The sequence below is a fragment of the Phyllopteryx taeniolatus genome, chromosome 17, assembly GCF_024500385.1.
Source record: "Phyllopteryx taeniolatus isolate TA_2022b chromosome 17, UOR_Ptae_1.2, whole genome shotgun sequence".
NCBI classification, from domain to species: Eukaryota; Metazoa; Chordata; class Actinopteri; order Syngnathiformes; family Syngnathidae; genus Phyllopteryx; species Phyllopteryx taeniolatus.
Genome location: NC_084518.1, coordinates 4,682,857 through 4,827,035, shown reverse-complemented (window position 1 = coordinate 4,827,035; position 144,179 = coordinate 4,682,857). Strand labels below are relative to the sequence as shown.

The 144,179-nt window shown below is 40.9% G+C and overlaps 1 protein-coding gene across 5 annotated transcripts; it reads right to left on the bottom strand.

Moving 5' to 3' along the window:
- Positions 1–47,926: 47,926 nt before the first annotated feature.
- Positions 47,927–143,479, bottom strand: uvrag (UV radiation resistance associated gene). 5 transcript variants are annotated; one of them, XR_009785090.1, is made up of 16 exons: positions 143,153–143,479; positions 140,116–140,233; positions 139,874–139,908; positions 137,412–137,573; positions 137,135–137,209; positions 136,966–137,051; positions 131,024–131,129; positions 126,380–126,506; positions 118,796–118,880; positions 116,084–116,171; positions 115,807–115,867; positions 109,204–109,369; positions 98,041–98,116; positions 74,920–75,011; positions 49,097–52,684; positions 47,927–49,040 (listed from the first exon to the last, which is right to left on the bottom strand). XR_009785090.1 is itself a non-coding variant. In XM_061751252.1 (15 exons), the coding sequence occupies exons 1-15, from the start codon at positions 143,243–143,245 to the stop codon at positions 52,600–52,602; spliced, it is 1,455 nt and encodes a 484-aa protein (XP_061607236.1). In that variant the 5' UTR covers positions 143,246–143,479; the 3' UTR covers positions 47,927–52,599. The 5 variants fall into 5 exon arrangements, 4 of the variants coding, with proteins under 4 accessions (XP_061607236.1, XP_061607234.1, XP_061607235.1 ...); XM_061751252.1 differs by having other exon boundaries at positions 47,927–52,684; XM_061751250.1 differs by lacking the exons at positions 47,927–49,040; positions 49,097–52,684 and adding an exon at positions 60,801–63,332 and having other exon boundaries at positions 143,153–143,477.
- Positions 143,480–144,179: the final 700 nt, after the last annotated feature.

Sequence of the window (144,179 nt, the reverse complement as noted above, 5' to 3'; positions counted from 1 at the left end):
AAAATGATCTTGTAATGTACTCTCCCACTGTACTCTTTTTCTATGTGTTAGTTTTACATTTCCAATGATCTCAACGGGTACCCTAAAAAATAAAAAGAGTTAAAGTCCCCGTGAAGACAGGAATCCCATTTAATGTTTGTCCTTGATTGTGTATATTATTATATTTCTCATTCGGACTTTTTAATTGGACTCTTTGAAGAATAGAAGTGAGCATGGACAATGTACAACAACAGAATGTATACAATGTTGCAAGTCTGACAAATGAGTACAGTGTATTGGAAATGTTCTGCTATGACTTTTGGTCTAGTATTACAGTCTGCATTCCCTTACTCCGATCAGAGTTGGTAAATTAAGATGAAGTCGTGTGACACACTATTTCCTCTTGCTGGTGCCTTCCCCTCCTTTTCGCTTTCCTCTGCGGTGAACCCAAAGTCTGTGCCTTGAAGGTTTAATCGCTGTGCATTCCGACACAAATGGATTCCCTCCAGATTTGGCATCACGATGCTCGTTCCGCAATGCGTGCAGCACGATTCGGAGCTGTCGGCAGCTATTACTATACACAGATTCCAGCGGCAGATACCTGGCTTGTGGCGGATCGTCTGTGACGACAGCTTTTCAGGACAAACACATGATAGAACTGATTTGGCCAATATGAAGAATTCGTGTTCCTTATTTCATCTTTAAAGTGTAAAAATGTTACCAGTAATGTAGTATTTTTGTGAAATGTGACTCGTGCATTACGGGCCTCTTATCACATACTTGAGTACAGCGGTGCAAATGCAAAACACCCGTCCCTCCCTAAGTACATTTGACAGCAAGGACACAGAGCACTTGAGTGACGGACGGCCTCCTGAGCGCGGAGGCCCTCGCACTTCTCTTCAACCTGCCAAATGAGGATTAGCACCACTACAACGACCGCCGACCCCTGCGTCCAATCTGCGAGCGTGTCGTAACCTCGGCGGTTCATTGCCACCGTCATAACATCGCGGACTCTCCGCGCCTCCTCTTCCGCATCGTATCGCCTCCCTCGGTGCGTCACACGACACCCGAGCTGGGCTTGTGTCGGTCTGGACCAAGTGATTAGAATACCAGCAAAATGCCAACATTCCAGCGTGGCGGGCGTTTTGTTGGAGGGATTTCCTGATGGCTTTCATGCCAGTGTGGCACAATTACTGCTGCTGAGCAATCACTGGCTATGAGTTGGACAATCGGTCAGCGGCATCTAACCAAGCTAACCAGTCACAGCTATGAGATCCCTGGCCTTGCTTAAGCAGAACATCTCATTTGGATACAAATTCTCCTATTATTCTCCTATTGGAAATAGAGAGAATAAGCTCCACAATCAAGATTCTAAAACCTGACTGTACAGGCAATTTGTAATGTTACATAATAATTGGCGAGCGGGCACTTACTCCTCTTTCAAAGTATGGCGCAAACGAGACGACCAACGCGGCGCACCACACACGTAACCATACTTCCACTGACAATCGAGTTTCCTCAGATGTCTGTCGTAACAAAACTGACCTCTAGGAGGCAGCATGATGCCACAAGGCCTCCAGACTGCCAAAAATACAAAGAAGAACAAAATAGTAGTTGTAGTAGAAGAAGAAGAAGAAGAAGAAGAAGAAGAAGGAGCTAAGCTAACTGTTAGCTTTTCTGGGAATTGCAGTGGCAAACTTGTTTGTTGAAGATGTTTCAACTTTACTCGAAAAGGCTTCTTCAGTTCTAAATTTTAAGTGCAGAGTCCCTCTATTAATGCCTCGGTTGGTGTGTTCCCTGGGGAGGGTCAACAATAGGGTGTTGTTGGAAACACCCCCAAAGAGGCTAACTAGAGGGTCACCTCACCTACGATTTAGAACTGAACGAGCCTTTTCAATTAAAGCTATTACGTCTTCAATAAACAAGAAGAGTCCAGTTGCCTTGATTCAACCGTGGTGGATTACTTTGACCCGGATGAGTTTCATGTCACAAACACCAAGTTTGTGACTCGGCCGTCGTCGGTGTTGACCGCACCCATAAGGATTCAGAATATAGGACATATTGAACAGGTTTGACTTTTACGATTGTCAGCCCAGAACGTTTTCCAAGCCGATTGGGGAGAGAAAAGACATCTTGGGCCATGTCCACACAGAAACATTTTTTTTTTTTAAATTGCGTCCTTATGGATCCTGCGTTTTGGGAGCCTGAATAAATTTTTTCAAACTTTGCCCCTGCATTTCCATTTTCACAACACATACACGTCTCTCCTGAGACAATGACCTGCATTGTCCACATTGAAACAGAGCCGATCGATTCATTATTATTATTTTTTTTCCTTTTTAAAAAGTTTATTTGTAAACATGGAATCGTTACAAGAAACGTGTGCGTCCAGCCAAAAAATCGCTGTCACGGGACGTCACCAATAACAGCGAACACTGAAGCCCATGTGACGTAAACATCCAACAATAGCGGGGAATGCGAATTGTTTGCCCTTCTGGTTGTTATCTCGCGGTGGATTAAAGCCCACGCGGAATCTACTGTTCTCCATCTCCACTTGTTTCTGATGGTGGTAGTAGAGGCGCAGAAGATTTTGCTGTAAAAACCATTTCATGCTCAGGAGCTTCTGCAGCATGAACGCAGCACGGTTTTAGCGTGCAGTTACATGAGAACTTAATACACACCACAAGACAGGTCCATCGGGCCTTTTATGGCTTTGATCAGAAGGGGCGAGGAATTTGGCCCGATTAACGAAACTGTACGTCTGTACCTTGTTGAAGTGGAAGAAGATAGTCAAAGTCAAAATCAACAAAACAGTGACTAAGATATGACAAATGACGTCATGAAAGTGTAATGCAGTGAGTGAATAACATCAGTTCCTGACATTCTACACACAAGTGTTAAAAAAGGAAGTCAAACGTAAATTCAAAAATAATAATATAACCTATATATATTCTTCTTCTCCTCTTTATACCTTATGTTGAGAGTTACTCTTGCTACTGGCTGAACTGAGTTTCTCATGAGGTATACAAAGGCAGGGGGACCAGTTTTCCACCATGGACCATTACCAAGCACAACAACAATTCCACAGACCTCTGATGTTGTTTGATTTATTTTAGCTTATAAAGCTTACAATGTACAGGTAAACTAAACTTGTTTGGGTTGGCTCACCCCCCGTGAACCCGTTGGATGGAAAACAATATGTCACACTTGAACAAAAAGACAAATGTTTTGATTATGTGTGCTCCAGAATATTCCATTCATGATCCCGTTTACGTTACCTACCGTAGTCAAGTGAGTAATGGCAACATTATAGTATTAGTATATGAAGAGTAAGATAATTCTGGTGGGGGCAGCTCTTGGTAGACCACAAACACCATCCTTTCCATATTCAGAATGCTTAAAGTATGGAAGTATGGAATAGAGGAGCACAACTGACACCTAAAGTCAGGATTGTTTGACGAGTATGAGCAATCTCATACAAGCTCATGTCCAGGTCTCCATCCTCGATACGTTGTATCATTGATGCGATTGTTCCACCCGCCACTTATCGCCGATCACCTCCACCTTTGGAGAAATTAAATCAACAGAACTTGAAATAATCCAACTTGGGGAAAGTGACAGTAGTATAGCGTCATGTTTTTTTCCGTGATGACGTCCTAAAGCAGTCAGGTTTCCTCGTATATACTGATTAAAGTGTCTTCATTGTGATTTGTCACTTTGTGCTTGGGTCGTACTGAAACTACACACCAAATGATGTTATTGTGGCTGTTAAAAAAAACAAAACAAGCATATATATATATATATATATATATATATATATATATAGTCTCACATTATTCAAAATAACTCCTCACTGTCTTAGTGATGAACTGTGATGAACAATAAATGTGTAGATCTCCAATGACTTTAATTGGTGTCGACGTAACCTACATTTTTACGTAAATGGGATAGTCTATCACTAATCTACACTAACACAGTATAAGATTTTTTATTACAATATGTGTAAAGCAATCAAATGAAAAAGAGTTAAGTTCAACGGCAACTGAGCGTACCTTCTTCTTCCATATGAGGATGCATTTATATAATTTAATATTTTGAGATTCGTATCATTTTTTTTAACTCAAACATCAGACCAACAGGTTTTGAGCACTAACTTCCAATCTTAACTTCATGGAAAAGGGGAGAGGGACATTTTGCCTTCAGGCTTCTAGAACGTTGCCTATCCTTATCAGTTTCATTGTCTAACGTTGTGCTGCACTTCAAGCACGCGAGGGCCAGATTTGCTTTAAATTAGATCACGTTGAACTCAGATTAAATGAACTCAGTTTTCTCAACGAGGTGCAGCTGTGCGCCCATCTATATTTCGCTTTTTCGCTTTCTGAAGTCTCTTTGATGAGGACTGTGGCGCGAATCCCGAACCTGTCATCCTTGCTATAATTCACAGACGCTGTATGACTTCCCATCTATCTTGGAAGCTACGCCAGATTTGGAATCCATGCCTTTTGGGCGGTGCGTTGCTATGAGAGGTGTTTCAAAGAACGGAAATTCTTAAAGGTTTGAATTGTGCATGTTTGCTTCTGGCGGTCACTCTTGCGCGCAACTCTTTTATTTGGCCTTCTGTGGTCAAGGTTAGCGCAAATATGCCACTCAAGCAGCTTTCACAGATGACTGGAGGGATGGAGAACATTAGAAATACATTAAGACTACTTTCAAATCCGGGTCTCTATCCACGTGCGCTCGGTCTCAGTACTCCACTACGTCAATATTTAACACAAAGCTGCGAAAGACTACTAAATACCGTTGTTATTTCCGAATGTATTTTGTACAGCTTGCAAAATTGGACATTTCAGGCTTTTCTTTTCCTACTGTTACGATATAAAGCATTTGAGTTTGGACCACACAACACATGCGGGCCAGAGATAGCCTGACAAGAAGGACATGACACTTTCATTTGCGTCAAGTCGTTTGGGATCGTATAGTGGAAGACATGATTCGCCTGTGTCCCTGACCCTACAAATGAAAGGGGGCACGAGATGGTTCCCACATGAGCGACCCTGCTTACCATTTTGCTTTCATCATGCTTGGCCCTGGACCAGAGGAACTATTTAACAAGCTCTTTCTATTACCTGGTTTCATCCATGTTGTATGTCTGTTTGTAACTGCCACAAAAGAGAGTCACCCTTTATGGCAGATATTATAGACGAGAATATGCATTCACATTTTTGGGGAGGGACTGAATTCTTATAAAGATGCAGGTTTATTGTGTAAAAAACAAAGGAAACCACAAAAACCGAACCCAGTCTTTTCTGGTATGCAGTTTGACCTTAAATGAATTCAGATTTTGAATATTTTGAATAATATTACTCGAAAATCTGCACAAAAACTTGAGAACCCTCATTTATCGTCGGACATACAGCACGTTATAGACCCATCTGTGAACTTTATTTGTAAGCGCTTTCCAGACAAAAAAAAAAAAAAAAAAAACAATTGCACCACAAAGCACAATATAAAAATAAATCAAACCCACCTGCCTCTTGTCCACAAGCATGCAGTCATGCACTCGCGCACACATACAGGTAAAAAAGAAATGTCAGCGTTCAAATAAGAGGCGGAGAGTGCATGCTTCAAGCTGTTTATTTTATTAGTTCAAAACTGACACTTGAAACAAAAGAGAATTAAAGATAGTATACGTAAAAAAAACCTAAATGTTCAATAAAATCATACATTAACAAAAGTCAACTAGTCAGTCATGTCTAACATACACCATAATGCAAAACAGGCTAATGGAAATTTGCATAAATGTTACCGCAATTATAAACTGCTACTTTAACAGACACGGAGAAGCATCATACTCAATAAAAGAGAGTTAAACATTTGACTGTATATTTAATTCATCAAACGTTTAACCAAACCACACAGTACAACATTACTCGCGGTCAAATATTCTTCGTGCCGTGTGGGAACCAGTTTCTCTGCTTCTAATTATGCTGCATCCACAGGACATCCATCCATGTTGTGGCACAACACTGAAGGCGCGCCACTTTCAATCCAGACTTTGCCTGCACCGAACACAATAGCGTCAAAAACTAAATCCGCAATATAGCGGAAGCGCAAAAGGTGAACCGCGATGTAGCTGGGCTTCACTGTGCAACATAAAACCAAATATTCTTTACTCGTTACTTAAGTTTTGAAACTGAAAAACAGTTTTCTTGACATTGTTTTGTAAAGTCTAGCGTTTTTTTTTTTTTTTTAAACGATAGTATTCAAACTTCTTGTGTCTACCTTCAGGACTGGCTGTGTTTAGATGACAGATGAAATCATATGAAACACGCGGCCAAAAGCAGACCTGGAGACCATCTCTCCATTCTCTGCTATTGAAATGGCACTGATCCTTTTAATGGCCATATCAAGCATGACGCTGGGCTCCATTTCCTTGTTTCTCAAACCATATGCAAAATCTCTCCTGCCAAAATCAACTAGCACCTCCAGAGCTGCGGCTGCCGCTCAAAAAGCTCAATGAGCCAGAAAGGACCTCGGTTCTACAAGGAATAAAATACCAGCGAATCAAACGAGTGCACTTCCTCCTTCTCCACATGCCTGAGCAATGTGTCAGTGCAGCCACGGCCAGGCCAGATGATTTAGGAGCACCTTTGCCCCAGCCAGGAGGACAATGTTGCTTCACAAATCAAAATCCTGATATGTTCAATCATTCAAGCAACCTTGAGTGATCTCGTGAAATATGACTTTTTATGACGGTATTTTCTTGTTTTTCTTGCTTATCTCCATGTGTTGGCTCCTCTTTGTGCTTGACCTCAGCTTTTCTCTGCTCTGCTCAACTGACCATGCATTTTCCTTGTTTCTGACAGCACAGGCCTCCGACTTGCCTGCGTGAGGCAACGGGCATTTCCTGTGCGCCCCTCTCCCCTTTCTCTGACCGACAGTGGCTGTAATCCTTTTTTTTGGTCGCACGCCCGCCGGCATGCTGCCTGTCAGCAGTAGGGAACGCTACTCCCAAATGCAAATATCACCTGAAAATGACTGAATCACACTTTGTCATTTGATTTGGTGTAGGTGACTTATTGTTATTGCATCGATCACAACATCTCCGCAGGACAACCATATACTGACATTGTAAGAACGTGCAACGTACAGTACCGTGAAAAAGTAAATTCAATAAATAAAGAATTACGAAATAAACAAATGTGTGATACACAGCACAATGATACCTCCTCTGATTGCACCACAGTGATAATCTTTCATTCAGGCCTGTCAGACTTCTAATGTAAGTATTGAAAACATTTATTGATCCACTGGAATCATATCGTGAGTCACACAAGGGGTTTACGGGTCGCGCTCCATTTTGTGCATCTCCGCCACGACGCAGCGGAGAAGAAAGGCGGATCAAATATTTACCCGCGCCATTGTTCCCTTGTCTGCCTCGCCAACCTCTGATGCTGAAGTATCCAATAGAAGTAAACACAGTCTCGTGAAGAATCATTAACAAAAGTCAGTGTGTCTGTTGAAGATACATTTCCATGAAAATGATATTGATGAACATATGCCTTAGTTTCTTGTCGTGGTTAATTAACCCGACCGACCACAGAGGGTTTATTTCACAAAGGCACGCAACACTTCGAAGAAGAACAAATATTGATATCATTCACGCTGCCACTTATAATTCTTCTCAGGTTTTACAAGTGCTTCCAAAAGACGCAAGTGCTGATTGGGTGCTTATATTCAATTTATATTCTTGCAGAAACACTTTATTCTTTATCACTCAGGAATGGAGAAAACAAACAAACAAACAAACAAACAAAAAACACATCTTTGAAATCACATTGGAGACTAGAGAAGTCACTTTTAATTACACACTATCTTTCCTCCACTATTCCTTCTTGTGTAATAAATTCTTAATTGGTCTTTAAAAAAAAAAAAAAAAAAGCAATAAAAGTTAGGGAAATAACATAATTTTAATACTTTTACAAGTTAGGGCAATACAGTGGAGCAGTGGTTAGCGCATCTGCCACGGCAAGGTCTCAAGATTTTACTTGCGATTTAGTTAAATCCTCGCCCACATTTTGTTTACTGTACATATCATGAGTTTTCTCCAGGTACTCCAGCTTCCTCCCACGCTCCAAAAATGTCAGTTGTCCACAGTTGTGAATGTGAGCTCGAACAGCTGTTTGTCTGTATGTGCCCCTGCGATACAGAACAAGGATGGATAGCTTAATACGAGCTAGTATTACGATCCAAATGGTGAAAAAATATGGGAAAAACACGTCATTATTTACTCAAATTCTCCTGTGGTATAAACAGGGCCTTAATGAATTTGGAACTGCTGGACAAAGAAAACTTTTCATTGGCACCTTAGTCTCTTTGAACATGTAACGAATTCCTGACAATCATTTCAAATAAATAAATCTGTCAATTACTTCACAATAACAGGATTTTCAATACAGATATGATGTGGGTTGATTGAGGTTTTTGTTGGCACGGCCTCAACAAATATAACGAATGATAATGTTATGAAAAATAATGATGCTAATAAACAATACAAAGGAAAAGATGACTATTTGAAGTGAGCCCTCCTCTTTTAAATACATTTTGATTGAGGCCGCATTCTGCACGCAGTCAATACACCGCTAACAAAGAGCTTGTGAAGATATTCGGTTTCTCTTGAAACCCCATTGACGGGGGACCTGAGATGTCGCACTCAGTTGGGAACAAAGGGGTTTTATTGGAGTCTTGTCCCTGCAGGGAGTTTCTGGCCTTTTACGGAGGCTCCCTGAGCTGTCCTTATTGCTCCTTCCCTGTAGTGGCGGGATTACAGGGTGAAGGCCCATCTGCTCAAATGTAGAAAGCTGTGGAGCTCAGGCTAACTCTGCGTGGCTATCACCAAATTCTCACACCGGTGGGCACATCTCTAAGGGCACATCCCCGCTGCGCCGAAACGCCCTGCTTGACACAGACTGGTCTGCCAAATTGTCGAACACGATTGGACGATAATCAAGATACGCCATCTACAAAAATAGAGTGACCAAAAACTACAGAAACTACTGTTATGTCCACCGAACTTGGGTGTATGGTTGTCAACTTCCCTCATGATTTTAGCCTCCCCATACTTGAAAAGTATTCACACTTCAAACTTTAAGGTAGGTTTATAACCTTAAACCAAAGACAAAAGAGAAACATTACATGGAATTACTAGTTAGACTGAACATTGTCCATCCATCCGTCCATTTTCTGTACCGCTTACCCTCACCGAGTGCTCAGCAAATAACAATTAGCATTTACATCTGACAGTACAGTCTACAGTACATAACAACGACCCAATAAATAATAGTCATCACATACCAGTGGCATCTCTAATATTCTTCACTTTTTCCATCGTCTCAGTAGTTTTCAGTCTGTCTAACTGATTACTTAGATAGCTACAGTATTTTTAAGGATTATAAGCTCGATCATCATTTCCTTCAATGTTTATCAAAGTCTGGTACGCGTACCACTAGTGAATCACTGCAAAAGTGCAGTTCAGTTGTACAGCATGTCATTTTTTTATGTTGAAGACTTAGATCTTAGAACTTAGATCTTAGATAAGCTCGGGGCGAACTGTATTTACTCACATTGGTTTTCTGAAGTGTTCCTGAGCCCATGGGGTGATATCCTTTACACATTGATGTCGGTTTTTGATGCAGTGCCGCCTGAGGGATCGAAGGTCACGGGCATTCGATGTTGGTTTTCGGCCTTGCCGCTTACATGCTGTGATTTCTCCAGATTCTCTGAACCTTTTGATGATATTATGGACCGTAGATGATGAAATCCCTATATTCCTTGCAATTGTACGTTGAGGAACATTGTCCTTAAACTGTTCGACTATTTTCTCACGCACTTGTTCACAAAGAGGTGAACCTCGCCTCATCTTTGCTTATGAATGACTGAACCTTTTCTACCCAATCATGGCACCCACCTGTTCCCAATTAGCCTGTTCACCTGTGGGATGTTCCAAACAGGTGTTTGATGAGCATTCCTCTACTTTCTCAGTCTTTTTTGGAACATGTTCCAGCCATAAAATTCTAAGTTAATGATTATTTGCTAAAAACAATCAAGTTTATCAGTTTGAACATGAAATAGCTTGTCTTTGTAGTGTATTCAATTAAATATAGGTCAAATCATTGTATTCTGTTTTTTATTTATGTTTAACACATTTATGTTGGGGTTGTACTACTAAAGCCTTGTGACATCATTTGCCATCAATAGATTAGTCTGATCAAAGAAAATTAAGTCAATTTTGACATAACAACGGTGGTGTTTAGACCAAGGATGACTCTTTAGTAGTAGTGGAATTTATATCCAATCTCGGTTATGAGTTTGCTTGCTCTGCAGACAAATGGGTAAAAAACGAAGAAGCTTGCTCTATGTGGCCGTTGGCACCCACTTCGTAGTACACATCAGGTCTGAGTGCAATTCTAGTTCTGGTGTTAGTTGTTTTCATAACCCACAAATGGGTAATCAACGTACAGATGGTGTGTGTACTTTGGAACCAATACTTTAAATGTCTGGAACTCATTTGTTCCTTTGTAACGTCAACCTTTGATCTATTGGTTTAGAGGCGCCTGGAGACCCGGTGACAGTGACTTACTGTATAGGCCTACTGTATATGTTGTGTGTAAAATCGTTTGCGCTGTCCAAGATGCCTGAGAGACATCCTGTGGTTCGAGAGTTGGCAATCTCTTTTACTTTTCTAGTAACAGCTGCTTCAGTGATAGCTTTATAATAAATTACAAGAAGAACATCTTTTAAGTTAGCTTTAGTATTTGTAGCTATTACAAAAAAAAAGGCAGTACACCCGTATTGATAAAAAAAAAATCATTTCTATCATTTTGAGTGGTGGAGGTGCAAATATGAACGGGTACCAGTTTTTTAACAAAATTATTTATTTAGTCTGAGGCAGATATGAGATACTGTATGTTGATCTTCCATCCGTTCAGCTCTCCAATGCTTTCACCTCACGTATGACACATTATTCAGACAATTGTTGGCTTTGTGAGCCAGAACACCCAGAACTGACAGTCAGCCGTGATTTGTTTAACTTCCTCTAATCAGAGTCAGCACAACGCGCCAGCGAGCCGTCATTCACAAAGCAAAGATGCGCTGAAAATGTAAGCATCTGTCACAGGACTAAATCCACCAGGTCTTGAAGCTTGTGTGCAAAGACATTGCCTTTGGATTTCATCAAGAACATTGGAGAATCCAGAAGAATTAGTCTTGCACAAAAAGACCAGACCGCCATCAGTCAACTGACATCACCTTTCACCTGAGGTCGTTTCGAATGGAGGCACAGCTGTGATGCAGGATGAAGCACTTAACACACTTGGCGTGAAAAACAACATACGAAATAATATGATGGCATTTTATTTGCCTAAATTCAAGATTGGCTCTGGGTATTTGTGATACCATTATTTGATGTTTCATGGTATGATTTTATGTTTTGTTTTATGTTTTGTGAATATGTTGTGTACATCACATCCACTTTGTTTTATTTGTACTTTTTTGTACTTGCTTTTATTTTGCCCGGTTTTGCCCTGCTGTCTGCTGAAAGGTCAGCATTGTAAATGAGAAACTGTTCTCAATTGCTTAACCTGGTTAAATGGCTCGTTTATTACGAAAAAAACCAAAAACCTGCAATCGACGAGATCCACAAAGTATTATTACAATCATTTATTATTGTATTATTTATTTAATGCACTCACACACACACACACACACACACATATATATATATGTTTATATACATATATAATTTCATAGGCATTGTGCTCCGCAGTGACTTCAGTTTAGGCAGTGCAAAGCATCATGGGAAGTAGGAACCTGCTGCTTCCCAGAATTTTTTGCTGTGCTTTTTTTTTTTTTACTATAATACTGTAGTTGTAGAAAATCAAGCTGAATGTTGCTCTTTACTTGCATTTGATCCTGTCCATATTTTAATGAGCGTGTACGTCGGACTAGTCGGTATTTGTGAAATTATTTCATGACTGTTGCTTGTTTGTCAAACAGTGGCATTCCGGTCATATTCACTGCATCACGAAGCAACTTGGTGACTTAGCAAATGTATGAGTTGAAATTGATCAGTAAGGTCTCCTTATGTGAGTCATTGTTGCTACGAATCCTAACTTGTGTGATTTGTTTTATAAGCTTCTTTTAGCTAACAACTCAAGTGTCTCCATTCTCCTGCACCAGACAGAAAGCGCAAACATGTCAATAATCTGTAACCTTGTACATGAGTGTTTTCCCCAACCTGAACGCCATCCAGAGCTGTGTGCTGTCCAAACTGACAAGTCAAAATACACCACATCCCACACGGACCAAGCCTTTGTTTCCAGACTACACCGCAGCTCTGCTATCTGTGCTGCGCTCAATTGCCTCATACATTTTTTTTTATTGTCTCGCTTTCACTGTTTATCTCTCCTTTTCACATTCCTTAGGGTACGCTGAAATTCTGGAAGGACGTGACCTTCCTTGTCAACAGACCATTTTTTTCCCTCCTTAAAAAGCACATTGCGGTACCTTGTGCATGAAGTATGAAGTCTTACTGAAATCAATATACACAGGTATATATATAATCTAACAGTTATGAATAAAAATATGTGCTGGCATTTTTTTTAACTCAACTCTTCTGACACTGCCCTGCTAAGGTGGACATTCTTTGAATCTCACAGTGTCATTTCCCTGGAGCTGTTGTGATGCGATCCTCCTGATAGCGAACCGAGAGCTCCTGGTACTCGAGCTGTGTTGTGTTGGTCTCCGTGGGGATAATTTGGGCTGTTAAAATATTTAGATCCTCTGCCAGAGGCAGGTACAAGCCCTCAGTGTTTGAGAAGCAAATTTGCAGCTTCTAATTGTATGCTCCAAATGACATGTCATAAATCACACGAGAGTCCGAGCGTGATGCAGCAGACAAGGCTACAGACTCACTCACGGCCTTTGAACACTGCAGTGATGGGTGGAGTGTATTTTCGGGTTAATAGATTTCAAGTGGATGGGGGCGGGGGGTATTTGTATTTGGTGATGAGTCCATGCACCGCATAGACACAGTGTCGTGTATGAAGTGCTGCCTCCGCAAGTAAAAATGCTTTTATTGTCTTTACGGGTACCCGACCGAAACGCTGAGTGGCAGGCGGTGGCGGCTCCAAAGTCGAACGCCTGGAAAGTGATGCAATCTGGAAATCCGAAATCATCCCTCTCTGGTATATTATTTTATACTTCTGTTACAGTTGTGAATGTGAAAAATTTGCTTCAAACGTTACCAGGAAAGCCAAGAAACAGATTGTGCAGTTGAATGTTGAGAACAGTTTTAGCAAATTAATCATTCAATAGGTACACTGCTCGAATACACTTGCCCCCCATTGATAATACACTGATTTTTATTCTGCCAAGGACAAATAAGACAGTATTTAGGCATTTGTAACAATGCCTGCACCAAAAGGCAAAACCGGAACTTCAAGAATATTTCATGAATTACTACAAAGTCTTAAAAGGCTACTACAGAAATAATGCAACTACATAAATACACAGTTCACAGTGTAAAACCCCTGGGGGGGAAAAAGCACATATAGCTAATTGTCATAGCAACCACCCTTTTCCTGAAGGTACAATGTCACTTCTGGTATTTTCTCCTGGGTTCATCAAAGTCAAAAGCCTGACCATTTTTTGTTCTTTTCAACTGCCTCCATGTTTTTCTGTACAAATGACAAAGTGTTTATTTTGTTCCAAAGGAGAAAGGTGCAAAGCGAGAGCACTAAGCCACGCCCCGAGTGGAGAGGGGATGTGAGGAAACGCTACATAATAGGAGGCTCCCCGCGCTCGGGTTCATTGTGAAGACGTAGTTGATGAAGACCTTTGGCCATGGCAGGACTTTGGTTTCGGGTCAGTCCGTGGACACATGCTGCCAGGAGCTGAATGGCTCCCCACCCTCCTCTTGAGAAAAGAGGTCAGGGGCCAGCTACATCAATACAGCCTCCTGACCTCAAATCGTCGACCCCTGGAGCACCTCGTGTCTCCTTAGTATCTTGACCATCAGGACACGAGACCCAACAGAGCTGCATATGTTACAGGTGTTATTTACAGAGAGACAGATGATGATGATGATGATGATGATGACCAGACAGTCACGCAGTCAAGCATTTCCAAGGGCTTGTAGCGTTGGTGTTTCTCAGTGGCTGTGACCCTCAGCAGGGGTGGCCCGGCTTCACTTTGAAGCCTCAGGGGGGCCGACTGTAAATTGGTCTTTATTGTAGGGAAATGGACGGGTCGGGTACCTGCTGTGGCCTGTCGTTAGTCCTGAAAGAGTTTTATCACCTTGGGCTCAATCTGGGCTTTCGGGCTACTGTGGATTACAAATGCAGCCGCTGCTGTCAATCCCTGTAACCCCTGCTGTCCAAATGAAGCATTGTCACAATGGAATCCAAATGAAGCAAAGTGAGAAAACTGCATGGGATTATCCTGTTCCATTTACAAATTGTTAGTTGACTCTCCAAATGACGCGCCTCCCTAAAGTGTTATTCATCCATGCGTTTTACCTCAACTCTACAGAAAACACTGGTTTCTATTGTTTGCTTTTAGTATAACTTGCATAGAGGCGCGCTGAATTGTTAACAAATATTGTAAATACTCTATATATCAGATAATGATCTTGAAACTTGCTTTCCCAAATCTGCAAACCAATCCTTGCTTCCCATCTGAATTCTTGCTTTTTAAAGAGCTGCTTATCTTGTTTTTTTTTTTTTAAAGCAGCGATTCATCCATGCAACCATCATCCATTTTCTGTAGTGCTTATGATCATTAGGGTTGCGGGTGCGCTGCAACGTATCCCAGCTGACTTTCGGCGTGAGGCAGTTTACGCCCTTGACTGGTCAAGTGCCAGGCAATCGCAGGGAACATAGAGACAAATAACCATTGAAGGCAAGGCGGGTTTATTTGTAGCATCATTCATACACAGAGAAATCCGTAGTGCTTTACAGAGTGAAAAATTAAAAAAGATGAAGATGAAAATCAAGATAAAACCCTAACATAAAATGGGAATAAATAAAAGCACAAAACAAATTCACAAAATAAAAGCTAGATAGTGAAAAGATCCTTTTATATCAAATCAAAAGATGTGATTGTGCTTTCAATAAATGTTTCATTAATCAGTTTGAATTTCCTCCCTGCGTAGACAAGATGCAGGATCAAGTGACGCTTCAGTTGATCCTTTTGCCGAAGCGCTTTTTTTTTGTAGTCTACTATATTGTTGAATATTGCAATGGGTTGTAACATTATTACGCTGTCATTGGACTTCATGTAATGATGGGACGTACACTGAAACCCCCGTTTGCCGCAGGGGACATGATCCAGAGCCGCCCGCAATAAGTGCAAATCTGTGACATAGAGAGACATACAAACATCCTCACTCTCTAACGGTCAAGAAATGAGAGACTATCGTATAACACCACTTTGAGGAAATGGAAAAAAAAAAGACTCAGTTCTGCGAATAAGAAGCACAGCGTGCTTGCTTCAAGCTCTTTATGACTCCAAGTCGAAGTTTAGTGTAAAACCAACGTATGAAACAAAGTAGAATAAAAACATTAAACACCAACAAGTTGAACTAAACCACATACTTTCGCCTAATGAATGTCAGCTAGCTTAATGCAAACATAACGCGAACAGCCTTATGTTCATGTATGGGATAATGAAAATTAGCATTGATGTGACTTATAAACCTTCAAACAACTGCGGTTTTAACACAACAAGCATTACCATTGAGGACCTTCTGTCTTCTTGCAGTTCATTACACTGCATCCCACCGGGTCGAACTCAGTGCGCCCCCCCCGCACCTCTTATTATTATGGACAATTTAGAGTCTTCAATTGACCTACAGTTCCGTACATGTCTTTGGAATGTGGGAACACGGGGGTGAGAACAAGCAAACTCCACGCGAGAGGGCTTGAGCGGCTTGAGCGACGAATCAACCGTTGTTACCCACAACCCGACTTTGCGGCTCCAACAGCGATACCGAAAAGAATATTTGTTTCACAACCACTCAGAATGGAAATCCTTCGTGAATCCTGTACTCATTAACGAGCAGCTGTACTTGCATCAGTTCCATATGAATGCAGTGGGTGCCAGTCTACCCAGGGATGTTTAAATATGATATGATGATATGTTCCATATCCAAGCCACAACAAGGCTACAAATACACACCCCAGTGATTTCATTTGCTTGCTGTTTGCATGCGATAAACATCTGTCGATTAGTTGCGCGGTGGACATATTTGAAAGGACATCTGAAGATCTTGGAGTGCATGCAGCCTTGCATCTGAACTAGAATAGGTAACGCCCCCTTGTGGTAATCACCAATGTTTACGTATCAAACTTTAGCTTTGAACAAATCATTTGAACACATTTATACTCATTCACAGTATATCTTTATCTATATAATGATAAGCTACTCGGTGGATTTCCACAAAACGTTCACATCCCGACAGCGGACGAAAAACATTTCTTTATGTAATTCATTATGTGGCAGCACCTACAGGCCACAAGTTGCTCTTGTTTTCCTTTGCCTCACCGGAACAACTGTAGAAAAACTACGAATGTGTCTGTGCTGTTGATTTACAACAGTAAGTTACTGTATTTCATAATCATTGTAAAAAAAATAATAAAAATGGTCGATGATGGCCAATAACGTCAACAGGTTGATTATCCAATACGCCTCTTAAAAACCGATTGTGAATCAAAGCTAAAGTTCAAATGTTTCCTAGCTATGAAATACTATAGCAAACATCGAAGCGTATGCTTAGATCGTGACGGTTAAAGGGAGACATTATGTTTGGGTTTCACGTTCTCGGTGCCACCGCCACACACACGTGCGAGCAGACGTACAGTGTGACTGGGCGCTGCTGACCTTCCGCTAAATGCGCCCACTGTCCCGCTGTGGGGAGACTGAGGCCGAGCGGCTGAAGACTAAAATAAAAGTAAACCTTTCTCCCCAGACTGCAAGTGAAACCGCATGCTTTTAAAATGCTGTATAAATGTTTTGACACTGGCGTGACCAAAAGGCATCGTCGTCTTTCCTTATTAAAATCGGAATAATCCATCATGAAACGTGTAACACGGGAGAAATGGATGAAATGAAGTGTTTATTTGAAGCATATTGCCGGATGCACCACGGAGGTGAAAAGATTGTGAAAGACTGAAAATATAGCCAGCTCCAATTTGGGTTTGTGCTGACCAGAAGCAGGCGTACTGCACAAATCAAGGCCTGAGCTGAGTCAACACATGGATTTCGGGGTTGATTTGCATCTTACAGTGCCATGCACTCAGAGCTGACCATGTTGTCACTTTCAGGACATATTGGCCTCACCTCTTTTAAGCATTGTGCCAACAAAGTTCATGTCTAATCAGCGATGGTGGTCAACTGCTGCCTGATCTTGCGTGATATATTTTGGGCCCCAAGGCTGGCCTTTCATGGCCCGAAGCCCTTCTGTTTGCCTTGTTGGCGGTGGGATGGTGAGGGAACAAAACCAGATCAGTTCTGTGGTTGGGTTGAAGTAACACCACAGTGTTGACAGTGTTCTAACGTAGTTAATCAGCTTTTTTCGAAAAATACGGCGCATACGTTCAATATGGATTTTGGAGGCCAAATATAGTGGACACTGTAACCTGTCCTTTTTGTGATTTTGGTCAAATCAAGTTTTTGGGTCAACCTCTGAATTGTACGGATTTAGAATATTTTTGTTTTCAGGGGGGGCGGGAAATGCAATTAGAAACTATTCCAAAATCCAAGTTTGGCCATGATTTTCATGTGCCTGTATGTTTGTAGGGATTACGGAATTACATGATCATAATACAAAGAAAAAAAAAAAAAAAAGGTAACGTGCGTGTGTGTCAGTGAGGGGCTAAGTTAAGTTACCACTGACTGCATAATTTGCCGTTATAAATTGAATTAGTCCTCTTTTTTTCCATTTCACTTAGTATGCCACACACATTGAGTCGCGGATAATAACTTTATGAAGCTAGGCAGCACGGTGAACAAGTGCAACAAAAACTGTCTCACGGTTTAGAGGTTTTGGATTTGAATCCCAAGTGCTCCGTGTTCCTCCTGCTCCCGCATTCCAAAAACATACATATGAAACATTTACAGAACAAGACGGAAAATATGTGTCTAGTTTATGTTTTATTCATATTGAATTTATTTTCTGTCTTATTCGAAGTTCGAGTCATCCAAAAGTAATTGAAAGTAATCAAGTTAACGGTACATTACTTTAATATTATGGTACTTGGATTATACATTACTGATTACATTTTTTAACAGTTAGTAACTGTATATATATATATATTTTAAACCTGTCCTGTTCAGGTGCATGCCCATGCAGGATATTGAATCTTTATGCCTTTTGTGCTGTGTTTTGCTGTGCAACGGGGGGAGTTTGAAATATGTCCTCTGCTTAATTTTTTATTTATTTTTTCATTTTGAATCATTCTGATGTTTATTGAAAATGCAGTCGGACAGAAAAGGGTTTTAGGGCATAGCTCGAGGAACAAAATGGACCAGGGAAATAGGGGTGCGAACCACAGCAGAACAATAGTTCGAAAATCTAGATGTTTGACCACAAGTAACGTTAGAACAGTCAAATTGTGGATGGGGGGTTGTGGGGGAGGGCGGGGTTTGAGGACATGCAACAACTAACAAATAGGACAAGATGAGAGAGGTCAGAAAAGGGCGGGACAGGACAGGATGTGGGAAATGTGCAAGGCACTGCTATTGATGTATCTTTTGTAGAGTCCAAACACTTGTAAGAACCTATGAGTTGTTATCTTAATACAAGCTGTGTTATTATTAGTGGTCCCAGCACAAGCAATTAAAGCCTATAGCGTCTCTGTGGAACTGGCGAGGATGAAGGACAAAGTTTATAAAACAGTGGTGAGGCCAGCCATGATGTACGGATTAGAGACAACAGGAAGCAGAGCTGGAGGTGGCGGAAATCAAGATGTTGAGGTTCGCTCTCAGAGTGACCACGTTGGATGAAATTAGAAACGAGCTCATCGGAGGGACGGCCAAGGTTCGATGTTTTGGAGACAAAGTTAGAGAGAGCAGACTTCGATAGTCTGGACACGTCCAGAGGAGAAATAGTGAGTATTTATATTGGTTGAAGGATAATGAGGATGGAGCTGCCAGGAAAGAGAGCTAGAGGAAGACCAAAGAGAAGGTTGATGGATGTAGTGAGGGAAGACGTGAGGGCAGTTGGTGGATGCAGGAGATAGTCTTACATGGAAAAGGATGATGCGCTGTGGCGACCCCTGACGGGACAAGCCCAAAGGAAAAGAAGGAGAAGAAGAAGCGCGTCTATGGAATTTATTAGTGAATGAACACCATATCACATGGATGTTAGGCAACCGGTGTACGGAGTTGCTGAGCCGGCACACTGTGGAAGGGTGGGGTGGGCGTGGCCCAGCCAATGAACCCATCCTGTGGGGGACCCAGCCTGGGGGACGCCACCCACTCTCCAGGACCCAGGGCAGTAACCCAGCCCAACCAATGTGCCCTGACCAGTCCCCAAGGGAGGGGCAAGGGAACCGGGCCCCCCACACCACCCCCCTCAAAGCCAGTCCAAGGTGTACGACATCTCTAACAAACCACTGATGATTTGTACTTTGAGCACAGCTGTGGCCCGTGACATCAAGAAAAGTTTTGAGCACTTCATAAATCTATGGGGAGCAAATATCAAATTATGCTTGAAATTGTGTGTTTTCTTCCCCATCAGACACATTCTTGCTATATTTTATTCTGGCAACATTGTTCTCAAAGAAATTGGATTTCAGAACTGTCAGTGTTGCCCAAGAGCAAAAATAAAATGATTTTTACCCACGTTTGAGGAAAAAGGTTTGAAATTTGGAAGACTGAATATTTTATATTTAATATTTAACGAGGGACATTTAATTGGTATGTTTCTCTACAGATGCAAATCTGTATTTGAAAGCATGTTGCAAAGCACATACTTGAGTGCTGTACTATTCCTTTAATCCTATTTGATCACATTACCCACAGTAGCCACAGGCTTCCAACCCTTGTTTTTCTGGTTAAAATCTGTCAGTTGACGGTTGTTTATGGCGCCACTGACCTGCGTGCTGGATAATTAATAATAGTCTGATTCATCCCCTTCCAAATGCGCACGTCTACTCCGAAGGAGGAGGACACGGCACACCTCAGCCCAGAAAATTCCTCTTGATCTAAAGCTCCAAGACTCCTGTGTGCTTCCTGAGTACGGAGGCAACAACAGCAGGAGCCCTCACAGGTCTCACATGACTTATGTGACATGTTTCATTAATGAGTAAATTGTTGAAACGAGCATGTGCCATGCCTAAGGCCTTTACGTAATGTCCTAATGACGCAGCAGTAGTTTTTGTACACTCGGCACTGCTGTTCTTAACGTTTGTCGGGACTAAGCAAGGCTGTTATCATGTGTCTGAATAAAGCTACCCATTTACTTTTCAGTTTGTCACATTACCTTTACTGACTTTTTATAATCAACCTAAAACGGAACGTTTGCGATTGCACCCGTACAGTAGCACGTCGATAATGTATATAGTTTGTATTGTATACAGGGCATATTTGAATATAATCAGATGTTTTCTTCTTCTGAGATTTTATTTGCTGTTGTCATCATTCATTATAGTGATCTGTCGCTGCATGATTTTATTGTTGTTATTTTTATTGGGAAGGGAACGAATGAAAATAAAATAAAATAAAAGTTACAATTCAGAAAAGTTTGGGCAATATTTTTTACGGTCTTAAGTCGACTTATTCGGCATATTGCAATAATGATAATTATGATACCCTTTAATCATAATAATAATGACTGTTTATTCATGATTTCTTATATTAAATAGCATGTTAATAACTATAAATCCATAATTCATTCTGATGTAATATATCATGTTCGTCTATCATTAAAGTAAAAGAAGGGCTGCATTTAAACATAAAGAGAGAGAATAAATAGTTGAGCTTCTTAAGGGCATCTTAAAATGAAAAGAAGGAAATAGTTGGGATGCAGTGATACTGATACCAGAATTGCTGTCATAGTTTTGTTTTATAACGTGTTGTTTTGTCAAGAAGAGGTCTCGTGGTTCTTTTTACTCTTTTTTTACATTTTCTCTCTTCACGTGACTTTGACTACTGCAACTCTCGCCACAGAGGTAACGTAAGTTCTTCTTTTATTTCTTCTTTGTCTCTTACCTACTATAAGATATGTACTACATTTACATGGTGCCCCCCAGTGTTCAGACTGGGACACAACATACTGTAACTGAAATGCCTTGTATTACAGGCTACATTTAACACCTGTAAAGCGAAAATAAATATGTATGTCTTGGAAATTTGACACACCATAGAGTTGCTACAAAATATGAATAATTAAAAACATTTAAAATAAAATCCCCGACTATATAAAATGAGATTTGAAATGGGTGGAAAGTCAAGCTAATGTCTCCACTCTCAAACACTGTGTGTCCGCAGAATGCGCTCAAACCGCAGCCCACTCAGCTGTTAGCTGTAAATCAAATACCACAATAATCGATAGCCATCTATAAATGCCCTTTGAAAACAATGCATCTACGCAATTCAGTACTACACAGTTCAGCAATGATCTTCAAACGTGTATCATATATTTAGAAATAAGTCCATGATTTTACTTTACAGGTACTTTGAGTTAAATGTGTGGCAAGTCTGTTCGAAAAAAACATGCAGATGAATGTTAAAATGTCACTAATGAAAACTTGTGACTCTAAAGAGTGTTAAATTTGAGCGACAAAAATACTTGATTGAAATAAAAACACATTTTCATCACAATTGCAAGACGTAATGGCACGACAAGTATCGGCGAGTACTCAAATGTAAGTACTTGTACTCGGTCTAAGGTCAGGCGGTTAGAGTTACATCTTGTTATTCAAAGCAATTATGAAGTCTTATATATATATATATTAACATGTTCTAATGATTAGATTATTAATTTCCCTTCTATCAGTGGTTACTTTCTGACACTTCACAGTGAAAAATTCCCCTGTCAGAAACGACATAACATAAACATTGTTAACATTGCTCTTGGCTGAACGTTACAATCGTGCAAAATTGATTTAAAAGATAATTATGAAGCAACTTGAAGGGTAATAGGCGGACAAAAGGCTTGCCTAGGTCTGCGTTCAAGTCAAATGGTCAAATAGGTATTTTAATGATCCTGAGGGAAATTCAATGATTAATCATTCATATTCACTTTGAGGCAACTGTTTGAGAATTTTTGACTTTTTCTCCTGAAAAGAAAAGCTCAACAGTTCAACACAATTGATTCAAAAATAATAATAATAAATACAATATAAAACAATACAATATAACACAAAGCATTTGTGATTGTAGAGTGACTTTATTTTTTAAAAGAAAAAAAAAAGGAAAGAAATCATTCAGGATCACAGAAGGTATTTATCCCAAAATCACATGCAATTATTGCTTAGGTTTATGTTTCAACCAGGCATGGTATTTATCTGAGAAAGTTTACTGAACAACAATTGCATCTGCACTAAATTGAAAATTGGGTCAATGTAGTGTCGCTATGTGACCACGAACGTTTGCATTTTTCAGCATGAGAACCTAAGTCAAATACATTTGTACATTTTTTATTTATTTATTTATTTTTTTTACTTGTATCTTAAAATAATTCACATTGCATTCTGAAATCTAAAGGAATCATAAACATATGTATGAAATACATGCTATTATTCAGGATTGTCTGTCCAAATTGGTTGAATTTGAGGTTATTAAAATAAATGCACAACTTTTCAACTCTCTGGATTTGACAAAGAAAATGTGTTGTTCCTTCCCCCAAATATGTTTTGCACGAGAACAATACTTGCCTTTTCCATTTGCCTGAATGTGTTTATCAAGTTGATGGTCGTGGCAAAAGATCACTACAAAATAACTTTCAACAAATATATGTAAAGCCCAAATTAAGCAAAGTCTAGCATTCGTCTTTTTCTTCTTCTTGGTGTTGGTGTTGTTATCCAACACCATCAAAATATACATTTCTCTGAATCTAGATATCGTCGATTAAATGTGTTTTGTTGACATCCAAATTGGAAAAGTGTTTTTAATGTACAGAATTGATTCTGATGACGCAGAAACTACACAGTCTACATTTGTTCTGTTTCTCTGATGCTTTAAAAGTTGCTTTTTGATATCGATGTCCAAAATAATAAATTAGAAGTGTCTATAATTTAACTAAGGCTAAATACTTTTAAAATTTGGAAAAGACTGAATGTTAGACATGTATAAAATGAAGAATTAATAAAACAATAATACATCAAATGGGACATGTTTTTAATGTGTAGTTGTCAGAAGGTTGTTAACATTTACATTTTATTTATGACATTAAACTGCAGTAAAGGAAAAACACAGAATAAGAATTAGGACTATTGGGGCAGAGTGTTGAGAATTCTAACAGTTTATTGGAGCTTGGACAGATGTTTGGATTCGCAACGAAAGCATTTCAAGCACAAACGAGGCCTGTGTGTTCAAGAGACGACAGTAATATACTGTAGATACTTTGGAAACTGATCCCATATGGAACCCGGTCATTGAAATGCTCTGTTTTGACCTTCAAGGCTACCATAGTTTGGGGTTAATGAGTTTCAGGTTACATGGTCAGTAGTGGGTTCACATGTTATTGGGCAAAGCGTTGGTTGTCAATGCGGTCATGTGGAGTCACTAATCACCAGGAGATTTGTGGATTTGAGGCGAAAAGAGGATCCAAGGACACATTTTACACTCTTCGTGACAAAGACCAAAACTGAACTCCCTACCCCAGGAGCTTCAGGTAATGACAGAGCTACACGCTATCCTTTAGATCTGGTCTAGCACAGTATCTTCTGCAGATCAGACTGAGACATGACCTCTTCTCTCCTGCTGCAGGTCCCCAAAAGCCCATCAAGGGTTAGACGAGACCTCCTTTTTAGCTCACTAGGAAAATACACTTGGAAGAAAAAAAACATGGTGGCGAATAGCTTCAGGGGGACCATAAGAAAAGATGTTGAAATGGGAAAGAGCTCAGTCTCTCTGGGAAGGCGAATTCTTCTCGCAGACTGTATTGAAGTTCTCAAGTAGGACAGGTATCAATGATCATTCAAAATTATACTATGAACTGAAAAAAAGCCAAGGAGGACGAGGGGTTGATTACAGGATGTTTCTACACCTCATTTATCCACTTTTTTTTTTTATTTTTTTATTTTTTTAAGCAAACACCACACACGCGATCACACGCAAAAGCATGCCAGCATTACACAGGGAGTTTAAGTTAAATGCCTTGCTTGAGGGCACTCTCTAAACATGGCTCTCACTCATGCAGGAAAGTCCCCCGCACAGACACTTCAGGGCTTTCAGGTTTTCCTGGCAAAAACAAAACAAAGCAAAAACCGAGACATAGCTGTCACTCAGTGCATTTAACTGCAACTATTTTTAACGTAATTAATCACTATGCTGTTGGTGCGTCTCCAATCCAATGCATTAGATCCTGTAGAGTAAATGCAACACCTAAGATGAATACCTCTTAACGACTTCAAACTGACTGTTTTTCCGAAACGACATATGGTACCAATAGCAAACAATTTTCCCGATTCCAACTCCAATCACAGTTGGCTGCAATGCAAGTGAAGAAAAAAAAAGAAAAAAAGAAATTGGACCTGAAATATTGTTTTCCAGATCTTCACTGTTCCCTTCAGTGACCTCTTCCAAATAGAGCGCAAGCTGCTTGATGCGCTTTCAGAACACGCATCGCCTTAACTTGAGGAAAAAAGAAGATGTATGTGGTCAGACTGTGGGCTAAAAGCAGGCTTAGTTAAGCCAACACCATTCTATGATGTGCACTGCTCACAAATGCCAAATGATGTTACGCTGGCAATCAGCCGTATCGCGGAATTTGAAGAGTCGAAGAACAGCACTTCTCACTTTATCAACAATAATAAAACAATAGCAAAGCATATTCTCTTTTAAATCCTGATGGAGGCAGCAAAATCGCTCCAAATTTTTCCAAAATTGGCACATTTTGTTAAAAGAGCTTATTATAAAAGATTGGTTTGAGGAGCTGCTCGTTTGAAATGGATCTACTTGAACTCGAAGGCAATTTGTTCTTAGGAAGTGTAAACATTACAGGGGGTCTTGTGGTCTTGATTCCCCCCCCCCCACAATGGAACTACAACAAAAGTCATCTGTACCATCTTGGCACACAATGGCTGCTTGAAAAAGTTCTTCTCCAAATCAAGATAAAAGCCAAAGGAAAAAAAAAAAAGAAACAATAACGATCGTGTTGAACATGCTCAGATCGGGCAGAAAAGTGGACTAGTTGCTCGCACGTCTGCCTCGGAGTCTGAAGTTTGCGTGTTCAAATCTCAGCTCCAGGCTTCCTGTGTGGAGTTTTCTTGTTCTCCCTGTGCTTGTATTGGGTTTCTTTGAGTACATTGGCTTCTTCCCACTTTCCCAAAATTGGCAATACTGTTGCTGCGAATGGTTGTTTGTCTGTATCTACCCTGTGTTTTGACCTGCGACACTTATGAGGACAAGTAATATTAAAAAATGGATGGATGGATGGATGGATGGCTGTTCAGTAGGAGCCAATAAATTGTTTTGAGTTTGATTCTCGGGACCAGCGCCCTCTTGGCCCCCCCACTTTGCATGCCACCTGCCCCCCAAGTCCCCAAATCTTCTAAAACTCAGTTTTCTCACATCCACACAACTAAAAGACCCAAAGGGTGTTTTTCATCTTGCAGCGTGCAACACAACATGAATGTCAACCGTTTTTTTTTCATGTGGCAGTAAACATCAATTCAAGCGAGTGCAATGGAGGTGTAATGGCGAGGGTTGAAACTGCCTGTGAAAATGAGCAACAGGAAGAACACTATAAAACGTAGAGCCAACGGATGACCTGTTAAAAAGGCATTCCTGTTTTATAGGCTTTGACACTCCACTCGGAAGGCCCTTGTTTGTCTCGGAGCGATTCTATACTCCCCGTAATGTTACACGCCAGATGGGATTCATGTTTATTCACTTCATGAACTGGGACCACATTTTAATAATCAAACGGTAATGCGTATAATAGGTAATCTTATTCCGCAACATGTCCTGAAGATGACCTTGATCGCCCCACAGTGCACTTCCTGAGGTTTCTGACGCAATAACAAACTGTGAGGTCCTCATCGTAGCCTTCTGTAACTCCTCGCTTTACCAACGTAGCAAAAGCGCATCAGCAAGAGTGACTTTTAACAGAAGACCCTGCCGAAGCACAGGCATCATTAAGGAATGCACAATTGGTCAGCATTGTCCACATTTGCAGATGAATGTGAGCCTTACGTGGGATCCTCCTGTGGCTGCAGCGCTGCGTTCGGGCAAGCTGCCACCGAAATGACCTCTAATTATCGCAGCTTTAGTGTCCTTGAGAGGGAATGTGTGTTATGTGTGTGTTCCGACAGTCTCAATAACCATCCCCTAATCCCCTTTGATACATAATAACAACTCCAATGTGTGTGTGCGTGTGCGTGTGTGGGCATACGTACTCTTCATACACGTGTGCCTGTTGCGTATGCGTCTATGTGTGTGGCACATGAAATCAGCTTTATTGGTGTTTACAACAACATTGGAAAGGGAAAAAAACAAGGCCTTTCACACATGTAAACAAAAAACGGAAGGGTACTGTCTTTAATTATCTCACCGTCATTTGTACAACATCATGTCTACTTGTTTTGAAAGAATAAACCCGAGTTTTTATGACATAATTACTGGGTGAAACATTGACAAAATCATGAATCATATTTGCCACATTGTCCCTGAAAATCGCGATGACAGAATCAGAATTGGATGTGATTGTGGCGTAGGAAAAGTTGCACACGCCCTGTCCTGACTGCTTGGTACAATTTGAGCCATGCGTCCATCCACCATCCACCCATTTTCCATACCGCCCGTCCTCATTAGGGTGGCGTGTGAAGCCAACCACTATGACGCGGCACAAATGATCCAATTTCACTTCATTGGTCCGAAAAAGATTTTTTGATTTACTACAAAATCCTCCATCTATGCCAGTAACATATAGTGAGAGGCAGAACAATTCAATTCTTGTCCACTAAATGGCATGAGGTACAATTAACCTTTGTATCATCCTGTTGCTATCCGTATAACAGAATAAGTCATGGCTTCCTGCAAGCAAATCAACATTGTGTTCAACTAAACACGCTCGGAGTTCACACTAAGTCAATTTGTGAGTAAATTGAGGATCCTATTTATTTCAGCATCAAGTTTTTGGGTGACAAATTTGTTGGGTGGTGCCATAAGATTTTTTATAATGTGAAATATGCGCCTTTGCTCAATAATAGTTGGGGAAACACGGAACTAGCGACTATCCCAGCTGACTTTGGGGTGCACACAGCAAAACCTCAGAAAGCTGAGGGTGACATTTTTACTTCTAAGCCGACATGCTGCAGTTCCCAACCTTTTCTTCGCTACACTCCAAGAAAATAATTGTAACAGTAGCGCCTAATTTGAAGAAATAATTTGAAGATTGAAAATTGTTAATAAAGCGGTGGTCAACTGGTTAGCACGTCTGCCTCACCGTTCTGAGGACCCGGGTTCAAATCCAGCCTCGCCTGTGCGGAGTTTGCATGTTCTCCCCGTGCCTGGGTGGGTTTTCTCCGGGTACTCCGCTTTCCTCCCACATCCCAAAAACATGCAAGGTCGGTTAATTGAAGACTCTAAATTGACCGTAGGTGTGAATGGTTGTTGGTTTATATGGGCCCTGCAATTGGCTGGCGACCAGTTCAAGGTGTACCCCCGCCAGAGTCAAAAGTTCACACTTTTTACGTACTCCAAATAATTTCGTTTTGAACCAATAAAGAAAATTAGCATATCAGTGCATTCACAGATGCCTCAGTGTGCTCACAAATGTGACATAAAATCTCAAAGTTTGGTTGTGAGAGCAATTTGTTGGAGGTGAACTTGCTCATCGAACGACCTACAAAACAAATCTATTGGAAAAGAACAATGATTACTCTGGGCGAAGCATTGAGAAAGCGTGATTTTGGTGGACCTCCGCTATATCCAAGTGCCAGAAATCTGGTACAGCGAAATGGAAAGAAAATGACAGCCATTTTTCTTAATTTAATAACATACCTAGGACAGCTGTTCCTCGGACATGTGGACAACTGGTCCTGGCAATAAATCTAAGAACGTAATTATTTTATTTTATTTTTTTAAACAAATGCAACAACAAATTTATTTTTCTTAGAACCTGGATTAACCCTAAATTTACCGGAGGACCAGTTGAGGTACGAGAACACCAGGTGTTGGAGGTATGCACTTTTGAGGACCACCTGTCCGAGGACCCATCGTTCAACAACCCAATTGATTTCTTTATTTCCCTAATGCAAAGCCCTTCAGCCAATCAGTTGCCTCCTGGTTTGCTGAGTGGAGGGCGGCTAATCGAATAAACATTCCATTCGGGTTTCTTCGTCTAGATATGTTACCATAATATAAGTTGGCATGTTAGCATTTGAGCTAAATCGTACCTGACCACATGGCACATGGTAAACTTCTCATGGACCTGCCTTTGTGTTTCCTGTACTCAGGTTGTTATCGTGCTATGTGTTAGCAAACCAACGGTTATCAGCTTAGCATTATAGCAACTCTTTTTAGGCATAGTACACAAGCACATTTGAAAATATACATCTTATATCTGTGTATTAGCTATTTCTCCACTCATTTTGCTAGCTTGCTAAATATTAGCATAACAACTGTACCATGTTAGCATTTGAGCTATTCTCTTTCACGATAGTACCTGACCACATGGCACAAAGGTGAATCCTTCGTGATCTGTGTTTGTGTTTTCTTCACCCAGGATGTTATTTTGCTATATATTAGAAAATCAACTGTTAGCATTTTAGCAACAGTTGACTTAAGGACATAACTTTAATTAGATTCCTCAATGTGCAGTTAAGTCAATGCCCTTTGCTGCCCTCAGTGCAGAGTTGCCACTTCAGATGAAACAGTCTCTCAGCTATGTTTTGTTGATTATTTGACAAACGCGTTAGTCCCGAGGTCTCTTGCTAAGGCGGGCCTCCCCCTTCTCATGAACTTGTCAATAATGTTCTGAAATAGCCGGGAGTGGGTGGAAAAGAACATTGTGAGGCACCCGGTGAATGAAATCTCTTCGAATTGCAGGATGTCAAGAAGACAGGGGTGGTCTTCATTTATCCACTTTTTTGTTTTTCTATCTGTGTAAAGGGCAGTATTTTAAGAATAGCCGCAGATTGGTTCATTCAACAGCTGCGCCCCACCTGGGGAGGAGTGTGTTTATGTGTGGAGTTTGTATGAGGGTGGATGCTGTTATTAGTTCATGGTCACCTTCCCATCTTGGCAGCCAGTAACGCCTGCGCGGAGTGCGAAGGCTGGCCAAGCCACGCACACTTCGTATGTGGCGTTGCTGTTTACGTCCCACAGTTTCATTCTCAGACTGTATGGATTACATTGCAAGCCAGTGGAGCTGTCTGTTTGGGATATTGTGTTGGAAGTCAGATATATTGCCTTGCACACCTCTACCTGGGAGAGTCGAGGAGCTCAGAAAACTGATCCTCTTCCCTGGCGTATGATCTGATTCTGTATGTTTTTATTCTCTGAGTCATTTGACACTGCAGTGCATAAGGCAAAAGCATTTCAAGAAAGTGCGCGCACAACCCTTGCCAGCCTCTTCGGGAGATCTTGGATGGGAAGGGCCGAAACCTTCTAGAAAAATAATAATAACGTAGGCCCAGCTCCCTCTGGGTTGAAATCCCAGCTTGCGCCAATCACATGGGCAAAGCTGAATTCCTGTCTGGAGATGCCAGAAGCCGTTAGGGTGAGCAGCAGTGTTCACTCACTCACTCAGAAGGGAGGGAGGATGAGGATTCTTCTATACAAGGAAGCGCTCTACTAACACAAAGACTGTGAGGTATTCATCGGCTGTCAGGTGTCGTTATTTCCTCCTTTGTTCCTTACTTTTTCGGCTCCTCTGCAAGTTTCCCTCATCTTTTACCTCAACTTTTATCTCCCCTGTCCCCCTTCCTTGTTTAATAATTGTGTCCATCATGGAGCAATTGAATTTGCCTTATGTTGGCACCGGTGTAACTGATAGAGTGGCAGGTTGACCTCTCAACTCAACTCTACTTTATTTATCAAGCACTTTAAATACAACTACAGGTGAAAACAAAGTGCTGTATACAGATACGTATTAAACTTTAAGAAATAAATTCAATTACAAACAAAACAAAACACTCAAAGAGATGCTGGGTCTTAATCCCGGTTGAAAGCCAGAGCCTTGCCTTTCTGCAGAAGCATGTGTTTTGTACACTTACTAGACACGTCATTAGGTATACCTGCACACTGATGAGTTCATCCTAAGAGCATATTGCACCGTTATCCCACACACGCTGCGAAGGCAGCAATTTATTTTTTGTACCTCCATGTGGATCTATCACCCACAAGAGGAAACAAGCTTAAGGGTAAAAACCTTAGCTTGAATGGACTTTTTAGTTGTATCGTCATCATCACCATTTCCTTTTGGTGGTCCTTGGGGCTCGTTCCCTGATCTCGACGGCTCCCTTGATCCAACGCTGTTATTTGTTGCTTTCAGCACAGACAACTTAGGCCTTTGGATCCGCTGCAGTCTCTTGCAGCGGATCAATATGGTGGGCTTCATGTTTGTCTGCTCTTCTTTTTCTTTGCTTCCCCACATGTACGTCCTACAGTTGTGTCCTTTTCATATTCCTTGCGATATTCCTTTTTTGTAAGTTGAATGTGCTGCCTGCTTCCCCAATGTATGTCTTATTGTGTGACTCGCTGCAGCATATTTTGTATATGACCACTTTTTCTCTGTTTCCTTGTTGTGTTTTGGGTGCACCAGTATGTGTCGGAGTGTTTTGTAAGCCTTTACGCGAGTGTTTATGTGTTGTTTCCTCGTGACTCTCTGTACCCTTTCTGTAAAAAATACCCCCTTAACCACCCTTGAGGACTTGCACGATGCCAGAACTAAGACAAGAGCGTACAAAATCCTCTCAGACCCTCCACATCCCGGTCACGGGCTCTTCCAGCTTCTCCCCTCAGGAAGGCGCTACCGATCAATGCAAACTAGAACTAGCAGACATTCCAACAGCTTCTTCCCCCTTGCCATCAACTTCTTAAACAGCTAACCTACAATTCCATTGCAACATGCTGCCAATTTTTTTTTTGTCTTGAGTTTGTCGTCGCATTTCTGTCAGGCCAATTATATATTACTCGTGCACTCACTGTAGTAGTCTCGCCACGCTGCACTATTTGCATATCTGTTGTTGACCAATACTGGCCCCTCATGCCAGAGTAGCACCTGCACCACTTGCACACTGACTGAGGAGTACCTGCAACATTTGCACAATCGGCATTGTCCCAGATTATCGCGCTACTCGTCACTTTAAACTGCATACATTCCTTGAAGTCTCGGCACAATGGTCATTGCACCGGAATATTGCTATATTTGTCATTCAAACTGCTCTAAGTGCTAGAGGACTCTGCATCTTTATGCACAATTGTCAAAACAAAATAAATAAATAAATTGGAACCAGCATTACCAGATAACTAGCAACCCTTTATTGCTCAGTGACTGTTTGTGTCAATGTCTTTATTTCTCAAAAGTGTTCCCTGTCAATTGACTGTCTGTTGTCGTACTAGAGCGGCTCCAACTACCGGAGACAAATTCCTTGTGTGTTTTTTTGGACATACTTGGCAAATAAAGATGATTCTGATTCTGATTAGAAATGGAAGTGTGACCATTTCAGTCATCTAAGCTTTTCGTGTGGTCTTGTTCCTTCCCATCCCAAGTCTGTTTTCCTTGTTTCACCTGTTTGTGGCCCATTTTGGATAGTGACAATTTGTTAGTGTGTTCTTGATGTTCTCCTCCTCCTCCTCCTCCTCCTCCTTCTCCTCCTTCTCCTCCTTCTCCCTGTCCTGCAGTCCGGCGATGATGGTGGTCCTGTCATAGAGTGTCCTTGTGACTGATAGTTTGTGTATTATTGGGTGCTTTGAAGTCCACAACAAATACCGGTCTGTATGCTGGTGGGTTTGTGGTACAGTATATGTTGATTTTGATGATGATGTCCAGGAATGCTATGGAATTTACAGCTTCTTCTCTGTGTGTGAATTGTATCTTGTTAGTTTGGTCTATGTTGTTTTGGTGGTCTGTGAGTGATTGTGTATCTCCAGTATGTTCAGTCATTTTCATCCAGTTCATCCAGCCACGTTCGCTATAATACAAGTTACTTTGTGGTTTGCCAACTGGGTAAGTCGCTGTTGCTCATTAAAACGTCTTCTTCTGCAAGACAAAACAGTTTCTGTTTGGCTCGTACGACTCATAGCCACAATAGTAACGTAGAGTGACTCGAATAATTAGCTTTAATCTGATTACTTGTCTCGAGATAGTAACACATTTGATTACTAGTTAGTCAAAAACTGGTCATAGATGAGATACTGCCATCACTGTTTAACTTACAAGTACAATATACCCCACCACACGTTGCAAGACACTTCCAGAAAGCTATCAAATGTATGTGGAGAGACTGAGCAATAAAATATTTCATTGAGGTGATCAAAAAGCCGCTGTGAGTCGGCTATTACCACATTTTAGTCTTGATATTTATTGTCAGTGAATATCGGCGCCAGCTACTTTTTTCCCATCGAGATCTGCGTGGACCGATTCTGCTTCAAACATGTTGCGTGGTGGCTGGCATTAGAAGACAAGCCATTGGAGTTTTTGGAAAGCACAGGGCTCCCACTATTACAGCAGTCACAGTCATAGTAATGGCACAGTGGTGGTTTAGATATTTAATCATTTGTTTTTAGTTGCGTCTATGCGAGTCGTCAAACTATGTCTCCATGAGAAAGTAACCGTGGAGCAAGGAAGCCTGGGCACCGATTATCTATAGAACGGCAGGCGCGCCTCCTTTTTTTTTTTTTTTTTTTTTGACAGATCACCAAACTTGCATGTAGTCGTGAGTACAATATTCAGAATAAATTGCTTTTATCGAATTAATCACTTTCAGAATAAAAAAGCATGCTCCCCATCTAAGTAGACGGAGCGGTGCACACGGTTTCGTATCAGAATGAGTGCTTTTGAAAGGTTGTAAGAAATGGAAGAGATGCTGTTGACAATGGGCCATAGTGGGGAGTCTGTTTTATGGATTTTAGGTGTTTTATATACAGTATACGCGGTGTGATGCTTGCTGTGAGGATCAGGTAGTTGTGTTGCTATGCTTGTTTAATTGTTTTCCATGAGGGTTGAGTCTTGTTTTTAAGAGTCCTATTATTTTCTTGTGTTGGATCCTTTTTCAGAATTTGTGTGTGTGTGTCCGCGTGCGTGCGTGCATGCGTGTGTGTCTTTCAACATGTTCTCCATCTGTCTATTTTATTGTGCTGTGTCAATGATGTCTGCTGGGAGTATAGTTTTGTCTTTTCTTTTGATTTTTATGCCAAGTTATCTAATGGCTTTCTTTCTTCCTTTGCAATATTGGTGTGTTTTATTTTTGCTGTCTTAAGTATGCCCACCACCTTGTTACGTAATTTTGCTTTACCCCCTGATGTTGTGTGTTATTGTATGTGAGCTAAAACAAAAAAACCTCATATGGGATTTTTATTGGGTGTGAACCTCTGATGAAGGCAGCAGTAGTTTGCAGAAACATGTCAGGTAAAATAAACCTCGTACACAACAAATACTTAATCAGTACCGCTTCTCGATAAAATGCCATTGCTTAACACTAACGCCAATGGAACTAGGTCACTTGTATTCACAGTGTTAATGATGTGACTGCTGACAGAAGCATGAGGATGAATTCTGAAGCGTTTCGGGCAATATTATCTGCTCATATTCAGCCAAATGCTTCAGAATTCATCAGAGGCGCTTCGCATTGTGGATGGACAATGATCCCAGGCATACTGCGAAAGCAACCAGAATTTTCCTTCAGGCAAAGAAGTGGAATTTTATGCAATGAGCAAGTCAATCACCTGACCTGAATCCGATTGAGCATGCTCTTCACTTGCTGAAGACAAAACTGAAGGGAAAATATCCCAAGAACAACCAGGAACTGAGGACAGTTGCAGTAGTAGTAGTTGTGGTAGTAGTAGTAGTTCCAGACTTCAGGCTGTAATTAACTGCAAAGCATTTGCAAACAAGTATTCAAAAGTGCACGTTTGATTTATGATTCGTCCCATTCCTTTTGGTTTCATAAAAAGTGGGAAGCATACATACAAACTGTTGCAATTCCTACACCGTTCACCTGATTTGGATGTAAATACCCTCAAATTATAGCTGAAAATGAAATGTGCAGTTAAAGCACATCTAGTTCGGTTAATTTCAAATCCATTGTGGTGGTGTTTAGAGGCAAACACATGAGTATTGTGTCAACGTCCCACTATTTATCGAGCTGACTGTATATTTTCCATAGGTGTGAATGGGAGTGTCCGTGATTGTTTGCCCTCATGTGCCCTGCAATTGATTAGCGACCAGTCCATGGTGTAGCCTGCCTTTTGCACAAAATCAGCCGGGGTAGGCTCCAGCTCACCTGCGGCCCAGTGAGTACAAGTGCTACAGGAAATGTATGAATGGGTTTCACTTACATTGCGTCTAAGTGGTAGTGTCCAAACAGATCCAATAGATAGAGCTGCAGTTTAATGTTTTTTTTTTTACATAGTCTGACAGACATCCACCCATTCCCTATACAACTAAAAAAACAACTCAACAAAACAAAACAAAAAACTAGGATATTTGGTGATATATGGTTTTCAATTTACCTGGGTGAACTCTAAACCATCCACAATTGCACACCCTTCATTCTTTTGTGTGTTGTGGCCATTTTCCATTCTTAAAACTGTACGTGACACTTTGCCGCCACCCTGAGAGCTGATTTAGACCATGTGATGCAAGAAGGAGCCTTGAAGGTGATGTGGTGTGCAAAATTAAAGAGGTGCTAGTAGCGTTCTGTTGCACCACAGCCCGTTGCGCTTTGTTGATTGTCCTCCTTGCACTGACGTCATTTGACATTCATACCAACTTCATACCGAACAAATTGGCTGATCTCATTACTGCAGAGCCAGTGGAACACAGAAGATTAAATTCTCAGCTGTGTAAGAGTTTAATGGATGTTATTTATCCCTGAAGCCAAAGGGAACTCCCATGTGAGTAGAAGCCATTCAGGGTTAATGTGAAATCCTCCTTATTCCTCCTCATACAGGATGATTTATCCCTTTGACTTAAACAGCAGCACATGTGTCTAGCATGGATGGATCTGCATCAGTTTTGGGAATTATTTGTTAACGGTCGAAAGGGGTGATAAAGCATTACTGTACCGACACTCGGCCAATCCGGAAATTTATGGTGTACGAATCAGTTATTGTACACTTGACAAGCAGTCTGCTAGTCAAGTACCAACAGCTGGCAAGCTGTCATTCTTCCAAGCATTGCTGCATAAAGAGTGAAACCAAAGCAGCCTTTGATCCAGTCGTCAGGTCTCTGCCATTCAACCAAGGGAGAACCTGGACGTGACATTCCATCCTTCCATTTTCTGTACCGCTTATCCTCACTGGGGTCACGGGACCCAGCTATCTTCGAGCAAGAGGCGGGATACACCCTGAACTGGTCGCCAGGCAATCACAGGGAACATATAAAGAAACAACCATTCACACTCACATTCATACCTATGGGCAATTTAGAGTCTTCAATCAACCTAACCCATGTGTTGGGGATGTGGGAGGAAACCGGAGTACCCGGAGAAAACCCACACAGGCACGGGGAGAACATGCAAACTCCACACAGGCGGGGCCGGGATTTGAAACCCGGTCCTCAGAACTGTCAGGAAGATGTCCTAACCAGTGGGCCACTGTGCCGCCTGGACGTGACCTGAGGTTACAAATCTCCGACAGCCAGCAAACAGCATTCTGTATGTCCAAAGCCCTGTTGAGTCTTAAAATACACCATTGTTCCTACTCAAGGTATGTTATCGCCCTTCTTCACTATTGTTCCTCCCCATCTCCTGTAATCACTTGGCTTCTATTCTTAGCTCCATTGTAGCTGAGATTACGGTGACATGCTGGCTATTGTGGCTCTAGAAGAGTTACATTGTCGGACTCCACAGGAACGCCACAAATGTGTTGTGCACGGTGTCCTTATATGCTTTGGGATCATTTTAAAAATTCTGGAGGATGACTCGTCATGATTTATAGAAGACAAGCAAATCATGCGAGAACTCAGAGAACATCTAAAGGGGTGTCAAACTAAGAAAATAAATTTAATTGTAAATTGTAAACTAAATTGCAGGCCAAATCAGAGTTGTGGTTCCGCCTGGAGGGCTGTTATGGCTGTTAGAATCATCCATCCATACATCATACATACTGCTTATCATCACTATACTGTAGGTTCCGGGTGTGCTGAGCCTATCCCAGCTGACTTTGAGCCAGAGGCAGGGTATAACCCCAGACTGGTCTACAGGCAATCAAAGGGTGCTTATAGACAAGCCACCATTCACAATCACATTCATGCCAAAAGACAATTTATAGAGTCAGTGAAACTAACATGCATGTTTTTTAGTGCACCGGGAGAACATGCTAACTCCACACAGGATGGCCTGTGTGTTTAAGATGAATAAAATGCTACGACCACGCCGCCATGATGGCAGGTGTTTTCGTTAATATATTTGTAATATATTGGAGAGGGAGTCCCTTGTTATTGTATTCCTTTACTACATCCTGGACTGGTCGACAGTCAATCACATGGCTTTTAAAAAATATGCCTGTTAAATATAATTCTGTTTCAATTCATATGAAACGTACTGTATATCCATCATGACATGGCCACCACGTCAATGCCCCACGTTCAACATAGCCGCCACGTAGGCATGGGAAGCAAGTCTTTTGGAATGGGATCTATTTTTTATTTTTTTTTGTATATCTGTGAACCGGAAATACATCAGTCCCATTCTCTGCCTGCCAGTAAACAACAGTACCTAATTCTGGAACTAACAGACTTTGTCAACGGTAGTGACAAATGGAAACTATACTTCTTTCTCCGATACTCGTTATATCAGGGTCCGTTTAACGAGTTTCCACTGTATATATATATATATATATATATATATATATATATATATATATATATATATTAGATTTGCAAAAATACATCTGTATCAAATTGTTCGATGCATTGGTCACGGTGTGGTACGTATTAAATGACGATATGTCATTTTATATCAACCTCTGACAATGCAGAGCTGTGCTAAAATACTCTGCCTTACGCCTTATTGTTGAGCACAGATCCACTGTGGTGCTCCACTCGTATTCATTCCGACCAAGGAAGGGTGCCTTTGGAAATTCACCCTGATGCCCTAACTCTACTCTCAAAATGCGTAGCAGAGCAGCACCGGAGGATATTTCTGAAGCTGCTGAGACAGAAGATTGCAACATGGCTACTTCCTATAGTCCTTCCTAAAATCCTCCACCATCCTTCAAATCTGGCGCCCGCACACACACACACACACACACGTACACACACACACACACACAAACACACACAGACTGTAAATTTACTGGCAAATTGGTTTGTCCTTTTATCCTCCACAAAGCATCACACAGATGGTCTGCATTCATTCACCTGTAATTCAATCCGACTCTGCGACAAACAAGCCAGGCTGCTTGCGCTCTCTGTTTGAACAAAAGTCCTTTTTGTGTTGTAAAACAGCCGTGGCTTGACAATTTCTAAATGGACGAGATTTTAAAAATATTTTTTTTTTTGCTGCTTTATTATAAAGACACAAAAGGTGTTCAAATTTCAATGAAATCAACTTGACGTTGGTCTTCTGAATGCAGTAGTTACACTCTTGTGCCGACCCAAAACAGCCAGATTAAGATTTTCACGAGAAAATGGTTTTGAGTGTGGGCCATTAGTGGTGTAGTGGTTCTCATTTGTTCTAGGTAGCGTCAGCGAGTGTCAGGTGAGATAATGACGCTCAGGCTGTTCCCATCCGCAATCGAGCTTGCTGTGGAAGGCCGGCTGCGAGACTTGCAAAGATGCCAAAAGATTCCAGCACACGGGTGGATGGTGGACATGCATGCACGCGCATCTCGCCTCTAGATATTATTTCTTTTTCTATTCCTGCAGGATTATGTTTTGTGTCTTATGCTTGTATCGTTTTTCTGCCTCCTCATTCTCAACTGTGGCCTGTGTCAATGCAACTAGAACTTTGCGTTACCTTGATGACCGGGGGAAAATGTAGGGGGATTGCTCGTGGCTACTCGTGCTCCAATGAGGAGAAGTTCAAAATAACGTTACAACCAAGGTGGTAACGGTGAGATGAATTAGCGGTACAGCTCGATTAATGACGGTGAAGCTATAACTGCTCTGTAAAGCGCAGGAGGTACATCTCCGGTTCTTCCTTGGGCGCTTTGGAAGGAGATGTGTATACTGTGTATGCTTTGTCAACAGGCTTAAGGAAAATGGTGACAGGCAGCTGTTGTTGCTGCTGCTTCATGATAAGAAAGAGGGTTTTACATGTCTCCATGGTAATGTTGACGGCATTGAAGAATGAATGTCGAATGTTGTGTTTTTGGTACTCTGGTTCAACTCATTCCTATGTAGGAGTTGGACCTTCTCAAGGAGTGTCATAACTTTCTTCTTGTGCTCCAGCAGTTTGCCAGAAAGCTTCGATGGAGCACAACATTTAGGCAGTATCTTCGGACATTAAAGAAAGAGCGCATAAATACTGTCTTTGGAGACACTGTACTTCATGCAGTGAAAGACGTGAACAGTAAATTCTATTGTTGAGTGACGTCCCGTTTCACCAAGAAATCCCATTTATTTATTAGTCTTTTATTTTCACAACTGATTATCATCTGCTGCGATTGGCTGGCGACCAGTTCAGGGTGTACCCCGCCTCTCGCCCAGAGTTAGCTGAGCTAGGCTCCAGCACGCCCGCAACCCTAAAACAAAGCAAAATAAAAGCAAATACAAACACATAGACAACATACTGTACAGACTTCGAGAATGAAACGGTTAATGAAACTGCTGGAACGAAGAGTGCGGGTGGTGGTATGCGTGGTGAGCAGAGAGCGAAGGTAGAGTGGTTTCTTTCCAATGAGTGCTTTAGAAAAAAACATGGATCAGTGAATTACACACACACACACACACACACACACTTACTTACAGTATTACAGCACTGTATTCTTTATTGATATTTGGGTGTATTTATGCTGATATTATTACAGAATTAGTCAATAATAACCAACACTGTAGAGAAGTGAAATGGTGAATTTGCAAAGGGGTGGGTGACTACTGTAATAATACAGTACTGTATGTTCCCTTTCAAATGATTTTCTTGTAATAATTAATAATGTAAGCTTTTTCGTATAATACAGTTTTTGCAATGGATTCTCCATCTGCCCATTTTCTATATCGCTTGTCCTCATTAGGAGCATGGGTGAGCTGGAGCCTATCCCAGCTGGCTGACTCTGGACAGATCGCAGGGCACATAAATTATATATATTAAAAAAAACATTGACACATATTTTTGGACAATTTAGTCTCCGGGTAACATAACATGCATGTTTTTGGATATGGGATGAAAGTTGGAGTCTTCTTCTTTCCCTTTTGGCTTAACCCTATTCAGGGCTCACCACAGTGAATCATTGCCTTTCATCTGTCACTGTCCTCTATATCCTCTGCTCTAATTCCAGCTATCTCCAAGTCTTCCTTTTCTCCATCCCAAAATCCATCCCAAAATCTCCTCTTTGCCTCATACATGGCAGCTCCATTTCTAGCATCCTTCTACTGCTATATCCACTGTCCCACCTCTCCAAAAATGTCCAAGCCATCTCAATCTGGCCTCTTACACGTTTTTCCAGTTTATGCTGTCTCTCTGATGAGCTCAGTTGTGATCTTTTCCATCCTTGTCACTACCAAAAACAATCTCAGTATCTTCGTCTCTGCCACTTCCAGCGCTGTCTCCTGTCTTTTGGTCATTGCCATCGTCTCCAAACCATACGACATGCCTGGTCTCACTACCATCCTATGAACCTTTCCTTTCACTTTAGCTTGTTCTCTTTTGTCCATCCTGGTTGTACTCTCTTCTTCACCTCTGTTGCTTGAGCACAAAAGTTTCCCCACCCCTGTTCTATCCACTAGACGACCATGTTGCCCTCCCAATGAAATATCCATACAGCAAAACACTACTTGATGGGTTCTCACCGATTTGTGTAAAGTGGCCTGTTTCCAGCAAAACAAGTTCAAAGGTGGGGACATTTCATGTTCATCACCACACATTACCATATATGCTTAAAGTAGTTGCCAAGCTAATTTACATAGCCTTGAACCTGCAAAGAGCACAACAAAACAGCTACAGCAGTCCTCATGAGGACAATATATCCACATGTGCCTCCAATAAAAAAGTGGCAGTAAATGGGGGTCAGAGTTGACTCTTCTAAGGCTGCCAAAACATCAGAAGATGGAGATATGAATCTGGAAACGTCAATATTAGTTAGATAAGCGATATGAAGACAGAGACATCTCCAGATCACTGGAGCAGCCCTCAGGACTTCTAAAGCTGGGCCCCACCCTCATCCCTCATGTATTTAACTGGGCTTGTACTCCGTGCAATCTAATCCATCTCATCTGCACTGGTCATGTTGGGCTGCTCCTGCTCGCCCAGCTGCCTGCTCAGGAATCCACATACCACCTTTTTGCAGAGCTCCTCCAGCCCTGCCAAGACCCACTCGGTCTCCACACAAAAAACACAACCGATGCAACAGTGAAGCCTTCGTCACTTTTTTTGTCGGCAACAATATCTATATACATATAACCAAAAAAAAAAACCACACCTATGGACAGTTTAGAGTCTGTAATAAACCCAACATGCATGTTTTTGAAAAGTGGGTTGGGTAGCTGAACCCCTGCAACCATGAGTAAAGAGCCCAACTCCACACAGCAAGCCTGGAGATTCCAACCTAGAACCTCAGAACTGTGAGTGAGCATGTTGAGCAACAATATTAAGATGGAAATTATTGGTGCAGTTGGTAAACTGCCAATATCTGGTTTTATATATTGCGCACAGAGGACCGGATTTACACTTCATGCAGACATTCTGTTTAAGGTACCGGATGTATGAAGTCTGATCTCCAACTACATAAAGCGCTGTCGGATAGCAACCCTTCATTTAAATTTTTTTTTTCGTTAAATCCCATCCTGTCATTCAAGGCTTTAAAACCAAGCAAATCAATTTGATTTATTTTTCTACATGCATCCAAAACACTTAATTCTTATCCATACCAAGGTTTATAGCGACAGGAGCAGCCTAGTCCTTACATTATTGCCATAGAACATAATGTAACTTATCTGCATTACTAGAAAAACTGAGCGCACATGTACACATTTTTATTGAAGTTACTTCTTTGGAAATAAAATAAATATCCCGCGCCTGGCGAGAGAGCCTCTGTCCACAATGGCCGCTTACATCATGGCAAGAGTGCTCGAGCACTGAGAGTGTGTATAAATCCTTGTGAAGCACAATTCACCAAAGTGTTGGATTGTTGGCCCACTAATTGAGAACGTGAGCTGAATTTGATTTGGAGCTCGTCATCTGCTCTCATTCAATGAATTGAACTGGCCGCGACGACCATCGTTGGGCTCAATGAATGCAAGCTTCGCTATTTGATCCATGACACATAAGAAAATTACAAATAGTTAAGTATTGTTGTAAAACACAACATATGTATACCTAAGACTGTATTTAAATGTGTGTTTGGAGTGTATAAATAACTCCCAGAATCAAACTCATGCGAGGGATTCGAGTCTGAACTCGGCATCAAAGGACGTGACATCTATCTAGCAGATGCCGTGATATGGACCAGTCAGACCCAAGCTGTTTTCCATATTTAAATTAGGGAAGATGAGCAATCCAGTCAGAGCAAAGCTCATTTACAGTACATGTCACATAATAATGAGAAGTGCCTACTGTAGAATGCATTGCTCGATGCATGGATCAAGGGATGATGGCATGATACGGATGTTTTCATTGGTAGACGAATGACACTGCTTGTCTGCAAAGACAGTTAATGGTGCAACCTAAAGAAATATATGCATGATGGAAGTGGCCAGAGAAATCCTGGCAATACATCTGCCCTCATTTCATTCTCCATCGCTGGCTTCTGATCAAGACCCTTCTGATCTTCTACTGACTCTTCCACCTCAATTTCATATTCATTCCGAAGATCCACTTGTCCATCGCAAATTGCGATCCATTAGTGTCAGAGTGTCTCTTGCTGCCCCCAACATCTGGAACTCCATCTTTATTTTGCTCCTTTCCACTACGCTGTTGTTCTTTTGTTTCATACAGTGCGTATAAATATTGCAGGGGTCAATTAAATTGTGTCTGTCTTACTTCTTGTTACTAATGGCCTTTAGTTTATTGACATGCTCTCAGAAGGTTTGATAATTACTTTCCCAAGCGAGCCGAATTAGTGTTAAATAATATGTGTGTGAGTCAACAAGCTGACTGATTAAGGAATAATAAGGAACATTTCGGTCAGGCAAATGGATCACATCAAGACAGCAGCTGTTAAAAAGCCAATGATGAGCAGCAAGCTGGTATTTGCGGCTGCTGTAGTCTCTGGAGAACCAAGAACCTCTCAATGCAGGAGCCTCCAAAGCAGGCGTCTTAAACTCAACTTAGTAAACCATTAAAGTACGCTGTATTTAATGAAAAAAGGGTTTCATGCATTCATAAAATGTACAACTAATCCAATCTTCTCAATCTTTATTAGTAACAGTTCTGAACAAGATTGGTGACCCGGTCCACTTATCTCCCTGATATTCTGAATACGCTTCAGCATGTCAAGTTGACATCTGATGCTGTATTTCTTGAGCACCGCAACAGGTTGCCCATGTGCTTAACAAAAACATTCCATCACCCACTTTTCCTGAAATTGGCTCCCTTAGAGATAGGGTGAGAAGCTCGGTCATACGCGAGGGCCTCAGAATAGAGCCGCTACTCCTCCGCATTGAGAGGAGCCAGATGAGGTGGCTCGGGCATTTGATTTGGATGCCTCCCTGGTGAGGTGTTCCGGGCACGTCCCCCCGGGAGGAGACCCCAGGGAAGACCCAGGACACGCTGGAAAGACTATGTCTCCCGGCTGGCCCGGGAATGCCTCAGGACCCCCCCGGAAGAGCAGAATGAAGTGGCTGGGGAGAGGGAACTCTGGGCGTCCCTGCTAAAGCTACTGCCCCCGCGACCCGACCATGGATAAGCGGAAGAAAATGGATGGATGGATGGGTCTCAATTGGCCCCTGAGCTGCAACTTTGAGACCCCTGCCCAAAACCTTGCAGTCATCCATAAAGCTGTATTTCGGCCACCCCTAACCAATGCTGACACAGATACGTTACGATTGGCTTTAGCCGTAACGTGGACCCCAAAGATGACACAACAACTCTTGAATAATGAGATCGATTATATTCACAAACCAGGGAGCAGCCAAGCATGAAATACAAAACAAATAAATACCAAAAAAACAATGAGTACAAAAAGTGTGTGTGACCAAAAAAAAAAAAAAAAAAAATTTATATATATTTATGTACTGTGCGCTAAAATGAACTATAGGTGGACACAGTCAATAGAGGGAGGAAGGAGCCCCTTCAAACGAAATCAGCACCAAAGACCCACACTCGGACAAGATACACAAGGGAGTAACAAAAACCTCCGAACACATTCAGGAAACAGAAAGTCTGAAAAACACAGCGGTATTTACTAAAAGGTGCGGACCGAATGCAAGCACAGTGGCAAGAAACGCACAGATAACTTGTAGCTTTTGTGGTGACAAGCAATCTGGAGTAATAATCTGGCACCTTCCTTCCACTGAGACCAAGTTTGAATAACCCATGGCACGATTTGCCAACAGGTGCCAAAAGGAAGGTCCGCCCACCAGCAATCTCAAACATGACTGTGAAGGCAGAAAAACAAGTGAACAGGAAGCAGAAACACAGGGATGTAACAGGATAAACGTTTACTTTGGGCTCAGTAAGATATAGAGACTGATCTCCAAAGTCTTTTATTCAATAATGAATACCATGCTACTTTGGATGGTGCAGATGGATGGAGTTGTGCATGTTTGCTGATGGCCAAGATGATTTTATGACATATGTGATTTTTTTATTTTTTATTTTTTTAACCGTGCACAATAATTCGCAACATTGTTGATGGTCCAACTAAATTATTCACAGTAAATTGCATTCATTGACTAGGAAAATGAACAAACCAGTCCAGTTTGTTTTTATGCATGTTGTCTACCTCAGTGGTTGGTGTCTTTTTACATTTTTTTTTTAATTTAAATTATTCTTTTACAGAAACCATTAGTAGTAACACCACCTTCGCAATATTGACCCTGCATTCAAGTCCGATTAACTTAGTGCAGTGGAAATGAACCTTTGCTGCAGCTGGTTATGATGAAGCAGAACAATTAGGCAACGTGACTCCTCAGCATAATAACAGTGACATGTGGAAATATAGCAGAAATTAGAAAAGTCTTTCTTTACTACGTTCTGCAGCATAATACAGGAAAATTATGAAAAGGGTTACTGATGTTTTCACAGCTAATGTATGCACGCACTGCATTCGTCTTGTGTGTTACTCGTTCTCTACGTCAGCCTCATCATTTGTTTAGAATTCGATTATAGCTAAGGCACAGTTTCAGTTTACAGCCTATGTGCAGCCCGCCAGTTCATCAGTGTACAATTATTTTGCCCCTTGCTATTTCGTCATTTGGCGTTACTGTTATGAACCGGGACAAAGTCGACGATTAAATGCGGAAGCCTTACGTGGAGTCACGCTACTGCTGCAAATGAAAGTGACATTTATTCAACTCATCATTGCAACAGGCCCTTCACTGAAACAAGATGTTTACAATATTAATGGGAAATATGAGGGATTTTCAAGTTTCCATCTCCCAAATGGTTTATTATGTGTTACATGAACTCTGGTTTGTCATGTCTGAAAAGGAGCTTTGTAACAGCTGCATGGCACACTGTGCTCTATTTCAGATTTGGCCATTTATAACCCAAAAGTATACTCCTTGGTTAGCCGCAGGTGATGCATGCGTGCACTCTCCGACGTTGCACACTGTTATACAGTATGTATCACTTGTTGAAAAGCGCTTCCTCTCCGTGCGCGTTTTCATCCAGCGCAGTTTAAAATGTGGTCTTTTCCAGCTGGATAATCCTAATATTGTGGAGGAAATTCTTGCTCAAATATTTAAGCCCAAATGTTTTTACACAAAGAGACCAACACTGTTTGTCGGCACATTTTATCTCATCCTTCCCTTCCTCGCTGCTGGCGATAAGCGACTGACCGGCCGACCATGGGAGCGGTGCAATTCGTCAACAGTAAACAAGGAAGCTGTGTTCTTTTGCCACAGCATCATCATGGAAACGTCAATGTACACACTGTCACATCTGTGTACGGTATCATCACCTGCCATGACAGCACCTCCGCCAACCTGTTTATGTTGTGGTATCACACAGTCTGGTCCAATTTTCAAGACTAACAAACTTAAAAATGTAAATGGCTAGACTACCGCACATTCAGCCACCCAGTACCTTGCAGGGCACGACTGGAGGCGAGCGCACGTATACTTGGTTTGTTCCTGTGTTACCATCTTATTTTACAATCCCAATATTTGCTAGATGGTGCTAAACAGGTACTGAGAATAATGGAAATGGAGTTTGCTTGAAATGTGATGAGGTTGCACTAATTCCAGTGGTGACAATAGTCTCATATAAGCAAAACAGGTACATGCTGCTCCTTGGTGGGTCATTTTCATATACTTCAGTACAGTAACAGTCAAGACACAAAAGCTCATTTAAGCACTTTTTTTTCATGCCACCTTGGCTTTATATGGGTAAATGTGGAGATCGGAAACAGCCACACTTAAAAGTCCTATTTTCAAAAAGTTATTGATGATTTCAAATTTCGAAGCACTCATAGTAATGGCAAAGCAAATGGCGGTGGCCTACTGAAATGCACTTCTTGCATAACGGTAAAGACAAAAGTGCATAATCGTAAAGACAAACACAGGTTCATAAAAATTTGGTGAGTTGGACGCTTTACATGTGTCGTCCTTCAAACTCTGCAGATACAAGTGCATAATTGATCCGAATTACTCATTTACCCGTTACACTCTTGTCTTTTATACAATCATAATAATTTTCTTTGTGTGAATGCAAAATGGCTGCCTCATCCTGGCACTTGAGCTCCCAGATCCCGCTGGTGTATTGCAACATCGATAATGAGGCTCTCTCCAGTATGCGTTAATGGTAAAGACAGCTTGTGTGACAAAGAAGGACCACTTGTAAAACAACCCCAAAAGCACCTCCGAAGACACTAACGTACATTTGGGTTAGTTTTCATGGGAAATGCATATTAAGCAAAAGGAGAAATTCTTATATATCCCAAAAATGTATTTGCATCTTCAGAAAACATGACACATACATGTAAAAAAGTTTAGGCAAAAGGTTTTAAAATATTACTTTAGACTTTTTTTCTTTTTTTTTCTTAGAAACCATTATTGCTGTTTGTATGATAGCAACTGCCAGTCATTCAAATACTCATATCAGTGAAATTAATAGATTTGCAAAAGAAAATTCAGGTGGGTATGTCTTCACTGGGCACGGTGACCGACTGGTTAGAGCGTCAGCCTCACAGTTCTGAGGTGCAGGGTTCAATCCCCGTCCCCGCCTGTGTGGAGTTTGCATGCTCTCCCTGTGCCTGCGTGGGTTTTCTCCGGGCACTCCGGTTTCCTCCCACATCCCAAAAACATGCATTAATTGGAGACTCTAAATTGCCCGTAGGCATGACTGTGAGTGCGAATGGTTGTTAGTTTCTATGTGCCCTGCGATTGGCTGGCAACCAGTTCAGGGTGTACCCCGCCTCCTGCCCGATGACAGCTGGGATAGGCTCCAGCACGCCCGCGACCCGAGTGAGGAGAAGCGGCTCAGAAAATGGATGGATGGATGTCTTCACTGTTATTGAGCAAACGATATGAAAATAAACCTGGTACTTCATTGTGCTTGCAAAATGTTCGAAAGAAGCATACATTGGCAATACGTCACAAGCTTGGAAGCTTGTTTTGTTGTTGTTGCTGCTGTGTGGACTTTTTCTGCAGCCAACAAAATGAAAAGCAAATGGTAAATTCCTTTCCATTACATAAAAAGTATTATGTATATTAATTTACCCATTGGAATGATGGCATGTTATACAACCGACCATTATTTCTAAACACAATAATGTAATTATATGTAAAAACTTTGTTGTATGTTTCCTTAAGTCTGTAATTCAGCAAAATTGAAATGGCTTTGACTGTGTGTTATATTTCAGTTGTAGTCACACTAATGTCATAACACCCCCGTTTTGGTGTCGGACGGGTTTGGTATGCATTTCAAGGCACAGAAAAGGACCGCCGATGTGAAAGAAATCAGTGGATTGTCTCAGATCTCCTGTGACAAAAAGACAAAAGACAGAATCTTTTGGCCACTAAACAATATACGTCCTGACATCTCTGCGCTGAGAAGAAAATGATTCAATTGCACTTAATAAATGCAACACACGTGCAAAATTACGCCGGTCAGAATCGATAATAATTACAAAGCTAATGGTTGAGCAGAGCACTGGGTCTCTGGGTGTTTCTTCGCTCACAGGCTCCAAGAAACTTGTAAGTTCATGCCTACTAAATTATCTGCATTTGACTGTAATGTATTTGTGAAATGTTGGCAAGGAAGCCTCATGAAATGAATCAAGATGCCAGAAATGTGGGAGACATTTTATTCATTTCTGGATTAAAAGATTCAAGTCCAAAATGTAACTGGTTCCAAGGCTTTAGTGTTGCTACCACGTTGCAGCTAAATTCGTCCTTTATGGACGAATTTTAAGGCCACTTTAAGGCCAAGGATTTGAAACAGAATGAATGGCCCGTGGCCAGTGTTGCAATGTCTGGAAATTAAAGACACATAATGAAAGAGGGACTTTTATAAGACTGGGTTGTTGTTTTTAATAATGATGGTACTGCACTGTGAAAATGTTCGATAAACATGAGAAAAATGACTACAAAATGCCCAACTCAAAATTAAAAAGATTTCCCCAGAATAAAAAGTATTTGTTTGTGATATACTTTGATGCAAGCTGCTAAAGGAAGGTCAAACTGGTTCCGGTTATTTGTTAACAAGGCTGGAAGTCTTTGCATCAAGTCAGATTCTCAGAAAGCATGCCACATGGTCTTAGTTTGCAATCGATACAAGGTCCATTTTGGTCCCCTCAAGAAGATGATTATTTGACACAAAGTTGTGCCATCTGTACATGGGCATTTTCCTCAAAGGAGTCCAGTCCACATCTAAGGTCTAGCAACCATAAAACCAAAACCAGAAATACTAGAACTCTTCATCTGTTAACCAAACACCCAATCACTAACATAGTGCTAGAAACAGTAACCAAAAGGTCAACCTGGATTTTGGCACTTAACCAGGTCACATGTAGTCCGAGACACTCTGACTCCCGAGACCGGCTTTCAGTGCAACAAGGACAAGCATTGACTCAAACAAATATTACTAAATGGTCCACCCATTCATCCAAATTGCTATACTGTGTATTCTGATTGGGCGAAAGACAGACTGCACCATGGTCTGGACACCAGTCAATCACAGGGCACAGAGACAGACAAGCAATCACACTTACACTATATTCACTCGGTCTCTGAGTGGGAAGTGAACGGAAGTCGAAGGAGTGAACCGTGAAAGTTAAGGTTGGTGGATCTCTCGTCACCGACAGTCACAGACCTGCCAGCATAACACCACACCCAATCCATTCAGGAATTGAACAATGTGGCATTAAGAAGGCATTCCTGACAAAATATTCTATATGTCACTGACCTTCCCAGGTTGATTCAGAAAATCAACCTGGGAAGGTCAGTGACACCGTTACGAACTTGTAAAGTGAAGCAGAACTACGAGTTCCGCAATCTTCCGTGAGATCCCCCAAACCTTTATTAGCATCCTGACAGAGCTCCATCGAGTGCAAAAAAACCTTTGTGAATGCTGTCGATGGACGTGTTGGGAGTGAACCCACACTGCTCTGGTAAGCCAGCAAGGCGGCAAAGCGGTGGGACAGAATTCTGGGAGGGTCTTCAAAACAGAGGCCTTGCATGTCTCTTGGTCTTGTTGAGAAACTGGACCTCGAGGCCCTCTACAATAACATGGAAAGCTTGCAGCAAAAATAATCCTCCCCACACACAATAGGGGAGTATGTGGACTTTGTCTCCAACACAGCTCTGAAAAATGTGCAGTGATAAGAACACTGCCCGCTTTATCATAAAAAACAAGGAAACCGGTCCGAGTAAGCAGGCTTACCAGACTATCCGTCTGACTTCCTGGCAGCCGAGGGCTTCGGCGGCATTCATCACACGACTTGAGCAAGTAACAGAAACCATGCTGAAGGTTCCGAGCGGCCATCGCGATTAGAAGCAGCAGGCCCAACAAACATTGTTGCCCTGGTGACCGTATGCACATCTTGGTACTCTACTGTGGTTTTATGATTTGATTTAAACATATGTGTTAGATGTCAGAAAATAGATTGCAAGCAGATGGAATAGATCATCATTTTCTGAGCAGTTTTCTATTTGTATACTGTGGCCTATAGTAGTCGTAGGCCTATCATAAAAAAGTCATGTTTTGTAAATGTTCTCTTCCTGCAATGACATACTTTATGAATTGCTCAAATTTCAACAAATGTGCTATAATTTTGCTACAAAAATTACCATACAATCAATTACATCTACCTGTAACTTTAACAAAGTTATCTTGATGTGTTCTAGTGAACTGAAACATTTTAACATACCCATAATATACTGGCACATGCAAATAAAATTATTCGTCCTAAGACACTGACTTCATATCAACATGACATTTTAATTAAAAAGAAATAGAGAAATTGGGTGGAAGTAGCGAGGGAAAAAGTAGTGTCATAGTTTGGGAAAGTCCCCAAATTAATTGTGTTTTTGCCATGGAAGTCTGCCCATAAAAGGAAAAACAGCAGTGAACAAATTCCCAAAGGTTCCTGTGAGTTCATCAACACTAATGTACTATGAACATAATACTGTGTCAAATGTACACTGATGGGCTCGAAAATTCCTCTCCTAAAACTCCTAAAACATCAACTGTTGACCATCTGGTGCTCTCAGAGCAAAAAAAAAAAAAACACATTAAAATAAACCTCAAAAAGTTATGGTAGACCCTCTAAGGTCAACATTTTTTTCTGAGATGCTGGTTGACCTTTGGTTTGTTTGAATTTGTAGCTGTTCATTTCCAATAGGAAAAAAAATGAAAAAGGAATAATCACTTGGAAGGTCAAATTGTCACTTGGCGGCACGGTGAGGGTCAGGTTAGCGCATCTGCCTCACAGTTCTGAGGACAGGGGTTCAATTCCCGGCCTCACCTGTGTGGAGTTTACATGTCCTCTCCGGGCACTCCGGTTTCCGGCATCAGGTCACATTCTTATGCAACGTCATGCTTCCATGCGTGGCAAAACAGAAGTGCAACACTCCCTGCCCAAAACAAGACATGTAAATAGGGGCTAGTGATGCACACTCCCTAGATCGTTCCATTGTGTGCTACATCAACACAATTAAGGAGTCTCGCATTCCCTTTGATACATCCATTTTGGAAGGATCCCTCCAAGCAAAAAGTTTGATGAGCCCTTTAGTCTTGCTGCCCATGATTAAGACAACACTAACTGAGATAATTGCTGTAATCTGGAAATGCAGTCACTATGGTAGAAATAAGTGATTTAAGGCCAAGAACCAAACGTGTTTGATAGCAATTACAGAGCCAGCAGCATTACGTCAAATCTATTAGAGCTCATAGGATTCCTGGCTCGGTTCTTGCCTAAAAATGTTCCAAAAACTGCATTGCTGGTCTCATGACGGCAGAAACCCGGTGGAGAATAGACCACTTGTGGATTCAGTTGAAGTCGTTTGAATGCCAAGGTGAGGTGAACTCAGAAAAGAGACAGACACAAAACACTACAAAACCATTTCTTCACACCTTCTTAGTCGTGTGACACATCAACATTTAGAGACACGTAGTTCTAATAGAGAACAGAAAGGACACAGATAATAAGGGCATGACTGAATGCCAATTAGTCGTGGGCGGACTGAAAATTATGTGCAGAAACTCCAAAGAAGCCACTGTAATTTTATGTAGTTACAGCGCAGTGCAGCTCACTGTAAGAATAGGGGGAAAACATTATTTGACTCCTTTTGAAATCAGTGAACTCAAGTCAGACCATGAAACAAGAAAACCCATGAAAGTCATGCTTCCTCAAATCCTCATAGAGCAGTAACGACAGTAATTACATGTACGCATGCAGAACAATAGCACAAATAACATGGCAGAATTATTACTGGATCCATGCAGTAATGACCATCGGACAGTTATAAAACAGCAGCAATGACCTCTATTATGTATTTCTCGTGCACTCACTGTAGTTGTCTCGCCATGCTGCACTATTTGCATATACTGGCCACTCATGCCAGAGTAGCATCTGCTCCATTTGCACACTGATTGAGGAGTATCTGTAACATTTGCACAACCATTGTCCCAGATTATCGCACTACTCGTCACTTTAAACTGCATACACTCCTTGAAGTCTCAGCGCCCTTTGCACAGTGGTCGTTGCACCGGACTATTGCAATATTAGTCATTCGAACTGCTCTAAGTGCTAGAGGACTCTGCATTTTTTTGCACAATTGTTTTTTGTCAATGTCTTTATGTCTCCAAAGTGTTCTGTAAATTGACTGTCTGCTGTACTAGAGCGGCTCCAACTACCGGAGACAAATTCCTTGTGTGTTTTGGACATACTTGGCAAATAAAGATGATTCTGATTCTGATTCTGAGATGAACAACTCGACTCACAGTCCAACACCGGACCAAATCTTAACCACGTTTTGACAAATGTCTGCCTGATTTGTTGCTGAATACCATATGCATTTCAGTTTTGCGTGGCTCTTTACAGGGAAAGGAACCATATTTGATCATTTAGGTCAAAATGATTGCCACACACCTTACTAAGAGACAGTAACTGAAAGTGATATCATCATCATTCTTAAAAATGGAATGAAAATGATTAAAATAGAATGATGAATATGAGTAACAAACGACACGTATTCGGTAAATTGAAGACTCTAAATTGTCCACAGGTGTGAATGGCTCCCAGCAACCGGGCAACAAAGCTCATGAAACGGTTTCGATTTTGCACAGAATGTAAATGTGCATGCTGTTAGTGTGAAAACGCACTGGGGTCTTTGTTCTGTTTTAACCAGCCACTTTCCATTCCGAAAGCTGCTTGTGGAGCCAGCAGGACAATCTTCTCATTGATGAGACCCCAGCCTTTCGTAAATCTTCAGGGAGGACTATTTACGTGCTGGGCAGATTTTTATAAAACGTGCTTTGCCCCAAGCACCTCCCTGGAAATCTCTCTCTCTCTCTCTCTCTGCTGGGATCCAAAAGCCTGGATGCACCTGTGACGCACAAGATGAAACAATTGTATACATGAGGTCATTAGTGAGGAGAGTCGTTTAACAGTCTTGAAGATTTCCCTTCTAAATGCTGCTATTTCAGTGATAGTGCCCATGTGTGTCTCATTATCAGACAGCTAAGATTGACGAAGGCAACGGTACATAACTGCATTCTTGATGGGCCAAAAGTCAGGGAGCTCATAAATAAACTGCATTAGTCATTGTTTAGTGTATCCATATACAGCGACTGAAATAAGTATTTCGCACATCACCATTTTTCTCACTAAATATATTTCCAAATGTGTTATAGGGATGAAAATTTTACCGGAAGTTGGGAACAACCCAAGTAATCCATACATACAAAACAAGTAGAACAAATAAACTCAGAAATTAAGTTGTGTGTTAACGAGGCGGGAGTACATACTAGACTGGTTGCCAGTTAATTGCATGACACATATACGACACAAACAACCATTCACACACACATTAACATCTATGGGTGATTAATCTAAGAAGTACGTTTTGGGCATGTGGGTGGAAGCCGGAGGACCTGGACAAATTCCACACAAGGAGAACGTGCAAACACCAGATTTGTAATCTCCTGACAGTGAGGCAGACATGCTATTCTGTCATGCTGGCTTGAGTGGAACCTCAAAAGTAAAACAAATGCCTTCCAAGAAACTGGATCACATCTGACTTGTTTGGATTTTGAATAACTTTTCCTATAACACATCATTAAAAAATACAATTCATTTGTTCCAGTCTCCCAAAAATAAAAAATAAAACTAAAGGAAAGCAAAGTGTGGAGGTAAGCCTTTAGAACAGGCCTGGGCAATTAGCAGTTAGCTGGTGCTGAGTGTGGCCTGCGAGTAGGTGGGGATACCCATGTGAATCAATTCAAATCACACAGCACGAGATGTAAAAACTGGAGCTCACAGCCAAAACCTGCAGCCGGGGAACAAAAACACTTTGGACGGGAAGTTGTCCATTCAGCAGGGGAATGAGCACGCGGTCGCGGTCTCCATTAACCATGCATGCAGGTGGCTTGGCCGGACGGAGCGGCAGCAACAGTGGATTTCAGCCAGGAGTGCCTTAAGAGGAGAAATGTGATGATGATTCTAAGAGCCCGTGACTGCCAGAAGGTCGTGATAGGCCCCGCTTTTTTTCCAATCAGTCTGCAACTTCATGAGGAAACGCACCAAAGATGTCAACTACTACCTCTTGTCGCTCATATCCACTGTTTAGTTTTGTAGCCCGTGGCATGTATAACTGCTCATGAAATGGGTTCACTGGTGTTTATTGATGATGTGACTACTGACAGTTACTAAGTGTAATAAGTGTCATAAAATGACACGAGGCGAGTGTGTTGTAGCCTCCAAATGCAGCACACCGACCCACCGAAATAGTTGGAAGTGACTTTAATAATGACTCTATTATTAACTGTATAAGGTCACTTCAAAGCCAGGATACACAGCAGTTAACTTCAGTCAAGAGTGTGAGGTCCTGAAGATTGGAAATGTGTCTTGGGCCAAAGTCATGTCATGCTCTGTAATGCCAAAGATACAGTAGCAGGTCAGGAATGCTCACACTTCATTGTTGTCATAAATCCTAATTCACAGAGAGCGTTTTTTTTTAAATTTTACTCTTGACATTAAACTACAGTTGGGTGCTCGCCAAGGCCGACACTCAGTCCACGGCCGGCGAGACTTGTCTGGCCTCCATCGTGGTGGACAGCGTCGCTGACACCAGCACCCAGGCTTCCTGCTCACTCACCTTACTGTTATTGTAATCTGATTAGGGTAAAGAGTGTTTGAATATCTTGAGAATTGCTATATAAGTTTAATGTATTATTATGAGTCATTCATTCATTTTCCATACCCACTTATCCTCACTCGGGTCACGGGCGTGCTGGAGCCTATCCCAGCTAACTTTGGGTGAGAGGCGGGGTACACCCTGAACTGGTCGCCAGCCAATCGCAGGGCACATACAAATAAACAACCATTTGCACTCACATTCACACCTACGGTCAATTTAGAGTCTTCAATCAACCTATCATGCATGTTTCTGGGTTGTGGGAGGAAACCGGAGTGCAGTTCGTCCCTCCGCCGCCTGCACAGTGCTGCCTGATGCTGGCTGCTCATTGGTCATTCGCCAAAGAGAGTGGCAACGCAGACAAATCGCAAATCACATGGCAGTGTGTCTTGTGCACGCTGGCTGCTTATTGGTCATTCGCCCAAGATTCAGAAGTGAGTGACAGAACGCTACAGCAGTTTGGTTTCCGCTCACGGCGGCGGCCAAGCTCAAAGAACGAATCCTTTCATAATCTGATTCAGTTCTGTACGTTCACTAAAAATATTTGCTCTTTTGAACGAAAGGTTCGCAAATGAAACACTAACACTAATAGATAATGAATCACAACGTACTCCTACATATATTCGTCAATGGCAAGTCATTCACCTGATCGCAACCCATAAAGCATGACTGACGATTGAAGATGTACAAAAACAAGCACACCCATTATCCATTGTCTATAGTGCTTGTCCTGATTAGGGCTGGTCGGCCAAGTGGTTAGCAGGTCTGCCTCACAGTTTTTAGGTCTTGGGTTGGAATCCCGGCCCTGGGCTTCCTATATGGAGTTTTTGTGGTTTTTCTCTGGGTACTCTGGCTTCCTGCCAGATGCCCAAAACCAATTGAAGACTAAACTGTTCAGAGGTGTGAATGTGAGGGTGAATGGTTGTTTGTCTGTGTGTGCCCTGCGATTGGCTGGTTTACTGTGTGTTGCAGTATAAATGAAGAGGGAGTTCTGCAGAATATGTAGAGCGGAAAGGTGATGTTCAGCTAGTGTTTGAGTCATGAGATCATGACCATGAATGGGGCCACGGTTCTCCCTCAAAGGCTCATTGAAAATGGGCCTATAGCCAGAAAGAAGAGTAGACATGATGTTATCCGTGTTTTACATGACGACTTCAAAACCTGTACATCCTAGGCAGCACAGTGGCTTCTACAAAGGAGGGAAAAACGATCATCCGGTACAAATCTAATCCTTCCCTTAAGTGCAATGATATGCCTTATTGTTCATGAGTTGTATCTGTAGGCTGTCTGCTATATTTCAGGTGTCGGTTGCGTCACTCATCCTCCTGATAGATAATTATAGAACACCATAACGTCCTCACGCATGAATTTACAACACAATTGTCACACGAGTGCAATGATATCATTGCTCTTCAATTGAGCCCATTTGTTAGGTTGATTTATTGCTGGAAAGAACTTGCTGCAGCATGTGGAAAATGGCTCAGGGAAAGATTTGGCCACAAAGCAAAGGTTTTTATTGCTGCAACCTCATTGAGGTGACTGGGATCTTATCCAACTAATCTAGTTTCGGAGATGGTTTCCTCAGCTGAGGCAACCTCGAGCTCACTGTCGATCGTCCAAGTGCAGATCCAGAGAGTGCCAAGATGACTGGATACATCCAGGTCTGGACTTTGACTGGACACTGGAGCTGTGGAGTCTCCCTCTCCACTTGTAACATCGTCCTCAAGACACCTGTTTCATCCAGCTATGAAGCTTGCTTGAGTCACTATTTGAGGTCTCAACTTGCTAACGAATGACAAAGTACTTTTGAGGTCTGTGTTGACATTAAACCGCAGTTGGGTGCTCGCCAAGGCCGACACTTGACTCTATTGCACTTTTGTCCCCCCGTGCGATAAGACTTGAATACTGTATGAGGCGTTCATTGGAGGATACCGAGTGGTGAGTGCTACATCGTTGTCAATCCATATATTAATGAATAAAACTGTGTGCATTATATACTGTAGATTAGTTGTATGCATTTTCAATGAATGAATGAATCAATCAGTCAGGTTGACTTTCATATCATTTGATCAATAATGGTAAATTTGGAAAACCATTTAATTTGACTGATATCAGTATTTGAATTATTGGCAGTTGTCGACAGGTCATAATTGTTTATAATAAATGTTGTTTTTTCTGTACTTGTAGCTTTCAAACTTTTCATGCCAAAACGTCTGTACCGTTAGGTGTCGAAAATGAAGTGAACGTTTTCTGAAGATGCTAATTACATTTTGGGATATATTTGGATACATTTTGGACATTTTTGGATGTAAGGTTTATTATGCCTTTTCCATGAAAACTAACAAAAATGTATCTTTGTCTTCAGAGTTGCTTTTTTTAGGGTCTTTTGCAAACAGTCCTCCCAGCTGTCTTTTACCGTTAATGCCAGTGGAGAGAGCCTCATTATCTTGTTGCAATACACCACAGGGATCTGTTAGCTTAAGTGCCACGATGAGGCAGCCATTTAGCATTCACACAATAGCAGACAGCAAAATAAATTGCATTATTTGTGATATGATTGACAATGTATGAATAAATAAATGAACACAATTTTTATGAAGCTACTTATGTCTTTACCCTTATGCAACAAGTGTATTTCAGTGGCCCACCACCAATTTGCTCTGTCAATAAGGATTGCCTTTACCACGAATGCCTCAAATTGTAATTCATCATTCATTTTTTATTTTATTTTTTTTAAATACGACTTCAAATGTGGCTGTTTTACCATGGGAGACATTTCACCCTATAAAACCAAGCCGGCATAAAATAGCCCTTATGCAACAGCAATGTCAAGGTAGCGGACACCGATGTATTAATATTGACTACTGCACTGACCTTTGACTAACTGCCTATTAAACAATGTAGCTGCTAACACCTTACTTAATAGTATATTTGACCTATAAATTAGTTACGAGCACTACTAAGGAAATAGTACAAGGCTTCTTTCACTCACACGTCACATTCAGAAGGACACACATCCACGCACGCACACACACACAAACATGATGATTGCTATGCAAGGCTCATAAAGTTTACAACAACATAATAACCTGCAAACTGTCAATGTCTCACGTTGGCCACCTGTGCAAAGACACATGCCATGACGCCACTAAAGTCCTGCCACTGGTCTGATGAAATTTCATTTCCACAGGGAAGAAGTGAGGTTCAAGACATCTTGTCGGGATTAAATGGCATATCGTCGGTACATTTACATGACCTAAGAAAACCGAACTATTGCATCAAACTGAATTAAACCAGACTTCTAAAAACACCTTAATTTGTATGTGTTCTACTTTATAATAATGTGATTAATACACCCAGGCTCTTTGGAAAACAAATTTACACGTACATCAACTGATTCTGAGACGTTAACATTCTGAGACATTAACATTAATTCTCAAAATAAGAAGACTGAGCTGGGTTGGCGGCTAGGGGGCATGACTGGACCAACAAAAAAAATGTATTCATTTCAGCTCAAAGAAGTCAGCATTGAGCAATGCAAGTATATTATTGGAAGGAAAAAAAAAACATTTTAAAAAAGTGGTGAAATATATACAAAGCATCTGTTTTAAATTGTGACATGATGACAGTAAATGCATGATCATTTTTTTTCTATTCAGATTTGAATTCAAATTGTAATAAAATTGAAAATAGCATCTCTGTTTAGTTAGTCCATGACAATTTAGAAAAATAATACCAAAGAACAGACACCATCTTCAGCTTCTCTCATTACCCAAAAATACTATGAGTGGTATAATATGTGAGTGCAAAGACCATACACGAGAGGTTCAATAGTGTAGTGAGTTGTATTGTCAAATGTTGAAACTTGAAAATATTCCCCACGTTTGAGTTGTACAGACAGTTGCTGCAGTCAGTGGCGGTCCTAGCTTGAATTTCACCCTGTGCGACCCCCCCCCCCCCCTTCTCCCCCCCCCCACACACACACTTTGGCATCCTCAGTCACGCCCACGTTCCTCTTTGAACCCCCACCATTTGAGATAGTTGTACAGTGGCGTCACATAGGCCGCCATGTTGGATCAAGATCAACATGTCATGTTGCAGTGCTTTGTGAGTGTGTCTACAGAGAAATGTGATTGCTAGCCAATGTCAAGTAATGGTGAATTATTATGCAGTGCAACAATACATGTGGGAGGGACAAAATCTCATTTCGCTGGAGCCATTTTGTTCTCAACTTGGACAAACAGCCAGAATATTTGTGGCTTTCTTTTCACAAAGTTTAGTACTCTTCATTAAGTGTTGAAACATTTCATTTTTCAGGTAAACCTTCTCCCCTTGCATGGAGAGAACCATGTTGACTGGGCACAAAATCTCAACTCGGACAATGGTTCTTAATTGTCGCTGGCAATCTGCTACTCGTTATTACGTGACTTTCCTGCTTGCACAGGGATTTGTTAGCCAACTGCATCTGTCGTTTACTGATTCTCATGGTATACACTTATTGGCAACTAAATGTCAACGAGTCACTTGTGTTTCTGTGAATTAGGGTGCTTGTGATCGCTTAGCTTTATCAACATTAGCATGCCAGTTAAACAGCCTTTAGCACAACAACAAAAACAACTTGTAGTAGAAGTGTGAAAAAGTAGAGAGAACAACAATTTCAGTAATTTGAGCAACCTGTGCATATACACGTAATCACTAACATGAAGCTTTAGGGAAGTCAGCAAGCAGAAGGTACACAGTCAAAACGTAGCGCAAGTGGTGTGAGCGAAAGCTTGCGAAATGACATGTACGCACTTTCGATGCCTTGAGTGCTGAAAATGACAGTTTTACAATACCTGCGGTCTGAGCAACTAGCGCTGAAGTACAAATTGTCGCAGAGTCAGGTTGTGGTTAAGCAGTGAAACAAGGTCTGAATTATTTGCCATCTCAGATTGAACCTTCTCACCACAGTGTTTCGTAACTTCACCCGGTCATTCAGCGCAATAATATACTGTGGTGTAACCTCTAGCATGTCCCCCAGCAATAATTTAGGAGCATGTCAAGAACAAAAGATTCTCTCGGATAATATTAAACTGAGCCAAATGGGGAGAATGTAAGAAAAACCTTGACAAAAATGACCATACAAATTCATGTGTTTCACATGATTCGTTGGCACGAGCAAATAACGTAGCAAAAAGATCTGAAAATCAAATTGTAAATGTGTCAGCAGAGTACAGCGTTCCCTCGCTATATAGTGGTACACCTATTGTGGATTCAGTGCATTGCGGATTTTGTTTTTTGGGTTGCAGATTCTTATTGCCCATAATTCACCATATCGTGGGATTTTGAGTATATAATGTATTTTTTGGTGGTCGCTCACTTGCATCAGACAAGGCTGGCATCTCGCAAGAGCTAATTTCAGCAAGGCAAAAAATTGGGTGCATGTAAAGTACCCAATAATTCTTAATCCTTGGGGTATTTTGATTAACACAGACATGTTATTAAGGCACCTGGGAACAGTTTAAATATTGAAAAAAAAAAAAAAGCATATTATCTTGTTATTATATGTTTAAAGGTCCCCTTTCATCACGTTCTTCATTTTAATTTTGATGTCCTGATGATCTGGTTTGCATGATCATTTTGGTTGGAAATGCCAAAAATGTCCTTTTCCAACCTCTTCTAGTTGGTCTTTCCCACCTGGCATTTGAGATGGTGGGATATCTCATTAATATGCGATATGTAAAGGAGCTTTGCTCTGATTGGATTGCTCATCTTCACTAATACGAAAATAGAAAACAGCTTGGCTGTGATTGGTCCATATGACGGGGTCCGCTCGATACGCTAGATTTCAGGTCCTTCGATGCCAAGTTCAGACTCAAATCGCTCGCATGAGTTTGTGGGAGTTATTTATAGACATGGAACACACATTCCATTCAAATAAGTCTCATAAGTATACAGTACATACGTTATGTTTTACAACAATACTTAACTATATTTGTGCTCGCAATCCTGCAAACCATTTCATTTATTGTAGAAGAAAATGGCTCTTAAACTCCTGTTCATATACATTTACAATGGATCTTTTTTTTTGTGTCAATATTGGACGTTCTTTTCCACATGACTGACGTTAGATGGATTGGTTGTGAATTTAACACCCAATACAGGGGGAAAAAAACCAAAATATAAATAAATAAATAAGTTGCTACATCAAAACCAAAATTCTGCCGAGGGTTATGTACACCGAGGGGACACTTTTCACTCGAGCAATGAAGTATGATGAATAAAAATAAAATAAGAAGAGCATGTTTTAAAAGAGAATCACACACCATTGGATTGCAAGGCTTTAATAACAAAAAGAAAGCCATACAAAAGTATATGTACACGGTTACTTACTGAACCTTCTTGCAGTTTATGGAAGGTATCTTAATAGGGTTCATCTTGTGAGTTTACATACAATAAAGTCCATAAGGACAATGACTGGAGCTGAAATAAACGTGGGCTGCCAGCGAAGAAACTTTAAACTGCAGATGTCCACATCAGGACAAACACACTGGTTGTGATATAATTTAATATACATTTGTTTTAACTTAGGGGCTATAACACAGAATATTTAGTTTATCTGAAAAAATAAAACATTTGTGGGACATAAATAAATTGACTTTTTTTCTTCTTCCTGAATACCAGTGCAAGAAAGCATTCAGATCAAGGAGAGAAAATCCCAGATGAGTGAATTGAAATAGTTAATATCACACTTAGTGAGATATTCCAACCGATTACAGACATGTCCAACCACAACATTTAGGGTCTACTAAATATGATAATCAGTGTATTTCAATATCAATGTCAACAATGGGGAAGAATAACATTTAAAAAAGACAATCATGATGGTCCAGTAATGTCATCAGCGGGCAGGTTGCCATCTCGACAGGGATGAGGGTGAATTCCTTGGGTTCCAGTCACCACCTCCCTTTCGTGATGGTTCAAAGGTCATTAGGTGGAAGAGTGATTTGTGTGACTGTGCAATGAATTGACTCCCACTACCTGGCATGCGCACATCTAAAACACCTATCACCACTGCCATGCAAGGCTTGGCAAGCGTCTTAACATTAGCATGTATGGTCATTGGTAGAATTACTATGCCAGTGTAAGGTGGACACTCGAGATGGGCATTTTACCAAATGTTTTTGATCAACTATATTCAATTGTGATATTTTTTATTTTTTTTATATTTTATTTTGGTTGGTTGAAACTTCTGAATGTTCTGACCTGCTGTTTCCATGCCAGCGTTATATTAAGTGGAATAATGCTGTGCGGGTTGCAGCCATGCAATGCGCTCGTTTGTCGCAATTGCACATGACTGACCACATTCCTCAAGATCAATTCATGGATTACTATGCCCATCACTAGCGGACACAGCTGTTGGACTGAGATCAGTCCCGCAACAATGAGTATGTGCCGATGAGTTGACCATGCAAGAGTAATAACAGTGAAGCAAGCAAAAACCTGTTGGTGGAGGTTAAACCTGAGGTATGTTAGTATGAAAAGTAGATTGTGAGGTTCTGTCGTGAAACATTGTTTGCGATTGCATCTTCTAATAAAAGTTAAGGTTACTGGATGAGTGCATGTTTATTGTTCACAAGATGTGGAAGGTGTTTTTTTTATTTTATTTTATTTTTATTATTTTTTAAAGTTTTTATACAGAGCACTAGTTCAGAGAAGATGTTTAATATTGAAGTCTAGTTATTTTATGAATAATACAAAATGTATTGGATTATCTGTATTATTGGATCCATTGTTCAAATATATTAATGGCTGCTTCAAAAAATAAAAATCAACTGTCCCGATACTTGCACTTGCACTGCATTTCATTTTAAAATATGCTGTGGAAATTTAGATGTATTGTAAGTGCAAATTGGTCATAACTCCAGAATAGCTCCACTCTTGTCCTCTCACTTTACATCCCTGCCTTATTTCTGACCAAAATCCTTGTGCAAGTTTTTTTTCCTTCTTATGTCTGCCTGTCTCCTCCAGTCATCTGCCTCACTTGTCTGAGTTTTTACGCGGTCGACGGAAGCTGGACATGTTCTCATTCAGTGCGTAGATGCGTCTGGAGAACTCTTCGAAGCCAGCGACGTCCAGCTCCCCCAGCACCTGTTCGTCACATTCCACAGCTACCGCTTGGTCTACGGGGATGCAGCGGTAGTCTTCCAACCTGGTCTCCTCCGCAAGCTCTAAGCCCACCCGTAGTCCCATTCCCAGGCCGAGGTTGGTGGCCTCGGTCCCCATGATCTCTTCTGCTTGCTCCACTGAGCAGCACTGACTGGGACCAGGAATCAGACCTGTTACCTGTCCCGGTACCAAAGTGCCGTTCATGACGCCCGAGTGCTCACTTGCGGCCACTGGATCCTCACCGGTGTCCCTCAGCGTGGAAGAGCTAGCTATACTACAGGGTGTTTGCTCTTCAGTCTGATCTTTGCTGACTTCCACCTCTTTGTCAGTGCTGCTGCGTGTCTCTACCTCGGCGGCGTCTTCTCGACACTCCATCTCTTCTCCATCCGCCTTCACCTCAGTGGGGTCTGTGAGGTCAAGTGAGGCCATGGTGGCGTCCAGGGAGGAAGACAAGAGTTTAGATGGAGATGATTGCATCGTTTGGGCTATCGTGGTTGGCTCCTCCCCCACAGCTGTGCCATAACTGGGCGGAGGATTTGTCTTGTACTTGTCAGCCTCAGAGCTCGCTCTCTTCCTCAGGCCCTGGTCTGGGGAGCTGGTGTGCTGTGGGTAGGTGACTTCCGAGGCAGTAGGCACCCCAAGGTGAGACTTGACGGGCACTGGGATGGAGCTAGAAACATGGTGTCGGTCACTGTGGAGGAAATACACATCAGCAATCATAAGCAATCGTGAACACATTTCTTCTACTTCATCAAAAGTTAAGATGCCCAAATAAAGAGGGAAAAATCTGATTGGTTTCTGATCCAGGTGAACGACAGCCGCAGCTCTCAGAAAATGACTTGACTTTCCAACATTTGAGTAGCCTGTGAGCCTACACTTTCGCTGTCATCCACAAGTGCAGAGGAGGCGCTCCCCCAAGTATGCCAGACATTTTCCGCTGTAACAGATAACAGACCCGCAATCTGAAACAGCCCACCTCGCCAGAGTAGTGAAGCCATAAATTAACTTAAATGGGGTCCTCCCTTTTCTGATAGGCATGACCATTTATTATACACCAGACTCTTTAATCGGATCATTCTGCTAGCTCTTAAGTGGGTTCAAAGGTGAAAAAGATTCTCTTTGTGATCTCAGAAGATTCATGTTCGCTACTGAATCGCGTCACTCTTTTCAGTTGGCATGTCCATTAGGAATTGCCAATTTTTTTTTCCTCTAAAAAAAAAAAAAAAAAAAAAAGAATACATGAGCACATGTTGAATGATGCATTCAATGTGTACTTGTCTGAGGGATGGTTTCACCATCAAATGGCTGGCAGCGTATTTAAAAAGGGCCCCTGACATTGACCTTTGCAGAAACTCTGCTGAAGAGACTGTGACATGCGGGACAATTGTGAAGAAGCATAGAAATGCCTGTCCACTTTTATGAGTAACTTGTCAAACATCAAAGTATCCATGATACAGTATCATGGAGAGCAAAGGAGTCAGAAGGCTTACGGTCATAACTTAAAATAGCTAAAAATGTTTGTGTGGACATTCCTCAGCAACCCAATTTAAACGCCTTAAAGGTTGTATAATAATAAATATCCTTTAAATGTCACAAACAATTTAGAAAATTGAACAGTCACATTGCCTGATGTTCGCGAACTACGTTACTTCAGGCCATTCCAGTATGGCCCAACAGAAATGTTTCTTCTGTCCTGTCAAGCAATATTTAGCGCTCTACTGGTCTTGTTTTGGTAACTTTTCTATTTCCCATTTTCATTGATTCCCTTGCTGTCAGATCTTTTTGATTGTCTCACCATAGAGGTGCAACAGTTAAACGACTAATCAATAACAAATCGATGATCAAAATAATTGACAACTATTTTGATACTTGATTCAGTGTTTAGAGACCTTGTTTAACTTACAAATGTCCAAATCCTTGGACTTTCAGCCTCTCAAAAGTAAATATTCTCAGATTTCTGTAGTCCTCCATGAAAGCAGACTGATTATCTTTGTGTTTAATCAAAATAAGACAATAATAACCCCTAAATTCATTTGAAACAGTGCTGTCTGTATCGAGATGTGCTGTGTGCTATTTCTACCCGTAGGTGTGAGTAAAGCCTAAGGCATGGAGTTCAATGCATGGACGACGTTATGTTGGAAAAGAACCGGAAAGACGACTTGGTCACGTCGGTGTGATGTGTCCTTTCCTATGTTCGAAACGAACCACCTTTTTTTCCCTCTTTCTGATCGTATGATGCATTCCGCAAAGGTTAAGGAAAGGTGGTATAAAGGTTAAAATACTGTTGCCGGTTAGAAGATTTGACTTCCCGGAGAATCCCTATGTCACGTGATAAAAAACGAAGGCGCTGATTGGCCGAAGACGAGATCTGTGTATCGCCGATCGATTGCTATTCCTTCAGTTCCCGGATGTCTGTCACAGCTAATTTGAAACTGAATTTGTCTAACTGAATCGGAAATGATCAAACTGAATGTGAAAACATAATTAGAATTTTCATTGCGGATGAAAAATCATCACGTTCACTTTCAAGTTTATTGGACCAGTTACTACAAATTCAAATTATGTTTTTCAAATTCAGTTCGGAAATTAAAATTCAATTCCTCCTGGCACATATTTCAGCCCATAATTATGGAATGGTTTTTTTTCTGAAATTAACTTTGAAGGTTCCAGTGTATATGCAAAAAAAAATAAAAAAAATAAAAAATACATTGTGGCAACAAGTAAATTGTCATGACCTGAACACTTAAAGGTACATTAACTGACAAACATTAAAAGTCACAAAAGAAAATCTCCACCAAGGACAAACATTCCCCTGATTAGCACCAAACTCAACATCTGCCATTGATAGTGACCTTCACCCTATGTTGGACTTTTGCCATTGGGATTCATTCATTAAAACCGGTTCTTCAATGTGAAATCATGGAAAATATTCTAACAAAATATGTAGTGGTTAATACAAGACTAGAAAAAAATGGATCAGCAAATGAATAAGTATCATTTTGGCCCATGCTCCTAGAGCTTTGCTAACTAAGAGCAGCAATGGAAACAACTTTCTCTGCAGAAGGGGGGGAAAAAAATAATCTTTCCAGTTAAAATAACAGCAGTTGAAGGGCATCCTAGAGTCTTACCTGGCTTTCCAAATCATTGTCATGCACTGTTTTTTTTTAACCAAGTCCATATACTTCAAATTCAGTGGAAAAGAATGAAGATATCTGTCACAAAATGTCAGATGCTGTTGAGGGAAATGAAAAATGTACTTCAGATTGCATCAGATCTGGAAATGCAAAGTTTATGTTTTAACTACTTGCCATAGCAAGGTGGAAATACCCCTATAAATTAGTGTTGTGAAAGTCCCCATCTTTAGAGTCATTCATTCTCTATTTGTATTGACTACTTGCTGCAATTACTTAATCATTTAACAACAGAAGTGACTATATTAGTGACAAAATTATTCTGAATAAATTACATAGCACAATACATGTGTAATATGATGGTCAATTTACTCTCAATTCAGTCCTGGCAGACCCAAACTGCCTTGTTCAATTTCCTTGACAAGAACTTCATTGCACAGTGTCAGCGCAACCATGATTTGTCTGCCAAAATCATCAAGCAAAAAAAATACTGACATCCTGAACCAGAAACAGTCAAGATATTTTGCTCAGTCCTCCCCTTTTTCACTAACGGTGTCAAACCTGGCCTATTGCAGGCACACTCACATATTTTTAAAAACAGACCTTTCCACCACCCAATCCTTGTTAAGGACTTATGGTTTTGGGCCAAAGCAAGTAAAGGGAGATAAGAAGTGCTTGTTTGATGTTTAAGGAAATCCCTCAGAAACTTTGAGAGCAAACATGAATAAAAATGTGATATGAGCACAGTGGAACGCTTGTGGTTCCTATTTTCTTCAAAAGGGTAAGACAGAAAATGAAGTCAGTACAAAGGAGACTAACAAGCCGTCAATGTCATACCCAGTAAGCCGCCCAAAAATCCCATTTTTTTCAAAGAATTGTTATTTATTTATTTATTTATTTGAGAAAAGTGTAATGCAAAATGTTGCTTGCAGGGACAAGTCCTCCCATGGAAATTGCTGCAAAGCTTTTTATTATTAATTACAATTATATTCTCAGTCATTTATGTTTTAGATTGTGAGTTTGAATCTCACCTCAGGCCTTCCTGTGTAGAGTTTGCATATTCTCCTGTGCTTGCGTGGGGTTTCTCCAGATATTCTGGCTTCCTCCCACATTACAAAAATATACAAGTTAGGTTTCAATGAAGACCATGCGATTAATTGGAGCTCAGTCCAGGGTGAATTCTGCCTATCGCCCAGTGGCAGCTGGGATAGGCTCCAGTTCACTTGTGACCCTAATGACGGCAAGCGGAATAAAGAATTTCAAGGAGGAGCTTTTGATATAATTCTACCTTCTCTGAGTTTGGAATCAAGTTATGAAAATCATACATTTTGTCTGTAATATATTTGGAGCAAATTTCATACTAGTCTCTTGTGCAAACAACCACAAAAATGCAAAGGGCAGACCAATCAGAGTCACTATTATATTTGAATATGAACGACATCTTATAATGTGATTCAATAACATTATTCTTTTTTTCACTTCTATTATCACTCAACATAATAAGTGCGAAATTTAAGGACAAATTCTGAGTAATTTTTTTTTAGCGTATATTTCTTCCATTTTTTATATCCTGTATGTTTGTACAGTATGTACAGTATAATGTCCATGTAGCAGATATGCTTCCCGCAAACTGAGGTGACACAGTGACTCCCCATGGCTTGATAAACGGCATTCTTCGTAGCCGCCCTGCTGTGAGACTCCCCCGATAAGACGCCTAGTGGACCCTAAAGTAATTAGCAGGTCTTCTCGAAATCTTGGTTTACAGTCATCAAAGAGTCCTTTTCTTCGTTTGAACTGGCAGCAGCCCAGGAGGGGACCGATCGACGATGGAACGCAAATACAGCAACAACCAATGAAGTTAATATTGAAACGTGAATGTAAGGCGCCACCCACTGGCGTTTGAGAGAACTGCAACCCGTGAACTCTCATTTGATGTTTAACCAAGGATAAATGTCTGTTTTGATATTTCACGAACTCTGCAGAAATATTCCAAATGTATGCCTTGATGTCCGTGTCAGTGTGTCTACTTTACAAGCGCAATTAAGAGAGTTCTGAGAAGTGTTTGTCTTGATGTGACTCCAAGCTGCATGAAATGTGATTTGCATCATTAGCAGTTGATTTGCCAAAACAAAAGTACAAACAGACATTCTATGTGCTTGACCTGTGAGTAAAGAGAGTACCAAGTTGAGGTTATTTTACATTAATATATTATTTTAAAGCCATAATATCAAATTTTGTAGACTAGACTCAAGCTGATGGGTGTGGTGTTGTCTGGTCCACGGTCGTCTTCGACACGCCCCCGGGGTATTTAACTCTTAACTCCCGCCTTCTCTCGCTCTAGTGTTTTTTTCTCTCGCTCTCGTGTTTTTTTTTCTCACCATTGGCTTCTTAGCTCTTGTCTTGGTGGCAGCTCGCCAGCCACGGGCTGGCCTCGGCCACCCCTCTCCCCTGCCCTTTCTTTGTTCGGGCACACGGCTCGTCACTTTCCCTAAATTTTATACATATAAAAAGTGACGTGGTTTCCCTTTACCCGATAAAATAGTTGATTTTAACGATTAAACTTAAAATGACGCTAAACAGTCAGGTCAAACCAACATTAAAACGTGACAGAAATAATGGGTGCTAACTTACTGTAATTAAATTACTGCACCCACAGCGAAACTTTACAGCATGATTCAACAGAACGGCGGCATGTTTACGTACAACCATTAGCGATAGCACTAGCTTGCTAGGCTACATAACGTTTTGTTGCCTGCTTGCGAGCCGTTTTTTTTTTTTCCCCCAATAACTTTATTGGCCGTCAGATTTCCAACACCACGTCAAAAGACGCAAGACAAAGCTAAAAATAAACTAGCTTTAGGATTCAAATATACTGTGCACGATGACGACACGGAGTAAATGTCTTTTGCGGAGGCGATCAATGACGTCATTGATCGGATCGGCAAATTATGACATTAAAGCCGATCAGCATAACATGCTAAATATCGGCCCATACCGATCAGCCCGATAAAATTGGTGTAAAGTCTACTTATTTGTACATAAAGTACATTCATAAAAGAAATGCCATTTTAACATTTGATTTATTATTGGTAGCACATCATTTTTTGTCCTATATATAGTACCTGCATAGTATTAATAGTTGTATTAGTATTCCTATCCGCTACTCCTCTCCTTCGTCAGGAAGCATTTCCATGCTAATATTGCCAAGTACTTGCTGATTTGCAGTATTTGTTCAATAGCTTTAAATATATAGAGAGGTTGGTCCAAAACATGTAACATATGAAATATGCAGTTGTGCTTTGTTGCTATACAGAACTGAATAAAATTGGAAATCCATGATGGTAGAAGTATATTGAGTTCAATGAGTTAACTCATTTATCTTTGGTGGCCTGTAAAAACTGGCCAAAGGCAATACTGTGATTGATGCCACAGTAAGAAGACTTGCCTTAATAGAAACAAAAGATTTGACGTACAGTATTGATGATATTCATTGTAGCTTGAGTGTGAAGTTGTGAACCTCCTTAGGGGCCTAGCGTGAATCGGAACAGATGTAGAGCATCCTTGAACTTTTGGGTTGAACTTATTTTACATTGAGCTCATGTGTAACAGTTTGTTCCTGGGTCTGTCTGCCTCCTTAATTGTTCAATAATTTCCTATAATTTGCGAATCCGTTGAGACGTGTTCCGAGTCATTTTTACGATTGCCTATGCAATAAATCAGGGTCACCAACATGGTGTCCGCAGGAACCAGGTAACCAGTGCCGTACGTAGAAAGCTAGTCATGTGGGGGTTTGACTCCCCTCTCCCCCACTGTCTCCTTATGTAATTTAGGCCACTCTGTCCTGCTTTTGAAATCAGTTACAATTATCTGACAGCTAAAGTTAGCCTACTTATATTTATCACCAAAGAGTTAGAATATGAATGTTCATCTTCAACTAAATAATTTGAATTTGAGAAACCGCTGTATAAAGTCATCCTTAAGATCCTTCTTGAGGATGATCAAATAACAACTGAATCAACATTGATCAACATTTAATATAGTTTACCATTTCAAACGCTGATAGGCTGGGTTCACACTGCAGGCCATGATGCCCAAGTCATATTTTTGTATTCAATGCGATCTTTTTACTGTATGTAGTCATTCACATTACAAAAACAAATGCGACCTCTACTGTAGGCGGAATGTGTCCGTGATGTCAAACGCATGTGCACAACTGCGAGGCGACGTGTTTATAGAAGGAAATCTATAATCTATTGAGGAGATCTCGTCATGATGCATTTGTGGCAATTTCAAGGATGTTATGCAACCGGAGTCAACATTTTCTTCTATTTATCAGTTCTAAAGAGTCTTATTTACACCACTGAGTGTTTTCTGATGCTTTGTCCGCCGTTTGCTTTCGTCACATCTGTTTTGCTGAACAATTGTGACGTTTGTGGCCTTTTGATGACATATAGATCGGATGAGCGCTCCGTGAGCATCCGTATTGCACTCGCGTCAAATACATATCCGATTTATATCCACATATGAACGAGGCCTGGGTCGCATATGGAAAAAAAAAAAAATAAATAAATAAAAAATTCGGAATTGTACTGTTCACATTGACATGGAAAACAAAAAAAAACCAAACAAATCTGATACATCTCACACTGGGCAAAACAATCAACAATGAACATAGCCTAATGCATCACATCTTGGTGATGAAAAGTGTCACTCCCCACTTTATCTCTATATTCGGCTTTCACTGACAGCAGTGCTACTGACAAGAGCATCATTATACAGTATCACATTTTTACAAGGCATGAGGTTAAATCAATTAGTCAATATTCTACTGTGATTGAAGGTTTTTCTTTTTATATTCAATCGTAAAATAAAATTTTGTTCTTCATCAATCAATTCATCATAACATTTAGGACTGGCCTAGAGGAAAGAGAACTATGTATGTAAATAATGTATTTTCTTGTGTTTAGTGCCTAATTTTGAAGATAAACTTCCTTCCGAAAAATTGCATGCTAAATTGCAATAGCAATATTTGTTTAAAAAAACAAACACAAAAAGACCCCCTGTAATTAAGATTTGTTTGATAAAGCCCTACTACTGATTGATGACTAGGCAGTTTTAAGTGGGCCCACAACGTCAAAGCTTATTACGAGGACTGGCTAAATGTGGCTAAAGGTTTAGCCACATAAACATACGTGATGTTGTGACTCACATACAAACGTGTGGCTGGGAGATTTTTATTTTATTTTAGCCACATTGGATAAGAGGTTTCATGACCCAGTGCCACCCCTGCCTGTTCTAAATATAACTCACCAGTTAAGGTACATTGTGATTTCCCAAGAATGTTGTAAAGTGATCATTTGAAAATGCAAATGCTGAGATTTATATAAAGTGTTGCATATTGATGTGTTTCCCACCTTGTTAAATCAGTTGATAATTATTGTGAGAAATCATGAATATGATCAGTCTCCACATAGATGAATGTCATTATTAAAGGGAAACCAGAGTGTAATGGCAAATACTTCTTTAAAATACAACCACTGACCTCTACTACAGTGTTACACATTTATAAATTATTCTTTTAAATTATAACAATAGTTTTTGTTTGTGGCCGCCTGCTTTTGTGTGAGCAAAGCATTCTGGGATTGATGACCTGTAATGGTTGCTGTTTGCCGCCATATATTGCTGCCCTCTCTTATAGTAGTTAAATATTTAAACTCGTATTTTAAATTTTTTAAATTTATTATTATTATTTTTTTGTCCTGTTCAGCTGTTAGGTCAAGCAGAATGGAAGATCTGTATCCCTTTCTTGCCGGAACAGTATAGTCTATATAGGTCTATATCGTATATAGAGTATCATACTTCCGCTGTGGTATTATAATTGAGGTTTATTGAGAATCAGACTTGATCAGTCGAACAGAACAAAGTTTCCAGAAGGAAGAGAGAAACAAAGACAAAAGACAAAACACTAATTGTAAACAGGATGAGAGAAGTAAATCATTACATCATCTACAACAATGAAACATTAAATATGAGTGTTGCATGGGGCTGTAGTGCTACACTCTGTGAGGGAAGGACAGGACAAGACAGAACAGGACAAGGACAGGAGAAGAAGCATGCAGGACCAGGGTCGTGAACCCGACTCTACAACTGAAGTGTGTATGTGAATTATAAAAGTCTACAGGACGAGAGTATGAGTGAGGGGATACACACGCGATTTGCATATTCAAGTTATTTGTCGCAGTAAGTGCATGACGCCACACCCAGTGAAAGAGTCCTAGGGGTGTGTGTCTGCGGACACATGCAAGTGTATTGATACCATTTTACATGCACAAAGACTGACAGAAGCGTCCTGTAATAGCTGTGGCCGCACCGCGGCGACTGAGGACCCCACCCGATCAATCGAGGGGCGGGATCAGGCCCAGGGGTCCACCCGAGAGCAGCCCGGCGGACGGGACACGTCCCACACCGAGGGACCCAGGGAGGTTCGCCGGCCCCACTGAGGCGCCCTGACAACTGGCCACCCGGTGGGGGCCGCAGGGACCCAATGTCACCCCCCCACCCCACCTCACCCACCGGGTGGCTCGAACTGATAAGGCTGAACAGCGCTCATCGCTGCTGCTGGAGCCACTGCTAATAACTGGCCATATCCCCTTTTGACGTCACTACCCAGCGACACAAACAATAATGGTGACCAATGTTGAAATTAAGTTTCGTAAAAATATATAAACCTGGAAATGATTTTCGAAAGTTGAATCTTATTGTTATGTTACTTGCATCGAAAGAGATCATATAAACCAAACATCCTTACAATCGGAGTTCTTTTTAACAATAACATAATTAAAAGGTAAATTGAGCAATTTTTTTTTTATTTCAGAAATGTGTATCAAACTGGTAGTCCTTCACATTAATCAGTACCCAATAAATAGCTATCAGTTCGCAAAGAGTTGGTGACCCCTAAATCGTACCACAATAAGTGTAACTGCACATGAGACATTTAAAATGTCATTTAAGAAATTACTAGTGTGGTGCCTTTTCTCATTTCTCCATCCACTCATCCCAGGGCTTGCATGTACAATCAGGAGGACTCCTGGCACAAAATGTGTCTCAGCAGAAAAAGTTCAAGATGGCAGCAGGGATTCTAAATTTCCAAGGCAGATTTGAAGGATTTGCCGGTCATATCCTTTATCACCTCTTTGGATGCAAAAAGTGTGGAGAAAAAAGGCGCTCAAGAATGTCAAGTTAATGGATTTGAAAAGCTATACTAATACACAACTATGTAGACTTTAGACATTTATTTGGGAGAAGTTATTGGGGTCAGTTTTTTACCTAATATAAGCATCTAATATTCTCTACTATTTATACTATGACTTGTTGAACTTCAGTAAGCTATAGTGGCAATTTTCTTGGCAACCAGATTTGATGAGTAAGGCTGGTGGTGTGTGGTGAGTTTGTGGCTGGAAAAACTGCATCCAATTTGGGTATATTATAGTTCATTAGTGAGGTGTAAAGTTCTTGGCAAACAGTATTTTTACCCGAGTAAGCGGTTCAGAATATGGATGGCTGCTTGGATGAAATATTTTCTAAATGGCTTCAGATTGTATTTTCATCAGGAGGCAGTAGTAGGTCATCTATAAGGCCTGGGATCTTTGGTTTGAGAGTTTAGATTCTAGTCTGCAAGGCACTGAACCCCACCCCAAGTTAGGAGGTTTATCTTCTTCATCTTTTGCTTGCACTTTTCAATATCTAAGGCCAGAGTGAAAGCAGAGCAGTGTGAAAGCTCTTAATGGCCAACACGTGTTTATTGCACCAGGAGGAGAATGTCTCAAATGAGCAGATGACATGGGAATTAGTATTGAGTGGCTTTTGGTCCTGTTCTTGTTGTCTCACACACGCATGCATGCAATGGCACACACGCACAAAGCGGGATGCATGCTTTGATCTCATCTTTCTTTGGCCCCTTCCACTTCCCATTAGGAAGTAATCAGAGGAAGGCACATATGAGAGCACCACATTTTCATGGCTTCTCTTCTTTCAAAACAAAAGATTATTCAATTAATGTGTGTAATAAACATTTGCTGTCCCTGGGAGAGAAGCGGAGATGAAAGACAGCTTTGTGCTCAATAGGGCAGCGGCGTTGCCTAAAACAAGGTTTCATTGAAGCGTTGACGCCAGGCCAAGAATTAAAGATGGCAGTGGTGGGGTATCATGACTTCTCATTTGGCCTTAAAATAGAATATAGAAACTGCATACATGCAGTCAAAGACCACTGAGTCATAAAAGTATCAAAATGAGGAGCTCAAGGATGTTAAATAAATGTAACTATTTGTTATACTCTAGGGACAGAGAACACATTCGACTGATACAGTCTCGAACTTACTGTAATTTATAGGAAATTTTGGAGTAAACATGAACATGGACGTGCTCTACTTATTCACACCAGGAAAGTCCTTTGTTCCGCTTGCGCTTGTTTGGTCCAGGCCAAAAGCAGAATTGATTTTTGTTTAGTGCGGTTTGCATTCACATTGTACATTTTGCAAGCAAAGCTACTCGTGTGACAATCCTTGCTCCTACTGGACAGAAATGAGGGCTGGACAAAGCACAGACCCGGAAATGTGCACTGCATTTCTGTTTCGCAAATTTGCGCTCTTATTAAAGCTGCAAAATAATTTGGAACGTCGAGAGTGTAGTATTAGGTCCTATACCAGGGAAGGAAGAGCAGCTCATTCAACAAGAGTTTCGCAATGTTAGATTTCTAATTTTAGAACACCATCGGCAAATGAAGGAGCATATTATCGCCCTGATCCACAACATGCATGGATAGCGTTGCTAAGCAGAAGACGGCAGCTCAGGTATGACGTACAACATTCACTATCGTTATGGGATATTGACTTGTTGGGTCGGATCAAGGCCGGTTTGTATTCCTACCACAAGCGAACCGCACCAAGTTTGTTTGGAAGCGGACCGAGACCACCTCAAAAAGTAGGTCTCTGAGCGGTTGTTTGGTGCGCACCATAATTCACTTGTGTGTATTCATACCAGCACAAAAGGTCCGGACCAAGGGGAAAACAAACCAAATTTGGCAGGTGTGAATACACCCTATCTTATAGATAAAATATTTCTTGCTGGCAGCTTTTTTCTAGTTCTTACCATCGGACAAGCAAGCCATGTTCCAGAAAGTTCTTCAGGTTGGGAAGTGTTTGCTGCAGGTCTGGGGTGGTCAAGCCATGTTGATATCTCAGCTGCAAAATGGGGGGAGAAAGCACATTGTAATTTTAACCTCGACCAACCCACCACTGTGTCACGACATGAACTCCCACCCACAGGAGGATTTTGCACATTCCTTCACCTTGACACAGTTCTATTCTCTACATCATATATGCCAAACTCAGGCCCGGGGGCCAAATGTGGCCCATAATGTAATTATATTTGGCCCGCAAGACCATACCAAACGTGTATTAGAGCTGGCCCGCCAGTATATAGCACATGCGCCACTAATATTAAAAATACCAGAATGCTTTGCTAGTGTGTTGGCCCAACAGTCTAGACCGGTGGGCACCCCTTCCCTTGTTGCAGTTGTTAGCGACTATGCTACCAATCTCCTTGAGCAAATTTACACTTCCTCTTCCCAAAAATGGCCAAATGAAAGATGGAAAACGGTTAACTTCCAAGACAGGTGGGAGGCAGATTGTCTGTTCACTAAAGTAAAAGACCTGTTTGTAGAGTGCGGAGCAATGTGGCTGTAACATAATTGAATTTTTTCTTCTTCTTATTATTTTTTTTTAAATACTCTATCGGTGGGGAGAATACTTCGAAGACCTCAATTCCACCGATGATGGAGAGACAGAAGAATTCATGTTATCTATTTAAATACAAAACAACAAATACCACTAATGTCGTTTATCGCAAATTTGATTTCTCGTTTATAATATTAAAGTTTATTTATTCCAGATTAAGGGGGTAAGCAAAATTTAAGTTTGTTGTCATATGATAAACTTTAACACTACATTTCTGCAGAGAAGGGAAACATGCACATCGCAGTGATTTTTCATTAAATATTGAGTTTGGCCTGCGGTGTTGTCCCAATTTTTAATTTTGGCCCACCGTGAATTTGAGTTTGACACCCCTGCTCTACATCATTACTTTTCTGGATACACAATGGACATCCTTTGCTGATAACAGCCATGTGAGGCAATGAGTAAGGTGTAGGGAGACATGGGGTAAGAAGTGGGTGGCAAGAAAAAACAAATACACTGGCTTCAAAAAAAAAAAAAAAAAAAAAAAAAGTCACCAGTGGACTGTATTTCTGGTGCCACAATCTCTGACAGTTGAGCAATGTTACAGCGAACCAACCCGTACCTTGCAAAGTTTATTTGATATATATTACTGAGCAGGATAAAAGCATCATGTCACACATTCCGAATAAATCTCAGAGGCCTTTGTGTCGCACACGCACGCATCCACATCCCACACACAAACACACGTGCACACACGTCTATTCCAGCTGGCTTCTGTTCTTTTCACTCAGGTGGCATAGCAACACCTCTTCTTTTTACATGCGTACTGACACTGACTGATCCTTTTTGATAGGCCAATTACTCATGAGCACGTAGCTTAGAAAGTCATCATAGAGATATAAATAGATGCACAAATGCTATTTTTTCTGGGTGTTGGTTTAAGGTTAGGGGGTCTTAGAAAGTATTATGAACACAATGGCACGACAAAGAATGGAATGACAAAGGGGTCATAAGAAGGTGATTTTTCCGAGTCTAATGGATTTGCATTACACAAGTGAAATGAAGTTAACCAAGGTAAAACATGAAAAATATCTACCATGTAATAAAATTGTTGTTGACACTGCTCAAATGTTTGTCAAAAAGCCACAAAATTAAAAAGTGGAGTTAATCCCTTGATTCCCGTTGAACTGAGCATAGATCTTGCAAGACAGTCTGTATGGTGACTGACCCCTCACCCCCCCCCCCTTTTTTTTTTAGTTGGAAAGCCAGAAGAAGCCAAAGAAAAAAGCAAAAGATTTATTCCTTCCTGAACTGAGGTCTGTTGAGCTGCTAACATTTTGTCAAATGTGCATTATTGTAAAGCTTTGTGCGACTTAAAAGTACACACTATGTTTCCTTAAAGGTTTCGGTCAAATTCCAACTTCTTAAAATGTTCCACTGTACTTTTGTTTTGTAAAATAAGTAAATCCAAGCTCATGCTATTCATGATGTGCAAAAAGAGGAACCTGAAATCATGAATCTTAGAGCTCATGATGCTGACAAGACACACACATCAATTCAATTAAACGAATGTCCCAAATTTATGGTAGTATGCGCATGTACATACAGTGGCTATAAAAGGTCTACAAAGCCCTGTTCAAATGGCAGATTTTTGAGATGTAAAAAAATTAGACCAAGATAAATCATTTCAAAACTTTTTCCACCTTTGTGACCTATAATCAGGAGGTACAATGCAAGTGGAAAAACCCATTTTTAAGGGGGGGGGGGGGGGGGGGAGTACAATAACATGGTTGCATGCTTTGAACAACAAGATCCCTCTTATGCTGTGGAAGCTCTCTGTGGACCATGGCTTGTGCTGTAAGATCTGTAAGAAAAATGTCAGGAAGAGCACTCTCGAACATCTGAACTTCAGTTGGGGTTAATCAGAGGGAGTTTAAATGGTGGCACTTCTGTGCTGACTCCCATTTAACATGGTTTGAATGTGATTGGTTAATTCTAAACACAGCCACCTCCCCAGTGATGTGCAACCACATTATCTCAGTTGTTTATTTTTCACTTTACATCTCTAAAAGACTGTTTTCAATTCAGCTGTAAAGGTTAAAGGTCAAAGTAATGGTGGAAAAAAGTTTCAAAGTGATTTATCTTGATCGCATTTTTTGATGATAAAAACCTGGCTTTTGAAAAGGAGTGTGTGGACTTTATATCCACTGTAAGTGTTCATCTGTGCGTATCAATACTGCGGTATGCAACCGTCTACGTCTGTTACATGAGGCACAAAAACTGCAGCCATGACAGTGTCAGACTTCGTCAAAGCAGCTCAGATAGTGAGACTTCGACAAGAGGGTTGTTTCAAAGCACAGGAATGATCTAAAATGTACCTGAACGACACAGACACCATTCATAGCTCAGAGTAACCCTCGAGGCCTGACCAGATGACAGACGTTTTGCCCACATGGACAACTTTAACAGAATTAGGATTAAGCCACAGGACCAAGTTTAGGATCACCAGTTTAGAAACACAAGCCTAAGATGTTCTTTTTGAACTCGTATATTTTGATCTGAGCATGAAATAGAAAGTATGGCAAATGAAAGAAAATTAATTTGTTTTTTTGAATTGACTACCACAAGAACAACACATGGATATAAAAAAAATAATCTTCACATTCAGATCGTGGCTTCAAAGGTTAAAAGTTGTGCTATGTGCTGCAGAATTTATAGTTAGTTTCCAGAGAAGATGCATCTATACACATACAGTACATATACTAGGGCTGCACGATTACGGCCAAAATGATAATCACAATAACCTTGATCAATATTGTAATAATGATAATCACAACCATTCATCATATTAGGGAAAATATCAGTATTTTTATTGCACTACTTTTCAACAGACAATATGCAAATACTTTTCAGTCCAAAATGAATTTGAACATGTGTGTGCATGTGCATGTTGCAACACCGGGGCAAATTTTCATGTGCCCCTCTCATAGTGCAAAAAAGCAAGTATTGCAAGAACTACCATATGTAACTCCTGAATATTCCCTAAGTTTCTTAACAGTACATGCATGCATTCAAAGCAACAAATATAAAATGTTAGTATGAATTGAATTTACTGTTTTTTTTACCCAAATATGTGCTGGGACCAAAAACATGTGTCAGCAGTGTCACCAGTCATTGGGCAACTGCTTCACATTATCTAAACATTTAATAGAATTAATGGCTTGTAACAGGGCTGTCGTCGTGTTGATCTAACAATTGGACAGTGTGTGTAACATGTCTTCTGAGAAGTCAGAAGAACTACGTGTTAAAGTGTAGAGCGGAATATATCCCACAAAATGCTCAGAATAATTCCACTTGAGACCATCAGTCATTTTCAGTTTCCGTCTCATTCATTCTGATGATGAATGCTGCTGGAGTCCTTTTCATACACGTCCATATGTGCAGATGAGTGTGCTTTTAAACTGCCTGCAGGATTCTTTGTAATGGGGCTAACCAGATCGTGGTGAGAAATTCCCATGTCCCATTGAGAGAAGATGTAAGGTGAGAGGACCTAGTTGGAGAGAGGGTGGAGTTGGGGCTCCCACTGGCTCTTTCACATGATGACATAGTGAAACAGATCCGTCCGGGTCTCCTCATGGTTGATCGCATCTTTGTGTCTCAACACCTTCCCTGTTTAGTTATTCAATGAATCCCACTCTGGGCTTTGGAGACTGCAACGTGCGGTACGCAATCAGTTGGTATGACCGTGAGCGTTTGTATGAACAACGGGCCTGTTACACTTGACTCATCCTGATTACAAAGACATGTAACAACATAAAAAACTGAGCGGTGTATATTGCACATTTCTACCAATCTGCTGACCACAAATAAACACACCTCGATTGAAAAGATCCAACAGTAAGCTGTCTGTTTACAGTACATGCCACCCACATGCCTGTTTGCCCTGAGCTCTGTACTCTAAACAAAAACAGCCTGGTTTCTGCCACATATTACTGTTTCCCTGAGTGCGTCACTATCAATCAGCCCTAGATCCGAATGTGAATGTGGGCGAGCTGAAAGGAACTTTGAGGTTAATTGCTGATGATGTTGAGAAGCAGAAGGGGCCAGTAACTCTTGCATCTTCATGAAAGATGGACAGAAGGGCAATTCTTCTATGAGGTTTTCATGTAGTATTTCACACGTCAAGAGGTTAAAACAAGGCACCAAATAAAACTTCGAATATCCTTTGCATGACTGACCTGCACTAAGTTCAAATATCCACTGATGTATGATCAGTATGCCTTTGCCCACAGGGGGGTTTAATAGTGCATAGATTTTACAAACCCCAGGGAAGACAATCAAGAGCACATTACATCCAACAGCTTGTAGCAAAGCCAGGTGTTCCTCGAGCGACTAGCCCTCTGGTCAAGGACCATGAGCTGTAAACATCTTACATATCAGTAAGTACAACGCAAGGTTGTGAAACCAAGAATTATAAGAGAGAAAATTTACAAATTCAAACAAAGGATACAGATGTGGTCACTCTAGGCAAAAATGTTGTATTAAGTAGAATGATTTATTTGACTTGATTCTTCCAGGGTGGAATGATAATAAAGTGAGGTTTAAAAACAAGAATCAAACGAGGGGAGGGGCCATAGGTCTCGGGTGCAGTGTGAGCTGGGCGGTGGCCGAAGGCAGGGACCTTGGCGATCCGATGCCCGGCTACAGAAGCTGGCTCTAGGGACGTGGAATGTCACCTCTCTGGCAGGGAAGGAGCCCGAGCTGGTGTGTGAGGTCGAGAAGTTACGACAAGATATAGTCGGGCTCGCCTCCACACACAGCATGGGCTCTGGTACCAGTCCTCTCGAGAGGGGTTGGACTCTCTTCCACTCTGGAGTTGCCCACGGTGAGAGGTGCCGAGCAGGTGTGGGTATACTTTTTGCCCCCCGGCTCGGCGCCTGTACGTTGGGGTTCACCCAAGTGGACGAGAGGGTACCCTCCCTCCGCCTTTGGGTGGGGGGGACGGGTCCTGACTGTTGTTTGTGCCTATGCACCAAACAGCAGTCCAGAGTACCCACCCTTTTTGGAGACCTTGGAAGGGGCGCTGGAGAGCGCTCCCGCTGGGGACTCAATCGTTCTGCTGGGGGACTTCAAGGCTCACGTGTTCAATGACAGTGAGACCTGGAAGGGCGTGATTGGGAGGAACGACCCCCCCTGATGAGAACCCGGGCGGTGTCCTGTTATTGGACTTCTGTGCTCATCACAGCTTGTCCATAACGAACACCATGTTCAAGCATAAGGGTGTCCACACATGCACTTGGCACCAGGACACCCTAGGTTGCAGTTCGATGATCGACTTTGTGGTCGTGTCATCGTACTTGCGGCCGCATGTCTTGGACACTCGGGTGAAGAGAGGGGCGGAGCTGTCAACGGATCACCAGCTGGTGGTGAGTTGGCTCTGATGGTGGGGGAAGATGCCGGTCCGACCTGGCTCCACCGACACGCCTTCCCATGAGGAAGCAGAGTCTGGGTTCTCTGAGGCGGGCTCTCCTATCTCTGGGGTTGAGGTCACCGAGGTGGTTAAAAAGCCCCTTGGTGGCAAGGCCCCGGGGGAGGATGAGATTTGCCCGGAGTTCCTAAATGCTCTGGATGTTGTGGGGTTGTCCTGATTGACACGCCTCTGCAACATCGCGTGGACATCGGGGACAGTGCCTCTGGATTAGCAGACTGGGGTGGTGGTCTCCTTTTTAAAAAGGGGGACCGGAGGGTGTGTTCCAACTACAGGGGGATCCCACTCCTCAGCCTCCCTGGTAAGGTCTATTTGGGGGTGCTGGAGAGGAGGATCCGTCGGGAAGTCGAATCTCAGATTCATGAGGAGCAGTGTGGTTTCCGTCCTGGCCGTGGAACAGTGGACCAGCTCTACACCTTTGGCAGTGTCCTCGTGGGTGCATGGGAGTTCGCCCAACCAGTCTTTTGTGGACTTGGAGAAGGCATTCGACCGTGTCCCTCGGGGAGTCCTGTGGGGGTTGCTTCTGGTATGGAGTACCAAACCCCGAGATACTGGCTGTTCGGTCCCTGTACGACCGGTGTCAGAGCTATAATAAGAGCTATAATAAGCAAAAATAATGATGGTTGTTGTTCAGTCATATTAAAAAAAAACATTTCACAAATTCTGCCAGGGTATGTAAACTTATGAGCACAACTGTACATAAATTGCAGTCATACGTAACCTTGTCATATTGGAATGAAAGTGTAGGCTACACCTTTTTTATAACCACCAGGTGGCGGTGGCATATTAGTATGAAAGTCTACACCTCTCTCATAACCTCCAGACAGCGATGGCATTTTGGAATGAACGTGTACAGCTTTTTCATACACGGCATGCATTTATAAAATGTGAACGTTTTTTTTCAATTTGCCCCTATACCCAAGTATAATGCGCACTATAGACTTGACAATTTTTGGCGGACAAAGATTGCGCATTATACACGGAAAACTACGGTAATTCTGGCAGGGCATTTTGGTTTGGAATTGGTTAATTCCAAGTTAATAACCAGATTCATTTAAATTTGTTAGTTTTGTGGCACGTACACAGCTTTTAAGCACAGGGAGACCATGCAAGCTCCACACAGGAAGGCCTGAGTGAAGATTACAACCCAGAACCTCTTGACTATGAGGCAGATGTTCTTAAGATTATTATTTTACCATGCTCCTGTGACACAGAACAAATACAGTATACACAGTTATGTATTTTTTGTATGTACTTGCATGATAGTAACATTTTAAGTTGTTGAATCCAAACTAACAGTAAAAGTTATTTAGACTTTAATGAGCTCCTTTGCTATGCTATGCTACATGTATTTGTTAATGCTTTGGGAGGTATTCGGTCCATTCCTCACCTTTTCAATCTAACTTCAAAAGAAACATGCCATAAACTAATCAATATTGAACTTTCAATGTTAATAGTTTCCAAATACTGTAAATTGTTCGCATGGCACGTCAAACCACACACACTTTTTAATCCCAAACCAAGAATTTACATGTAGATTTCTTTTCCCCACGAGACTAGGTGCCAAACCTCTCTCATTTCAGCTAGCTGGTGAAATGTTTCTCTATAGCTACATGCAAATTCATGTTTTGTGTTTTAATCACAATCATCATACAATCAACAATAATCAATACCTTCAGGTTTCTTATTAAACATATTATGCCAATCAAATCTTATACATTGATATTAAATATAAGTTTAGAAACGTATGGCTTTAATTCTATCATACCTAGTAAACCTCGGCATGGGTTCTGATGGCGGGTATCGCACAATCTTCCCATTTAGATTTATTTCAGCCTGCAGAGACAGTCACAGCCTAACCTGCACTTGACCCACGTGCGCAGCTCGACTGACGTGAAAAGCAGCACTGTGATGACAACCTCCCAGGCTTTTCTCACTGTCAATAAATAATGGCCGACTTCAAATAAGTGTCTGTCCTACATCGGTTTCTTTTTTTTGAAAACTGGAACCAGTCAAAATGGGGTACATCATATCAATGTGAAATTCCAGACACACAATTTTAAAAAGATTAAGTATTCCTACTTAAGTGGTCACATGAGTGAAACCTCCTATATTGCAAAACATGTCATTGCAAGCCATATGTGTCACATGGTAAAATGTAGAAAATGGAAATGAACTTTACTAAATACTAGGCCTTTCAAATGATAATCTCTTTTTTGCCACCTGGAGTCCACTCCAAAAGTATTGTAACGGCAAGGTCAATTCTTTTTTTCTTCTTCGTTGGCTACTGAAGACATTTGGCTTTCAAATCAAAAGATTAATATGAGACAAAAGTTCAGAATTTCAGCTGAGACAAATGTTCAGAATTTCAGCTTCTTCAGATCCTTTCTCTCTCCATGGCCTTTCCATCACTTTGGTAGAGGTTAATCTTGGTCTCAGGAGTCCATAAAACTTTGTTCCAAAACCTTTTTTGGCTCATCTCTGTAATTCTCTAATTCTTTGCAAAATCCAATCTGGCCTTCCGATTCATTTTGCTGATGAGTGGTTTGCATCTTGTGGTATGGCCTGCATATTTCTTCTCTCATCTTCTGATCTGGAACCCAAATATCCTGAGTTGTTTTAACGCACATAGATGTAAATACCATGAAATAAAAGCTGGAATTCTGAACTTTTGTCTCATATTAATCTGAAACAACAAAAACAGAGGAACAGACCTTGCCGTTTCAATACTTTTGGAGGGGACTCTATATTAATCATGACATGGCTACCGTGTCAATGCCCCACATTCAACATTGCCGGGACGTAGGCACAGGCGGCACATCTTTTGGAATTGGATCCATTTTTTTTTCTTTGTATATCAGTGACCTGGAAATACGTCACTCCCATTTTCTTCCTGCATTGCGCCACAGCGCCAGTAAACAACAGCGGCAAATTCTGGAACAGACTCTGTCAACGGCGGTTTAAGTGACAAAAGGAAACCATTTTTGGACACAGTGTTCAGTCCTGACAGTCCGTTTTATCTGATATGCGTTATATTGGGGTCCGTTTTATCGAGGTTCCACTGTATTTAGTTCACATTCATATCAAGTTAACAAGTTGAGTTTGCTCTGTTGAAGTCTCCAATCATAAGAAGACTGCGGTTGTTTTCTAGTTATCTGCTGTGCCAGAGTTTGCAGCATGCTGTTCACGTGAGCTTGAGGTGGAATGTACATTGACACTGGCGACGATGAAAGAGTAAAACTCATGCAGTGAGTACAACGGCTTAAAGTTCAGAAAGCTTAGAGTTCAGAAACAGAGTCTATATATTTGGACTGCAGTGGTTGTTGAGCACCGTGACATATACTATACCAACATTCTGTAATGCAGAAGCATATTTCGCCACCTTTTCTTTTCTCCATGACGTGGTCCGCTTGTTGAAGTTGGAAGCCGGCAGCGGTTGAGTGCAGTCAAGGATGTGTTCATGGCCAAGTTTCAGAACAGCAAAGAGTGATGGAACGGACAGTCATCGTTGGCTTTTATGAGCAGAGACTTGTCCATTTTGTTGGCCAGAGAGTGTAGATTTGACAGATGAATTGATGAAAGTAGAGTTTGTAGTCCCCGCTGGCAAACCTTCCCCATTACATTGGTGCACTTCCCTCTGCGTTGTCTGTCTCTCTGACAGGCCCCATAGAGAGCAGCTGCTCCTCTGGCTATTTTCTCCAAAAGGTGTGGATTTGTGAAAGTTGGCAAAAAATAGCCCAAAGTAGACAGCTTAATGTTTAGCAAGTCTTCCCTTGTGGAAGTAAGTGGGTCACCAAAACGGAGGAAAGGTTTTTATGGTAGTGCACTACTGAAGCACCTCTGCAGTGCCATCTTGGATGAGGTGTAAAGCTGCAAAGTACTAAACAAAATTCATGATAAAAAAATCTTGAAGCAGTTTTCTGTCTGTTAATACACACTACAGTCATTATAACCCAAGCTGAACTGTATTTATTGCAAGTAAACCTTAATGGTACCGCAGAGTCCTCTAAGGATATTCAAATCATATATCTATTACTAATATATTCATATCCACACTTCTGAAAGTACAGCTCATACACATTATGTAAAATGCGTTTCAAGATATTTACTTTGGTGGTGTAAGATGTTTACGAAAACAAAACAGAGAAATTCTAAATCTCCATCGGCATTGACTGAATGTGTAGTCCAGACTATGTTTTAACACTTGCTCAACAGGTGAAATGTAAATCCTTGTACATCCTGCCTCTTTTGGCATTTTCAACAAGCAAGTCCATCCATCCATTTTCCAAACTGCTGATCCTGTAATGAAGCAAATTTTAATAATGCTTACTCAAAGTTCTTTCACTCCATGTATAAGCGGTGCACTCTCTCCTTTAACACCCGTTGTTCTCCCCTTCTTTCTGTGGTAATGTAACACAGGTGTGGTGTATTCACTTACCCTGTCTGAGTCAAATTCAAACCAGATTGTTCAGTTGCATATCTTGTTGTTACACTTTACAAAGTACCATATTACTGTCAAATTCTGTCAACAGATTTAAATAATTATGGGAAAGGTTGTGTGAGATCAATAGGAAATTCAGTTAGAGAGACCACTGATGACATTAGTCACCACAGTCAGGGCAGGAGTCCTACTGAGATAAGTTCATGTAGTGATTGTTTATTGTTTCGAAAGCAAATCATCAGAGGTGACCTATTGGAAAAGCCACAATCATTAAAGGTTATTGTGACCTCAGGGTAATTACTATGCTCACCAAAGAGAGACACTGATGCTGAGCTACTGCAGTCAAGTAACATGACACCAACATGGTCCATGTGAAGTCACAATACTGGAGGCTACTTCCTGTTTGCAAAATTGGCATACTACACTATCATCAATCCTCTATGGCAGCCCAATAAACCCTAATGTCTCAATGAGGCATTGCTGAGAGAATATGCTAAATAAGTGCTTTGCAGTTTTAATTTCAAAGTGTTATGCACTAGTCCTAACAGGAAGCTGCCCATTTGAAGAAAAATCAAAATGGCAAATAGTGTTCAAAAACTGCAGGGAAATGGAGAATTAATGTACTGTTTTGTTGTTGGTTTGGACCAAGAAACAATGCAATAACATTGCCTGCATGCTTTTTGACAATTGTGCAGACATGCAAACACGAAAGGCATGAAAAAGGTGACCAAAAACAATAAAATAAATAAAATTTAAAAAAAACATTGTAGAGGGGGGGTCTGGGGGGGATCGCCCAGGCTCCCGCAGAGAATGTTTTTGATTTTAACATAAATTAAGCAATCTGGAAGACTCTGTGGAGTACAATGAGGCAAAATAAAAAAATATTTCTTCACGCAGAACAAAAACGTTTATTTACACCGCTCAAGTACATGTTTATGTACAAATTTAGGATTAAAATTAAATTTGCCTCATTTCTTTGCTTTTTTGTTTTGGCCTCCAATTTGAGCCAGGCCCATCTCCACCTGCACCTGATGCCAGCTGTGTCACATGAATAGCATCCTCCTCTTTAAGTGCTCTCATTCTGGAAATGAATTGACTATAATCATTGTTTGTTTCATTTCATTTTTCACTATTACCAACTTCAAAAGGCTAATCCCAAATGAATCTTCCAGGAAAATCTAAGTACATTATTATTCTGTTTTTATTGGCCATTGCTAAATTTGACGTTCGTTCATTCTGTGTTGTGACATAATCCCTAACATTGTTCTGTCGCTTAATACATTTAACTTTAACATCCGTAAACTAATTAGATAAATGTAGGCACGTTTCCTAATTAATACAAGATGTACTAGCGTATCAACTCTTGTCGCCGAAGTTACGTGGGCTTCGCCGTTCCACTGGGACCACAACCCGCAGCACCTCAACGCGAAAATACAAAAGACCAGTGCAATAAATACGACACTGGCTGATCTGATGAGCAAAAATGTTGCTTAAATGTATGAGTAGCAAGAGAGGATATCTCCGCTCCATAGTTGGTTAGAGTAAGCCAAATATTCTACTCAAGTAAGAATACCGTTACTTGACAATAATGTGACTCAAGTAAAAGTAAAAAGTAGTCCTCCAAAAAATTAAGTAAGAGTAAAAAGTACACAGTGAAATAATTACAAGTACTGAGTCAATAGTGAGTTAACTTGTGATTTTTTTTAACCACAGCATGAATATCAACAAAACATTATTAAATATTAAGAGTATTCCTAAATGATTTTCTCCATGAAAATGTCCCAGTGCTTCGTTTGTAGCTATTAGTGTTTAACCGTTTAGAACTGGGATTCTCAAACTTTGAGTCTCGCTAGGGACACCTTACAGTGGAGATATTTTTCCAAGGACCCCTTCATAATTCTAACACCAATTCAACATATTTTCTAGGGGAAAAAAATAAAATCATAACAAACAATATAAATAACAATAAGTTGCTGTTTTCCCCTTTGTTTTATTGCAAAACAATACAATACAATCAAATCAATTTAACTCTTACTAAGCAGACTCATAGTCCATTAGAAAACACATACAGTACAGTACACAAGACAAAAGAAAAGTAGATCAGGAAAATCTTCATATTAAAGACCATAATTAGTTTTTACCCGATAGACCTTACAAAAACCAACGATAATGAAATTCCACCTGCACTTTCAAGTATGCAGGTATTTATTTCACAGTCACGCTGGTTGAGTATTTCACTAAAAGGTTACTGAATCTATTTCTAGCCACTAAATCGGATCGGATTGTTCTAAATGAACCAACATCGTTCTTGAATGGAATCGCAACCACGGATCGTGATACGAAACGAATCATTGCTAAAACAAATGGTTACACCCCTAGTTCCTTCCAACCAGAGGGAGATAAATTAAAATAGAACTGCTGACATATAAACTGTGGTCAGCCACAGGAAGCAATATTTTTCTCATTCTGTCCAGAGTAACTTTGTATCCAAAGAGCTTCAATTAAACTGCAAACACACGTTAAACTGTCAAAATTACAGTCAGTGCATTTGCGTTTCTATCTCTGTGGTTGTGGCTTCAACATAGGTTTTGTGTAATGCACCAATCGACCCAAAAATATGGGCCGATGAGAAGTGTTCCAATTGGAACAGCAACAGGCGGTCTCAACTGCTGACTAACAATTTGGAGATAGGACATTTGAGGGTGGGCGGCACGGTGGAAGACTGGTTTGCATAGCTGCCTCACCGAACTGAGGACCCGGGTTCAAATCCGGTCTCGCCTGTGTGGAGTTTGCATGCTCTCCCTCTAGTTTCCTCCCAGATCCCCAAAACATGCACGGTAGGTTAACTGAATACTCATAATTGTCTGTAGGTGTGAATGTGAGTACAAATGGTTGTTTGTCTACATGTGCCCTGTGCCCTGTGCCCCCAGTTAAGGGTGTGCCCCGCCTCTCCTCCAGAGTTAGCTGAGATAGGCTCCAGCACGCCCGCGACCCAAGGAGAATAAGCGGTATGGAAAATGGTTGGATGCATGGACATTTGATGGTCAAATCTATCATTGTTGTTTGTGTCATTCACAGCCCCAACACTGGCTTTTTCAACTTTTGGGGATCTGCAAAATGCTGAATGTGATTCAACAACAGTCCTGTATGTTTTCCTAATTTAGTTTTGAGTCAGCTGGGATAGGCTCCAGCATGCCCACGACCCTAGTGAGGATAAGCAGTTCTGAAAATGAATGAACGAATGAATGGTTTTGTCACAAAACACATCCAATAAGTGAAAATGCACCAAAAGCAGAAGACCGTTTCTTTTGCTCCGGAGAAACAAAGAGTGCAGATTTAGTTGGTGTTGCCAAAAGAACAGTAAAAAGAACAATTGGTGAAAGAGCTAAAAGAGAAGCAAGGACTGACTCCTCTTTACAGTGCAAAGAAAATGTTCGTTGTGGCCGGTATCGTTGATCCCAGGGATGAGGCCCGTGTGTCGTATACACAACAGTGTTTGATCCAGCCTACCCAAAAAAGCAAAATCTTCGAGGAACTAAAAATTGCAAAAACCTTCACGAAGAAATGAACATAATTCATACAGTAACAAACTGGTTAGATTTTCGCAAATTTGTCAAAATGCTTTTGAAGGACTAAAATGGACTCAATAGGAAAAACATGCCCCACCCCTCATCTAGGCACATCATTTGACCCTATCTCGCAATTGTATTGTCCGCTATAGAAGTTCTAAAATAATTTTGACATATAACACAGTTTGAGTGATGAACTGATCTGAGCTCTTTTGTCAGAGAGCTCTATGAGCTATTGGCAAGAAAACAAGTCCAGAAATCAGGGATATTAACCACAAACCACGCAAAACAAATAAATAGCCACCTTGGAAGTCTTCTTTTTGAGTTGGTATTTACCTTAACATCAAGTTTAACTACAAATGCATGGACCTGGATGACCACATTGTATCCCACCAGGCACACGCAAAGTTTTACCATTTTGGTTATAGTTTGCAGTGATGCACAACTGCACTGCATCATACTGAGAGCTTGTACAGTATATGTAATACATTGACCCGTTCATGGAGAGAGCTAAATGACTAAAATATTAGAGAAACTTCTCATTCTGATGCATTGCCCTTCAAGATCAGAGGCAGTCTTTTTTTTGTAACCACGCCGCATAAATGCACACTATCCACAAAAACATCCACGGACAGACAACTATTCATAGTATCCCCATGGGCTTCCTACGTTGGGATACAATTAGCCTCACTTATTTTCTCACTGTGTCCCACCGACACACCTTGCCATGAAGAATCAGAGTCTGGATTCTCTGAGGCAGGCGTTCCTATTTTTGGTGCTGAGGTCACTGAGATGCCAAGGCCCCAGTGGTAGATGAGATTCGCCCGGAGTTCCTAAAGACTATGGATGTTGTGGAGCTGTCCTGGTTGACACACCTCTGCAACATTGTGTGGACATCGGGGACAGTACCTCTGAATTGGCAGACTGGGGTGGTGGTCCCTCTTTTTAAAAAAGGGGAACAGAGGGTGTGTTCCAACTACAGGGGGAATCACACCCCTCATCCTCCCTGGTAAGGTCTATTCAGGGGTGCTGGAGAGAAGGGTCCGTCGGGAAGTCGAATCTCAGATTCAGGAGGAGCGGTGTGGTTTGTGTCCTTCTAGGCACAGCCTAGGCGTAGAGGGGGTTCGGTGGCCTAAGTATTGCATCTTTGCTTTTTGCGGATGATGTGGTTCTTTTGGCTTCATCAAGCCGTGATCTCCAACTCGCACTGGAGCCTTGTGTGAAGCTGCTGGGATGAGAATCAGCACCTCCAAATCTGAGACCATGGTCCTCAGTCGGAAAAGGGTGGAGTGGCCTCTCTGGGTTGGGGATGAGATCCTTCCCCAAGTGGAGGAATTCAAGTATCTTGGGGTCTTGTTCACGAGTGAGGGAAGAATGGAACGGCAGATCGACATGCGGATCAGTGCAGCTTCTGCAGTGATGCAGACTTTGTATCGGTCCGTTGTGGTGAAGAAGGAGCAAAGCCAAAAGGCAAAGCTCTCTCTTTACCGGTCGATGTATGTTCCTACCCTCACCTATGGTCACAAGCTGTGGGTTGTGACCGAAAGAAAGAGATCCCGGATAAAAGCGGTCGAAATGAGTTTCCTCCGCAGGGTGTCCGGGCTCTCCCTTAGAGATAGGGTGAGTAGCTCGAGGAAGTTGCTGGGGAGCGGGAAGTCTGGGCTTCCCTGCTAAAGCTGCTGCGACCTGCCCAAAGAACACATTCACTCCCATTTACGCAGTGTGCCTGAACACACCTTGCGCTCTCAAGTAGCTGTGACGTGCCTGCCGTGAAATGGCAGCCTTGGCCGCACTGAATCGGTTGTCAAATACGGTGTTCATCCCCCGACATATACAGGTTCGTATGTAGTGTGTTCAGCCGTGGTTTGGCCGGGAAGTCCCCAACAAAACCTGGCACTGAATGAAAATTAACTGACGTTTGAAAACCGTTCACAGGCGTCAGAATGTGCGCGTTCTCAGTAACGTTCATCAGGCAGAAATGAACTAATTTCAGTTCACGTTTGCCCAAAATAAACTTTTGTCCATTGAACTCATTCAATAAATTTCAGGTCAGGACTTTGACTAGGCAACTCGAAAGTCTTCATTTTGTTCTTCTTCAGCCATTTAGAGGTGAACTTGCTGGTGTGCTTTGGATCATTGTCCTGCTGCTAGTTCGTTTCAGCTTGAGATCACAAACAAATGGCCGGACATTCTCCTTGAGGATTCTTTGGTAGGCAGCAGAATTCATAGTTTCATTTATCACAGTCTTCCAGGTCCTGAAGCAGCATAACAGCCCCAGACCATTACTACCACCACAATATTTTACTGTTGGTATGATGTTCTTTTTCTCAAATGCGGTGTTTCTTTTACGCCAGATGTAATGGGACACACGCTTTCCAAAAAGTTAAACTTTTGACTCGTCAGACCACAGAGTATTTTCCCAAAATGCTTTGGGATCATCAAGATGTCTTTTGGCAAAACTGAGAGGAGCCTAATGTTTTTTGCTCAACAGTGGTTTTCGTTTTGGAGCATTTTTGCCCAGTTGCTTTCTTATGGTGGTGGAGTCATGAACAGTGACCTTAACTGAGGTAAGTGAGGCCTGCAGTTTGGATGTTGTTGTGGGGTCTTTTGTGGCCTTTTGGATGAGTTGTCACTGTACTCTTGGGGTCATTTTGGTCGGCCAACCACTCCTGGGAAGGTTCACCACTGTTCTATGTTTTCGCTATTTGTGGATAATGGCTCCCACTGTGGTTTGCTGGAGTCCCAAAGCTTTCAAAATGGCTTTGTAGCCTTTTCCACACTGATAGATTTCAGTTACTTTCTTTCTCATTTGTTACTGAATTTCTTTAGATCTCGGCATTATGTCTAGTTTTCAATGATCTTTTGGTCGACTTCACTTTGTCAGGCAGGTCCTATTTAAGTTATTTCTTGATTGAGAACAGGTGTGGCAGTATCAGGCCTGGGTGTGGGTAGAGAAATTGATCTTGGGTATGATACACCACAGTTATGTTTTAACAAGGGGGGCAATCACCTATTCACACAGGGCCATGTAGGTTTGGATTTATTTTCTCCCATAATAATAGAAACTGTCATTTAAAAAGTGCATTTTTTGTTTACCTGTGCTGTCTTATAATATTTAAATTTGTTTGATGGAAAACATTTAAGTGTGACAAACATGTAAAAAAAAAATAAGAAATCAGGAAAGGGCAAACACTTTTCCACATCACTGTATGCCGCCGTACGGCTACTGTTCTGCTAGTAAGGAACATAAACAATCTTACTGGTTCCTACGAAGACGCAGGTCTGTGTTACAATGATTACATGTCGTGGTGCTCACCTTGCAATTCAGTTTTTTCTTACATTTTTCTTCTCTTCGTCATCCCTATGGTCGTTGCCATGTCGCCATGTTCCCTTTCCGTCAACTAAATAGCTCAGCTTTCTCCTCCTCTTTACAGCGCGCAGCGACGTAAGCGCATTGTGCCAGATTAACGTTCATGCGTACCTTGTCCTTCACAAAAAAATAAATGGTTCCCCGAGACAGAAAATTACGGAAGCATTAAGTACTCAATATACCAGAATACTCTTTGGAGCCTTACAAATATTAAACTTGCACTATTACGCCCTCTTAAACACAACCACACACCCTTGCACTTAGTGTAAATTGCACCTCTTTGTGGTGATGGACAAACCAACAAGTAAACCATAAAATCTGGAAATTCAATTATACGAACTGAAGTGGAATTCCAATAAATCTTTGGAACTCTCATAATTACAGCACACTGGCGGCTTCAATACATACAGTTTATATGTTCAAAATTTGAAACCAAAAATCTGTGACATACACTTCAAACTATGGTATAGGTTCTGCTTATTAAATGGATTGTCTGTCACATGGTAAATGGAATGTAAATGACTACACAGACCACTGCTTCACCTTCATTCAATGAGTCAGCATTGGCACAACAGCTAAGTTTTGTCAGAGTGACAAAATAAACAGCATGCCCAAGATGCACAAACCCCTAACCAGAGTGGAAAAAGCTGTTTTGGGAAAAAGGTCACATTTGTTTTTCCACCAGGAACTAACCGTGGTGGTTAGTTATAATGGATAGTAGAAGATAATAGTGGATGAAAGCTGTAGCTAAGAACAAAGAAGGACCACGCAGGGTGTCAAGGAGCATTAAAACAGCCTGTAGGTTTGGTAAAAAGACGGCTAGATCAAGGTATTTCGGAAAACCACTGGAAACCACTATTTTTTGACTTATGTAAATATGACTTATGTAAAATTCATCCATTTTCTACACCGCTTATCCTCACTAAGGTCACTCATTGAAAATATGTGGCGCATTATGAAGCGCATAACACGACATTGGAGATCTGAGACTGTTGAGCAACTCAAGTTATAAGTCAAGCAAGAATGGGAAATCATTTCCCCTAGAAAAGATTTAATAATTAGTGTCCTCAGTTTCCAAATGCATATTAGTGTTGTTAAAAGGAAAAGTGATGCAACACAGTGGTTTATCAGTTTGAACATTATCTTGTCTTTGTAGTGGATTGAAAATGATTTGGAAATCACCCTACCTTCATTGGACTTGTGTTTTGTATATAGATTGGTTCCTCAGAGTACAAATATGGTCTTTTTTGTCAGATTTAATTCTTCCCATAGTAATGCAAGGAGCTGGTCAAGTTTCTCGTCACACATCTACTGCAAACCCAGGATCAAAGTTTGTGCTCTCAACCCATGATGGTGGGGGTGAGGTAATTAAAGGGCAAGCCGTTAGGAGTGTTTCAGGTAATGCCAGAGTATGCGACAATTCTAATTCAGCACAACTATAACAGATTATTATTATTTTCTTTTTAAACATGATACATGAACTGCTATAAAATCCTTAGAGTACGCCTTTCACTTCACAGCATTCATGTAAAACAGTTAAATGGAGGGTGTGCAATTAATTATTAAGAGCTATCGAGGAAGATTATCAATTTTCTGTTGTCTTTTGAAAAGGAAACTGAAAATTGCTTTTACTTGGACCTGATGCATAATTTTGCAATTCCGGTCTTGCAAATGATGTGCTATTTCTAACTGTTTCTGTAACATACATAAACACTCAACAGATTGGATTATTGCAAGCCTTGTCTGACATATGGTGTCTGGAGAGCCTTACTTTGGGGGCCTGGTAAACAAAAAGTGTAAAGTAATGTGGGGTGCATTATGACGTGAGGAAATTATATTAAAAAGAACCAAAGCTATAACTGTGCATTTTTTCCATTTCTGTTTTCCCGCGATCTTTCTTAGGAATGCACTCAAAAGTGAGTCATGAAACACAAGACTCAGCTGGACACAGAAAGGGAAACCTGGAATAGTTCAATAGTCTAGAAAAGTCCTACTAAGGCTGTCAAGCCCCGCCTTTTCCTCTCAGAAGTAGTGAAAATGGTGATAAATGCTTCAGACATTCCAAGGTAGATCTCTCCTCAAGGAGCAATGCTTTAGGGATCAAATAGCACATTGTTGTGTTGTTTCCCACATATGTACACTACTAGAGTTCCTGGGAACAAAAATTAAAACCTAGTTTGTACAATAACTTGTATTGTTTATAAGTGATAACTTAATTGATAGTAACTAGTGAAAACACTAAATCTGTCACAGTCAGGTAATCAAGTCAATTAATTCTGTTGTGCAGAAGACTAACAACCTATCATTTACACACTTTCAAATTCACAGGTTCATTGCTTAATTAGGTAAACACAGAACATAAAACCTTGACATGTTCGCCACTTTGCCCTTGCTACCTGGTGTCCCCACCAATGGGGAGAATGCCAAGAAAAATCACCACCGCAAGCCCTGCAATAGGTATGCTCCTTGATTTAAAACCGTTCATTCCACGATCCTGAATTTCTCTGTTTTGTGGTGTATTTCATTCACATCAGCTGCTGTTTTTTTTTGTGTGTTTTTTTTTTTTTAAACATTCAAAAAAGTAAGTTTGGCTTACAGCCACAAACAAAAGTTCAATCTTTGAAAACTCAATGACATACTCTGTCAAAGGGCTGATACAAGATGAAATTAAATGTCATCAAACCAGTGAAGGATTGAGAACAAGGTCATACCTTATAGATTATTACAAATATACAGAAATCGCATATGTGGTAGACATCACTTTCAGTTCTACATTTCATTCTTACTCATTTTCCAAGGTCATACTAACAACTTTCAAAATTACCTAACTGGGAAATAACTCAGGGCAATAAGCTCTTATTCTGCTTGTTCTTACTAGACTTTCCTATGAGTAATAGCCATTTTTATAGATCCACAATTGCCACTGTTAATTGCCGATGGTGCCCGGACATAGACACTAGACCACCAGCATGGCATTCTGCCTGGATATCATGGTGTGAAATTGCCCTAAGAACGTGGATGACTTTCCTCAGTAGACAGAAACAAAGATGAACCCTGCGCTGACCCGCTTAGCCAACAACAGATTTGCTGTGTTTTAGTCCCCAATACTTGGTTTCCTGTGCCTGAGGCCCACAAAATATATCATGTTTGGTGACTGAGAACTGATTGTGCTTAGCCCATTCTCCTGAAAACTAGGATATTTTGTATAGCATCATTGTCCTTTAATCAGACCCACATGCCCGTTTCACAACAATGCAGTCAACTACTAAATGGAACAGGGAATAACAAAGTAAGTATATGCCAACAGGGATAAGGTTGATGTGGCAGTTATCCTCTGTAGTCAGCCATGATAACTTGACAAATTTGTGTGTGTCAAAGGGGTCATGGTTCAACTTACTAAAATATGAAATATTAGTTTCTTAGTAAATACATGAATAAAAACTCCTGGTTTATTAAAAAAAGAACAGTCTTACAGTATTTGCCAGGTCAGCATTGCAAATGAGAATCTGTTTGCAATTGTCTTACCTGGATAAATAAAGATGAAGTAAAACAAAATTTTAAAAATGAGTGCCACACATGCATGGCAAATTTTACAGTTCTTATTAGAAAATAGGTTTGAAGTGGCTAGATTTCAGCCCAAATAGTCCTTGTAGATTTTCTTAACTTGTTAAATACAAATGAACCCAAGTGGCAAAGTGACAGCATGTTAAAACCTAGCTAGTATCCTCTGTTTTAAGAATGAGTGAAAAAAAGAGCAAAGTACTGTTATATAAAAAAGTGATACCAATTGACAATGGTCAGTGGTGCAGGGAAAATTCAAATCATTGCTGCACAGTTGAAGATAATATCTAAATTTGAAGATGAACTTCATCTTTACCTTAAATTTGCAGGCAGTAAGTTAACAGCTTTATTTTAAGGCTTTTGGCACACATTATTTTGGACAGCACAAGCTTACTTTCTTTGAACTCTGATCTCACACAGAACACCTTTCCTTTCCACAATTTGCCAAAATAGCGAAAAGGTGAATTTGACCAATTCCATTGGACCATGTACCAATCCTGCATGATGCATTTCAAATTTGACTGAACCTCCAGTATATTATGGCCCTTCAACAATTGTGCAGCTTAAGAGCAGATCTAGTAAATCTTTTCATTATTATATTATATGGAGCGGCTCGCAGCAGAGTGTGAAGGGATGAGAATCAGCACCTCCAAATCCGTGACCAGGGTCCTCAGTCAGAAAAGGGTGGCGTGCCCGCTCCAGGTCGGGAATGAGATCCTTCCCCAAGTGGAGGAGTTCAAATATCTTGTCTTGTTCACGAGTGAGTGAAGAATGGAATGGGAGATCGACAGGCGGATCGGTGCGGCGTCTGCAGTGATGCAGACTTTGTATCGGTCCGTTGTGGTGAAGAAGGACCTAAGCCGAAAGGCAAAGCTCTCTATTTACCAGTCGATCTACGTTCCTACCCTCACCTATGGTCGGTCACAAGCTGTGGGTCGTGACCAAAAGAACAAGATCCCGGATACAAGCGGCCGAAATGAGTTTCCTCTGCAGGGTGTCCGGGCTCTCCCTTAGAGATAGGGTGAGAAGCTCGGTCATCTGGGAGGGGCTCAGAGTAGAATCGCTGCTCCTCCGCATTGAAAGGAGCCAGATGAGGTGGCTCGGGAATCTGTTTAGGATGCCTCGTGGACGCCTCCCTGGTGAGGTGTTCCGGCCACATCCCACCGGAGGACAACCCAGGACACGCTGGAGAGACTACATCTCTCAGCTTGCCTGGGAACGCCTCGGGATCCCCTCGGAAGAGCTGGAGGAAGTGGATGGGGAGAGGGAAGTCTGGGCGTCCCTGCTAAAGCTACTGCCCTTGCGACCAGACCTCGGATAAGCGGAAGAAAATGGATGGATGGACTAAATTTATTTTTTTCAATATACGGGTATATAGACAAACAAGCATTCCTATGGGAAATAGTATTAATTGATCTAACATGCATGTTTCTGGAATGTGGGAGGAAATCAGGAAAATATACAAAAGCAACAGAACATTCAAACTCCATACAGAATGGTCCGAGCTGATAGTCGCACCCAGAAAACAAGGAAAAGATATAATTACAATTCAATCCTAAAGTTACTGTGGATTAATGTTTGATATGATGTGAAATTATATGCATTTGATTAACATGGCTTCATCCCATCCCACCTCAATTTGATGACTTTTCCTGCTGTCTTCAAAATGCAAGTACGCATAGTGGAGTTTGTGTGCATGTATGCGTGTGTGTGTGTGTGTGCGCGCACGTGCGTGTTTGTGTGGCCCGTGTTCAGTAGAGGCCTTGTAGTCGTGGGCCTGTGAAGTCCTTTGAGACTCTTTTGTGATTAAAGACTAGACAAATAAACTTGACTTGATATGTCTGGATAAGGGGAAAAAAGAAATTCATAAGATGCCAAATTATTGAAGTAAATTAAGATCTCGGGTTTAATAAAGTTGGAATACCACTACTTTGTTTTTAATTTGTCTCTATTAATTTTGGAAAGGTACTGTCATGTTTTGATTAATTACGTATATAGATTTCATGTTTCATTTAAACGACATCATCAGTGCAATTAATGCATTTCCTCTGTTAAATGTTGTCATGTGATTTGCACTCATTGAACTGGACGTGTTGATATTTCACCTGAGCGATGTTCTTGTTGAGCAAGTAGACACCATATTCAAAATGAAATCGCTCTCCTCGGGGGTACAAAGGGAATCTGTGAATGACAGGAGAAAAAAAACTATTGAAGACTCTTCAGCAACTCTTCTGCTAATTTATGGTCTGCAAGAAAAGCTGACACCTTCAAACAAATACTTGTAAGCCAACCAAGTATAGATATAGATACTGCTATAGCTATAGTATACCTACAACCAAACACTGTATAACTATTTTACATTTCACAATGTAGGCCAATTGCACCGCGCTACAGGATTGCGGCTTGCTTGCAAGTTTTTAATATGAGGGAATCAAAAGTATGTTGTTCTGCAAATAATTCTTCATGTTGTTGAAAGTTTCAGTTCATCTAGCCAGCAGCGTTTACTCTGCAACTATGAGCCAACTATGAGCCTCATTATTGCCTCCCCAACAGCTTGTTAAACTGAAAAATCAAACTGAAGGTGGAAGAGTCCAAACAAACTGATCATTCATACCATTTCCAACAAATAGAAGCTTTCCTATCTATATAGTGGGAAAATCCCATTGGTGCCAGCCAGATGTTTCAGCCAGTGCTGTACAAAGGGCGCCTCTGAGGAATATGCTGACATTCAGAGCTGGAAAATTGTCTTTGCCACCAGGAATTTAAGGCTGGAGTCATCCCTTTCTGTTATTACATGCATATATCTCGCTCAGTACACTATAATGGGACACAGGGAAAGAACCTCCACAGAGTGGGTGTGGTTTCGGTCTGATAAAGCTCTGGACCAGCTCTACAACCTCGGCAGGGTGCTCGAGGGTGCGTGGGAGTTCGCCCAACCAGTCTTGTGGACTTTGTTTTGTGGACTTGGAGAAGGCGTTCGACCGTGTTCCTCGGGGAGTCCTGTGGGGGTGCTTCGGGAGTATAGGGTGCCAAACCACCTGATACGGGCTGTTCGGTCCCTGTACGACCGGTGTCAGAGCTTGGTCCGCATTGCCGGCAGTAAGTCGGACTCGTTTACGGTGAGGGTTGGACTCTCCACCGGGGCGGAGACCCCGGGGACGACCCAGGACACGCTGGAGAGACTACGTGTCTTGACTAGCCTGGGAACACCTCAGGATCCCCACAGAAGAGCTGGAGCAAGTGGCTGGGGAGAGGGAAGTCTGGGCGTCCCTGCTAAAGCTACTGGCCCCGTGACCCAACCTCGGATAGGCGATAGAAACTGGATGGATGGAAGCTCACACATGCAGATTTGCACCAACACACTTTTGAAGACCTTCAACAATCTTCACAGTCAAATATTTGTCCTATCTAAACTCCCCCTTCAAATGGTTGACCTTAACTTTGAGACCTAAACCTAAACCTCTCAAGTTCAACCCAAAAAAGAAATGTGCTTTTACCTTTATAACAATGGTAGTGTAAGGTCTACATCTGTGATATTTATCACTTTTTAACCACATCTTTTACTGCACGTCAATCACTGTTATTGACACAACTAAAGCATATCCAGTGCTTAAAAAAAATACGCTGTTTATGTTTGACTTCCTGTGTCCGCGGTAGATGTCTGTCAGCTCTTTATTTGCCAATTAAATCGCTGCCCACAAACCTTTTTTTCCCCCCCCCATTAGCCACATGCCATTTTTTCCCCCGCATTGCATGACCATATCAGAAGGTGGTGTATATTAGTGTACCTGGTTGCAAGCAAAAAAAAATTTCCCCCAATTGTATACAGCACATACATACATTTCAAAAGCTGTATAATGGTTCACCGAGAGTATTTCTCTTAAGATTTAGTGTCTTGCTGTTGGAAGACAACTGAGGGTCATGGACAGTAAAAGTGTGGTGATGGATCACCCTCACTTGATTGGTGCCCTATTTTCAACAGATTGCATCATTGTCATTTAAAGCTCCTCAAGATACAACAGTTTGTCAAAAGCTTTATATTTTTCTGACTGACCAACACAAAGGCATCATTCACACGTGTTCATGTGTTAGCAGGCATGTGAGTGTGCATGTCTCCATATAAGCGGGCACTGTTGTAAGCCTCCTTTCTGTGCTTCTGTGGCTTCCCCCAGGGTTCAGGTCTTTTGTTAATCCCGTGCGAGAGCAAATGGGGTCTCTCTTCTCCCTTTTACCATGACATATAGGTGCCTGAGGCAGGGGTGAGAATAGGAAAAAATGAGAGACTTTACTGGTCTCTTCTGTCTGTTAGGAGATCATGCTAATAGCAATTTAAAGTTGAATAGCTGGTGACGATTCAGCTGTTCCTGTAGCCTGTTAATTGTCTGATTTAATCCCCCAAATTTCAGAAAGCATATATTTGATAACAAGCGTATTCATGCATTTTAACTCTCAGTACAATTGCCACTTCACGCTTGACATCATGAACTTCAGCATTGGCCACTTTGGCATTTACCCTAAGAGTTTGTCAGACAGTTTCAGGGCCTGTCTGTCAATCAAATCAATCAGTCAAACTTTATATGCAAGCGTTTTTCATACAAAAAATAACCCCAGAGCGTCCGGACACTTCAGGCTTACATTTAGTACTCATGCCTACCTGTACACACAAAGAAATATTTATAAGGGGACAGTGTGGAGAATTTACTTTTTAATTGCTTGTATACAACAAGTTTGGAGTACTTGCTGGCTCATTAAGTATGACATTAAACAACCAAGTAAATCTTTTGTTAGCTGCTTATTTCCCAAAATTTGTGAGCGAGCCGTTCTGAATTTTGCAGGATTGTGACATTACAATTTACTTAATACGCTAATACTCCAGCCGTGACTTGGCAGCTAGGCTGTTTGAAGATCTGCCATTTTCAAATAGTTTGATGGAAGTGCTAAATTGTCAAAGCCCAAATGTAAGCCGAGTTATGGTGTTGCACAAATTAGTGATAGCTAACAGTGTTATCAGCCTTAAATTTTGATGTGCGCCACATACTACTACTAATTCATTTTATTCATAGGCGCTGTTCAAGCTACACAACATCACTGTACAAACATAGTTAAAAGAGATCAAACAATACATAAAATAAAACAAATTAAAATGGCAAATGATATGGGACATGTAAAAGTGAATAAGCAATCCGGAATAGGTGTGTCTTGAGTTTGGATTTGAAGAGTGTTAATGAGTTTGTGGTTTGGAGGTAAGGCAGTCGAGAGTTCCAAAGATGGAGGGCAGAGCGGCTGTGGGCTCTGTCCCCAATGGTGAACAGACGGGCAGAAGGGACGGTGAGGTGGATGGAGGACGAAGATCTGAGAGTGGGAGGGTATGGCAACATGAAGGAGGTCAGATCAGTATTTTACACTGGATGCGGTATTGGACAGGGTGTGGAGTTGTTGCTTTGTTGGCTGGAGTGATGTGGTAAGTAGAGGGCATCTTTGTGATATGGGCGGCACAGTTCTGGAGAAGCTGTAATTTTTGTAGTGACTTGTGGTGGAGACCAAACAGGAGAGAGTTGCAATAATCCAGATGGGAAGTGAAGAGGCAATGAACAAGGACATCAGCAGTGTAGGGGGTGAGGGATGGACAGAGGTGATTGATGTTTCGTAAGTGAAAGTATCTGGACGATGTTTGTGTGTCCTTGGAAGGAGAGTGTGGTGTTGAGAGAGACTGGAGTGACATTTGGTATGCACCCATTTATTCAGGTCTCGCCACAACATTTCAATTGGATTAAGGTCTAGACTTTGACTGTGCCAATTAACAATATGAAATCTCGTTCTCTGTTGCCTTTCCTTTTTACTTTTGCTGGAATTCTTTGGGTGCGATTGGCAGGCGACCAGTTCAGGGTTTACCCCGCCTCTCGCTCAGAGTCAGCATGGATAGGCTCCAGCACTCCCGCCATCTTAGTGAGGATATGCTGTTCAGAAAATGGATGGATGGATGGATGAAATGCTTTGGTTCATTGTCTTTTGTTTAATCCATTTCCATCCCAGCTTCAACTCCCTAAATGATGGCAGTAGATTCTGGTCAAGAATGTCTTAATACGCCTGGAAATTCATGGCGCTTAAGATACGATGGAGTCGCCAAGGTCCACAAGTTGAAAAGCAGCCCCAGATCTTCATATTTCCACCACCATGCTTAATCGTCCTTCATATGCAGTGCTGGCTTTCCTCTGAACATGGTGGTTTTGATTGTGAACATATAATACTATTTTTGACTCGTCAGACCTCTGGGTTGTCAAAGTACTCTCTGGCAAAATTAAAATGGGCAGACTGGTTCTTTTTTGGGAGCAGATGGTTCCATCTAGAAATGCTCACATGAATGTCAGGGCCATTCAATTTTCAGCTAATAGTAGACTCATGCACATTTATCCGAGGTGCTACCAGAGAGCTCTGCAACTCTCAATAGGTGATGTCTGCGTCAGCCTTTACCTATTTTTCCCCCCCTGGTGTTTCTGGGTGATAGTTTTGATGGGTGTCTAACTTTGGCAGAGTTGTCTGTCATGTTGAAGACTGTCCATTTGTAAATTATTTATCTTACAGTGGATGGATGGAGCTGGAATCTTTCGAGAATGGTCTGACAGCCCTCCTGAGATGGATGGGCTGTCAATACCCTCTTCATTTTCACGGCTATTTCCTTTGCTCTTGGTTTTGTTGATTTATGTAGGACCACAGTTGGTTTGGTTTTGGTTAGTACAAGCCAATGATTTCTTATCTCATTGGTGGGCTTAAATGATTTCTTAAAAAAAATAAAAAAAAAAAAAAAAAGACCCAAATATTTAGTCTGTCCCTTTTACCTGCTGGATTTAATCAATGCAGGTGGCGGTTCACATACTTTTGCACACGCGCGATTATCAGTTTTTGTAGAAAAAAACTTTGGTTGGGATAAATAATTAAAATATATATCTCTGTGTGTGACTACTATTTTTTAACAAGGTTAGTTTTTTTTTGTTTTTTTTTTACAAAAAGAGTGACCATTTCAGGAGGGTTCACAAACTTTCAAGCAGCACTGTCGTTTCAACTAGGGTGATACAAGTGGATGTTAACTGTGCTGTCTTTTGCCTTTGTATCTTTTGACCAAATAAGAATAATGTTAAATAGTTTTGATTTGGACAACAGGGAACTGTTACAAATGAAAAACGCAAAGTAATGCCTCCTTTTAATAAAAGTAACATGCTGATACTGTGAAGTCAAAAGATGCTTTAGCCCAGCCATACATGTAGGTAGCCAGGAAGGAAATATGCCAGTGGTCATACCTCAGCACTAGGAAATCACTAACACAGAAAAGAAGAACACCACAACATGCATTCTTAATATTACTTCCCCACCAACAGATAGGTTATGTTTTCTGATGAGGACGCATGAAAAGGAAAACAAAAATTCCTTCCAAGACACACGCACAAATACATGAACACACACAGGCTCCGTCATAGCCAGGTGATTAATGACTGTTGTCCACTATGTCTAAAATCACACTAGAAAGACTCGGGTTCACCAAACACCAGGAATTCCACCCAGGGACATCCAGTGAAGTCAACTACAGTCAACTATATTATTGTACACCAGTGGGGAGTGAGGAAGGAAGTGTGAGGATAAAGGGTCTGGTGGAAGCACTAACATAGACATCGTCGTCATAGACAACTTGGCTGGCAGCACATAATCTGATCAGGTCCAACAGATACTATGACACTATCAAGAAACACAAGTGGAAAAAGTGCAAAGTAACATTAAAACAAAGGACAATCACAATCACTGAAGACAAACACACATACACTTGATACAACAGTTGGAACATGCATGGGAGAAATAAAAGGGAAAGCACAGAGAGGAAATGGAAGCATTTTAATCACTCGGCCAGTGGCAGCTGCATACATTCAATCTGTCCTCTACGTTAAACACTGTTAAATTAATTACAGTTCTGGAGGAATATTCAGAGGAAACAAATCAGTGGAATGTTTGTCCGAAGGATGGAGGGTTAAAAAAAAAAAAAAAAAAAAACAGAAAACTGTGGCTCTACTAATGTCCACTTGCAGCTGTTATGTCTGTATTTGTTTTACTGTTATTTTGAGATGAGGACAAGTTCAACACATCAAAACTGAATATGACAGGCGGTGTAATTAGCACACCTACTCAATCAAGACTGATGAAATCTGCTTTCATTTAGCATATACTGTATTCAAACTCCGCATATGCTGGGAAAGGAGGAAGAAAACAATTTAGGGCAAAAGTAAAGCTGTACTGTTTTACCTCTTCCAAAATACTGCAGTGAACCCCACTTCTAATCAAGCCTTCAAACCAATCCTACCAGTGGATTGTCACTGTGCACAGTAATTTTACTGTATGTACACAGAAATATGTAAATCATGTGGGATGGCATGATATTGCAAAAGTAAAGGTTTTATGATTACATTTCCTTTATGAGTGAAAACTGGAATAGCCTCGTCGTTCTACAAGGTCTTGACCGCTAGAAGTTTATCAAAACAATACAACTTACCACCTTAGAGTATAGAAAATACATAAAATTAATATGGAACATAATTGAGGTTAGTATGTTGGTGTGGCTGTGTCAACAATTTTACTTTCTCACATGGCCCCTTTGAAAAAAATCAATTCCCCATACCTTGTGTGGGAGGGAGGGATCTGGACAACTAGCAGTACTGGAAGATACCGTTAATCAGGTTTGGAAATGTAAAAAAAATATATAAACATTTGCACGAAACCCCAGAAAGTCTACGAGAAGAGCTTCTATGGAAACTAGGGCTGCAACGATTTCAATAATTGATTAATCTGTCAATTATTTTTTATTAATCCATGAATCAGCTTTAAAAAAAAATGTCTATCCCTTTATTCGAAAAACAGGACATTACAAATTGGCAGTTCAGAAAATGCGTAAATTGATTATGAGTCAGTTCCTTGTTTGGTCCGTAACATTTTAGAAAATGGGCAAAAATTTGGAGAATTGTTTTCCAAAGTAAAGGATGTCTGCATGTGTCTTATTTTGATGAAACACATATTCTGCTTTATTATTAAAATACATATAAATATTATTATTTACTGTTGAGAGGCTGACATTCCAAGGATTTGGACAATTTCAAGTCAAACAAGGTCTCTAAACAATTAAGCGGTTATCATCGATTAATTTGATAATTGATTATCTGTCAACTAATCGTTTAATCGTTGCACCTCTTATAGAAACCCAGATTCCCTGTAAGACAGCGCAGCATTAAGCGCTTGCCAGTGACACTACAAGCTACAGCTTGTTTGAACCTTAAACAGAAATCACAAAGTGCAACCAATTACGTGTATGCGACAGAAATTTGAAGATGAAGAGTTTGAAAATTTGTGAAGCTTTATGAAATAGGTTAAATCTATATCTGTTATGTTGGTGAAATTTTGATTAAAACTTGATTTTTTTTCAACACAAAACCCATTTAATTTACTTTACCCAAGACGTACTTTCTGAGATATTCACATTTCAGATGGCGTCATTTTTGTGTGACACCCTGTATTTTGTCTTGTACCTTTTTTACGTTGCATTGTAGTTTGTCGTTTCACAAGAATGAGAAACCCAAAAAGCTAAGAGCCAAATTCATCTTCACACACGGCCTCCTTTATGCAGCTTTGATAAATAGTGTGTCTGTGGGTGCAAAGTACCACAAGAATTCTTCTCTATTTCCTCTCTGTCCATTGTGAGAGAACGACTGTAAAGGACATAGCTATGCGGGTGGGTGGTCAAGCTTGGCTTCACTCTGGTTGCTGAAAGTACTGTGGGAAGACCGGTTACTGGATGACCTGCTATCATGTATACGTACAAAGACCGAGCTTGCCACATGTCGGCTCACTACAGTTGCACACCTGCCTTACAACTGTCAAGTCTCTAATAGCAGTGGTTACTATATAAATCACAGTGAGCTGTAATGTTCAATATCCGAGAAATGATTACACTAAGCATCTGTCTGAGAATGCTCTTTTAATGACTGCTGCTGCCCTTGAGACCCCACTATAACGGTTACGGCATCTTGGTCTTTGCCGTTAAAGGTGTCTCCTGAGTGATGTGGTGGCTGCTCGCTCTGTCATAATGGGTTTTCATCAAAGTTCTTAAGAATATCCTGGGGTCCCCTATACCAGTGCTTCCATTTTCTCTAGTCCTTCGGTTCCTTTAGATTTACATACATCATTCATACATACACTTCAGGAACACAAAACAATCACTTCACAAATCTCCTAAAGGAGACATGCAATTTTTTCACAATTTAAAACAGGTCCCATGTGTCTGAATTATTTCTTGGGTCAAAAATTCTTCACATCCACTTGTAATCCTCCCCATGAAATTACTCAGTTTCGGGGTGGTGGTTCTGTCTCATGCAATTCACTGCTGTTCTACAGGGCCAATGGGCTTTCATTACCATGACGGCCATTGCTAATAAGAGAGCGGCTATATATTCTCAAACAGCTCAGAGTCTGAAGAGAAAGGAGAGAAGGACCGATCTGTATTCAACAGGTTTAACCCACCCTGCGGCCTTGTAGCTCTTTTCCTGTCAAGAGCAACTTCAGGTAGAATGGTGTGGTTTGAATGCGGTTCCCCCTTCTCCTACTGTGCACATGTTGCCTGTTAAGGAACATGTAACTGTTGAAGCCCCGGAACAATAACCGCTTTTCTTTGAGCTCACAGGTTCTTCTCGTTGGCCTCCTAGCCCAATTATTCATTCATACAATGCGCCTGACCGAGCCTGCTACCTCAACAGTTTCACTTTTTGTTTGATCAAAGTAGTGATGTGTACATTCATAGTTTTACTTTACATTACAAATATTTTTTCTACTTAAAATGATTACATACTTCAGGCTAAATCTAAGCGAGACAATGCTAGCTATTTAATGGCTGGGCACTGTTCTCAATAAAACACTGGACATCTGGATTGCATCTTTACAGATCTACCCCAGGCTTTAGCTGGGCTCTACACTGGAAGGAAAAATGTGGGCGCAACATGTCGTTAGGGTTCACTGACTTCAGAAGATCAGTCGGAGGGCCAGACAGTCAATTTTCACATCTTATTTTCATTCAACTGAAGAGCACTTTCAAACAGTGGCCTGCTCCAAAATACCAGAGGACAATAGAATTGGGTTCAACACTTTCCTTCACTGACACAGTTGTGGCTAAGACACTGTATTTGAAGGCAGGATTATTTTACCTCCCAACAGGACAGAAACACAGTTACTTTTCACCAAAAGGTGAACTTTTTTCTTTTAACCATTTTGAAGGTTGAATATTCTAACATTTTATTGCTCAATTAATTGTACTCCATCTTCTTAATATCCAGAAGAACACTATAGCAATACGATAGGCCTGCTGCGACAACCCCAATTCCAATGAAGTTGGGGCGCTGTGTTAAACATAAATAAAAACAGAAAACAATGATTTGCAAATCATGTTCAACCTATATTTAATTGAATAGACTACATAGACAAGATACTTAATGTTCAAACTGATCAACTTTATTGTTTTTGGCAAATAATCATTAACTTTGAATTTTATAGCTGCAACACATTCCAAAAAAGCTGGGACAGGCACTCACCTGTTCCCAATTCGCCTGTTCACCTGTGGGATGTTCCGAACAGGTGTTTGATGAGCATTCCTCAACTTTCTCCGTCTTTTTTGCCGCCTGTCCCAGCTTTTTTGGAATGTGTTGCAGCCATAAAATTCTAAGTTAATGATTATTTGCTCAAAACAATCCTGTTTATCAGTTTGAACATTAAATATATTGTCTTTGTAGTGTATTCAATTAAATATAGGTTGAACATGATTTGCAAATCATTATACTCCGTTTTTATTTATGTTTAACACAACTTCCCAACTTCATTGGAATTGGGGTTGTACTATAGTACCAAACTGCAAAATCCTCACAATAAGTTAGGATAAATAAAAATGCAAGGACCTTCAGTGCAGCCGGAATCTAAAGTAACACAAATAAAACAACTAACTGGGTCCTTATTAGCACACGACTGCAATAAACTGACTGGCTAATCCTGCAACTCTTTGAGAACTCAATCTCATGCCACCTCACTTATCTCAATTGGCTGCCTCTTTCCGACACTTAAATCACCTTCTCTTTTTTCTTCTACATTGTTAGAGCTGGTTAGGTGCTTTCCGTCTGCCCACACATCATTTTGCAGTGTGAGTACACCCCGCTAGGGCCTCTGGGGTCATAAACGCGTACAAGGGGCGTGGAACTTTCCTGTAGCATTGACCCCACTCTTGCACACCAAAGGGCACTCGTGGATTGTTGTGTCTGTCAAGCACACAGCCTATAAGTTTATTTTCAATGCTGAATCCTGGTGTGAATATCCTGCATGGAGGAACAAGAAATGCATACAGTGAAGCAAGGCCTCCTGTCACATGGGACTTTAAAACAACTGATTCTCTCCAGCTGTTGTCATGACCTAATCACACACTACGATGGTCGCTCAATCATTGGGTCTGATAATGTCTCACTTTTTCCTCACACACTTACTCCCAAATGTTTGTCTTATTGTGGATGACACATGTGGATGTAGAAGTGTCAACGCTTATCTACAAGCCAATCCCTTGTGTGCGAATACAACAAAAAGTAGAAAATGTTGTGGCAAATGCTGTGTTGAAGTGTTTTTAATTAATTCCCAATACGGTTGTGTTTCAAGGTTTACCTGGAAAAAATACTTTAACTAATACTTGAAAACAGTGACAATATCATGTACTGAAAATGTACGTGGTTAAGATTTAAAAAAAAAAAAACATACAAAGTTTAGGAGCATGATGTAATAAACAAAAGGGTGCATTCATAAAAGTGGAAAATCCTACTTGTAAATTTTAAATATTCACTTATCGAAATGAGTAAATAAGTCAGTGTCAATATACATGTAGGAGAAAGTACCCAGAGGGTAAAGTACTGTATTGCGTAAAATACAGTTATGTGCATGAGCATAACATTTTATGACTTACTGTAAGATTCTTGGCAAAGCCCCCGGAGAGATTAAATATTTAGTTTCACAATCAGTCTTTTTGTCAACATAGTTCTGTGATGAAGAAGCAAAGTGATCCCATCTTGCTATATGGAAAATCCAGTGGAATAAAGTGGCACAGTGCGCCTAAAAAATTTGCAGCGATTCAAATTGTGATTCGATGTAAAACAAAATGAGACTGAAGTGGTTATGTTCCATAAACTGTGCCATTTAAACCTTTTTTGTCTACTTACTCTCTCTCCTTCTCAGTGAGTCTGTCTGTGATTGTGTCTTTGATTGAGGAACGTGAACCCTTGTGGATGACTGGATACCTAAGCGGGATCTGCAGGAAGCACGAGATCATCATGACCAAGTGTGCCGTATAGCCCAGGGCAACTGCCACACTCCCATCATCCTTTGCTGCAGGATACACAGGGGGGGGAAAAAAAAAAAAAAAAAAAGATAAATCCAGCATTGCATCAAATTGAGATGTTCTTGAAAAAATATATTTTCAGTGAGTAGTATCAAGACTTCAAAGCTCAAAATGAATTTGAGCTTTATTTTGGATCAGCACCAAATTCAACACTTAGTAATTAAAACCCACAGTATGTGCAGAAATTGTGTCAATAGGGTCGACATTTGAAAAAGAATTAAGGGGACGGTATATATAAAAAAAAAAAAAAAACATGCACAAACTAAAGTGACCAGTTGAAAAATTAATGAATAATAATAATAAAAATGAATGTCACTTTGCTCTCATTAATAAGAAACAGTCAAACACTAAGAGGCTCATTGGAGTGCTTTGGGGGGAAATACAATAAGACAACTATTGGGGCCGCTAATGGACAATTAGCCATGGGCGACACGGGTGCAACTCGAGACTGACTGACCTTGTCAAGGTGAGTTGACCAAAAAAACCTTGGTTGAATATAAGGGGGTGATTTGCCTTCATGCAGAAGATCTTTGACGGCCAGCAGGATTAAGGGCTCCAACTGACCCTGACCCTGGGTTATAAAGTGGAACATCCACCCCCGTAGGCCAGTATAAACTGGCTAACAATTCTGGACTTGATCTGGCTCTCTCTGGGGCAGACCTCACACAAATTAGAGCAGGGGTCAGCAGGAGGTAAAATGGAGTTCATTGCATCTTCATGCATTCCTGTATGTTGCAAGAATCTGCAAGGCATATAGTCTCAAATACTAACTTAGAATTGGGGCCTTGGGCATTTGATTACATTTCCTTAAAGGACAATGGGGGAAAATAAGTCCATTTAAAAAAAAACATTTTTAACAGGCTGAAGAATATATAATGAATGTGCGTGAGGAAAAGCGGTACAGAAAATGGATGGATGTTCTGAATTTTTGTTTCAACATTTCGTTACTAAATCAAACGTGTTTAACAGAAAGTAGGTGTAATACCATTTTAAATGAGGCAACAATAGGACATTTTAATTTTAACAGAAAGTAGGTGTAATACCATTTTAAATGAGGCAACAATAGGACATTTTAATTTTATGAAAAAGTGTAGAATCAGGAAAAAAGGTGGTATTGCTGTTATTTTTAAGTCATTATTTCAGTGTAAAGAAATTATACTGGGTGATTTTGTCTCTTTTGAATATCTGTTTTTTTTAGTTAAAGAAGACCCAAAGGTTATTGTTTTAATAATTCATAGACCTCCAAGATACAATAGAAAATTTATGGAGGATTTTTCAGAACTGCTGTCAGTTAGTTGTAATGACCACAACTATTTTGTCATAACGGGAGACTTTAACATTCATGGTGACAATAACATGGGGGGGGGGGGGGGGGGGGGGACTAAAGAACTCTCTGCTATAGTAGACACATTTGACCTCTCTCAACATATTAAGAGTCCAACCCACACGCAAGGTCCCAGCTTAGACCGGGTCATCTCTAAGGATGTTGAAATTCTCTGTTACTGTACTCTGAAAAACTCTATTAGCATAGTTAGAATTTGATACAGTTGACCAAAAAAACGGTAGAGAAAACGGTTCAGCAGCTGAAACCATCAACGAGCGGTCTTGACTCAATAGCATCTGACGTTTTCAAAGCTATTGCGAAGTCTGTGCTAGCTGATTTGCAAATAATCATTTGCTCACTTCAGTCACGCGAGTTTCCTAAAGCTCTTAAAGAAGGTGCCATTAAGCCTCTTCTAAAAAATAGAACGCTGGATGCTTCCAAGTTACCAAGCTATAGACCCATCTCAAATCTCCCTTTTATAGCAAAGATTGTTGAGAAATTTATTTTTAAATCAGCTCAGCAATTTCTTGAACTTAAATGGACTTTTTGACAAATTTCAATCAGGTTTCCGAACTTATCACAGTACAGAATCTGCTCGTCAAAGTGCTGATATAAGGTTAAATACTGACTCGGGAAAGGTGTCAATTCTGGTCTTGTTGGATATCAGTGCAGCTTTTGATACAGTATATCATAATATACTGCTGAACAGGTTGGAAACGTGGGTAGGACTAAATGGAACAGTCCTTAAATGGTTCAGGTCCTACCTGGAGGAAAGGATTTATTTTGTAACCACTGGAAGTGTTGAATCTTATCAAATGCCAATGACCTAAGGGGTCCCTCAAGGGTCAGTTCTTGGACCCCTCCTGTTCAGCCTGCATATGCTACCCTTAGGTCAAATTCTTCAGAACCTTAATTTTGACTATCATAGCTATGCAGATGACACAGTTCTATCTAGCATTGTCTCCAGATGACTACAGTTCAATTGAGGTGTTGTGTCACTGTCTAAAACAGATAAATAACTGGATGAGCCAAACCTTTCTTCAATTAAACCACAACAAAAACTGAGATAATTGTTTTTGGCAATAAACAAAAGAGGATTGCTGCTCGTAAATACCTGGAGTCACTCTCTTTAAAAACCAAAGACCAAGTCCGAAACCTTGGTGTTCTGATAGATTCCGACCTGACTTTTAACAGTCGTATCAAATCAATTACTAAAACTGCCTTCTACCATCTGAAGAACATATCCAGAGTGAAGGCCTGCATGTGCCAAGCAGACCAGGAGAAGCTTATCCATGCTTTTATCTCAAGTAGACTTGATTATTGTAATGGTATTCTGACTGGACTCTCCAAAAAGAGCATTGAAGAACTCATTCAGAATGCTGCAGCTCGGGTTCTGACCAGAACAAAGAGGTCAGAGCATATTACTCCAATGCTAAAGTCTTTACACTGGCTCCCAGTCAGCTTTAGAAGCAGCATTTAGCTATTATGCTGCACACAAATGGAATAAGTTGCCAACAGAAGTGATGTCAGCCTCAAGTGTGAATGTTTTTTATTCCAGGTTAAAAACTTTTTTTTCCCCTCATGCTTTTTAGAGCATTTCCACTTTTAAATCTCTCTTGCACTGTGCGCTGTTTTAATTGTACTTTTATTTAGCAAATGTTTATAAGCTGTTTTAATCAAGTAAAGCACATAGAGTTACTTTGTGTATGAATTGCCCTATATAAATAAATTTGCTTTGCTTTTCCAGTGTCATATTCAGCAGCATAATCGAAGCTGGCCTTCTTTAGGCTGTCAATGTTCACCACACACTGCATCAAATTGGTCTGCATGGCTGTCGACCCAAAAGGGAGCCTCTTCTAATGATGGTGCACAAGAAAGGAAACAGTTTGCTGAAGTAGTATAAGGACATGGACTACTGAACCATGTCATGTGGTCTGATAAGACCAAGTTAAACATATTTGGTTGACAAGACCGCTACAAACGCTTAACACGTGCGTGGCAGCAACCAGTTTAGGAGTACAGAGACAAGTGTGGCCTACTACAGTCAAGCAGGGTGGTGGGAGTGTCATAGTCTGGGGTTGCATGAGTCCTGCCGGCACTGGGGAGCTACAGTTCATTGAGAGCACTATGATCAAGAGCAACTACTGTGATAGACTGAAGCAGAGCATGATCCCTTATCTTCAGAAACTGGGCCGCAGGGCAGTATTCAAACTTTATAAAGACCCCAAACACACCTCCAAGATGACCACTGTCTTGCTAAACAAAGGGTAAAGGTGATAGACTGAACAGACTCTCTTTTCGCATCTGTGGGGCATCCTCAATTAGAAGGTGGAGGTCTCTAACATCCACCAGGTCCGTAATGTCCTCATGGAGGAGTGGAAGAGGATTCCTGTGGCAATCTGTGATGCTCAAGTGAACTCCAAGCCCAATAGGGTTAAGCCAGTGCTGGAGAACAATGGTGGCTCCAAAATATTGACACTGGGCCCAATTTGGACATTTTCAACTAGGTGTGTACTTACTTTTGTTGCCAGCAGTTTCGCTGTTGGTTTAAATATTTTGAGGGGACAGTAAAGTACAATAAATAACAGTGTTATACAAGCTGTACACTGTACTTTACATTGGAGCAAAATGTCATTTCTTGAATTCTGTCCCATGAAGAGATAATACAATTTTTACCCAAATGTGACAGGCGTTCTCACTTTTGTGAGATACAGTAGTGTAAAAACAAAAGTATTTGGCTTTGGGATCACTGCACCTACATGAAGGGAAATGGGAAAAACATACAGTTGTTTTACCTTTTGTAACTATAACTGCTCCCACTCTTGAAGCTCAAAATTAATTTGCCACTTATCACCCTTTAGATGCTTCTAAAGCTTAATCGGTGTCCACCTGCTGTAAATTTAGTGGCAATAAAAATAAAAAAATAAATCATTTTTTATACTGTTGTGTCAGTTTTTACATTTGTTGGCACTGTGTATAAAAATTATTTCAGAAAAGGGATCAAATACTTTTTACTTGCAGAAACTAACTTTTTATCTTGATGTCCACATTTTTGTGCACTGTGCTTTCTGTCTGAGGTCGACTGAAGTTTTTATTTGTCAGCATCCTCAGCATTTGTGTTGTACCAGTGAACTTATCACGACAAATACACACCAGCCAGAATTTGAATGACAATTTGCATATTGGAACAATGTACATGCTTTTGTTTGTGTTTCTTTTGGGGGTAAAGTTTTTTTTCCAAGGCTCATAGCCGTTTACGCTGCAAGGCTATGATTACACAACTGTCATGTTTATTTAGACCTCACAGTGACGCGCAAAGAGCATGCATTTCGGTCTTGCAGTAACTCAATCAAGTGCAAAGTGGCACACAGCAGTGTTCATCTGAGATACCTACTACTGTTTTCTGGAACTTGAAAGTACCCCTCACATTATATTTAGCAATTTTTCTGGCAGTTGAAGCACTCAAGTTTTGGTGTTTGTCCATTCTCCCCCTACTGTTAATGCTGTAGGAAGTTAACCGACACTAACTTGCCGATTACTGGTGAGAGTTGAAGTACGTCTTAATGGCTCAAAAAATTATATTTACAATAAATAATGTATATTTGTTCCTCTATTTATGCCAGTGAGGCATAGTGGCAGACAGAACAAATGAATGGTCTTCTATTAGATGGCAGGAAGTAAATACAGTAATGAATGTCTCCACTATTTGTGACATTTTTGTTTGTTGGTGTTCCGTGAGATTTTTCAATTGTAAAATATGTGCATTGGCTCCATAAAGGTTGGAAATCACTGCTCCAGTCAGATCGTGTATTCTAATCAGATCAAACCAACATTACATGACTGAAATAATGGGTGCTAACTTACTGTAATTAAATTATTTTTAATTAAATTACTTCACCCACACCGAAACTTTATAGCATGAGTCGACAGAACGGCGGCATGTCTACGTACAACCGTTCGTGCAAACACTAGCTTGCTAGGCTACATAACGTTTTGTTGCCTGCTCGCGAGCCGTATCGTATTAAACGTACGTGAACATACCTCAAGCAAGCCTTAAACGAACGTCCTCTCCTGTCCTGAGCACCGGTGACCACCAACACACGTTTTTCCCCATTTTGTCCTTAGAATACAATCGGCGCGATCCACTCTGTCGTCGCCATGGTAACGAGTGTATCTGGTCGCATTTGAGTTGACAAGATATAGCCCAATGATCGTAAAAAAACGGGATGCGATTTTTTGCAGTAGTCTGACAGTGCAATCGTGAAAGACCAAATTTGTCTTGTAGTCTGTTCTGGGCATTACGTGTTCTCTGTCTCAGACTTGTTGTGTTGTCTGTTCCACACCGCTGACATGTTTTTTGTTAAATAACTTTATTGGCCGTCAGATAATTCCAATACTACGTCAAAAGACGCAAGACAAGGCTAAAAATAAACTAGCTTTAGGATTCAAATATACTGTGTACGATGGCGACGCGGAGTAAATGTCTTTTGCGGAGCCGATCGATGACATCCTTGATCGGATCGGTGAATTATGACTTTAAAGCCGATCAGGATAAAATGCTAAATATCTGCCGATCCCGATCAGCCCGATAAAATCGGTGTAAAGTCTAATTATTATATTATCTGTAAGGTTGTAGATGTTTCTTCTGCTACAGATTCTTTTTTTTTTTTTAATAAACTTTGCAGTTTATCTGTTTGTCGACCATAATGTTTTATTCCAGACTCTAAAACAGCCATTGCAGAGAAGAGAGTGTTTGTATCCGCGTTCCAAGTTCAGCCTGTAATGCACACTGCTGCCACATGGAGCTTAGGTAGAAAGATGACTATAAACGCATGGTATCCACCCGTGTTGCCTGTGGTGGGATACAATTATGCATAGTAAAACTGCATATCAACGGCTTGATTTTTTTTTTTTTTTTGTGGTTTAAACATTGTTTGTAGGAAAGTCACCAAAATTGCTTTATCTTGAATGATGTTACTGTCCTACTATATATCTACATTAAAGGCTGCGTGATAGCAAAGATAAAATATTTGTTGAGCATTCCTTGAAGCAGCTTATCCACGACAACCATGAAACACATGCTGATAGACAATAAATTACCTTGAAAGTCTTCAGAATTTGGCAGCTTCACTCCGCAGATAATGTAATCTGGTGGATTTGCCTGTGGAATGAGAATTCTATTTTAAAGACAATTGCCAGGTATGCAGTATTTCAAGTATTAAAAGTATACTAAAATGCCAATGACCTAACAGAATTTCCCTAACAGTGAGGGTAACATAAGATGTTATTTGAAAACAAAACACTGAGGGTTACATGAAACAATGAGAACTATTTGTTTTAATTGTGACTACTTATTGAAACAAGGCTTTGCACTCACCACATCGATGGGATAAATGTAGGAAAGCTCAGAGAGAAGCTGGCGGCAGCGAAACGTGAGCTGGGCACTGAACTTCAGGAACTGCTCTCTGGGGAGATACCACCGGACATAGAGACAACACAATGAGTAATTGCTTAACAGCGCAGACAGGAGACTAAAGGTAACAGTAAAATACTGCAACTCACTGTTGAAGGAATACAATCGTTTTAAATGTTTGGAAAATTTTGAAAAGCAGAGCTGCATTGAGCGGGAAGCACAGATAAGCGCTGGTTACTGGCACAGAGACGGTCTGAGTGGGGGTTGGTATTTGTGTTTGATGATGTGCCTACATGCAAAGATCCGCAGTTGTTGTTGAGTGACAAGTGTAATTCAGCAGCTTGGTGACGTAGTGCTGACTCCATAAGTGAAAATATTTGTCTTCGTCTTTCCAGGTATTCGCTTTTTTTCCCCCCACTGACAATAATAAGCTTCTTGCCTCTTCAACCATGCTCCGCCCCCAGTCGTCATGGTAATTAAATACACATTCCCACTCGCCCAGCAGTATATGGGGTGATTTTTGCTTACTGTATGTATATACTGTATACAGTGCCGTAAAAATGTAGGTAACTTTGAATAGTTTATTCCTGAATAAATGAAATCATTTAAAAACAGCATTTTAAGTTCACTTTGGTTATGTTTGTCTGATATTTACCTGTAGATCGATACATACACCTCCTTTCATATATACACTTAAGCCCAACATTCATGCACACTCTTCAAATTTTGAAGAGTGTTTTTTTATTTGTTGGCGTGATATCCTCTGGTTTTAAATCACACAACAAAACACACAATATTATGGCCAAAATAATAATCAAGATTCTTTTGATCAATATTATCATCACAATTATTAATAAAAATCTGTATTTTTATTGCACTACTTCTCATACTATACGCAGGTTTTCAGTGCAAAATTATTTTTTAAATAAGAATAAAAGATAGATAGATAAAAAATAAATGTACCCCAAAAAAATTCCACGTTACCGATGTTGTTATGACAAAGTGCCATCACCAATTGCAACTTAATGGAAGCAAATACAGCGGCACGGTGACCGACTGGTTAGAGCGTCAGCCTCACAGTTCTGAGGACCCGGGTTCAATCCCCGGCCCCACCTGTGTGGAGTTTGCATGTTCTCCCCGTGCCTGCGTGGGTTTTCTCCGGGCACTCCGGTTTCCTCCCACATCCCAAAAACATGCATTAATTGGAGACTCTAAATTGCCTGTAGGTGTGAGTGCAAATGGTTGTTTGTTTGTATGTGCCCTGCGATTGGCTGCCAACCAGTTCAGGGTGTACCCCGCTTCCTGCCCGATGATAGCTGGGATAGGCTACAGCACGCCCGCGACCCTAGTGAGGAGAAGCGGCTCAGAAAATGGATGGATGGAAGCAAATACAGTTAATGGATTGGAATTTGTTAATGCAAAGAACTCGACAGTTGTGATTTCCCTCTCCATTTACTCCCGGCATTTTTTTCATTACGGTCAGGCCAGACGAAAAGTTGAAGTCAAGGCAGCCGCTCCAACGATTGTTAATAGTGATACGCCGCCTCTCAGCCCATGTGCTGAAGAGGGCCAACTTCAAAATAAAAGCTTCATATATTACTACTCTGGACATCGATGCCATTTTAGCCTTTTTATTTTGAAGTCGGCCACAGAGGGCAGTGCCGATGTTTAATGAAGCCTTAACCATACGTTACCCCCCTGGTTGATTTAATAAATACATTTAAAAATAAATCAATAAATAAATAAATCACAGACAATCAGGCTCATTTAATCATGGCAGCCAAAATCGCGATTAAAATTAAAATTTGATTGATTGTGCAGCTCTAGGGCAATATTTGACATTTTAAGTTTTTTTCATATTCTGACATTTAAGCGTATCTCTGATCTTATCTGACATTTTTGAGAAATCGATATTTAATATCACTCTAAAAATGATGTGAATGTAATGGTTTCATCTGAAATCATTCAAACTGCCCTATGGACTTTGGCTTATCTAGTCATTTAAGCCAAGATGCATGCCCTTCACAAATCATTGTCCACTAACATGCAAGCTTATTTCACACGTACATGCTTGTAAACTTTGCTCTTTCAAGCCTTCAGCTACCACCAGTAGGGAGTTTGCTCAAAATCTAACATTGTATTTCCATCATGAAAGAACATTTCTCCCACACTAGCAACAGCAGGTATGCAAAGTCGCAGTTGGTGACCCTATTTTTAACAGCCATTTAAATTTGAATAACAACATTTACTGTAGATCCAAGGAATTGATATGAGGCAGATGTACTTTGTGTTGATGTTAATTTCATGTTTTCGGTCATTGCCAAGTTTCTGGTTCGTCATCTGTGACTGCCTGGTACTTCTCAGACGAACAAAAACTGTATCCAGAGCAGACAGCCATTGCTTGCACACAAACCCCAGGCCAATACAAACAACCAGATACATTTTTTAGCACAACACGTAAAATCAATGAAAAACAAACAACGCGCCACATGCAAAAACATCCCCTAGTTTAGACAGAGCATTTGGTGAATGGTGCAGGATGTAATCTCAGTCACTAGGCAACACAATGAGCCACATCATTGGGTACGTCTGTAATATTTAGCTGATGGGTAAGATGTGCATTACAAAGTGTCTTCTGTGGAGAAAGAAAACGGCAAATTACAGGTTCACACATACCTCTTGGCAGTACATTCCTTATGCAGCATGGTTAAGGATTCTCTCTCATCCTTCAGACTTTCATGTTGAGTAGCATACACTTCCTCTAAGAGACAAAATAAAGTTGGGGGGGGGGGGGGAATTAATGGTTGCATGTTGTGCTATGTCTTCAGGTACATCTGAGCAACCAGGTAGTGTTTAGTTAGCTGTACCCCTAATTTGGACTTTGAGATCAAATCATTTTTTAATTGGAATAAATCCATTTCCATCTGAAGACACACAAACCAGACTACAAAAAAATTGCAAATAGAAAGTTAGACATGAGTCAATAAAGACGCAGCTGGAGGACATAACATTAGCAAGCACACACTACTGTGGTATAATATGGAGCAAAAGTAGAAAGCCTTTACTGTCATTGTATGGACCAGATGCAACATAAGAGTGGCGGTTATCATTAATAAACTGGTGGGAGTAACAATCACATATATTACACAATATGTCTTGGCTGCGCACCTCTGCAGATGCTCATGCATGAGCAAGCATACCAAGGGCTTATTCTTTCTGGTCATTTATGTTTCACAAGGTGGCTTCAGCAGGGCACACTCACATGAGACAAAAGGACTTCAGGTATGGATTGAATTGTGTAGTCTGAGAGTGCTCTGTTCTTGGAAAAAGATAAGGTGATATCTGAGGATAGCTATGCTAAAACTTCCCCAAGTAATAAACTCAGTACTTTTGCAGGACAGTCAGTGAAGGTGTTGTGTGGTTTAAACTTCAATTAGCAAAATTAAAAAGCAAGCCTGCATATCACAAATGTAATGATTGCAGTTTTAATAACTGGGTCATCTCATTGCTCGTGTCGTGAGCCAAGAGTATCTCACATGGATCTCAGCTTGAGCAATGATATTCTAAAGCAGAACCAGACTTTTACCACAAAAATGGCACCCATAGCCATTCTGCTCTGCCTTAAGCTCAAACCCCCGCAGGAACAAAGGTAGGGGGGTAGAAAATAGCAGTTCTTCTTCAAAGAGACACAGATCAGACAGGCCATACCTCTTATTGCACTGTTGCTTTCATGTAATTCCCAGCACTGCCAATCTCTTCAATCTAGCAATCTTCCATCGCGTCAATATCCTTACTTGCACGGAGAGATAAAATACAGCAGTTTGCGTGCAGTTTGCGTGCAGTATTCTTTAAGAACTGGAGATGTGCAATTTGTATTAATAATTAAAAATAAACATTTTTAAAAAATCATGGTATTTAGGATCCAAACTTTAACGTGGATAATATAATAAAAAAAAGGCTGTGCCATCTGCTGTTGAAATTATTATCATGACAATAAATCAATCAAGAAGTGCACTAAAATCTCTCTAATAAGACAACTTGTGGGCGCGGAATGAACAACTATACTGTTGTGTTATGCAGAGTAGCCTGAACTCTGCGACCTCTGCCATAGGTTAGGTCTGTTGGTTCAAAGTTTGGAAGTGACAGGCGCAGCATGTCCTTTTCTTACTAAGATTGTCAGAGTTAAGGCACACAAAAAAGTTTGGTTTACGTTACGGCCATACTACCCTGAGAATAACCAATCTTACATACTGTAATCTTGCCTCGGAATACCGGGGGCTGTAAACCTTCGGGGCGGCTACCGAACCCAACGTTTGTGGGTTCGATCCTAAGTCCACCTTGCCAGGATAAAAAAAAAGCTGTACACTTTCATTCTAGTATGACACCTAGATGTTATGAAAAAGGTGTAGACTACACTTTCATTCCAATATGACAGTGGTACATATGACTGCATAGATGCACAATTGTACTCATAACTTTACATACCCAAGCAGAATTCGTGAAATACTGTTGTTGTTTTTTTTAATACAACTGATGACTGAACAACAACCCTCATTTATTTGCTTATGGTTATGTTTTGTTTAATGATAATGCTTTTCTGAAATGCTTGACAGTTAATCCCATTAAAATAAAATTCAATGTGTTTCGTTGCGGCAAAGAAGGAGCCAAGCCTAAAGGCGAAGCTCTCAATTTACCGGTCGATCTATGTTCCTACCCTCACCTATGGTCACGAGCTGTGGGTCGTGACCGAAAGAACAAGATCTCGGATACAAGCGGCCGAAATAAGTTTCCTCCGCAGGGTGTCTGGGCTCTCCCTTAAAGATAGAGTGAGAAGCTCGATCATCCGAGAGGATCTCAGAGTAGAGCCGCTGCTCCTCCACATCGAGAGGAGCCAGATGAGGTGGCTGGGGCATCTGATTTAGATGCCTCCCGGACGCTTCCCTGGTGAAGTGTTCTGGGAATGTCCCACCAGTAGGAGACCCCGGGAATGACCCAGGACACGCTGGAGAGACTACGTCTTTCGGGTGGCCTGGGAACACCTCGGGATCGGCCCCGTAAGAGCTGGATGAAGTGGCTGGGGAGAGGGAAGTCTGTGCGTCCCTGCTAAAGTTATTGCCCCAGCGACCCAGTACTAATCTGAGACAAAAACATCTGGCTAAATTTTAAAAGGAAAAACAGCTAAATTGAAAAGCAATAAAAAAAAAAAAAAGTGGTCATAATAACACTGGAATGTCTTAAGAACAAATAGGTTCAAAAGTAATAGGGGCATTTTAAGACCATGAGACCCTACTGAGGGGGGGAAAAAAAAAACTTATTGCAAATTCCACCGATCGCAACTCAACATAACAGTTTAAGAATTACAATGACATTATGACAGGAATCCTAGTAAGTCTAAGGACTTAAAACTCTAGCCTCAGTCAAGATGACAACTTGTTGGAAGAAGCAAATGTGTCCCACTGAGTTGCTGGTAGAAGAAGCCAAAATTTTATTTTTTTTTAGCTTTAATAAAAGACATTTTCTGAAGCTGAAAAAAAAAAAAATACCACTGCATACCATTGCTTCACAAAACTATAACGAACACTTGAAAACCCACACAACTGACATTTATTGGCCAGGAGCTCTGACTGTGATACAGGGCATAAGAATAACTAATGTTACGAAGCATAATAAACACTTTTCAGGGCCTGATTTATGTTGTCTTCTAAAGCTGAAAGAAGGGAAATTAGAGGAGTGTGACCCCAACAAACCCACTATTCAGGAGGGAGGGGTGAAAGGCTTATATTTTAAAATCACATCTGTGAAAAGGAGGGAGCTATTCTTTCTCACCTAAGCTTTCTGTTTTGAATTGTGTTCAAAATATGCAGTGGACCACATACTTTTGCACACGTATGAAAAGTCAAGTAAATTAGCAGTAGTCTGTTCCACCAAATGGTTTAGCAGGCACTGAGTGAGCTGTTAAAACTGTCATCAGGATAGTACAAACTGCTGAAGTTTTGTGTTTATCATGCTAACAATGTCCAGGATAAAATAAAAAAGAGGGATCACATTTCACAAGCATCAGCAAGTCAATGGCAATATTCTCATTGTTATTTCACTAAAACATGGGCGCCTGACACTCAACTCATCTTTATCTGCTCGTTCTCATGCAGGCATGCACACACACACACACACACACACACACACACACACACACACACCAGCGGAACCATCACTAGATGTTTGGGTTTTCATAGCCATTTGTTTTGAGAGAGGCCAGCTTCCTGGGAGTTTGAATTATTTGCAAATGGGCCCTTTAGCTACGTGAGAAATGTGAAGACCCCCCTGCCAGGTACAGATGAGATTGGGGTCCATTCTGGATGCCCTCTAGGGATATATTGCATAGCACTTATACATAGTGCGAAACGGTCAATAAAACTTACAAAGAAACCTGAATCTAATTAGGAATGTAACATGTGATGATTTACATATTAAATGGTTTTAATTAAATCATCTTGAAAAAAAATGTATGCTTCTTTAAGATTTGTAGGTGTAATAAGGCCATTCAAATCTTTTTTTTTTTTTTTAAACAAAAGTGCAATTCAAAGTCTTGGTAAAGACTTATTAAAGCTCATCATACACACTTTATAATTCCTGTATAATAATTTTAAACAATATCTGGCCCAAAAATTAGCTTTTGAAATAAATAGGGTAACACCCGTTTTCCATAACTGTAATTAATGGAGAATATTTAAACTAATACATGTATGGACTGTCCTATCAAACTATCTAAACAATGCTAAAATTATTTTTACGCTCTTCTATGAAAAGAAGGACTTTTTCAGCTAATTCTTAATAACCGTAAACAAAGTGACGACCATTTTCTTTTAGAATTTGAAACAGAGTTGTTGTTCTGAGTGAATTGGGCTATGTCTGTGTTGTCTTGATAAGTCTTAGAGCAGTTTTCTGTAAAGGCTTTGTTCTCACATATCTGCAGACTTCATGCTCATTATAGACAACCTAACTACACCTGTAGGAAGTGAACAGTAAACATGTTAACATATTTAAAAGTGCTTGTAAAAATAAAACACACACACACACACGCGAGCATACCTGTGTACACCAACACAAGTATTTTGGTTTATGTATCTGTGTGCTCGCCAAACCAAGCTTCATGTGCCATGCCTTTTCATTAGCTTTCCACTCCCCAATGAACATCAACAGTAAACCACTTCTTAACGTGAACCGCATCAGCCTAAGAAACTGCAGACAGGGCAGGGTTGAGTAAATGGCCCCTGGCACAGAATGCCTAAATCACAGGTATGACAGGATATGTTAGATTGTGTCAGAGTGTTTCCACATTCCATTCATTGTGTCTTTTGTGTTGCGTTAACCCACCACCACCACCACTATGTTTTCAAAGCTTGACTTCCTCTCTTGGTTTCATTTCCTGCAATTCCCCCCCCCCCCCCCCCCTCCCTCACACCTGTGTGGAATTGTAATTCTTTTCAAACTTTCAAATACAGCTTTATTAACTTCAAACCAGTAATAGACTATCAGGGGTTAATGAGCAACATTCCCTCAGTTTATAGCTTGTGACAAAATGTTTTTGCTTGATCCACTTTCGGGAAAGTTAATCAATTCATTATTATTTTATTTTTAATTATTATTAAATCCCCTCCTTGAGCCGTCACCTTGTCATGGTAGAGGGGTTTGTGTGTCCCAATGATCCTAGGAGCTAAGTTGTCTGGGGCTTTATGCCAATGGCAGGGTCTCCCATGGCAAACAGGGCCTGGGTGAGGGACCAGACAAAGTACGGCTAAAAGACCGCTTATGATTACGAAAAATATTGGATCTCGTTTTCCGTCGCCCAGACGCGGGTCACCGGGGGCCCCCTCTGGAGCGAGGCCTGGAGGTGGGGCTCGAATGTGAGCGCCTGCTGGCCGGGCACAGCCCAAAAGGATAACGTGGGTCCCCCTTCCCATGGGCTCACCAACTGTGGGAAGGGCCATATGGGTCACGTGCAATGTGAGCTGGGTGGTGGCCGATGGCAGGGACCTTGGCGATCCCATCCCCGGCTACAGAAACTGGCTCTAGGGAGGTGGAATGTCACCTCTCTGGCGGGAAAGGAGCCCGAGCTGGTGTGAGAGGTCGAGAAGTTCCGACTCGATATAGTCGGGCTCACCTCCACACACAGCTTGGGCTTTGGTACCAGTCCTCTCGAGAGGGGTTGGATTCTCTTCCACTCTGGAGTTGCCCACAGTGAGAGGCGCCGAGCAGGTGTGGGTATACTAATTGCCCCCCGGCTCGGCGCCAGTACATTGGGGTTCACCCCTGTGGACGAGGAGGGAGCCTCCCTCTGCCTTCGGGTAGGGGTATGGGTCTTGACTGTTGTTTGTGCGTATGCACCAAACAGCAGTTCAGAGTACCCACCCTTTTTGGAGTTCTTGGATGGGGTGCTGGATAGTGCTCCCGGTGGTGACTCCACCGTTATGCTGGGGGACTTGAATGCTCACGTGGGCAATGACAATTAGACCTGGAGGGGCGTGATTGGGAGGAATCCCGAGTGGGGTTCTGTTATGGGACTTCTGTGCTCCTCACGGATTGTCCATAACGAACATGTTCAAGCAGAAGGGTGTCCCCATATGTGCACTTGGCATCAGGACACCCTAGCCCACAGTTCGATGATTGACTTTGTGGTCGTGTCATTGGACTTGCGGCCACATGTCTTGGACACTCGGGTGAAGAGAGGGGCGGAGCTGTCAACTGATCACCACCTGGTGGAGTGTTGGCTCGGATGGTGGGGGAAGATGCCGGTCCGACCTGGCAGACCCAAGCGTATTGTGAGGGTCTGCTGGGAACGTCTGGCATAATCCCTGTCAGAAGGAGTTTCAACTCCCACCTCTGGCAGAACGTCACCCACGTTCCAGGGGGGCCAGGGGACATTGAGTCCAAGTGGACCATGTTCCGCGCCTCCATTGCCAAGGCGGCCGACGGAGCTATGGCTGTAAGGTGGTCGGTGGCTGTCGTGGCGGCAACCCCCGTTCCCGTTGGATGGACACCGGCATTGAGGGATGCCGTAAAGCTGAAGAAAAAGTTCTATCGGGCCTCTTTGGCCTGTGGGACTCCTGAGGCAGCTGATGGGTACCGGCTGGCCAAGCGGAAAGCAGCTTTGGTTGTTGCTGAGGCAAAAACTTGAGTATGGGAGGAGTTTGGTGAGGCCATGGAGAAAGACTTCCTGGCGGCTTCGAGGAAATTCTGGTCTACCATTCGGCGTCTCAGGAGGGGGAAGCAGTGCACCATCAACACTGTGTATAGTGGGGATGGGGCGCTGCTGACCTTGACTCGGGACGTTGTGAGCCGGGGGGAAGAATACTTCGAAGACCTCCTCAATTCCACCGACATGCCTTCCCATGAGGAAGCATAGTCTGGGGTGTTTGAGGCGGGCTCTCCTATCAGTGGGGTTGAGGTCATGGAGGTGGTTAAAGCTCCTCGGTGGCAAGGCCCCGAGGTGAATGAGATCCGCCCGGGGGTTCCTGAAGGCTCTGGATGTTGCGGGGATGTCCTGGTTGACACGCCTCTGCAACATCGCGTGGACACCGCGTTATTCACTTTAAGTTAATTTAATCATATCTGTCCCAATACCTTTGCTCACTTGAAAAGTGGAGGGCTTCAAACAAAAGGTGCTGTGTCATGAGTTGTTTATAACACATCTAAATATAAATACCATGAAATGAAAGCTGGAATTCTGAACCTTTGTCTCATATTCATCTTTTGATCTGAAACCCAAATGTCTTCATTATACAACAAAAACAAAGGAACTGACATTGCCGTTCCAATACTTTTGGAGGGGACTCTTCATGTGTGGTAAGAAACTCTGTTTGCCTATAGCCTTAGTTTTCATGCCATTTTATACTGTTATTGTTCTGTTTTTTTTTTTACTCTGTTCTCACTTTTCCCCTTCTCAAACAAATAAATATCCCTCATAATACAATAACCAGAGGACGTACATTAAACTCCCCTCTTTCACAGAAAAATGGTTCCGGCATTAAGAATCATACAGATTCAGGACTGATTACAAAAAAAAAAAATTCAAAAAAGAAAAAAACAATTTAAAATAATTTAAAATATATATATTTTAATGAAAAAATCTTAATCTTTTGATCTGAAACCCAAAACGTCTTCAGTATACAACAAAAACAAAGGAACTGACATTGCCGTTCCAATACTTTTGGAGGGGACTCTACATGTGTGGTAAGAAACTCCGTTTGCCTATAGCCTTACCTTTTTTCTGATGCTGCGCCATGTCTTTCTGCCGCACATCTATTTCTCTGCCAAGAGCCTTCCTTTGCCGCTGCAGTTCACTCCGAAGCACGGCTAAACGCAGCTGCATACACTCCCGCTCTTTTTTCTGCTCAGAGCAAACGAAAAGGAGCACACGAGAAGGAAAATAAGGAAAATATCCAAGATGTAGTCACAGCAAAGTGTGTGTTTATTACCTTTTTGCTCCTTCAGTAAGCTATTTAAGGCACATCTACAAAAGTCTGTACATTCATATATTTTCTAAACTGCTTATCCTCTTCAGATTTGTGAAAGGGGTGCCTAGCCCCTGCGGATATAGAGCAAAACTAGACTACAGTGGCACAAGGACTGGGCCAGACCGCGAATAGCAAAAAAATCCACATATAAATCCACAGGTGCCAAACCGCGTATGCTAGGGTGCACTGTATACACTGGACTGATCGCCACTGAAACCCAGGGCTATTGTGAATGGAGCAATAGCACGGATTGAGCCCATGCCAGATGCCCGAACCTGAATCCAGAATCCAGAAAGCGTTGTTTACAACCTAATCTTAGCATTATCCTTTTAAGATGGGGGATGGGTGTCACATTTAAGGTGCGTCAAATATCAAATTAAATTATCCCTCAATTTCCATGTCCACAGTGGTAGCACAACCTGGCTCCTGACAACCTGACGGGGGTCCTGCTCTATTTGTCTGTGTCTCCCTAGTCCACACAATATAAAACGAATGCAACTCCTATGTGAAATCAGTTTTCATATGCCATTTTATACTGTTATTGTTCTGGTTTTTTTTTTTTTTACTCTGTTCTCACTTTTCCCCTTCTCAAACAAAAAAATATCCCTCATAATACTATAACCAGAGGGCGTACATTAAACTCCCCTCTTTCACAGCAAAATGATTCCGGCATAAAGAAGCATACAGATTCAGGACCGATTTTCAAAAAAAAGAAAAAGTTAAAATAATTTTTTAAAAATATACTTTAAGGAAAAAAACAAAATAAATAAATCACAGCTCAGGCCATCCTGTTTTGAGTTTGCATGGCCACCCTGTGCTTGCGTGGGTTTTCTTCAGCTACTCTGGCTTTCTCCCACATTCCAAAAACATGCATGGTTGGTTAACTGAAGATTCTCCACACAGTAGGTGTGATTGTGAGTGGGAAAGGTTTGCTCGGTCATTGGCTTGCGACCAGTCCTGTGTGTTCCCCACCTCTCACCCAAAGTCAGCTGGGATAGGCTCCAGTTACCTGCGACCCTAATGATGACAAGCGGTATAGAAAATTAATGGCTGGGTGATTGCTAAACCAATAACCTCATTTTAAAGAGATCATTGAGTGTCTTCTACAAGACAGTGTCTGTAATGTCACACAGCTGTTTTAACTTTTTTTTACTGATTAGACTTTCATTCCCAGGACAGTTTAGGCAGTTGCCAACTATGGTTGATTGGCAGGCTATGCGACCTGTATGTATCATGGTTAACCTGCCTGTCACATCCATAATAAACACTGACTAAGCAGGCAGCACAGGACCTCATCTCCCCCTTGTGTTACTGAATGTGGACTGCAGAAAGAGGCAGATGTGATTTATCTGGTTTTCAAATCTGATGTTAGCAAAACACAGTAACGTTAAAATCATGCGCTACAATTTATGACTCGACAACGGCTCGATTTTCCTGTCCTACATTTGTGATTCAATTATGAAGTTAGGAAGATGTGAAAGCCCTGTTCTGTGCAATTTCAGGATGAGACAAAGGACTACAAGGGCCATTTATTTATTAAAAAAAAAAAAAAAAAAAAAAAGGTGGGGGGGCTATAGACAGACATGCACGCAATGTTGGGCCACAGATTCGACCTTGATTTTCATCCAGTAGTTTGCCAAACCTCTCTGTAACCCACACATATCGACTTAGCGATCACAGCCTGGATCAGACAAGACAAAGGTTATGCTTCTGAAATTGGCTTCAGTAAGGTGGAGATAACATGACATTTAAATGTTGCAGAAGAGACACTGATAGAGCCTCCATCATGAAAGCAAGTGTTGAACACAGTACTGCTTCATGTAAACCAACATTGGCTTTGACACGAATTAGTCAACTTTGAGCAGCCTAGTTGATGGGTCATGCGTGCGTGTGTGCGCGTTGACAGTAACCCACCACCTGTGATTCCTACTCACCATCCAACAGTAATGGGTCAGCTGTGTAAATACATAGGAGGCGTGGGGGAAGAATGTTATAACCGAGGAGATTAATGGCAGAGGGTGGGTGATGGGGTGAAAGGGCCATGCGCTGAGGTTGGTGGCCGCCACTTTGATCTAGGCTCTCTATGATGCCCATAGTGTGGTATGAAGCGCTACAAAGGCAAAAAGGGAAAATCTTAAGACGAGCTACACAATGCTGCACTCATTCCAAGTTGGTGGGCTTTTACAAAAAAGGTAGAAAACAAGGATTATGTGATTTATTAGCTGATGTGAGCACTGAATGGGGTTTAAAGAATGTTTCAGTGAGCAGAAAATATCAGAGACAAGACTTTGAAAGCCATCTTTGTGACAAAAGAATGGAGCCTCCCATGTTGTGGTGGGGCTAAGCAGAGCCTTTGTGTGGAGCAGCTTTAATAAGTATCAAGGTCTGGGCGGAAAGGAAAGAAAAAAACTGCAATGGCGAGTGATGAAAAACAACATCAAGAACTGTCTACAAAGAAAATCTAAGCCTTTAAAGTTAGTTTCTAAAAGGAAGAAACAGTATTGTATTGTCGTGTAAAAGTCAGACTATAATTCCAGACTTTTTGCCGCAGTTTTAACCCCTGTATCTGAACAAACAATACGGTTTATTTGCATATTTTCCCCGACCCCAGGAGCGTCACATTTTCTTCTAGCCTTAGCTTCTCTTTCACTCACCAAAATTGTGTTATATTTTAATGAATCTTTTGATGGGTTCCATTTTGAAGTGGTAACTTCACATTTTTAAAACAAATCCATACAAATTGAAGCCTTCGGCTCAGTAGTCAGACCTGACGTGCTCCATAGCACGCCTGACGAGCACAAAAACATTATGCTGAAAATGGGGCATAAAGTAATGGCTACGATACAGGCTTTAAGTTGAAGGCGATCTACCTGGCCACTGAAAATAGCAATCAAGCCAGTGCACGTGAGGTAAGATTCTGACCCTTATTTTGTTGTGGCACGACTAGTATTATTTTTGCTTCTGTGTCACTTTGTGCTGTTTCCACTTCCAACATAAGGGTGGCAGTTTTTGTTTTCGCTTGTATTTGTATGTGTAATACTGTATGTTTGTGCATCTTATAAACCGGTGTGACTTACAGTATGTGTGGTTCTATCATCTTACCGCTGATATTTAGGATTTCTAAAGGACCCTAAGATTGCCAGGTAGCAGGAAGAGAAGTGTTGCAGCATTTAAGGAAGATAGCTCCATGTTATGATTCAATGGGACCTGGCAGACAAGCAGTATACCGCTGATCGTGATAAAAAGATAGGTCCTGCTTTAACTTGTTTTAATGAGCTTGTTTTTCCAAACCTGAGGTTGATTTCCAACCCAACTTTGCAGATAACTAGAGGTGCTATGGTGGTCTCACATGATAGAAACATATGGGTGCTATGATAGTCCAATTAAAGATGACGGTAAGATAATTGGGAATTATATCTGTAATGTTAATTCACCACAGGCACATTATTAGTGGGTCATCATATATACAGAAGAGATATTGATTTTTTTCGATAAAAGAATTTCATATATTCTCAGCACATGCCACCACAACATAAACGTCAAAACTAGCACACACTGACCACCGTCGCTGTCCATGAAAGTCCGTGTGTTATTTAGTAGGGTATTTCCTGGTTCATGGAGAAACTAACTCCACTAACCAACTGATAACTGAGTTGACAAGTCATGTTAGAAATGAGCTTCTCTAAAAGGAAAAAAAAAAAAAAAAGTCTACCTGCAGGATAAAAACACAAAAGTGTCACTGCCTCGGGCCACTTAGACTAGCAGCAGAGAACAGGGAATGCTTAAGAAGTCAGTATTTACAATAAACACAACATCAAACCAGGGATCAGAGCTCCGCTTTCACAGCTGTGTGGCTACCAATTCCAAAAATGTTAGATACGCTTTCGTGTGTTTGCTTTGTATCCCACTAGAGGATATGACAAAGGGGGGGAACATAAACAATGGACCCTGGATCCATTTTGACAGATGGGATATTTGTCCTTCTGCACCGCTCAGTTAAGCAACCAAAACGTTAAACAATACCTGGTCAGTGTGTGTGTGTGTGTGTGTGTGTGAGAAATTAGACCTCACATTAGCATTGGTGATACAAGCTCTTAAATCCTGTTGAGCTTTTAGTGCAACAGACTCAGAAAATGCTTATTTGTGCAAAAGCATAGGCACCTCATCGCTGACCGCAGCAATTACTACCCGCTGGTAACATCGCACCCCAAGTCACAGGTTTATATATTTTCTCAAAAGAAATGTGAAATTTAAGTTATCGTTCTCAGAACCAACAAATTTACTAATTGAAAACATTGAGAGGGCGACTGAAAAAAAAAGCATTTAAGTTGCCTGAGGACAACCATTATCAACGCGATCAAATTCATTGTTGGCGTGTGACGGCTCTCACCCGCACGGTGCACATTGCTGTGGTTCTCAGCTTCTCCTCAATCTCCTTCCCAATCTTCTGCACTGTAACTTGGGTCTGTTTGATGGCTCTTTGGGCTGTGTGGAGCCTGCAGTAAGACAAAAAAAAAAAAAAAAAAAAAAAAAAAAAAAAAAGAAGTTCAAGGTCATTGCTCCAGCAAACCTATGACCACTATCAATTCATTCCCTGGATAGTAACAGTGAAAACGCCACCTACATCCTAGCCATCTGATAATTAGTAGAAATCATTGAAGTCAAAGTGCATTAACCAGTGAAAATAAAAGTTTGTTTCTGCATTTTGATCTAGATTCACATCAAAATGCAATGGGTACTTCCTTGGCCCCTGTATCAGGTTTGGTGGAAATTGGTCACAAGTTTAAACAGTGCTAATTAGGTCTGGGATTCTCTCACTACCTCATAACTCAATTACCGATGCATTGCAATTGATTTTTTTTCTTGCGTTCTTCTTAGTAATAATAATACGTCATATTTTCATTTTACTAAAACAAAATGCATAAATTATAGTCTAACATTTGTCAACAAATCATTTAATTAGGACTGCAAATACTTAAGAAAACAGTAGTATTTCAATTGTATGTATTCAAATTCTGGCAACAAAAAAAAAAAAAAAGTTTGTGATACAGTCAAGGTTTTATCGCAATCTTATCACACACAAATCAATTCACACAACTCACGTCAATAAAGCAATCGAGCGCTTGTGACCTGTGAGGTGGTCACTTTCCTCAGAGCCACAGCCACAAAAATAATGTAGGGAGGGACTTAAATACTGTATGTATTCATTAAGCAAGAAAGGAACGACAAGAAGCTATGCACACCTCAGGCTTAGATGACATTTCCCCATCATAATCAGAAATGTAAGTTAAAAAAATCATGTGTGTCAACTTCCATGATTCTTGTGAAAATCTGCACCGAAATTTCAGTCAAATATCATAAATGATGATGTTGAGATACTGCAAGCATTTTTGTGTTACCAAAGATGTACAATAGTTGAAAAACCATTACCCTTGATTTCTGATACCAAAACTAGTTCATAAATTGTGTGTGTAAATATGATGAGGCGATACCAATAGTGAGCAGACCCCGTCCTCCTCATTACCAGTTAGTTCCCTGTTGCATGTTACTGTCACTATAAAAACACAAGACAGGAGTTGGTAACTGTGACAGGGGAGTAATGGTTTAGATCAGAGAGGAGTGATGTGAATAAAGTTTTCCATTTGTATGTACTTTAAGTCTTAAAGAAGTTAGTGCTTACTTGAATTAGGTACGAAACAATCATTTTAAATACTTAAATTATGCTGGGATAATTTTAAAAATCAAGGGATTATTTTTTTTTTTTTTGGTGAAACTATTGGGAGTTGCCTTTGATATTGTCTCTCTCCTGCAGCTAAGTCAGAAAAAAAACGTAAACGTAAATAGAGCTTTTGGGAGGACACCTGCAGTAAAATAATTTCATATTATATGACCAAGATTTTTAATCTGGTTGAGGTGACAGTGATGACAGTTGAAGATAGCGGTTTGGAACATCAGGGCAAATCTGTTTTGACAGCTTCATGTGTTTCGGTGATTGCAATGAGATAATCCGATACTGCCTTTCCCCCCCAGGTGAGAACAGTTATCTTCTCTCTCATTTTCACGACAGTTATCTTCTCTCTCCTTTTCACGCATGTCTGCCCCCATCGTTCCTTGTGTCTTTGCCTTTTGCCTCCCGATCAGGCCCAATCACACAACCTATGAACCAAAGTGAGGCCAGTGTATACCGGCATCTGTACCCTCAGCAATTCAATCACTGGGCAAGTCTCCAGAGACGTATCCTCACTAACCATGGCAACTTTCTTTTTCCAATGCAAGAGAGACACCAAACAACTATACCAGGGAGGATTTACAGGAAGTTATGACTATGGGTGTGCACTCGACCCTTGAAGACGATAATCATCTCAAAAACAAAAACATTTGTCCCTTTGACAGTGACACTTGATACAACCGGGTGTCAGATAAAGCCTGGGCTTTTAGAACTTCCAGTTCAGTTAAATTTTCCATTATATATATAATTTTTAATTGTATTATTTAATTTTGTTCACGAGCCATGGAACATTTTAATTTGAAGGTGCCATAGATTTTTTAGATATTTCTTCAAAGATTTACTTCTACAGAATGTGATGGATTATTAGCAATACTGAATGGCAAATCTTTTTGAACATTTTTCAGTTTCATACTATGGGGCGTGGCATGGCACCCAGGTTTGATGACTTGACCACAGCTTTTTATCAAACCCACTGTGAATAGTGAAAGCCTTGTCCTGCACACAACTATGTGTCAAGATTCCTCATTTGGTAACAGCGGGAACTAGTGGTGGCAGGGAATGTCTAAAAATGACAGGTGGTATCCATTAAAGTACTCAAATCAATAAGTTTAATTTGATTACTCTCAAATTCCGACAGGGAATTTAATACAACTGGAGAATATTTTTTTTTTAACATAAATTAAGCAATCTGTAACAATCTGAAGAGTACAATAAGGCAAAATAGCAAAAAAAATATTCTTCCCGCAGAAAAACATGTATTTACACCGCTCAAGTAGGTGTTGATGTACAAATTAATTTCTTTGCTTTTTTGTTTTGGCCTCCAACTTGAGCTAGGCCCATCTCCACCTGCACCCGATGCCAGCTTCAAGCTGTGCCACATTAATAGCATCCTTCTCTTTAAGCACTCTCATTCTGGAAAAGAATTGACTGAAATCGTTGTCTGTTTCACTTCATTTTTTTACCATAACAAACTTCTAAAGCTAATCCCAAATGCATCATCCAGGAAAATATTAAGTACAATATTTTTCTGTTTTTATTGACCGTTACTTCATTCTGTGTTGTGACATAATCCTTAACATCGCATGTTCTCCCCGTGCCTACGTGGGTTTTCTCCGGGAACTCCGGTTTCCTCCCACATCCCCAAAACATGCATGGTAGGTTAATTGAAGATTCTGAATTGCCCTTAGGTGTGAATGCGAGTGCGAATGGTTGTTTGTTTATATGTGCCCTGCGATTGGCTGGCGACCGGTTCAGGGTGTACCCGGCCTCTCGCCCGAAGATGGCTGGGATAGGCTCCATCACGCCCGCGACCCTTGTGAGGATAAAGCGGTACAGAAGATGGATGGATGTACTAACGGATCAACTCTTGTCGCCGATGTTACGTGTGCGCGGTTCCACTGGGACCACAACCAGGGCCACGACCCGCAGCACCTCAACGCGAAAATACAAACGACCAGTGCAACAAATACGACACTGGCTGATCTGATGAGCAAAAATGTTGCTTAAAAGTAAGAGTAGCAATAGAGGATGTCCGCTCCAGAGTTGGGTAGAGTAGCCAAACCTTGTCTTCAGGTAAGAGTACTGTTACTCAAGTAAAAGAAAAAAGTAGTCCTCCAAAAAAATTACTTGAGCAAGAGTAAAAGGTACACAGTGAAATTATTATTCAAGTACTGAGTAAAGAGTTAGTAACTTCTGATTTTTTTTTTTTACCACAGCATGAACATCAATAAAAAAAAAAAAATTAAAAATAAAATATGAATGTGCAAATTCTGATATTGTAGTATGTGTGTGTGTGTCTGTATTTACGCCGACCTGATCTGTGTTATCGGTATCGGTTGATACTTATTTTAATACCTTTGCTTGATACTTACATATTCTGGAAATGTTTAGTGCAAACTGTCATAATTGCCCCAATGACAGGATGTTTGTCTTATTTTGGTACCATCTAACTTGAACCATACAAATTTGTAGGACCTGAGGCAAAATGGATGTAATTAACCTAGTACGTAGTCTGGTTATATATACCAGAGAGTATTCCTTGGGGAAGCCCTGTGGTTATTGAAAGTCGTGCTCACATTTTATTGATACTGAAAAACAAACTGTTTATCAAAAGATGTCAGCACAGTATTTTGATAGGCCTTAAATGGGTGACACAGGACTTCACCAAGATATCCACTCAACAAATCTTCATCTCCCTCTGGTGGTCTTAATTTGTACTGCATCCTTTTCCAGTAAAGCATTTAATCAACAATGCAAATAAGGTAACAATCGAGTGTTTACGTAAGTGGACTACTCGAAAATCTTGTTTCATACACAGAACTATTGTTACAGTGTTAGAAGTCTTCCTGACTTAAAGAATCAAGGGCAGTGATCCTTTACAAGTTGGCTACTGTACCACCCCCCCTCTACTCAACAAGCATGAAAGGCTCATTTGCAACCCAGCCTATGAGTTTCTTGGTGAGAAAATATTTTCCCGGACTTCTTCGAATTACTCTGCGATTAGCTGGCAACTGGTCTAAACCCCGCCTCTCGCCCAAAGTCAGCTGGGATTTGCTCCAGCTTACCTGCAACTGCTAATGAGGGCAAGCACCATTGAAAAAGCATGGATGGATGGACCGCTTAGAATTTCTATTGAATGCGCCTGCTCTAGTCTAGCTCACAAAGCCCAGCCAAGGTCGACCTTCTACTTATTCAGAAATGAGTCAAACATGTTGTACATTGCAGCATCAAAGGCTTCATCATACACAAGTGTGGCTGGTTCCATGGTAAAGATGAGCTAAAGATGAACATCAGGCAGGGCCTAAGACAACATTTAGGCTTTAAACGATCAGGATTTCTGGGGCAGATCAGCGATAACCGATCACAAGATGGAGCAATGTGTCTATTTACGATATATATTTGTGTACTGTATACTGAGTATCTTCAAAAACATTCCCTCGTTAGGTCATGTATTCGAATCAGTCAGCTCAAACCAACATGACAGAAATAATGGGTGCTCACTTACTGTACTTAAATTATTTTATTGTAATTAAATTACTTCACAAATACCGAAACTTTAGAGCAGGATTCGACAGAACGCCGGCATGTTTATGTGCAACCGTTAGTGCTAGCACATAGCTTGCTAGGGTACATAACGTTTTGTTGCCTGCTTGCGAGCGGTATCCTATTAAAAGTACGTGAACATAGCTCAAGCAATCCTTGAATGAATGTCTTCTCCCGAGCACCGGTGACCACCACCACCACGCATTTTTCCCCATTTTTTTCTTTTTTTGACCAAAACAATGCACGCACGATCGATTCTTGTTGTCGTCGTCGTGGCCGTGGTAACGAGTGCATCCGGTCGCGTTTGAGTTGACAAGATAAAGCCCAGTGATGGTAAAAGACAGGATGCGGTGGTATCGGAATCGATTTTATTGTAGTAGTCTGACATAGTGCAATCGTGAAAGACCAAACTTGTCTTGTCGTCTGATCCACGCATTATGTGTTGTCTGTCTCAGATGTGTCTGTCCCACACCGCCGACATGTTTTTTTTAATAAATTATAAATAACTTTACTGGCGGCCAGATATTTATAGTACTACATCAAAAGAAACGCTACAAGGCTAAAAATAAACTCTTTTGGATTCAAATATACTGTACACGATGGTGACGCGGAGTAAATGTCTTTTGCTGAGCCAATCAATGACGTCATTGATCGGATTGGCGAATTATGACATTAAAGCCGATCAGCATGAAATGCTAATTATCGGCCGATACCGATCAGATTGGTGTAAAGTCTAACAACAATATTGTAGGATTGCTGTGTGTATGTGATTATTAAAAATATCACTCATAAATTAGCAGTATTAGATTTTTGCCAGTCAAAACGTCAGTCACTGGATATTTTAAATAAATTATTTAATTTGTATTAATATTGTACATTTTACAATGTATATATATATAATTTCAAATAAAATAGGTTGTGTGGCTGCACAATATTATAAGCATCAGAATTTGTTTATGTTTTATTATGCATAAAAAGTGGCAATCATTTTTATTTTAACCCATAACTCAGATCTGCCCCATACTATACCCTGTGTTTCGTCCCATAGCAATTAATCTTACCTGAGCAAAGAGAAAACACTGTAGGAATTTCTGACTGAGCTCTGGTCAACGTGAAGTAGACTATTTTTCTTCCGCTCCGAATGATCCTGCAACAGAAAAATGTCAACAATGAAATGTGGCACACTGTCACTAACCATCGTGCAAGAGCTTTCTGGGAATGGACAAAAACCTTGTGATCAAAGTCAGCCGCATAGTAGCCATCATTCAACCCGAATATGATCTCATTTGTATTCCTAGATCGAATCTGTGGAAATAGCAAAAACACAAGCTCACTGTAGAAATCCAAAGATATTTGTTTAATATCCATGGGATAACAAATATTGATCATTATAAATATAAAGTTATTGGAAATTGATATCCATGTTTTCCATCAACATACAATAATATATCTCACATTCGACAAAGTTTACAATTAATACATTATAGTCTTGTGTGTAGTGGCTGACCTGCTGTCCTGTGTATCTGAGGCCATCCAGATTAACCTTCCATTCTATGAGGAGCTGGTACTGTTCCTCCTGTCCTCCCCAGATCCTTACCACGAAGCAAGACACTGAGGTGTCCAGAAGGTCCGGCAACATGCCAAAGTCCAGACTCCTCCAAGTAGGATTCTTTACAACACACATAGAGTACACGTCATATACAGTAGGTCATCTCTAGCATATCACTGCAACTTGCATTCAAATGGAATTGATCCCCTTTTTCCAAACATATGCCTTAAGTGAGAAAGGTTATAATATTACAGTAGTGTGATTATTTGACAGAATTGCGTCCATCTGTCAAATATAATATCATAACGTGGCTGTTCTGTCAGGTTGGATGGTGAACGTTGGTGGGCAGCCATTTTCACATCTTTCCAGAGATGCTCAATTGGGTTTAAATCAGGGCTTTGGGTAGGCCATTCAAGAAAAGTCCTGTCCCTGCAGCTGAAAAACACCCCCACAGCACGATGCTGCCAACACCGTGCTTCACTGCTGGCACTCATATTGGACAAGTAGAAAGCCATAGCTGAATGAAAACAGGAAATTTCATCAGGAAGTATTTCTCAAGAAGATTGATGGCAGAATTGAGAAAGAATTCTCGAAAACTTTTGTCAGCAACAAAGTTAAATCGTTTGAGATGAAGTTGAGCAGAGTCATGACTTCCTGTAGTGTTTACACAGTCTTGTATCCCAGGGGGCACTAAGGAGCATGCCTGAAACCAGCTTAGGTCAGCTCCTGACCAAACAGCAAGGCTGACAACAATAAGTCGTGCTGACCTGGAGTACTATTGGAAGTTCACCATTTTTCACACAAGTGGACCCATTTTAAATACAGACACCCCAAAGTGTATTAGAGCCACATAGAAGATTTTTTTGACAGTAACATGGTGAGAAAAAAGTTGAAAAGTTAACAAACACTGTACCTGACTAATGAACTCATTGACCACCAGTCACTGGGACCACATTCAAAAGGCACTTTGGCCCCTTGTTACTACATTCTTATCACAACTGTATCGCTACACTAACACATTTTCTGCCCCCGTCCTTATTTCAAGGACTGTGCTTATTTCCACCAAACTTAATGGAGAGTGATAACATGGAACGATAAATAGTTTGCCCAAAGGGGATTACAGTGGTGCCTGGAGATACAACTTGACCCAATCTAGTTTTTCAGAATCAGAATCATCTTTATTTACCAAGTAGAGCAAAAACACACAAGCAATTTGTCTCCGGTAGTTGGAGCCGCTCTAATACGACAACAGACAGTCAGTCCATTGACAGAATAATTTTGAGACATTAAAAAAAAATGTTAAAAAGTCACTGAGCAATAAAAGGTTTCCAGTAATGCCAGTACAATTTATCTTATTTTTTCTGACAATTGTGCAAAAAGATGCAGTCCTCCAGCAATTAGAGCAGTTTGAAATGACTAATAGAACAATAGTCCGGTGCAATGATCATTGTGCTCGTGATACGAGCTGTCAAATGGCCGATTTAAAAAAAAGTTTTGCTTTGACTTGCCAGTTTAAAAAAAAAAAAAAAAAAAAAAAACAAGAGCTACGAGCGCTGTATGGTGGTAGAAAACTCAACTCACTTCACAACCCTTAGCAAAGAGAGCAAAGAGAATTTCACATTGTGTACTTAAAACAACCACATAGTTTTGCCTTGGGAAAGTAGGCTAAGCTTCAACAAACTAGGCAAAATGCCATAGATGGGCTCATGACAAGCATTGGTGTCACGGTGTTGATTCTCAACTGGTGGGTCAGGAGCCAAAAGTGGGTCTATAATTAATTATTATAGAGTGGGGGTGGGTGTTTCTCCTTAAAACACACATTACAAAAAATGGTGGTCTGAAATGGATTAATGGCATTTCTATTCATTTCAGCGGGTCGTTATTAACATTATAGCAGCATGAAATAAACTTCCCATGTCTGAATAATGTTGGGTGGAGATGCCGCTCTATCCCTGAGTGCCCCATGAGAAAGGGTTTTCAGTGTAAGAATGACATTGTAACATGTAACAGGAGAAGAATAAAGCCTCATGTTGTAGACAAGCTTATTTTCGCTGCTAAATCAAATGTTTGTTAAAACTAGATAATCTACCTGGCATGAACCTGGATTCCTATATACTGTATGGAGCATTTTGTTTACATTTTCATGGACTAAGGTTCATTTTGTTTGGAAGTGGCCCCCTTTATTCATCTTACGGTCAGTGCAGTTTTTTTATTTTACATATTAATACCAAAGTAAATAGTTTTGTTAGTTTGGTGATGTTAAATTGTGGAACATTTGGATTTTATTTTAAGGCCATATTGCCAAGCCCAGCCTTTGGTGTCCTAATTACAGTACATGCTTTTATGGAATGATCAGTGACACACATACACAGTATATCGAGAATGAAAGTGTGAAGAATGTAAAGACAAAACATACTCACCAGTGAGTCACATATGACTTCGCTCTTGTAAAAATCTAGAAAGAAATTAAGAAACAATGATTCAAAAGGGCAAATACAAATGAAGGAAAATGAGTTATCCAAATCCAAATAGTTTCATGTCTGGGATTAATTTTTTTTTTTTTTTAATTTTGTGATTGTTTGTGTAAATTTGCTGGACAACATGTGACAAGACAATAATGATGTTTTCTCCCGTAAGGCCTACTCGCCAAATTAACACTGACCACTAGAGATGCGATCTCCTATGCAGAGATGGAGGGTGAAGTATGTGTCCAGTAGTGGGGAACCATTTTTGTTGACGATGTTTCTTGCTGCAATGCTCCGCAGATGACGCAATCGCCTCTATTGGACAGACAGAATAAAGCGGAGCAGCATTAAGGGAACAGAAAACAAAAATCCCTAATTCCATTATAGTTAGAGGATAAAATAATGGCTAATTTGAAAACGCAGAACCATCATTATGTCCTAGGACAAATGGCGACACAGAAGATAGTTATTTAATCAATTCAAATAACAGAAGCATGACATGTTCCGAGTGAAAAGACATACAATCATGTGAGACGTGTTCACGTTTTAGCACAGAAGCGCTATGCTATGGCTTTTATGACTGAATTACGCAACACTTAACACTTCATCTTTAAGTAATGATGCATAGTCACAAGGAAATTGCTAGAAAATATACATTATGTTATGTGACCTTTAAGTCAACTTTTGATAGTCTTAAAAATAACATGTCTGTGTAGATTCACGGATATCCAGGTGATGGTAATCTGCAAAAGGTCGAATCGCAGCAACTGGACCTGAAAAATAACATTGCAAGACCAGTGTGCCAAAAGATGGATTGCTATGTAGGTGACGGTGCCAACTGGTATTACATAGGACATGAGATTTGAAAAATACAATCTACCAAGTCCCTGCTTTGGGGAAAAAGTGTTACAATGGTGCACAATGTTACAATGGTGCAATGTCCCTGGTGAACAGTAGGCTCAGTTGCATGCCTGGAGTCATACTGAGATTAAATGGAAGTCATGGGATCCCCTATATGACATGAGTCACAAGAACACCAATTGTTCCACAAGGAACTTTCAACCTCCCCTTAAAAATGTCAGTGTGCATGGATGAATGTGAACCACAGCTGCAGACAAACGGTGTGAAACTTCTGTGAGAGGAAAAATGACGAACGGCAAACTTTGTGTCCTTTTGAGAATGAAAATTATCAGATACATCTCAATATCTCAAATGTACTTTTTTTTTTTTCTTTTTTTTTTTTTACCAAAAGCTTAAAACCCTGGCGACCCTAAACCAATTCTGATAAGATGCATTCCAAAGTCAGGTGACTAAAATAGCCATTAAAAGTATGACTTTGTGTGTCTGTGCTGTTGATTCAGTCTCAACTAATTTTGTGGCCAGAACAAGAAAATGATGACCGCTATAAGAAGTTGGGCTACCTTCAGTCAGACCCCAGCTATGGCACGACTTCAATGAGAAACATGAGAGACATTCCAACAAATATTCCCCCATGAGTCCCATCCCTTGATTGCAATGCTACACACTGAAAGAAAATTAATAAAGCTGAGCCTGGCTGGCTAATTTCACTAGCCAACACCACAGAATTGCTGCACTACTTCAACTGTGCTAACATTTGCTGGACAGATTGTCTATGTATTGTACTCTACTGTCTTTTTTTTATTTTATTGTTTTTCCTCTTTCACTACAAAGCATTTGATGTTTAATTGTTAAATCGGTACAATATTGTTCCTGAAATAAGGGTTTGTAGTTTGAAGTGCGCACGTGCAGTATTTTGTGGCCTCTACAACAATTTGCAAAATTATGTAAAACGTCCCCATAGTCAAGCAAAGAAATACTGCCAAATGCCACACTCTAACCTCCATATTAATAAAATCACCAGACACACGAGTGCATTTACTTTTACTGTTACGTATATCATTGGGGCAATACTACTGTGATATCCCATATGTGTTAAGAGTTTGTTAAAGATTCATAGGTGGTTTTGAAAACGTGGAGCTCGCGTGCTTATCCACTCTTGGTGGAGGCGCAACATGTTTCTTCTTGCCCTTAGAATAATTATGTGATTCAGTCATGCAAGCGAGCATGTGACATCAAAAGAGATTTACGCAGAGCATTTTATTAGATGGTCACTTGACCCGAATTAAACTACAAGCGACTGTACTTATTTTCATGGCTGACTTGTCATTCAAATACCACAACTTTTTAGCTAGAGTCAGACATCTACTAACACAATCACACCAAACTGGGAGAACAATTTAACTGAAGAAAATATTGGCAAACAATGAGAGGGTGCTAATGTTTCAGAGGCACAAGTTCTGTACTCCCCAATAAAATCTATTTCTAATCCATTTTGATATTTCAAAATCGATTTTTCATGGGCTAGTACAGTATGACTGAAAACTCAGAAACTCAGTTATTGCTGCCCATGTGACTGTGGCACACGCAAGTATCAATTGAAAAGAATTTATATCAAGTCAGACTATATAGTATTTAAAAACTGAGCACAAATGTGTACAATGGTTCTTTATGGGAATTAACATTAAACAACTACTATAGAGAAAACTAAATTTAGCCATTGCCATAATATTGTTAACTATAAAAAACAAAATAATAATAAATAAAAAATTAGATTACAATCATAGTAAGTCCTGCATTGAAGTTAACAGGCCAGAATCATATTTACTGGCCAAGTGTGCTTTTAAAAAAAAATAAAAAATACAAGGAATTCCCCAAGGTTAGTTGATGCGTGTGAAACTTTTGCAAGTGTGATGAAATGAATGAAAACTAAAACGTCAACCGATTTCAGGCACGCGTCGAATCGGGTGATATTCTGGTGAAACGTCAGGTGAAAACGATTCAAGTTTGAGTATAAACCACCAAGAGCAAATTGGCTGTAATCACATATCCCACTGTTTTTCCCTTCCTGTCACTGGGGCGCACAAATGCAAAGTTTGCTTGCTGGAAGATCCTACGTGCTTTTCACAAGAACCAAAAGTGGGAATCGGTGCACTTTGAAAACCACCCGGAAAAGCACGAGGACGTGTCGAATGTGTGTAAATATTTTTTTGTTTTTTTTGTTTTTTTAACAGTATTCGGTGTGACCCATGCTAGCAGCTGTTAGCTTCCTCGCTAGCCTGACAGGCCCGCCTTGGAACTGGCATTCCAAACTCCTCCAAACACACCCGAGACAGCTCGCTCCCAGTCGTCTGCGTTCAAACGCGTTGCACGTACCTGCTGGGATGTGAGCTCGACGTGCAAGGCTCGGGATGATGAAGCTCCAGAGTTGGTAACAGAGGCGAGAACCCGACCGGTGATGGAGCTCATCCTCCTGTCGGCATCCGAGCGGCTCGCCCTCAATCAACAAAACAGTCCATGGTCAGCATCCACGGACACCCGGCTTCGAGTTTGAAAGGCTCAAGGCATCTGTTTTGGGCAGGTAACAAGCTACAACAGCTGTCAGCTAACCACCGAGACGTAAACAAAGTACTGGAACGGCTATTTGGCTACACTCGGTTCGGAAATGCGTATACGGTTTAGCGCTGTGACGCCTACGCTTCTTATTGGCTGTAATCTAACGTCCATCACAAAGAAACGGCCCAACTCACGTGGCTATTGGTTAGTTTGTCTGTTTCTCTTTCACAGTGGGTGGGTTTACGTTGAAATCTGTCAAAGCAGCGGAATGAGGAAGTAGCCGTCAACAGCGTAACTGGCCGCCGTTTTACGCGGTCACATGACTTGGTACAGGTGGGTTATGACCGGCATTCATTTTTCTCCGTTTGGCCCATAAACGCAAAACCACGAGGGTACTCAAAAGAGCTTTTTTTTTTTTTTTAACTATTTGGGACTATTTTCAGCCTACGTATATTTTTGTGACTATCCGCCAGGTAGCATCCCACTAAGTAGTAAGTACAGATACTTTTGGAAAACATTATCTCGTAAAAGTACAAGTACTTATGACTCATTTACTCATTAAAGGTGGAGTTTTCAGTTTAAAAAAAAAAAAAAAAAAAAAAAACCTTTCGTCATAATGTTTAAACTGTCCGTGTGACCTGACAGTAGAATATTATTAAAATAATCTTTTGAAGAATCATCTATTCCTCTGTGGCCCCATCTAATGCCTCTAATTTAATGTTAAATATTTTTTTAAAAATGGTCAAGCCATGACAATAGCCAATTAAACTGTAGATAGAACAGTGTGTCAGTCATTTTCTGTGCATGCACACACAGGCACATGCCGCAGCCTCACCGTCCGTACACA

Bases quoted from the DNA above. Each gene is read 5' to 3' on its own strand.
- uvrag (XM_061751250.1), bottom strand. From the start codon at position 143,245: ATGAGCTCCATCACCGGTCGGGTTCTCGCCTCTGTTACCAACTCTGGA. The intron at 126,507-131,023 runs GTGAGAGCCGTC...TGCTCTGAGCAG, and splicing joins CAGCAATGTGCACCGTGCGG to AAAAAAGAGCGGGAGTGTAT. The intron at 109,370-115,806 runs GTAATTTATTGT...TGTATCCTGCAG, and splicing joins AAATTCTGAAGACTTTCAAG to CAAAGGATGATGGGAGTGTG.